The sequence below is a fragment of the Oncorhynchus mykiss genome, chromosome 28 (assembly GCF_013265735.2).
Source record: "Oncorhynchus mykiss isolate Arlee chromosome 28, USDA_OmykA_1.1, whole genome shotgun sequence".
In the NCBI taxonomy this organism is placed as follows: domain Eukaryota; kingdom Metazoa; phylum Chordata; class Actinopteri; order Salmoniformes; family Salmonidae; genus Oncorhynchus; species Oncorhynchus mykiss.
In genome coordinates, this window is record NC_048592.1 from 43589160 (window position 1) to 43697899 (window position 108740).

Genomic DNA, 108740 nt, shown 5'->3' on the forward strand with positions numbered 1-108740 from the left:
AAATACGGATTATACAATGCAGCACAAAGACAAACATGATAAAAATACATTTTTAACAGTTGAACATATCACTTGTAATTGACACCAATACACTTGCTTTGGACGACATCGACGACATAACATTAAAAAAAAACTTTGGCTTTGCATTCTATTTAGCTGTCCCAGACACATTTTTGAGATCGGAGACAAAATCCCAATGCATTGCTTACTCTGAAGCACTTTTAATGTGAGCGGGTCAGAGTCGCAATCTGAGGGCTACCGATCCTTCCCAATATTTTCAAACATAGTTGATATGAAATATTTTACCTTTTTTTCCTTCAATTGGTAGTTACAGTCTTGTCTCATTGCTGCAACTCCCGTATGGACTCGAAAGAGGCGAGGGTCGGGAGTCCTCCGAAACATGACCCAACCAAGCCACATTGCCTCTTGGCACATTTCCCGCTTAACCCGGAAGCCAGGAAACAGGAAACAGCTTACACCTGGCGACCGTGTCAACGTGCATGCGCCCAGCCCACCACAGGAGTTGCTAGAGCACGATGGGACAAGGACATCCCTGCCGGCCAAACCCTCCCCTAACCCGGCCGACGCTGGGGCCAATTGTGCACCACCCCACGGGTCTCCCGTTCATGGCAGAGCCAGGACTCGAACCAGGATCTCTAGTGGCACAAAATCTGCAATGCACTTGTAGTGTGAGATTGCAACAACAAGTTTTAAGAATGATGATCAGCAATAGCCAATGAGACCTGGCCAGAGAAGAAGCCAAAGATGATGACATTGTATCCAATCACCCAGGATGTGTAGACGCTGGAGCAGGAGCAATGACTACTACTAGCATGCATTTATACTTGCCTTTAGTTAAAGCGTAAATTCGGGACAGCTCTGAAGGGACAGCGCAGCTCTCAAGTAATGTTAGTATTCAATTCAACTCTGCATGGTAAGCTTGAATATCTAAATTAAAACATTTGAGGCTACTTTGAGCCACTGCTGGTTCTAGCTACGTTAACAATCTAATCACATTATTGTTTTAAGCGAGACATCGTGGTATTGAGAATCCAAGTAAATAATCTCTTAGCACCACTACATTGTCAAGACAAAAAAACGTCAGAAAAGATTGTAATATAATGCGAGAAGGTCAGCGATGTTAGGATTTTGAAAGTTGTGTAGTGTACGCCAGGCATAAAGATGCTTTAGGGAAACCAGGCCCATGTCTTTATCCTATGGCTCTATCTTCCCTTCCCCCTCCAATCAACCTGCAGCTGGTGATCCCAGTGACCCTCCAATGAGAACAGAGTGTAGTTAATTAGACCAATCAGAACAATGTGTAGTTGATTGTTACTCAATTAAGACTATCCCTGTAAGGCTTGTACTGTTTGGTCCTAACAAGCTTCATGGTCGGTCATGGAACTGCTGCAGTTCACATTCCTGCTTTTACTTATCAGCTTGAAATGTTTGACAGGTAAAATTGTTCTGAATGAGCTGCAGTATTAAGTTTATTCATTTTTGTCTTGTAAACATTGATTGATATTATGTAGCCTTACAGTAGAAAACACCTGCCAGTTATTTGTGTGGAATATTTTGTGCCTTGTAGGTTGTGGGCCCTAACCCGTGTTGTCTTGCAGGTTTTGGCCAGCAGTGTGGGGGTAACCAGTGGCAGTGTGATGATGGAGCTTGTCTGCCTCTTTCCTGGCACTGCGATGGAAATGGAGACTGTATTGACGGCTCTGATGAAATGGCCTGCCGTAAGTTATGCTGTGTTTCACTGTTTCTGCTCTCTTCCAGGAGATAACATATTTGTTGATGTGGTGAAGTTCTAAATGTAACGTTAACCCTGTATTTACTGTAGACCTATACCATTTAGGTCTGTTAAATGAATTTACTGTCTGTTCACAATAGGTCTGTTTGTCCTTGTTCCCCAGCCTGTCCTAGGGGCCAGGTTGCCTGCATGGCCGGGGCTCCTGGTTGTGTAAGTACCTCTGCAGTATGTGATGGGCTGCGCCAGTGTTCTGATGGGTCTGATGAGTTTAACTGCCCAGAGAACCAGGGCTGTCTGCAGGGGGACTGGAGGTGTAGGAATAAGATCTGCATCCCCAAGGACCTATACTGTAACGGTGCTAACGACTGTGTGGACAACTCTGATGAGGCCTGTGGTGAGATATTATGGAAACAACGAGAGCATGTATGTGATACTATGGAATTTAGGAACTATTCAGTTACCATGTAATGGGAGCTATTTTGGAAACGAGAGGCGCAAGTATTTTGGCCTGTGTACAGTAGTATGTAGTCTCAAAACATGATCAGACCTTCAATTGTGTAGGCAATGCCATGCACATTTAAACAGTGAGAAAAAAAAACAACGTTCCAAATTACATTTGAACTAACTTTGCAAAATTGTCTGTGGTGTTGGACCTTCAGCTGGTCAACATTTGACAAAATATCCACAGGAAAGTATAATTATACAGACATGGCAATAAAAATGTTTGCTCATGACCGAAAGCATGGGCACCGGAAGTACAGTGCATGCACACAAACCATGCATACTAACTGAAGTCTTGCAGGTGTTGACATGGTCTTGCCTATGTGCCAGGTGATATAAATTCAATCTTCATAACCGGTGCTCTAAAACCTTGGTTTAACAATACATTCCTACGGCTATTTTGTCAAACATTTTGAGCAGCTGAAGGGCCAACAGGACAGACCACTGAGTATGTTTACATGTTATTTCATTCAACTTTCTGGCTTCCACGTTTTTGCAGTGCTTTGTTTCAGACAATATATCAATAAATTAGACTGATCAAAAATAATCAGGCGAAGTAGTATGTAACCTACAGGTCTGGGTATGTGTATTTGTTCCTCTTGCAGAAAGGCATGTGGTGTAGTTTTGATGCATTTTTAAAGCTTTTACTCTTCCAGGCCGGTGTGGTCCAATGGCTGTGCGTTGTCCTGGAGGGGTGTGTCTGACTGAAGATGAGAGATGTGATGGAAAATTGCAGTGCTCTGATGGCAGTGATGAACCCTCTACCTGTGGTAGGAAATTCTAACCTTTGACCGCTAACACTAACCTTCAGTCTATAACCCTTTACCGGTGGTAGGAACCTCTAACCCAGATGTTTCAAACATACGACTCACTGGCCAGAACCGGCCCCTTGGCCCATTCAATTTTCTGGATTTAAGGAAAAGCTTTTCAGGGGAAAACGATCTTAATGTACACTGAGATCACTAAAACCAAATTGTGGACCTACATTTATAGACTATTCACTCTGTCCCGCTTGCTAATAATCATCCAAATGAAAGCAAGAAAACAATTATTTGAAAATTTTGACCTCAATGAAATAAAAAACATATATTTTTCGCCACAATTTTGTGATATCCAATTGGTAGTTAGTCTTGTCTCATCGCTGCAACTACCTTACGGACTCGGGATAGACAAAGGTCGAGAGCCGTGCGTCCTCCGAAACACAACCCAACCAAGCCACACCATTTCTTGACACAATTCCCACTTAACCTGGAAGGAAGAAGGTGTGTCGGATGAAACACCGTACACCTGGCGTCCGTGTCAGCGTGCACTGCGTCCAGCCCTCCACAGGAGTCGCTAGAGCATGATGGGAAAAGGACGTCCCTGCCGGCCAAGCCCTCCCCTAACCCAGACGACGCTGGGCCAATTGTGCACCGCCCCATGGGTCTCCCAGTTGCGACCGGCGTGGACAGAGCCTGGACTCGAACCCAGAGTATCTAGTGGCAGAGCTAGCACTGTGATGCAGTGCCTTAGACTATTGTGCCACTCGGGAGGCTCCTATGTAATACAATTTAAGTGCGGCCCACCAGACCTCGATGAAGACCAAATGCAGACCACGGGTCAATTAGCTTGACACCCCTGCTCTAACATCTAACCCCTCACCACTACGTATATGAACCTCTTCAGTCATAACTGACTGAAATATGTCAAAGGACAGGCTGATCTGACTCATCTCTATTTTCCAGGGAGGACCTGTTCAGAAGAGAACGGTGGCTGCAGTCACTCCTGTGTGGATAAGCCCTGGGGAGCCCTCTGCTCCTGTCCTAAAGGCCATAGGCTATCTGCTCATGGAGCCTCCTGTCTGGGTGAGGATGTCTGTAATCCTGTTGAGTTATTGTCATGACTAGTTTCATTTATCTATTCCTTTACTGTAAGCCTAAATACTCTGAACCCCTCTGTAGATGTGAATGAAAGCGCTCTGCCTTAGTTGGGTTCGGGTCCTCTGTAGCTCAGTTGGTGAGGGTTAACTCTAAAATACTGAACCTCTTTGCTCTCCCCTCTTTAGATGTGGATGAATGCGCTCTGCCTTACGGTCCATGCATGCACTTCTGTGTCAACACACCCGGGTCCTTCTACTGCCACTGCCAAGATGGCTTCCAGCTTCAAGGAACCACCTACTGCTATGCTAAAGGTGACTTTTCGTAGTAACATTAGTTTGATTAACTTCTGACTGGTTATCTAAACCTGTTCAATATCTGATGCTTTTCAGGAAATTATACAAAGTTTCTGACTGCAACGAAGGGAACTATCGGATTCCTGAATCTGAAGACTCTGAGATTCGAGTCCATTCAGAGTATTGGCTATGATCCTCTGGCCTTGGCCTTTGACCTCTCCAGGAGCTCATTCTACTGGGCTGATGACCAGGGGAACATCTACAAGGCTAAGGAGCAGCAGCGCAGGATCCTTTATCATGGTTGGTGTCTTCTGATTCTCTATCATGATTGGTTTCTCCTGATGTAGCAGGATCTAGAGGTCTTCATCGCTTCACATGTACAAGAATACACGATCAGGGACCTGAGTAGGTCCCGATCCAGAACTCTAACTCTCACAGGTCTGGTTCGGATCTGATATGGTCTCACACGGAACCCAAACCGGCTGCGCGCCTGCGCCATCGAGTAAATGTATTTTGTCCCCCTACACCAAACACGATCATGACATGCAGTTTCAAATATCAAAACAAACTCTGAACAAATTATATTAATTTGGGGACAGGTAGAAAAGCATAAACTTCTTGACACTACCCATCCCTTAAGCAGGATAATTGTCAATAGTGCCTCAGTCAAATAATATTACTAAAAATATTAATATTCATTAAATCACAAGTGCAATATTGCAAAACGCACCATACCCTTATGTTAATCCACCTGTTTCAGTGAAAGCAATCCAAGCGTTTGGCTAAGTTTATCGATCGCATGACAAAACATTAAGTACACTTAGCATCAGGTAGCTTGGTTACAAATCAGAAAAGCAAGCAAATTAATCGCCTACCTTTGATCTTAGGATGTTTTCACTCACGAGACTCCCAGTAACACAACACATGTTCCTATTGTTCCATAAAGGTTATTTTTGTATCCAAAATACCTGTTTGTTTGACGCGTTATGTTCAAAAATCCACAGGAAAGAGCGGTCATGACAATGCAGACAAATTCCAAAGAGTATCCATAATGTCCACAGAAATATGTCAAACGTTTTTTATAATCAATCCTCAGGTTGTTTTTAAAATATATAATAGATAATATATCAACCGCAAATGTCTTTCACAGTAGGAGAGGGAAAAGCAATACCTGTCCAAACTCTGTTGCTCGAGCAAAACTCATGTGACCACTTTACGCAATGTTCTGGCTCATTTTTCAAAATAAAAGCCTGAAACTGTCTGAAGACTGACACCTTGAGGAAGTGATGGGAAAATGAATCTGGTTGATATCCCTTTAAATGGAGCAATGGGAGGCTATGGAACATGAAGTATTCAAAATAGAAGCCACTTCCTGGTTTGATTTTTCTCTTTCGCCTGCAATATTTGTTCTGTTATACTCATAGATAATATATATATATATATTTTTTTTCTTTAGGGTGTTTTCTATCCTAATCTGTCAATTATTTGCATATTCTAGTATCTGGTCCTGAGAAATAGGCCGTTTACTTTGAGAACGTTATTTTTCCAAACATAAAAATAGTGCCCCTTTTTTTTTTTTTTTTTTTACCTTTAGGCAAGTCAGTTAAGAACAAACTCTTATTTTCAATGACGGCCTAGGAACAGTGGGTTAACTGCCTGTTCAGGGGCAAAACGACAGATTTGTACCTTGTCAGCTCGGGGGTTTGAACTTGCAACCTTCCGGTTACGAGTCCAATGCTCTAACCACTAGGCTACCCTGCCCCCCTTAGTTTCAAGAGGTTAAACATTTATGGCAATATAGCTAGTAGGTGTGCACTTGCTAGCTAATTTGTCTTATTTTGCTAGCTTGCTGTTGCTAGCAAATTTATCCTGGGATATTAAAATGTGGTTATTTTACCTGAAATGCACAAGGTCCTCTACTCCGACAATTAATCCACACATAAAAATGGTCAACCGAATCGATTCTAGTCATCTCTCCTCCTTCCAGGCTTTTCATTGTTTAACTTATATGGTGATTGGCATCTAAAAATTCATAGTATTACCACGACAACCAGCAACAGTTTGTCTTTCAATCACCCATATGGGTATAACCAAAAAGATGGCACGTGCTTCTATAAACCGAGGAGATGGGAGAGGCAGCACTTGCACTTGCAGCACTTGCAGCCTGATCTGCGTCAGGAATAGAAAGGACTATTTTATCCCTTGGCAACACGCATGCTCATTGACGTGCGCAAGCAGTGTGGGTGCAATAATTGAATAACATGGATTCCTAAATTTATTCTGCGACGCGAGCAGTGTGGTTAGCCTATCAGGGTGTGTCATTTGAATTGACTTGTCCGGAAGGACCCATACAGATCTGATGGCGACTGCTGCAGTAGAGAGAAAATGTGTAATTTATGCTGCTGCTCTTGGTTTTCACGAGAGTGGCGCATGTAACTAGTTGTTGGTCAATCAGTCAAAGCAGCAAAAGCCTCTGGCTATGAGAATGCATCTATAAAATTAGGGATAAAACATTAAAGGAGAAGGATAGGCTACAATGACAAAGCCAACAGGTAGGCTGCTACTTAACATTCTGATTTGAGTTATTTTTAACTGTGGTACGAGAGTACATGCAGCCTCAATTAGCCAAGCTAGCTAGCTTAACTAGTTTCTCCTGGTTTGATAGTCAACAGGTACTACGTAATCATATTGGATGACAACCTATCTGGATCCTGACGGTTGGTTCATTCTGACAGGATCCTGTGATGGTTGGGTCGTTCTGATCGGCTCCTCTGATGGTTGGTTTGTTTGATGTAGCAGAATCCTCTATGATGGTTGTTTTGTTTGATGTAGCAGAATCCTCTGATGGTTGGTTTGTTCTGATGTAGCAGATTTTTAATTAATTAATTTAACCTTTAACTAGGCAAGTCAGTTAAGAACATTATTACAATGACGGCCTACCAAAAGGTAACAGGTCTCCTTCGGGGACGGGGGCTGGTATTGAGATAAAAACTGTCCAGTTTGAGTGTTTGTTGCAGCTCGTTTCAGTCGCTAGCTGCAGAGAACTGAAGACGAGCGACTCAGGGATGTGTGCTTTGGGGACCTTACAAAATGTGACTGACAGAATGGGTGTTATATGTGGAGGATCAGGGCTGCAGTAGATATCTCAGATAGGGGGAAGTGATGCCTAAGAGGGATTTATAAATAAGCGCATCTGCCAGTGAGTCTCGTGACAGCTATACAGAGATGACCAGTTTACAGAAGAGTATAATGTTGTATGTGTCCTATGAGGAGTATTGGTTGCAAATCTGATGGCCGAATGGTAAAGAACATATAGGGTAGGATGTAGGATGGTAATCTGTATAAGAGTTTGGCAGCTGGGGTGAAAGGAGTGATTACGATAGAGGAAACCAAGTCTAGACTTCAAAGCCTGCAGCTTTGATATTTGCTGAGAAGGACAGTGTACCATCTAGCCATACTCCCAAGTACTTGTATGAGGTGACTACCTCAAGCTCTAAAACCACAGAGGTAGTATTAGTAGTACAGAGGGACTTTCTTAACAAACCATATGACCTTTGTTTTGGAGATGTTCCGAACAAGGTTAAGGGCAGAGGAAGCTTGTTGGACACTAAGAAAGCTTTGTTGTAGAGTATTTAAAACAAAATCCAGGGAAGAGCCAGCTGAGTAGAAGACTGTATCGGCATATACATGGATGAGAGCTTCGTACTGTCTAAGCTATGTTGATGTAAATTGAGAAGAGTGGTGCCTAGGATCGAGCCTTGAGCTACACCCTTGGTGACGGGCAGTGGCTGAGACAGCAGATTTTCTGACTTCATACACTGCACTCTTTGAGGGGTAGTTAGCAAACCAGGCCAAAGTCCCCTGAGACACAACTCCTTAGCCGACCCACAAATGATCTACCGTATCAAAAGAATCGGCCAAGTCAATAAAAATAGCAGCACAACATTGCTTAGAATCAAGGGCAATGGTGATAGTTAGGATCAGCTTGATCTCCCCCTATAAATGAAGGACTGATGGCCCTTGAGTGTTTTGGTACCTACTGGAACGCTTTGTCAACACCCAGCATTGTTCACACACTTCTAAGCTTTAGCCCCACATCTCTTTAAGAATGCACATGAGACTATGTACTAAACAACCAAAGCTTTTCAAGACAAAAGGCTGACTTATACTTACTGGACTGTTCATACATTTAATCGAGTGCCATAGTGTGCTCTGGGTGTTCGTAAACTGAGCTTTGTTAGATTGGCCGTTCATAAATTAAGTGTTTCGCTTGGAGCATTCCGAGCACACACTGGATGCTCTGGCCGAAAAGTAGTGTTTATCCGAGCGTTGATCTGACCTAAAAACAGTCAAGCTCCCAGGCTAACCATTGGCTAGCTTGCTAAATACTTCGAAACAAATGAGAGTACTTTTAATGGCCCACAGGGCTGCCGTGTTCTGAGCCAACTGCAATTTGTCTAAGTCTCTCATTGTGGCACCTGACCACACTACTGAACAGTAGTCTGGGTGACAAAACTAGGGCCTGTAGAACTTGCCTTGTTGAGTGTTACGAAGGCAGATCAGTGCTTTATTATGGACAGACTTCTCCCATCTTAGCTACTGTTGTATCAATATGTTTTGACCATGACAGTTTACAATCCAGGGTTACTGCAAGCAGTTTAGTCACCTCAACTTGCAAATTTCACATTATTCATTACGAGATGTAGTTTAGCTTTGGGGATTAGTGAATGATTTGTCCCCAATACAATGCTTTAAGTTTTGGAAATATTTGACTAAATCATTGCTACCATTCTGAAACTAACTGCAGCTCTAAAGTGTTGCAGTCATTTCAGTTGCTGTAGTAGCTGACATGTATCGTGTTGAGCTTTACACAAAGCCGGTGGCATGTCATTAGTAAAGACTGAAAAAAGGTGACCTAAACAGCTACCCTGGGGAATTTCTGATTCTACTTGGATTGTTGGAGAGGCTTCCATTAAAGAACACCCTCTGTTCTATTAGACAAGTAACCGCAGACTATGATAACATCAAAAGATGCATTGAAGTCTAACAAGACAGCCCCACAATCAATTTATCATCAGTTTCTGTCAGCCAATCATCAGTCATTTGTGTAAGTGCTGTGCTTGAGTGTCCTTCCCTATAAGCGTGCTGAAAGTCTGCTGTCAATTTGTTTACCGTGAAATAGCATTGTATCTGGTCAAACACCATTTTTTTACACAAGTTTACTAAGGGTTGGTAATGGGCTGATTGGTAAGCTATTTGAGCCAGTCAAGGGGTTTTTACTATTCTTGAGTAGCGGAATGACTTTAGCTTCCCTTCAGGCCTGAGAGCACACACTTTGTAGTAGGCTTAAATTGAAGGTGTGGCAATATCGTCCATTATCCTGAGTCATTTTCCATCCAGATTGTCAGACACAGGTGGCTTGTCAGTATTAATAGACAACAATTATTTTCTCTTCCACACTGACTTTACGGAATTCAAAAGTAAATTCTTGTCTTTCATAATTTGGTCAGATATACTTGGATGTGTAGTGTTAGCATGGGCTTAAGGTGAGGCAAATGAACCTATAGCCGTATCACTTCAACAGTATTCAACATGAGATCGTTTAAGCTTTACAAGAATGTGGTTCTGAATATAGACTAACATCGCCCACTTTGGCATTTGTCTTTTTGGTCAATGTTATAACCTTGTATGCTATCACTGCATCAAAGGTATTATCTAAGTGAGCTTCAGAGTCAGAATAAGAATGTAATCTGTTACACGCAAGTTATTGACTTCATAGACCTTGTTTCTCAGGATGCATATGTTAATATGGGACATCTAACACTTCTGGGTTGCTTGATGGTTAATGCTTTACTGGAAAGCTTATCAGAAGTAGACTTCCTCAGTGCTAACAGTGTAACTCTGGTTCATAGGTTGAGGTATTCAGGGCAATTAGGGGGACAATGTTTTTTTAAATTTAACTTTGTAGATAATGTTGCTGCTACGGTCTCTTATGACTGAAAAGAGCTACTGGACATCAGAACAGCGATTACTCACCTTGAACAGGACAAATAATTTGTCTTGAACGAGTCGGACGAGAGGGATTTACTCCAGACACACTAACAGGCCTGTCATTTGCAGGTTAAAGAGACGCAGGTATCGCCGAATGTTCTCATTGTCTTAAGGACATGGCGGCGAGTGGCTAATCTGCCTTTACCATCGGTACTATTGGCCAACGAACAATCGTTGGATAATAAAGTGGACAAACTACAAGCACGTATATCCTACCAATGGGATATTAAAGAGTAATATCTTGTGTTTCACAGTCGTGGCGGAATGACGACATGAATAACACACAGCTGGCGGGTTATACACTGTAGCAGCAGCCTCTTGTATGACAAGGGGTGGTGGTCTATGTATATTTGTAAACGGGTGGCGCACGATATCAAAGTCACTAGGTTTTTCTAGCCTAAGGTAGAGTATCATGATAAGCTGTAGACCACACTATGTGCCTAGAGAGTATTCTTCATAGCTGTCTACATGCCACCACAAACCGATGCTAGTACTAAGACGGCACTCAATGAGCTGTATACGACCATAAGCAAACAGGTAGAGGTGGCCATGGACTTTAATGCAGGGAAACTTAAATCGATTTGAACTAATTTCTATCTGCATGTTAATGTGCAACCAGAGGAAAACAAACTGACCACCTTCACTCCACACAGAAAGCTCTCCCTTGCCCTAAACTTGGCAAATCTGACCATAATTATATCTTCCTGCTTACAAGCAAAAACTAAAGCAGGAAGCACCAGTGACTCGGTCAATAGTGGTCCGACGAAGCAGATACTAAGCTACAGGACTGTTTTTCTAGCACAGACTGGAATATGTTCCGGGATTCTTTCGATGGAATTGAGTACACCACATCAGTCACTGGCTTCTTCAATAAGTGCATCGATGACGTCATTCCCGCAGTGATTTTTTACATACCCCAACCAGAAGCCATTGATTACAGGCAACATCCACAATGAGCTAAAGGGTAGAGCTGCAGCTTTCAAGGAGCTGGACTTTAACCCAGAAGCTTATAACAAATCCCGCTATGCTTGACAAACCATCAAACAGGCAAAGTGCCAATACAGGGCTAAGACTGAATGCGCTGACGCTAGTCTTGTGGCAGGGCTTGCAAACTATTAGGCTACAAAGTCAAGCACAGCTGCGAGCTGCCCAGTGATACGAGCCTACCAGATGAGCTAAATTACTTCTATGCTCATTTCGAGGCAAATAACACTGAAACCTGTATGAGAGCAACTGTTCCAGACAGCAGTGATCACGCTCTCTGTAGCCGGTGTGAGTAAGACCTTTTAAACAGGTCAACATTCACAAGGCATGCGCTGACCAACTGGCAAGTGTCTTTACTGACATTTTCAACCTCTCCCTGTCTGAGTCTAATACTAACATGTTTCAAGCAGACCACCATAGTCCCTGTGCACATGAACACTAGGTAACCTGCCTAAATGACTACCGATCTGAAGCACTGTAGCCATGAAGTGCTTTGAAAGGCTGGTCATGGCTCACAACAACATCCCAGAAACCCTAGACCCACTCCAATTTCCATGCTGCCCAAACAGATCCACAAATGGAATCTCGATTGCACTCCAATACTGCCCTTTCACACCTTGACAAAAGGAACACCTATTTGAGAATGCTGTTCATTGACCATAGCTCAGCGTTCACCACCATAGTTCCCTCAAAGCTCACCATTAAGCTAAGGACCATGGGACGAAACACCTCCCTCTGCAACTGGATCCTGGACATCCTGACAGGCTGCCTCCAAGTGGTAAGAGTAGGCAACAACACATCTGCCACTCTAATCCTCAACACGGGGCCCCTCGGGTGTGTACTCAGTCCCCTCTACTCCCTGTTCACTCATGACTGCATGACCAGGCACGACTCCAACACCATTAAGTTTGCTGATGACACAAGTGGTAGGCCTGATCAACGATGAGACCGCCTATAGGGAGGTGGTCAGAGACCTGGCCATAGTGCCAGGACAACAACCTCTCCCTCAATGTGATCAAGACAAAGGAGATTGGACTTCAGGAAATGCAGGACCGAGCACGCCCCCATTCTCATTGACGGGGCTGTGCTGGAGCAGGTTTAGAGCCTCAAGCTCCTTGGTGTCCACATCACTAACAAACTAACATGGTCCAAGCACACCAAGACAGTTGTGAAGATGGCACAACAAAACATATTCCCCCTCAGGAGACTGAACATATTTGTCATGGGTCCTCAGATCCTCAAAAGGTTCTACAGCTGTATCATTGAGAGCATCACCGCCTGGTGCAGAGGGTAGTGCGTACGGCCCAGAACATCACTGGGGCCAAGCTTCCTGCCATCCAGGACCTATATACTAGGCACGGTCAGAGGAAGGCCCTAAAAATTGTCTCCAGCCAGCCAAGTCATAGACGTCTCTCTGCTACCACACGGCAAGCAGTTCTTTTGCTTATAGCCCTATACAGTTCGATTGCAGTCTTAGTGCCAGCATCGGTTTGTGGTGGTAAGTAGACTGCGACGAAAAGTAGAATAAACTCTCTTGTTAAATAGTATGGTTTACAGCACGTGTCAAATTCATTCCATTGAGTTTTTGTACCTTCCCTGTACTTGATTGATGCGTTAAGGTTACTAATTAGTAAGGAATACGCCTCACCTGGTTGCCTAGGTCTTATTTGAAAGGGGAAACACCAGCTGACACTAGGCCCTCCATGGAAAGAGTTTGACACCTCTGGTCCACAGCTTATGAGGTTTTAACCCTCCCGAGCTTACCCAATGCAGTATAGAGTAGAAAAAACAGCTGGATGTATATTTTCCATGTTCTTGTTCAGCCACTAGTTGGATATTTTTTTTACATTGATAGTGTAGAGTGCAGCTCATCCAGTTTATTCTCCAGTGATTGAATGTTATAATGGAGGTTCGAGGTGGTTTATCCACTCGCTGATGTAGTCTCGTCAGGTATCCTGCACACCGGCCCATAAATTTGCCTCTTCCTCCAAATGTCAGATTTGGACCTGGTCCATTTCTAAATTGCACCTTGTGTAGTCTACTATTCAAACTTTCAACATTAAGTTGAGACCCTGACTGAGTTTGATTATGCCTGGAGCCTGCCCTGGACACTAGGTATGTAGAGTTGTGATGTGGTTCCCCCTCTGCTCTCAGGACAATATGGGGTTAGAAGTCTAGTCTGTGATTGGCTGACAGGCCAGCTGTACTGGACCAACCAGAAGACCCGGTCTATTCATGTTGGGGCAGCTGATGGGAGTGGATTTGCAACAGTCTTGGCCAAGAACATAGACCCGTTGGAGCTGGTCCTTCTTCCCATTGAAAGGTTGGATCATGTTAATATTTGTGGTACTTTTGATCTGTGGTTGGTTATTGCAACAATTTGTCATTTTCTCCTTTACTTTGCAGCTTGTTGTTTTGGATCAACAAAGGTCCAGGTGATAAAATTACTCTGGAGAGATCTGGGATGGATGGGTTAAAGCAGGAATCTCTGGTGGTCCTCACTGCACAGGCTCCACGGAGTCTGACCCTGGACGTTACAGCTCGGAGGCTGTACTGGATGAGTGATTTTAAAAAGGTTTATGATATAGTCCAGCTATAACCAATAGTACTGCTTGTCTGTCTGCAGCAATGAACATATTGCCAAGGTAGAACCAATTGTTTTTCTTCTTTTTCAGTCCATAGAGACTGTGCGAGTGGATGGGAGTGGTCGCTACAGCTTTCTGGAGTTCTTTAAAAGGAGACCAGCTCAGAGCCTGGCGGTGTTTGACAGGTGGTTCTACTGGACAGATCAGAAGGGTCTGTGGCGCTCCCCTCAGGACCGACCTAATCAGAAGACCTTTATTCAGAGGACAACACTCCCTGTCCTAGAGGCATACCATGAACAACAGCAGCCAAAAGGTATGGGGTATATCATGCTAACTCTAAAGGCATGGGGCATATCAAATAACATGTTCCGGTGGCAGGTAGGCTAGTAGTTAGTGTTGGGCCAGTAACCGAAAGGTTGTTAGATCGAATCCCCGAGCTGACAAGGTAAAAATGTAATTCTGCCCCTGAACAAGGCAGTTAACCCACTGTTCCTAGGCCGTCATTGTAAATAAGAATTTGTTCTTAACTGACTTGCCTAGTTTTTAAAAAAAATTACAAGCCCGAAGTCCAGCCTCAGCCTATTGCGGACAGTCTGAGCACTGATGGAGGGATTCAATTGAATTTGTCACATACACATGGTTAGCAGATGTTAATGCGTGTGTAGCGAAATGCTTGTGCTTCAAGTTCTGACCATGCAGTAATATCTAACCTAACAATTTCACAACTACCTTTAAAAACACAAGTGTAAAGGAATGAATAAGAATATTGTGCGTTCCTGGTAAAACTCGGGCAGTTGTTGCCATCCTGTACCTGTCCCGTAGGTGTGATGTTCGGATGTACTGATCCTGTACAGGTGTTGCACGTGGTCTGCCACTGCGAGGACAATCTATCCATCCTATCTCCCTGTAACGCTTTCAATGACAATGACAATGTATTGCCCTGGCCACATCTGCAGTCCTCATGCCTCCTTGCAGCATGCCTAAGGCACATTCATGCAGATGAGTAGGGACCCTGGGCATCTTTCTTTTGGTGTTTTTCAGAGTCAGTAGAAAAGCCTCTTTAGTGTCCTAAGAACACAGGAGTGATCGTTGCGGATAATGGGCCTCTGTACGCCTATGTAGATAATCCATTAAAAATCAGCCTTTTCCAGCTACAATAGTAATTTACAACATTAACAATGTCTACACTGTATTTCTGATCAATTTGATGTTATTTTAATTGACAGTGCTTTTCTATCAAACAAGGACATTTCGAAGTGACCCCAAACTTTTGGAAGGTATTGTATTTGGATGTGTAGTGTCAGTGCTTGTTGCTGGTATGTCATGCCCAAGTTTGCTAATCTTGCCAATTAAAAAATAATTAAAGTACTTGGCAATATCAGTTCAATCATCAAAACCAACTATCTGATTCAATGAATGATGGAGCAGAGTTTGCCTTTAATTTGTCACAATGCGCCAAATACAACAGACCTTACCGTGAAATGCTTACTTAAAAGCCCTTAACCAACAATACAGTTAAAGAAATATAATTAAAAAAATATAATTTAAAAAAATATAATTAAATAGTCCGGGTGGCCATTTGATTATTTCTTCAGTAGTCTTATGGCTTGGGGGTAGAAGCTGTTATAAGGAGCCTTTTGGACCTAGACTTGGTGGCGGCGCTCCGGTACTGCTGTAGTAGAGAACAATATGACTTCGGTGACTGGGAGTCATTGACACATTTTTTTTTTCCTTCCTCCGACACCGGCTTGTATATAGGTCCTGGATGGCAGGAAGTTTGGCCCCAGTGATTTACTGGGCCGTAAGCACTACCCTCTGTAGCTCCTTATAGAGCAGTTGCCATACCAGATGGTGATGCAACCGGTCAGGATGCTCTCGATGTTGCAGGTGGATCATTTTTTGAGGATCCATTCCAAATCTTTTCAGTATCTTGGGGGGGGGGGGGGGGGGACCATGATAGTTTGGTGATGGACACCAAGGAATTGGAACTCTCGACCCACTCCACGACAACCCTGTCGACGTTAAAGGGGTCATGTTCGGCCTTACTTTCATTGTAGTCCACGATCCGCTCCTTTGTCTTGCTCACATTGAGGGAGAGGTTGTATTCCTGGCACCAACTGCAAGGTCTGACAACCTCCCTATCAGCCTTCTCATTGGCACTGATCAGGCCTACCACTTGTGAAATCGGCATATTTAATGCTGGTGTTGGAGTCGTGCTTTGTCATGCGGTTGTGGTTGAACAGGGAGTACAGGAGGGGACTGAGCATGCACCCCTGAAGGGGCACCAGTGTTGAGGATCAGCATGGCAGATGTGGTGTTGCCTACGCTTACCACCTGGGGGAGGCCCGTCAGGAAGTCCAGGATCCAGTTGCAGGGGGAGGTGTTTACTACCAGGGTCCTTAGCTTAGTGATGAGTTGAGGGCACAAAGTTGAACGCTGAGCTGTCGTCAACGAATAACATTCTAACATAGGTGCTCCTTTTGTCCAGGTGGCAAAGGGCAGTGTGGAGTGCGATTGAGATTGCGTCATCTGTTGTGGCGGTTTGGAGTGGGTCTAAGGTTTCCGGGATAATCGTTGTGAGCATTGACCAGCCTTTCAAAGCTCTTCATGGCTACCGATGTGAGTGCTATGGGTCGAAAGTCATTTAGGCAGGCTACCTTCACTTTCTTGGACACACTGACTTGTGACTGACTTGTGGTCTGCATGAAACGTAAGTATTAGACTTGGTCAGGGAGTGGTTGTTACAGATTGTGTGATCACGCTCTCTGTAGCAGATGTGAGAAAGACCTTTAACTGCCTTGTTCAGTGGCAGAACGACAGATTTTACCTTGTCAGCTCTGGGATTCGATCTGGCAACCGTTCGGTTACTGGCCCAACGCTCTAGCCACTAGGCTACCTACCGCCCCAATGGGGCATATCATGCTTACTCTGGAGGTTTGGGTCATATCAAGCGAAGGCTAACATCTCCTTTGTTGTAGGACAACTCCATGTTTATTTTATTTTTATTTTTTTGAAGCTCCATCAGCCTGTGTAAAGTCTGGCTGCCAGCTCTGCATGCTGACTCTGGACCTGCCTGCTGGGTTCACCTGTACCTGTCCTGATGACAAACTGCTCATGGCAGATGGCTCATGTGAATGTATGATTACCATGTATTACAGAATTCTAACCCTGATTCTTTCTCTGCTAGTTCTGGCACTTTAGAGAATTTGTTGAGCAATGTACTTGTTGTTCTATCACACAGATCCCAGGTTTGCTTATGCAACATCCACAACACTGAACCTGTTTGAGTTGAAAGGGAAGGAGCTGATCAAGACAAAACTGCTGACTACAGATGATGTCATGGAGTCTTTTGACATCGACTGGAGGGGGGACTGGGTCTACTGGGCGAACAGCACTGGTCATGTGATGCGCTGGAACCTCAATACCGGCCAAACAGAAACTGTCCCTACGCTGAGACCAGGTACATTTTTTTACTCTCCCAACCAGAAATCAGGTACATATAATGGAGCCAGATTGTGCAGGTTTAGTGTTTGTGTGCATATATGCATGTACACTGAACAAATATATAAATGCAACATGTAAAGTCTATGTCCTATGTGTCGTGGCTATGCCGGATTAAATGATATGACATGCTATTCTATAAAATAATTTATCTGTAATTAATATTACGTGATTACAGTAACAAAGGGAGAAGCTATCCTATCGTAAATACAGAAAATATCGTAAATACATCTTATGCATTCTAAATAACCACCCATTTGAAAAAGGAGATTGCAATAAATATTTACTCTGATCTGCGCTTCGGTAGATTGGTTGTCGATGGAAGGCCGTGGAAGGCCGGTTTTTCCTTTATCGATCTCTGGTTCTCAATGTCTAGTGGTGAACTGGAGCGTGGTAGAATGGAAACTGTCTGTCTTCTCCTAGCCCACGTTTAGCGACTGCTTCAACTCAACGGCTAGGAGGTATTACTTCTGGAGTGAATAGGAGTTGAAAGTTCATACCAAGTTGCCCTACTTTTAATTAAGCTCATGCTATATTCTGGCTGGTAGTCGAATTTCATCCTTCCAGTGTGTAGGTCGTCACCTTCACATTGAAATTCGATGCTATATTCGTTAGGTTCTTGCTGAGGTTGGCTTAGTTCTGTAGGTGGTCTTTGTCCTTTCAACGTGGGGTTCTCAAGTCCACACGTCCTTGGAACAGCTTATTATCTGAGCCCTTTTAACGTGGGACGGTCGCCCTAACCTCGGAACAGAAAGTTACATTTTCATCAAGGGCTTTATATAGGAGGGGAGAGAAGGGTGTGTTTCAGTTTATAACCAATGTTTGTTCACATGGGCAGGGCCACTGAGTTGTGCATAGTTCACTTATGAAAACCCAATTCTCATTTGGAAGCTAAAATTACATTTAATCTTTTCAGAAATAGTTTCATATTTAAATTGCACAACAATTCCATGTGAATCTGATAACTAGGTGTTGACTTTCCAAGATACATTTTGTCGTCCTATCCTACTGACATCATATTCATTGAGTACCAACACATATTTTCAACTGGTTGGATTACAGAAATATGGTTCCATCTCTTGATGTTCCCAGACGCTCTGTTAACTTCTTGATGCACCATCCCTTTAGCTGGATCATTTTCGTCAACATCCGTTGAATTGCAGAGCACCAAATTATTTTCTAAATTTCAAAAAATATTTAATTTCATGAAATCACAAGTGCAATATAGCAAAACACAGCTTAGCTTGTTGTTAATCAACCTGGCGTGTCAGATTTCAAAAAAGCCATCTCTCTCAGCACACATGCCAACGTCATGACAAATGTTTCATGAGCTGAAGAAAAAATCTAAGACAGTTTCCAAATGCAAAAAAAGCTTATTTCTCTCAAGTGTACAATTTTGTTTATCCCTGGTAATGAGCATTTCGCCTTTGCCAAGCTAATGATTAACCAGCATGATCATTACACAGGTGCACCTTGTGCTGGGGACAGTAAAGCCACTATGGTGCAGTATTGTCAATACAATGAGATGTCTCAAGTTTTGAAGGAGCATGCAGTTGGCATGCTGAAAGCAGCAATGCCCACGAGTTGTTGCCAGATAATTGAATGTTAATTTCTCTACCATAAGCCGCTTCATGTTTTAGAATTTGGCAGTATGCCCAACCGCAGGCAACATGTAACCATGAAGTCCCAGGACCTTCACATCTGGCTTCATCACCTGCCGGATATTCTGACTTGTAGTGTGTGTTGGGGGGGGGGGGGGGGGGGGGGGGGTACTGAGGAGCTGAGAATGTATTTTGGGATAAACTCATTGATTGGCTGGGCCTGGCTCCCCAGTGGGTGGACCTATGCCCTCCCAGGCCCACCAATGGCTGCATCCCTGCACAGCCATATGAAATCCATAGATTAGGGAATAATACATTTTTCAATTGACTGATTTCCTTATATGAACTGTAACATGGTAAAATCTTAAATTGTTGCATGTTGTATTTTTTTTCTCTCTGCCAAGCATATATCTATATCAAACATTAGGAACGCCTTCCGAATATTGAGTTATGTTTGTCCATTCCCTCTCCTAGCCTGTTCTGGTCCTGTATATTCATGTTGTGCTGTCCTTGCCTCCTAGCCTGCGTGGTGGCAGTAGACCAGAAGATGAGAAATCTGTACTGGCTGTCATGTGATGAAGTCTGTGTTGGCGTCACTAACATGGATCAGGGTTACCCACGAAGACTGTACCAGTCAGGCAGTGAGGTAAGAGCTGTTTATCTGGACTGGCAGCGGGGGAGGCTGTACTTGCTGGAGGCTGGCTGGATCCTATCCATGAGACTGCCAGGAGGAAACCCTAGGAAAGTCCTGAGAGTGGAGGGACACATCGCTGGGCGCATTGTTTTGGACCTACAATCTAACACACTGCTCTGGAACACAGAGGGGGACGGTCAGTATCACTTACTGCAATATTATCTTTAACAGTGAATTCTGTCTCCTATAATGCTTTTTCTTGTGCTCCTCGGTGTTGAGCTGGTCATCTGGTTAGGAATGATCATGTTGTGTGGGGATGGCGGGGCTGGTGCAAACGCAACCAAAGAAGCAACCATGTACAAATTAATGTAACATTTGAGCATCTCACCAATTTATTTTCACCTATGTATTTTCAGTTTGTGTGTGATATGGGTGTTGAAGTGTTTATTTTGACATAAATAAACTTTTCTAAACATTAAGAACCAGGTAGATCTGAACTTTGCTGTTGGAAGGCTACATCTGTGTTCGGCTGTCGCCACTGACTTTGCACATGGACTTTCATTAACAGTCGGTTGCTTTTGCCTTACCGCTCTTTGTGCTCCTTGACCCTGTGTAGATCTGAAGATCATGAGTCTGTTGAAGTCCCAGACTCACCTGGCAGGCAGAGAGTGGAATGTCCCTGGTTCCATCATGGCCGCTCACTCTCCGCTCCTGGTGTCGCTGTTTAATGATGTCATCACTGTGTGGGACCGACGGGACAGGAGGCGTGTCCACGATGTCCCTGTCGGACCAGGCGTTGTCAGGGTGATTGTGGCTCTGGATGTAAAAGAAGGTTGGTACAATAGCGTTAATGTATAGTGAACAAAAATATAAATGCAACATTGAACAATTTCAAAGATTTTACTGAGTTAGTTCATTGAAGGAAATCAGTCAATTGAAAAATTAATTAGGCGCTAATCTTCAGATTTAACATGACTGGGTGAGGGCACAGGCCCACCCACTTGGTAGCCAGGCCCACACACTGGGGAGGGCATAGGCCCAGCCAATCAATAGGTTTTTCCCCAGCAGGGTTTTATTAGACTGAAATAAAAGCATTTCATCCTTACTTTGACGGGAACTAAAGGACTTCCCACTTTTAGTCCTAATTTCACATTTCCTTGTAAAAGATGAATGTGAACATCATCCAAGCATCACATGGAACACAGCCAAACTCATTCAATAAACCAGTCACATGTTGCGCTGACTAAAAACTAATAAATTGCCCACCTAACAGCTAGACTTGTTTCCAATGCATCACATATCTGGTGAGCATGAGACTAATGTAATGTTAATAAAAAATGCCTATTACTGAAATTATTTGGCAGCCATGTTTGTTTGTATTTGAGAAGCAAACTCTCTAATGCCATTCACTATAAGACAAAAATAAACCAAGTAAAAGATGGATTTACATTTGTTTTACTTAACAAGGCAAGTCAGTTAAGAACAAAATCTTATTTACAATGACGACCTACCGGGGAACAGTGGGTTAACTTCCTTGTTCAGAATGACAGATTTTTACTTTGTCAGCTCAGGGATTTGGTCCAGCAACCTTTTGGTTACTGGCCCGACGCTCGAACAACTAGGCTACCTGCCGCCCGTGCGCCCATTGCCTGAAATATCAACTTAGTTTGGCCACTTTTCAGCATTTTACAAATCTTCAATGTACTTAGTGTATGTAGGATAAAATGTATTTAGTATGACAAATCACAAAGCAAATCACCTCGCATTTCACCCTAAATACAAACCTAACTGTAGCGTGAAAGCTAAACAGGGTTGCCAGATATTGGTAAACAATTATTTGATGTATATGTAGCGGGGATCATTTCATTTGGATGGGGAGTAGTTTCAAGGTCATCGTGGGTTAAAATGGGGGAAAGTATCATGGGGGGGGGGGGGGTGTGATGCAGGAAATATTATGAGGGGGATTTATCAATTAAACAAGTTTACAAGCTAAATAAAACACCTGGAAAAGGGGGTCTGAGCTGGGAATTAAAAATTAGCCCCTGACTGGGGAATTGTGTTTTGAACTGTCATCCAACTCGGGAACATGGGATTCTTTCTAGAGTGCTGACCTGAATATCACGGACGTCATGATTTGACCTTGTATATTTCTGAAGTTCCCAGTTGTCTTGAAAGCACCATAAATCAGTGGCGTGAACCATCCCTAAACTTTGTTTAGTTAACCTGTCTGGGAACGGTTTCCGCTAGTGGAACCCCTTGCCAACAGCCAATGAAATAGGAGGGCGCCAAATACAAATCAACAAATCTCATAAATCAAAATTCTCAAACATACATGTTTTAGGCGCCATTTTAAAGATACAATTCTCATTAATCCAGCCACAGTGTGATTGCAAAAATGCTTTACAGTGAATGCTCCACAGTGAACGCTCCACAAACGATTGTCACAAAAAGCACAAATGGAGAGAAAATGAATCCCTAACCTTTGATCTTCATCAGATGACACTCATAGGACTTAATGTTACACAATACATGTATGTTTTGTTCAATAAAGTGCATATTTATATCCAAAAATGTAATTTTACATTGGCGTGAAATATGTGGTGATTTTGCAGAGCCACATCAATTTACAGAAATACTCATTATAATTGCTGATGAAAATACAAGTGTTATGCATGGAACTTTAGATACACTTCTCCTTAATGCAACCGCTGTGTCAGATTTTTTAAAAACGTTACGGCAAAAGCATACCATGTAATAATCTGAGTACGGAGTTTTAGAGCCCAAACCAGCCAAAAGAAATATCCGCCATGTTGCGCAGTCAACATTAGTCAGAAATAGCATTATACATATTTACTTACCTTTGATCGTCATCAGAATGCACTCCCAAGAATCCCGGTTCCACAATAAATGTTTGATTTGTTCGATAAAGTTAATGTATGTCTATATACCTCCTTTTGTTAGGGCGTTTGGTAAACAAATCGAAACGCGCGTGCAACTTCCAGTGGAAAGGTCAGACAAATTCCAAAAAGTTAAATACTGGTCGTAGAAACATATCAAATGTTGTATAGAATCAATCTTTAGGATGTTTTTAACAAAATGTTAAAATGTTCCAACCATAGAATTCCATTGTCTGTAGAAAAGCCATGGAACGAGAGCTAACTTTCTCGTGACCGTGCTTCACAAGCCAGACCACTGACTCAGAGCCCTTATTCCCTCCTCCTTTATAGTAGAAGCCTCAAACAAGTTTCTAAAGACAGTTCAAATCTACTGGAAGCCGTAGGAAGTGTAATTCGACCCCATAGACACTGTATTCGGTAGGCCACGCTTTGGAAAAACTACAAACCTCAGATTTCCCACTTCCTGGTTGGATTTCAGGTTTTTGCCTGCCGTATGATTTCTTATACACAGACATCATTCAAAACGTTTGAGAAACTTTAGTGTTTTCTATCCAAATCTACTAATAATATGCCTATATTAGCATCTGGGACTGAGTAGGAGGCAGTTTACTCTGGCCACTCTTTTCATCCAAAAGTGAAAATGCTGCCCCCTATCCTATCTTCTTTGGTCCGACAGACGCTTATGTGACAACCTGGATATGGTATGTCAACAAACATGCTGCCACTCATAGCTGGCAAATAGCTTACCATTAGCTCATCATAATATAATAACAATCAGAACTTTCAAAAGTGTTAACAGATTATTACAATATGCAAGAATTGGAGTGCATGATTTGTCACCAGCTCATGAAAATATGTGAATAAAACAGTGAATAGTGTTCTGACCAGATATGAGCAAATGTCTGATCTGTGGAAACACTGGACAAGTGCTTGGGCTCTTGTCAAAGAAAGAAGTTTGACTGGCTCAGTGGAGCCTCAAACATACATTCCGCAACAGTGAAATGGGCTACTTTCTACATGTAATAATTCAAAATAATTAGCCTATAGTTAATTAGCAGGCAACGTGCCTTGGTTTGAGGGCAGCGCAGATTAACACTCCTGTTCCGCAAAAATCAGATTGAGTGTATTTTAACATTCCGCACATAGAAAAACTCATGCTGGGGGAACTATTAGATATATGGAACTCACACGTGAAAGGTTAGAGGCCTTATATTGTCCCCAATGGTCACGTTGTTTAATCAGTTTCTTGATATGCCGCACCTGTCAAGTGGCTGGATTATCTTGGCAAAGGAGAAATGCTCACCAACATATGTAAAACATTTGTGTACAGAATTTTAAAAGTTTGTGCAACATCGCTGGGATCATAACTAGGGACCAACACTTTACATGTTGTATTTATATTTTTGCATTTAAGGTTGTATTTAAAGTCTCAGGGGGCTTATGTTGAGTAAAGGAAGGTTAGTGGGATCATTAATGTCTTTAATTCCAAAAGAAAAGGCAATTAATCTGAAAATGAATTTAAATGGATGCTCATGTTTCCAACTCAGTGCCTCCTGCTCAGCCAGTCTGTACCAGTCCATCAGTGATGTGTCGGGGCTCAACTTTGTGCATCTCCCAAACTCAGCTGTGTGACACATTGAGAGACTGCCCTGATGGTTTTGATGAGGAGTCCTGCATTACTAAATGTCCAAACCGAGGTAGATATTTTATCGCTTTCTGATATTTGATACTGCTTTGCCACCCAGAAAACCCCTTAAATCCTCTAAATCTTTCTTCATGGTCCCTCTTATGTGCGTCTCCCAGGTGAGTTCCGGTGTAAGGACAGGAGGAAATGTATTGAGAGGAGTCTTGTTTGTGATGGACGCGCTCATTGCCATGATGGCTCAGATGAGATTGGCTGTCCAACGATAGCTGCTCCAACATCCCAAACCGCGCCCCTGAAGTGCCGTATGGGTTCCAGACTGTGCAAGGATGGGAGAGAGTGTGTCCTGCATAGCCATGTTTGTGATGGAGAGGTGGACTGTAAGGATGGATCAGATGAACAGGACTGTGAGCGCCTCTGCAAAGCAGGTCAGAAGCTCACCTCTTGATCTGGTGTAATGTGTTTAATCACAAGTGGCCAGTTTCAGCACAAATCCATTCATTCATCAATGTCCTTAGGTCAGTTCCAGTGTACTCATTGGTTGTTAGCTCAGCTCAGTTCCAGTATACTCATTGGTTGTTAGCTCAGCTCAGTTCCAGTAAGCTCATTGGTTCCTACCTCAGGTCAGTTCCAGTGTGCTCATGGGAAGAAGTGTATCGACCAGCAGCAGATGTGTGATGGGAAGGCACAGTGCCAGGACCGTTCTGATGAAATGGACTGCTTCAAGCGCACCAAGAGCTGCAGTCATCGCTGTGACAACAATAGCCGCTGTATCCCAGAAACCTTCCTCTGTGATGGAGAGAGAGACTGTTCGGATGGCTCTGATGAGGAAGGCTGTGGTGAGACACTGCTGACTACTTGGACAGTTGGTACAGAAGGATGAGGAGAGTTTATTTAAATTAATCTAATGTAACCTCTCTCCCTAGATTCTAACAAGGCCCTTCCTCCTGTCCTGCCAACTCTGGCTCAGACCTGTACTAGTCCATCAGTGAGGTGTCGGGGCTCAACTTTGTGCATCTCCCAAACTCAGCTGTGTGACACATTGAAAGACTGCCCTGATGGTTTTGATGAGGAGTCCTGCATTACTAAATGTCCAAACCGAGGTAGATATATTAACTTCTTGGTCCTACTTGAGACGTCTGCGTCTCACGTAGGCACCTGGAAATGCAAATGCGCTACGCTAAATGCTAATGTACTCGTTAAAACTCAAACGTTCATTAAAATAGACATGTAGGGTATTGAATTAAAGCTACACTCGTTGTGAATCTAGCCAACGAGTCAGATTTTTAAAATGCTTTTCGGCGAAAGCATGAGAAGCTATTATCTGATAGCATGCACCCCCCAAAATACCAGCACGACACGTAAACAACAGATTTTGCGGTAGCCGGCACTACACAAAAACGCAGAAATAAAATATAAAACATTCATTACCTTTGATATTCTTTGTTGGCACTCCTATATGTCCCATAAACATCACAAATTGGTCTTTTTACCGATTAAATCCGTCCATGAATGCCCAAAATATCCATTTGTATGGCCTGTCTGCATCACGAAAAAAGCTCTCTTCCAACACGCAACGTCATGTTTAAAAATGATATAAGTTGCCTATATTCTTTGACAAAAAACTTCAACCTACTTTTATAACCCAACTTTAGGTATTTGTAAACGTTAATAAGCGATCAAATTGATCACTGGGCGATCTGTATTCAATAGCAGCTACAAAAAATGTGTCCATTTTTCAATCTTCCAAAATCGATTGAGGTAGGCTGGATGGAATCTAGGATCTATTCGTAATGTCTCAATGGATTTTTGTCAATGAAAATGACGTTTTGGCGACATCGTGTGGAAGCTGTAGGAATTGCATCCGTCTCCATATTAAATTTGGTTTCCTTTAAATAATCCATGAAAGGGGCGCATGGATACTTTTTTCAGATTTCAGTGAGCAGTTTTTCTTGCGCTTTTCGATGAAACACACGCTCTGATATAGTCACAGCCGTGATTTAACCAGTTTTAGAAACGTCAGTGTTTTCTATCCACACATACTAATCATATGCATATACTATATTCCTGGCATGAGTAGAAGGACGCTGAAAAGTTGCGCGATTTTTAACAGAATGTTCGAAAAAGGAGGGGGCAGGATAGAGGTTTTAACGCTTTCTGATATTTGATACTACTTTGCCACCCAGAAAACACCTTAAACCCTCTTAACCTTTCTTCATGGTCCCTCTTATGTGCGTCTCCCAGGTGAGTTCCGGTGTAAGGACAGGAGGAAATGTATTGAGAGGAGTCTGGTTTGTGATGGACGCGCTCATTGCCATGATGGCTCAGATGAGATTGGCTGTCCAACGATAGCTGCTCCAACATCCCAAACTGCGCCCCTGAAGTGCCTTTTGGGTTCCAGACTGTGCAAGGATGGGAGAGAGTGTGTCCTGCATAGCCATGTTTGTGATGGAGAGGTGGACTGTAAGGATGGATCAGATGAACAGGACTGTGGTGGTGAGTTTGATTTCTGACTGTGGTTCCACTTTGGTCAGTCGGGACGTTTTCTAAATCGACTAAGTGTCTGACGGTGTTTATAAAATGGCATGACGTCCCAAAAATGGGGAGCCGGACAGAACTGCCACTTGCAGTACACGGTCAACAATGTGACAAAGGTTATACAATGTTTTGTAGGGCTGTCAGAGTTAATCAGTTAACGTAAGTTAATCTTTTTGAAATTTTAGTGCACATGTTTTTTATCGCGAATAAGCGCATTGTCTGAAAGCGTTGAACATTAGGTCAAAAGACATCTCAAATCTACAATGCCATGTAATGCATATTAAAATTGCAGTTAAAGAAAGTGTGCGTTGTCAATTTACCTAATTTTGCTAACCGTTACCTTAGACAAAGTCAAGACATCAATATTCTTGTAATGTTTTTTGCATGAATCTTAAATGATGGCTCACTGAATAGGCAGGGGGTATATCAAAATAATTAAGACTCAGCACGCTTTGGAAGTCATTCAGCAGTTTTTACTGATTAAGTACAATACCATTCGAAATGAATGTTGAAAGTTTAAATTATATTCCTAAAACGTAAGTAAAAAATGATGCCGTCGCTGCCTCCTGTTGACTACACATATAGATAAATATCCTGTCAAAATCGACAACTAATGTGCAGAAAAGGTTATTTATAGTACATGTTACAATCTACACAAACTGTACATCTGCAACAATAATCATATACATTTTTAAATGAGTACCTTATAAACTGCACACGCACCAAAAAAAGTTTATTAGCAAGTGCATCGGTGATGTTGTACCCACAGGGTCTATTAAAACCTTCCCCAACCAGAAACCGTGGATTGATGGCAGCATTCGCAAAACTGAAAGCACGAACCACTGCTTTTTAATCGGGGCAAGGTGACCAGAAACATGACCGAATACACAGTGTAGCTATTCCCTCCAAGGCAATCAAACAAGCTAAGCGTCAGTATAGAGAGAAAGTAGTTACAGTTCAATGGCTCCGACACGAGAGGTATGTGACATGGTCTACAGTCAGACTACAAAAGGAAAACCAGCCCCGTCGCGGACCACGATATCTTGCTCCCAGACAAACTAAACAACTTTGTCGCTTTGAGGACAAGACAGTGCCACTGACACGGCCCACTACCAAAACCTGTGGGCTCTCCTTCACTGCAGCTAACGCTAGTAAGACATTTAAACGTGTTAACCCTCGCAAGCCTGCCGGCATCCCCAGCGGCATCCTCGGAGCATGCGCAGACCAGCTGGCTGGTGTGTTTACGGACATATTCAATCAATCCTTATCCCAGTCTGCTGTTCCCACATGCTTCAAGAGGGCCACCATTGTTCCTGTTCCCAAGAAAGCTAAGGTAACTGAGCTAAATGACTATCCGCTTCGTAACACTCACTTCCGTGCTTTGAGAGACTAATCAAGGACCATATCACCACCACCCTACCTGACACCCTAGACCTACTCCAATTTGCTTACTGCCCCAATAGGTCCACAGACGACGCAATCGCACTGCCCTAACCCATCTGGACAAGAGGAATACCTATGTAAGAATGCTGTTCATCGACTACAGCTCAGCATTTAACATCATAGTACCCTCCAAACTCGTCATTAAGCTCGAGACCCTGGGTCTCGACCCCGCCCTGTGAAACTGGGTCCTGGAATTCCTGACGGGCCGCCCCCAGGTGGTGAGGGTAGGTAACATCTCCACCCCCCTGATCCTCAACACTGGGGCCCCACAAGGGTGTGTTCTCAGCCCTCTCCTGTTCACCCATGACGGTGGCCATGCCCGCCTCCAACTCAATCATCAAGTTTGCAGACGACACTACAGTGGTAGGCTTGATTGCCAACAACGACGAGACGGCCTACAGGGAGGAGGTGAAGGCCCTCGGAGTGTAGTCAGGAAAATAACCTCACACCCGAGGTCAACAAAACAAAGGAGATGATCGTGGACTTCAGGAAACAGCAGACAGAGGAGCCCCCTATCCACATCGACGGAACAGTCGTGGAGAAGGTGGGAAGATAAGTTCCTTGGCGTACACATCACGGACAAACTGAAATGGTCCACCCACACAGACAGCATGGTGAAGGCGCAGCAGCACCTCTTCAACCTCAGGAGGCTGAAGAAATTTGGCTTGTCACCAAACACTCACAAACTTTTACAGATGCACAATCGAGAGCATCCTGTCGGGCTGTTGCCTCGTACAGCAACTGCTCCGCCCACAACCGTAAGGCTCTCCAGAGGGTAGTGGGCTCTGCACAACGCATCACCGAGGGCAAACTACCTGCCCTCCAGGACACCTACACCACCCGATGTCACAGGAAGGCCAAAAAGATCAGACAACAACCACCCAAGCCACTTCCTGTTCAACCAGCTATCCTCCAGAGGGCGAGGTCAGTACAGGTGCATCAAAGCGGGGACAGACTGAAAAACAGCTTCTGTCTCAAGGCCATCAGACTGTCAAATCGCCATCACTAACATTGAGTGGCTGCTGCCAACATACTGACTCATCTCTAGCCACTTTAATAATGAGAGATTGATGTAATAAATGTATCACTAGCCACTTTAAACAATACCACTTTATATAATGTTTACATTACTCTTCTCATATGTATATACTGTACTCTATACCATCTACTGCATCTTGCCTATGCTGTGAGGCCATCATTCATTCATATATTTTTATGTACATATTCTTATTCATTCCTTTACACTTGTGTGTGTATAAGGTAGTTGTTGTGAAATTGTTAGATTACTTGTATATTACTGCAGGGTCGGAACTAGAAGCACAAGCATTTCGCTACACTCGCAATAACATCTGCTAACCATGTGTATCTGACAAATAAAGTTTGATTTGACAGTTGGAAAATGTTTACTAGCTTGTATATTAGCAGGTGAGACATGTTACCTACAGTCTAACCCTTTGTGCTGAATTGTTTTGGGGAAACTAACGCTTCATTAGACTTGTTCTGGGTAGACTGTAAAAGGCTTGTCCATTATCTTGGTAATACTCTCTGCCTACAGAATCTCCAGTTCCACTTACTACAGCTTATTTGGCTCCAACTACAACCATTCCAGATATTCTTCCTGCTCAGCCAGTCTGTACCAGTCCATCAGTGAGGTGTCGGGGCTCAACTTTGTGCATCTCCCAAACTCAGCTGTGTGACACATTGAAAGACTGCCCTGATGGTTTTGATGAGGAGTCCTGCATTACTAAATGTCCAAACCGAGGTAGATATATTAACGCGTTCTGATATTTGATACTGCTTTGCCACCCAGAAAACCCCTTAAACCCTCTAAACCTTTCTTCATGGTCCCTCTTATGTGTGTCTCCCAGGTGAGTTCCGGTGTAAGGACAGGAGGAAATGTATTGAGAGGAGTTTGGTTTGTGATGGACGCGCTCATTGCCATGATGGCTCAGATGAGATTGGCTGTCCAACGATAGCTGCTCCAACATCCCAAACTGCGCCCCTGAAGTGCCTTTTGGGTTCCAGACTGTGCAAGGATGGGAGAGAGTGTGTCCTGCATAGCCATGTTTGTGATGGAGAGGTGGACTGTAAGGATGGATCAGATGAACAGGACTGTGAGCTTCTCTGCAAAGCAGGTCAGAAGCTCACCTCTTGATCTGGTGTAATGTGTTTAATCACAAGTGGCCAATTTCAGCACAAATCCATTCATTCATCAATGTCCTTAGGTCAGTTCCAGTGTACTCATTGGTTGTTAGCTCAGCTCAGTTCCAGTATACTCATTGGTTGTTAGCTCAGCTCAGTTCCAGTAAGCTCATTGGTTCCTACCTCAGGTCAGTTCCAGTGTGCTCATGGGAAGAAGTGTATCGACCAGCAGCAGATGTGTGATGGGAAGGCACAGTGCCAGGACCGTTCTGATGAAATGGACTGCTTCAAGCGCACCAAGAGCTGCAGTCATCGCTGTGACAACAATAGCCGCTGTATCCCAGAAACCTTCCTCTGTGATGGAGAGAGAGACTGTTCGGATGGCTCTGATGAGGAAGGCTGTGGTGAGACACTGCTGACTACTTGGACAGTTGGTACAGAAGGATGAGGAGAGTTTATTTAAATTAATCTAATGTAACCTCTCTCCCTAGATTCTAACAAGGCCCTTCCTCCTGTCCTGCCAACTCTGGCTCAGACCTGTACTAGTCCATCAGTGAGGTGTCGGGGCTCAACTTTGTGCATCTCCCAAACTCAGCTGTGTGACACATTGAAAGACTGCCCTGATGGTTTTGATGAGGAGTCCTGCATTACTAAATGTCCAAACCGAGGTAGATATATTAACTTCTTGGTCCTACTTGAGACGTCTGCGTCTCACGTAGGCACCTGGAAATGCAAATGCGCTACGCTAAATGCTAATGTACTCGTTAAAACTCAAACGTTCATTAAAATAGACATGTAGGGTATTGAATTAAAGCTACACTCGTTGTGAATCTAGCCAACGAGTCAGATTTTTAAAATGCTTTTCGGCGAAAGCATGAGAAGCTATTATCTGATAGCATGCACCCCCCAAAATACCAGCACGACACGTAAACAACAGATTTTGCGGTAGCCGGCACTACACAAAAACGCAGAAATAAAATATAAAACATTCATTACCTTTGATATTCTTTGTTGGCACTCCTATATGTCCCATAAACATCACAAATTGGTCTTTTTACCGATTAAATCCGTCCATGAATGCCCAAAATATCCATTTGTATGGCCTGTCTGCATCACGAAAAAAGCTCTCTTCCAACACGCAACGTCATGTTTAAAAATGATATAAGTTGCCTATATTCTTTGACAAAAAACTTCAACCTACTTTTATAACCCAACTTTAGGTATTTGTAAACGTTAATAAGCGATCAAATTGATCACTGGGCGATCTGTATTCAATAGCAGCTACAAAAAAAGTGTCCATTTTTCAATCTTCCAAAATCGATTGAGGTAGGCTGGATGGAATCTAGGATCTATTCGTAATGTCTCAATGGATTTTTGTCAATGAAAATGACGTTTTGGCGACATCGTGTGGAAGCTGTAGGAATTGCATCCGTCTCCATATTAAATTTGGTTTCCTTTAAATAATCCATGAAAGGGGCGCATGGATACTTTTTTCAGATTTCAGTGAGCAGTTTTTCTTGCGCTTTTCGATGAAACACACGCTCTGATATAGTCACAGCCGTGATTTAACCAGTTTTAGAAACGTCAGAGTGTTTTCTATCCACACATACTAATCATATGCATATACTATATTCCTGGCATGAGTAGAAGGACGCTGAAAAGTTGCGCGATTTTTAACAGAATGTTCGAAAAAGGAGGGGGCAGGATAGAGGTTTTAACGCTTTCTGATATTTGATACTACTTTGCCACCCAGAAAACACCTTAAACCCTCTTAACCTTTCTTCATGGTCCCTCTTATGTGTGTCTCCCAGGTGAGTTCCGGTGTAAGGACAGGAGGAAATGTATTGAGAGGAGTCTGGTTTGTGATGGACGCGCTCATTGCCATGATGGCTCAGATGAGATTGGCTGTCCAACGATAGCTGCTCCAACATCCCAAACTGCGCCCCTGAAGTGCCTTTTGGGTTCCAGACTGTGCAAGGATGGGAGAGAGTGTGTCCTGCATAGCCATGTTTGTGATGGAGAGGTGGACTGTAAGGATGGATCAGATGAACAGGACTGTGGTGGTGAGTTTGATTTCTGACTGTGGTTCCACTTTGGTCAGTCGGGACGTTTTCTAAATCGACTAAGTGTCTGACGGTGTTTATAAAATGGCATGACGTCCCAAAAATGGGGAGCCGGACAGAACTGCCACTTGCAGTACACGGTCAACAATGTGACAAAGGTTATACAATGTTTTGTAGGGCTGTCAGAGTTAATCAGTTAACGTAAGTTAATCTTTTTGAAATTTTAGTGCACATGTTTTTTATCGCGAATAAGCGCATTGTCTGAAAGCGTTGAACATTAGGTCAAAAGACATCTCAAATCTACAATGCCATGTAATGCATATTAAAATTGCAGTTAAAGAAAGTGTGCGTTGTCAATTTACCTAATTTTGCTAACCGTTACCTTAGACAAAGTCAAGACATCAATATTCTTGTAATGTTTTTTGCATGAATCTTAAATGATGGCTCACTGAATAGGCAGGGGGTATATCAAAATAATTAAGACTCAGCACGCTTTGGAAGTCATTCAGCAGTTTTTACTGATTAAGTACAATACCATTCGAAATGAATGTTGAAAGTTTAAATTATATTCCTAAAACGTAAGTAAAAAATGATGCCGTCGCTGCCTCCTGTTGACTACACATATAGATAAATATCCTGTCAAAATCGACAACTAATGTGCAGAAAAGGTTATTTATAGTACATGTTACAATCTACACAAACTGTACATCTGCAACAATAATCATATACATTTTTAAATGAGTACCTTATAAACTGCACACGCACCAAAAAAAGTTTATTAGCAAGTGCATCGGTGATGTTGTACCCACAGGGTCTATTAAAACCTTCCCCAACCAGAAACCGTGGATTGATGGCAGCATTCGCAAAACTGAAAGCACGAACCACTGCTTTTTAATCGGGGCAAGGTGACCAGAAACATGACCGAATACACAGTGTAGCTATTCCCTCCAAGGCAATCAAACAAGCTAAGCGTCAGTATAGAGAGAAAGTAGTTACAGTTCAATGGCTCCGACACGAGAGGTATGTGACATGGTCTACAGTCAGACTACAAAAGGAAAACCAGCCCCGTCGCGGACCACGATATCTTGCTCCCAGACAAACTAAACAACTTTGTCGCTTTGAGGACAAGACAGTGCCACTGACACGGCCCACTACCAAAACCTGTGGGCTCTCCTTCACTGCAGCTAACGCTAGTAAGACATTTAAACGTGTTAACCCTCGCAAGCCTGCCGGCATCCCCAGCGGCATCCTCGGAGCATGCGCAGACCAGCTGGCTGGTGTGTTTACGGACATATTCAATCAATCCTTATCCCAGTCTGCTGTTCCCACATGCTTCAAGAGGGCCACCATTGTTCCTGTTCCCAAGAAAGCTAAGGTAACTGAGCTAAATGACTATCCGCTTCGTAACACTCACTTCCGTGCTTTGAGAGACTAATCAAGGACCATATCACCACCACCCTACCTGACACCCTAGACCTACTCCAATTTGCTTACTGCCCCAATAGGTCCACAGACGACGCAATCGCACTGCCCTAACCCATCTGGACAAGAGGAATACCTATGTAAGAATGCTGTTCATCGACTACAGCTCAGCATTTAACATCATAGTACCCTCCAAACTCGTCATTAAGCTCGAGACCCTGGGTCTCGACCCCGCCCTGTGAAACTGGGTCCTGGAATTCCTGACGGGCCGCCCCCAGGTGGTGAGGGTAGGTAACATCTCCACCCCCCTGATCCTCAACACTGGGGCCCCACAAGGGTGTGTTCTCAGCCCTCTCCTGTTCACCCATGACGGTGGCCATGCCCGCCTCCAACTCAATCATCAAGTTTGCAGACGACACTACAGTGGTAGGCTTGATTGCCAACAACGACGAGACGGCCTACAGGGAGGAGGTGAAGGCCCTCGGAGTGTAGTCAGGAAAATAACCTCACACCCGAGGTCAACAAAACAAAGGAGATGATCGTGGACTTCAGGAAACAGCAGACAGAGGAGCCCCCTATCCACATCGACGGAACAGTCGTGGAGAAGGTGGGAAGATAAGTTCCTTGGCGTACACATCACGGACAAACTGAAATGGTCCACCCACACAGACAGCATGGTGAAGGCGCAGCAGCACCTCTTCAACCTCAGGAGGCTGAAGAAATTTGGCTTGTCACCAAACACTCACAAACTTTTACAGATGCACAATCGAGAGCATCCTGTCGGGCTGTTGCCTCGTACAGCAACTGCTCCGCCCACAACCGTAAGGCTCTCCAGAGGGTAGTGGGCTCTGCACAACGCATCACCGAGGGCAAACTACCTGCCCTCCAGGACACCTACACCACCCGATGTCACAGGAAGGCCAAAAAGATCAGACAACAACCACCCAAGCCACTTCCTGTTCAACCAGCTATCCTCCAGAGGGCGAGGTCAGTACAGGTGCATCAAAGCGGGGACAGACTGAAAAACAGCTTCTGTCTCAAGGCCATCAGACTGTTAAATCGCCATCACTAACATTGAGTGGCTGCTGCCAACATACTGACTCATCTCTAGCCACTTTAATAATGAGAGATTGATGTAATAAATGTATCACTAGCCACTTTAAACAATACCACTTTATATAATGTTTACATTACTCTTCTCATATGTATATACTGTACTCTATACCATCTACTGCATCTTGCCTATGCTGTGAGGCCATCATTCATTCATATATTTTTATGTACATATTCTTATTCATTCCTTTACACTTGTGTGTGTATAAGGTAGTTGTTGTGAAATTGTTAGATTACTTGTATATTACTGCAGGGTCGGAACTAGAAGCACAAGCATTTCGCTACACTCGCAATAACATCTGCTAACCATGTGTATCTGACAAATAAAGTTTGATTTGACAGTTGGAAAATGTTTACTAGCTTGTATATTAGCAGGTGAGACATGTTACCTACAGTCTAACCCTTTGTGCTGAATTGTTTTGGGGAAACTAACGCTTCATTAGACTTGTTCTGGGTAGACTGTAAAAGGCTTGTCCATTATCTTGGTAATACTCTCTGCCTACAGAATCTCCAGTTCCACTTACTACAGCTTATTTGGCTCCAACTACAACCATTCCAGATATTCTTCCTGCTCAGCCAGTCTGTACCAGTCCATCAGTGAGGTGTCGGGGCTCAACTTTGTGCATCTCCCAAACTCAGCTGTGTGACACATTGAAAGACTGCCCTGATGGTTTTGATGAGGAGTCCTGCATTACTAAATGTCCAAACCGAGGTAGATATATTAACGCGTTCTGATATTTGATACTGCTTTGCCACCCAGAAAACCCCTTAAACCCTCTAAACCTTTCTTCATGGTCCCTCTTATGTGTGTCTCCCAGGTGAGTTCCGGTGTAAGGACAGGAGGAAATGTATTGAGAGGAGTTTGGTTTGTGATGGACGCGCTCATTGCCATGATGGCTCAGATGAGATTGGCTGTCCAACGATAGCTGCTCCAACATCCCAAACTGCGCCCCTGAAGTGCCTTTTGGGTTCCAGACTGTGCAAGGATGGGAGAGAGTGTGTCCTGCATAGCCATGTTTGTGATGGAGAGGTGGACTGTAAGGATGGATCAGATGAACAGGACTGTGAGCTTCTCTGCAAAGCAGGTCAGAAGCTCACCTCTTGATCTGGTGTAATGTGTTTAATCACAAGTGGCCAATTTCAGCACAAATCCATTCATTCATCAATGTCCTTAGGTCAGTTCCAGTGTACTCATTGGTTGTTAGCTCAGCTCAGTTCCAGTATACTCATTGGTTGTTAGCTCAGCTCAGTTCCAGTAAGCTCATTGGTTCCTACCTCAGGTCAGTTCCAGTGTGCTCATGGGAAGAAGTGTATCGACCAGCAGCAGATGTGTGATGGGAAGGCACAGTGCCAGGACCGTTCTGATGAAATGGACTGCTTCAAGCGCACCAAGAGCTGCAGTCATCGCTGTGACAACAATAGCCGCTGTATCCCAGAAACCTTCCTCTGTGATGGAGAGAGAGACTGTTCGGATGGCTCTGATGAGGAAGGCTGTGGTGAGACACTGCTGACTACTTGGACAGTTGGTACAGAAGGATGAGGAGAGTTTATTTAAATTAATCTAATGTAACCTCTCTCCCTAGATTCTAACAAGGCCCTTCCTCCTGTCCTGCCAACTCTGGCTCAGACCTGTACTAGTCCATCAGTGAGGTGTCGGGGCTCAACTTTGTGCATCTCCCAAACTCAGCTGTGTGACACATTGAAAGACTGCCCTGATGGTTTTGATGAGGAGTCCTGCATTACTAAATGTCCAAACCGAGGTAGATATATTAACTTCTTGGTCCTACTTGAGACGTCTGCGTCTCACGTAGGCACCTGGAAATGCAAATGCGCTACGCTAAATGCTAATGTACTCGTTAAAACTCAAACGTTCATTAAAATAGACATGTAGGGTATTGAATTAAAGCTACACTCGTTGTGAATCTAGCCAACGAGTCAGATTTTTAAAATGCTTTTCGGCGAAAGCATGAGAAGCTATTATCTGATAGCATGCACCCCCCAAAATACCAGCACGACACGTAAACAACAGATTTTGCGGTAGCCGGCACTACACAAAAACGCAGAAATAAAATATAAAACATTCATTACCTTTGATATTCTTTGTTGGCACTCCTATATGTCCCATAAACATCACAAATTGGTCTTTTTACCGATTAAATCCGTCCATGAATGCCCAAAATATCCATTTGTATGGCCTGTCTGCATCACGAAAAAAGCTCTCTTCCAACACGCAACGTCATGTTTAAAAATGATATAAGTTGCCTATATTCTTTGACAAAAAACTTCAACCTACTTTTATAACCCAACTTTAGGTATTTGTAAACGTTAATAAGCGATCAAATTGATCACTGGGCGATCTGTATTCAATAGCAGCTACAAAAAAAGTGTCCATTTTTCAATCTTCCAAAATCGATTGAGGTAGGCTGGATGGAATCTAGGATCTATTCGTAATGTCTCAATGGATTTTTGTCAATGAAAATGACGTTTTGGCGACATCGTGTGGAAGCTGTAGGAATTGCATCCGTCTCCATATTAAATTTGGTTTCCTTTAAATAATCCATGAAAGGGGCGCATGGATACTTTTTTCAGATTTCAGTGAGCAGTTTTTCTTGCGCTTTTCGATGAAACACACGCTCTGATATAGTCACAGCCGTGATTTAACCAGTTTTAGAAACGTCAGAGTGTTTTCTATCCACACATACTAATCATATGCATATACTATATTCCTGGCATGAGTAGAAGGACGCTGAAAAGTTGCGCGATTTTTAACAGAATGTTCGAAAAAGGAGGGGGCAGGATAGAGGTTTTAACGCTTTCTGATATTTGATACTACTTTGCCACCCAGAAAACACCTTAAACCCTCTTAACCTTTCTTCATGGTCCCTCTTATGTGTGTCTCCCAGGTGAGTTCCGGTGTAAGGACAGGAGGAAATGTATTGAGAGGAGTCTGGTTTGTGATGGACGCGCTCATTGCCATGATGGCTCAGATGAGATTGGCTGTCCAACGATAGCTGCTCCAACATCCCAAACTGCGCCCCTGAAGTGCCTTTTGGGTTCCAGACTGTGCAAGGATGGGAGAGAGTGTGTCCTGCATAGCCATGTTTGTGATGGAGAGGTGGACTGTAAGGATGGATCAGATGAACAGGACTGTGGTGGTGAGTTTGATTTCTGACTGTGGTTCCACTTTGGTCAGTCGGGACGTTTTCTAAATCGACTAAGTGTCTGACGGTGTTTATAAAATGGCATGACGTCCCAAAAATGGGGAGCCGGACAGAACTGCCACTTGCAGTACACGGTCAACAATGTGACAAAGGTTATACAATGTTTTGTAGGGCTGTCAGAGTTAATCAGTTAACGTAAGTTAATCTTTTTGAAATTTTAGTGCACATGTTTTTTATCGCGAATAAGCGCATTGTCTGAAAGCGTTGAACATTAGGTCAAAAGACATCTCAAATCTACAATGCCATGTAATGCATATTAAAATTGCAGTTAAAGAAAGTGTGCGTTGTCAATTTACCTAATTTTGCTAACCGTTACCTTAGACAAAGTCAAGACATCAATATTCTTGTAATGTTTTTTGCATGAATCTTAAATGATGGCTCACTGAATAGGCAGGGGGTATATCAAAATAATTAAGACTCAGCACGCTTTGGAAGTCATTCAGCAGTTTTTACTGATTAAGTACAATACCATTCGAAATGAATGTTGAAAGTTTAAATTATATTCCTAAAACGTAAGTAAAAAATGATGCCGTCGCTGCCTCCTGTTGACTACACATATAGATAAATATCCTGTCAAAATCGACAACTAATGTGCAGAAAAGGTTATTTATAGTACATGTTACAATCTACACAAACTGTACATCTGCAACAATAATCATATACATTTTTAAATGAGTACCTTATAAACTGCACACGCACCAAAAAAAGTTTATTAGCAAGTGCATCGGTGATGTTGTACCCACAGGGTCTATTAAAACCTTCCCCAACCAGAAACCGTGGATTGATGGCAGCATTCGCAAAACTGAAAGCACGAACCACTGCTTTTTAATCGGGGCAAGGTGACCAGAAACATGACCGAATACACAGTGTAGCTATTCCCTCCAAGGCAATCAAACAAGCTAAGCGTCAGTATAGAGAGAAAGTAGTTACAGTTCAATGGCTCCGACACGAGAGGTATGTGACATGGTCTACAGTCAGACTACAAAAGGAAAACCAGCCCCGTCGCGGACCACGATATCTTGCTCCCAGACAAACTAAACAACTTTGTCGCTTTGAGGACAAGACAGTGCCACTGACACGGCCCACTACCAAAACCTGTGGGCTCTCCTTCACTGCAGCTAACGCTAGTAAGACATTTAAACGTGTTAACCCTCGCAAGCCTGCCGGCATCCCCAGCGGCATCCTCGGAGCATGCGCAGACCAGCTGGCTGGTGTGTTTACGGACATATTCAATCAATCCTTATCCCAGTCTGCTGTTCCCACATGCTTCAAGAGGGCCACCATTGTTCCTGTTCCCAAGAAAGCTAAGGTAACTGAGCTAAATGACTATCCGCTTCGTAACACTCACTTCCGTGCTTTGAGAGACTAATCAAGGACCATATCACCACCACCCTACCTGACACCCTAGACCTACTCCAATTTGCTTACTGCCCCAATAGGTCCACAGATGACGCAATCGCACTGCCCTAACCCATCTGGACAAGAGGAATACCTATGTAAGAATGCTGTTCATCGACTACAGCTCAGCATTTAACATCATAGTACCCTCCAAACTCGTCATTAAGCTCGAAACCCTGGGTCTCGACCCCGCCCTGTGAAACTGGGTCCTGGAATTCCTGACGGGCCGCCCCCAGGTGGTGAGGGTAGGTAACATCTCCACCCCCCTGATCCTCAACACTGGGGCCCCACAAGGGTGTGTTCTCAGCCCTCTCCTGTTCACCCATGACTGGGTGGCCATGCCCGCCTCCAACTCAATCATCAAGTTTGCAGACGACACTACAGTGGTAGGCTTGATTGCCAACAACGACGAGACGGCCTACAGGGAGGAGGTGAAGGCCCTCGGAGTGTAGTCAGGAAAATAACCTCACACTCGAGGTCAACAAAACAAAGGAGATGATCGTGGACTTCAGGAAACAGCAGACAGAGGAGCCCCCTATCCACATCGACGGAACAGTCGTGGAGAAGGTGGGAAGATAAGTTCCTTGGCGTACACATCACGGACAAACTGAAATGGTCCACCCACACAGACAGCATGGTGAAGGTGCAGCAGCACCTCTGCAACCTCAGGAGGCTGAAGAAATTTGGCTTGTCACCAAACACTCACAAACTTTTACAGATGCACAATCGAGAGCATCCTGTCGGGCTGTTGCCTCGTACAGCAACTGCTCCGCCCACAACCGTAAGGCTCTCCAGAGGGTAGTGGGCTCTGCACAACGCATCACCGAGGGCAAACTACCTGCCCTCCAGGACACCTACACCACCCGATGTCACAGGAAGGCCAAAAAGATCAAGGACAACAACCACCCGAGCCACTTCCTGTTCAACCAGCTATCCTCCAGAGGGCGAGGTCAGTACAGGTGCATCAAAGCGGGGACAGACTGAAAAACAGCTTCTGTCTCAAGGCCATCAGACTGTTAAATCGCCATCACTAACATTGAGTGGCTGCTGCCAACATACTGACTCATCTCTAGCCACTTTAATAATGAGAGATTGATATAATAAATGTATCACTAGCCACTTTAAACAATACCACTTTATATAATGTTTACATTACTCTTCTCATATGTATATACTGTACTCTATACCATCTACTGCATCTTGCCTATGCTGTTCGGCCATCATTCATTCATATATTTTTATGTACATATTCTTATTCATTCCTTTACACTTGTGTGTGTATAAGGTAGTTGTTGTGAAATTGTTAGATTACTTGTATATTACTGCAGGGTCGGAACTAGAAGCACAAGCATTTCGCTACACTCGCAATAACATCTGCTAACCATGTGTATCTGACAAATAAAGTTTGATTTGACAGTTGGAAAATGTTTACTAGCTTGTATATTAGCAGGTGAGACATGTTACCTACAGTCTAACCCTTTGTGCTGAATTGTTTTGGGGAAACTAACACTTCATTAGACTTGTTCTGGGTAGAGTGTAAAAGGCTTGTCCATTATCTTGGTAATACTCTCTGCCTACAGAATCTCCAGTTCCACTTACTACAGCTTATTTGGCTCCAACTACAACCATTCCAGATATTCTTCCTGCTCAGCCAGTCTGTACCAGTCCATCAGTGAGGTGTCGGGGCTCAACTTTGTGCATCTCCCAAACTCAGCTGTGTGACACATTGAAAGACTGCCCTGATGGTTTTGATGAGGAGTCCTGCATTACTAAATGTCCAAACCGAGGTAGATATATTAACGCGTTCTGATATTTGATACTGCTTTGCCACCCAGAAAACCCCTTAAACCCTCTAAACCTTTCTTCATGGTCCCTCTTATGTGTGTCTCCCAGGTGAGTTCCGGTGTAAGGACAGGAGGAAATGTATTGAGAGGAGTTTGGTTTGTGATGGACGCGCTCATTGCCATGATGGCTCAGATGAGATTGGCTGTCCAACGATAGCTGCTCCAACATCCCAAACTGCACCCCTGAAGTGCCTTTTGGGTTCCAGACTGTGCAAGGATGGGAGAGAGTGTGTCCTGCATAGCCATGTTTGTGATGGAGAGGTGGACTGTAAGGATGGATCAGATGAACAGGACTGTGAGCTTCTCTGCAAAGCAGGTCAGAAGCTCACCTCTTGATCTGGTGTAATGTGTTTAATCACAAGTGGCCAATTTCAGCACAAATCCATTCCTTCATCAATGTCCTTAGGTCAGTTCCAGTGTACTCATTGGTTGTTAGCTCAGTTCCAGTATGCTCATTGGTTCCTACCTCAGGTCAGTTCCAGTGTGCTCATGGGAATAAGTGTATCGACCAGCAACAGATGTGTGATGGGAAGGCACAGTGCCAGGACCGTTCTGATGAAATGGACTGCTTCAAGCCCACCAAGAGCTGCAGTCATCGCTGTGACAACAATAGCCTCTGTATCCCAGAAACCTTCCTCTGTGATGGAGAGAGAGACTGTTCGGACGGCTCTGATGAGGAAGGCTGTGGTGAGACACTGCTGACTACTTGGACAGTTGGTACAGAAGGATGAGGAGAGTTTATTTAAATTAATCTAATGTAACCTCTCTCCCTAGATTCTAACAAGGCCCTTCCTCCTGTCCTGCCAACTCTGGCTCAGACCTGTACTAGTCCATCAGTGAGGTGTCGGGGCTCAACTTTGTGCATCTCCCAAACTCAGCTGTGTGACACATTGAAAGACTGCCCTGATGGTTTTGATGAGGAGTCCTGCATTACTAAATGTCCAAACCGAGGTAGATATATTAACGCGTTCTGATATTTGATACTGCTTTGCCACCCAGAAAACCCCTTAAACCCTCTAAACCTTTCTTCATGGTCCCTCTGTGTGTCTCCCAGGTGAGTTCCGGTGTAAGGACAGGAGGAAATGTATTGAGAGGAGTTTGGTTTGTGATGGACGCGCTCATTGCCATGATGGCTCAGATGAGATTGGCTGTCCAACGATAGCTGCTCCAACATCCCAAACTGCGCCCCTGAAGTGCCTTTTGGGTTCCAGACTGTGCAAGGATGGGAGAGAGTGTGTCCTGCATAGCCATGTTTGTGATGGAGAGGTGGACTGTAAGGATGGATCAGATGAACAGGACTGTGAGCTCCTCTGCAAAGCAGGTCAGAAGCTCACCTCTTGATCTGGTGTAATGTGTTTAATCACAAGTGGCCAATTTCAGCACAAATCCATTCATTCATCAATGTCCTTAGGTCAGTTCCAGTGTACTCATTGGTTGTTAGCTCAGTTCCAGTATACTCATTGGTTGTTAGCTCAGTTCCAGTATGCTCATTGGGTCCTACCTCAGGTCAGTTCCAGTGTGCTCATGGGAATAAGTGTATCGACCAGCAACAGATGTGTGATGGGAAGGCACAGTGCCAGGACCGTTCTGATGAAATGGACTGCTTCAAGCCCACCAAGAGCTGCAGTCATCGCTGTGACAACAATAGCCTCTGTATCCCAGAAACCTTCCTCTGTGATGGAGAGAGAGACTGTTCGGACGGCTCTGATGAGGAAGGCTGTGGTGAGACACTGCTGACTACTTGGACAGTTGGTACAGAAGGATGAGGAGAGTTTATTTAAATGAATCTAATGTAACCTCTCTCCCTAGATTCTAACAAGGCCCTTCCTCCTGTCCTGCCAACTCTGGCTCAGACCTGTACTAGTCCATCAGTGAGGTGTCGGGGCTCAACTTTGTGCATCTCCCAAACTCAGCTGTGTGACACATTGAGAGACTGCCCTGATGGTTTTGATGAGGAGTCCTGCATTACTAAATGTCCAAACCGAGGTAGATATATTAACGCTTTCTGATATTTGATACTGCTTTGCCACCCAGAAAACCCCTTAAACCCTCTAAACCTTTCTTCATGGTCCCTCTTATGTGCGTCTCCCAGGTGAGTTCCGGTGTAAGGACAGGAGGAAATGTATTGAGAGGAGTTTGGTTTGTGATGGACGCGCTCATTGCCATGATGGCTCAGATGAGATTGGCTGTCCAACGATAGCTGCGCCAACACCCCAAACTGCGGTGAAGTGCCTTATGGGTTCCAGACTGTGCAAGGATGGGAGAGAGTGTGTCCTGCATAGCCATGTTTGTGATGGAGAGGTGGACTGTAAGGATGGATCAGATGAACAGGACTGTGAGCTCCTCTGCAAAGCAGGTCAGAAGCTCACCTCTTGATCTGGTGTAATGTGTTTAATCACAAATGGGCAGTTTCAGCACAAATCCATCCATTCATCAATGTCCTTAGGTCAGTTTGTGTGCTAATTGGTTGTTAGCTCAGTTCCAGTGTGCTCATTGGTTCCTACCTCAGGTCAGTTCCAGTGTGCTCATGGGAAGAAGTGTATCGACCAGCAGCAGGTGTGTGATGGGAAGGCCCAGTGCCAGGACCGTTCTGATGAAATGGACTGCTTCAAGCCCACCAAGAGCTGCAGTCATCGCTGTGACAACAATGGCCGCTGTATCCCAGAAACCTTCATTTGTGATGGAGAGAGAGACTGTGTGGACGGCTCTGATGAGGAAGACTGTGGTATGAGCCTGATCTCTAAAAAACATTTCCATTGTAATGGGTGTTTAGAACCCATTTCCACTGATGTGGTTCCACGTTGTTTAGAACCCATTTCCACTGATGTGGTTCCATGTTGTTTAGAACCCATTTCCACCTTGTCTGAACCCGTTTCTACTTCTACTAGTTTTTTGCAATCATTGCTCTCCTCTGCTTCTGCCATCTCGCTCTCCTCCCAGTGGCAATTCTTTGTGGCCAGCAGCAGTATCAGTGCAGTAATGGTCAGTGTGTGTCTGAGGCTCTCCGTTGTGACGGCCATGCTGACTGCGGAGACCATTCTGACGAGGTGGGCTGTGCCAAACCCCCCCACTGTCCCCCGGAGCTCCGCTGCCCAAACAGCCACGAATGTCTTGTGGAGGAATGGCTGTGTGATGGGGAACAGGACTGCCAGGACGGTTCAGACGAGATGGTGAGGAACCCGCCTAATATTAACCTTCACTTTAAAATGATTGTGCCAAACATTTATATACTTGCTCACAGCCAGATGAACTCATGGATACCACTTTTATGGCTCCATGACCAGTATTAAGGAAGTAGTTTTGGAAACCAATACAAACTAGCATGCTAGGTTAATTGCCATCATCTCTCACAATCAATTTACCTTAACCCATCTCTAAATTCTGGGTAAATTTCAGAACTGTAAGGTGTCTCCAGTGAAGTGTGGGGAGTTCCAGTGGAGCTGTGTCTCTAAGACCCAGTGTATCCCTGCAACCTGTAGGTGTGATGGACAGAAAGACTGTGAGGACCACAGTGACGAGGCCGGATGTGAGCTTACACAAAGGGTTATGGTTACATTTGTAGTTGGCCAGGTGAAGTGCTCCAACCAGCTGTGGTAGTGGAGAGTGTGTGGACCAGTCTGTTGTTTTACTGTAGGTGACCAGTTGAAGTGCTCCAACCAGCTTTACCAGTGTGGTAGTGGAGAGTGTGTGGACCATTCCTTGCTCTGTGACCAAATCATCAACTGTCCTGATGGATCTGACGAGGGGCACGGTTGTTCCACCAATAACTGCTCCAGCCCTGGGACCCCCCAATGTGACCAGCACTGTGTCAGCACCCCTTACGGACCGGTTAGTACCCCCAACCCAGGGTTTTCAAAACCCGGTCCTGCGTAATATTACATTTAACACTTTTCACATTGTGTACCCTCAGGACACCACTCTACTACCACATCTACAAAACAAAATCCATGTTACGTGTGGGTAGAGTACGTGTTAGTATGTGTATGCTTGTGACCCTTAAAGTCCCCGCTGTTTCATAAGGTTTATTTTTATCTGTTTAAAATCTGATTCTACTGCTTGCATCAGTTAACTGATGTGGAATAGAGTTCCATGTAGTCATTGCTTTATGTAGTACTGTGTGCCTCCCATAGTCTGTTCTGGACTTGGTGACTGTGAAGAGACCTCTGGTGGCATGCCTTGTGGACTATGCATGGCTGTCTGGGCTGTCTGCTAGTATTTTAAACAGACACCTCGGTGCAGTTAGCATGTCAACCCTTCTTACAAAATCAAGTAGTGATGAAGTAAAGCTCTCTACTTTGATCCATGAGCAATTGACATTGGCTATTATTGTTAGCTCTGTGTACATTTTAGGGGCCAGCTGCGCTGCCCTGTTCTGAGCCGATTGTAATTTGACAGCTAACCACGACTGGGCAGTAGTCCAGGTGAGACAAAACTAGGGCCTGTAGTACCTGCCTTGTTGATAGTTAAGGCAGAGCAGTGCTTTATTATGGACATACTTCTCCCCATCTTAGCTACTGTTGTATCAATATGTTTTGAAAATGACAGTTCACAATAGTTTGACTCAAAGCAGTTTAGCTTGAGTTTTAGTTTGAAATATTAGGACCAACTTATTTATTGCCACCCATTCTGAAACTAACTGCAGCTCTTTAAGGGTTGCAGAGATTTCACTCGCTGTAGTAGCTGACGTGTATGGTGTGGAGTCCTCCGCATACACGCTGGCTTTACACAGAGGCTGAAGAAATGTGGCATGCCACCTAAAACACTTTTACAGATGCACAATTGAGAGTATCCTGTCGGGCTGTATCGCCACCTGATATGGCAACTGCATCGCCCACAACCACAAGGCTCTCCAGAGGGTGGTGCGGTCTGCACAGCGCATCACCGGGGGCAAACTACCTGCCCGCCAGGACAACTACAGCACACAAAGTCACTGGAAGGACAAAAATATCAAGGACAACAACCACTTGAGCCGCTGCTTATTCACCCCGCTAACATCCAGAAGGCAAGATGGCATCGCAGTGTAGACGTGGTTTGTTGTCCTCTCGTTTACTTTCATATTTTTTGTCTTTTTGGTTATATTCCATTTTCTTTTTCAATCTCTTTTTCCATTTTTAAAATTAAATATACCTTCCTGTAACCCGCCTCACTCAATGTGACACGGATCCGCAATTTCTTTAACCTATAGCCAAAACTTTCATCAGAAGGTTGCCAGCTAATTAGTTAAGTTATACTAGCCATTTAGTCACTGTTAGCCACTGCTAGCGGCCTTTGCCCTCTGCTCAGGCACCAGCTGTTTTTTTAGCCTGGATAATACCTGCCAGCCTCGGACTGTTTTTCTCCACTACAACGCCAGATTTCTGCCATAAACCCTGGACCATTGATCATCACAGCTAGCTGCCACTGAGAGACCCAGCCCCGAAGTTAGCCCTGAGCCAGACTCATCTCCCGGCTAGCAAACAAAATTACTACAACTACAATACCTCTTTTGCCAGGTCCCTTTGTACCACCACGACTGGTCCGCAGATGTAATTTCATCAGCTGTGCCTTCAACCGGCCTTTGCTGGACGACGGAGCAGATGCTTCTATTTACCCCGGACTGCTAACTTTAAACGCCATTGCTCCCGCGTACTAGCGTAGTAACAACCTAGCGTTTCCCTATTTCATCTATTGCTCTACACTGGACCCTATGATTACTTTGCTACATAGCTGATGCCTGCTGGACTGTTGATTTATCACGGTACTCCACATTGTTTACCTTTGTTTCTGTCGGCCCTAGCCCCGAACTCAGGCCCTGTGTGTAGTTAACCAACCCTCTCTGCCCATTCATCGCCATTGAACCTGTTGTTGTTGACTTAGCTGATTAGCTGTTGTCTTACCCGTTGTTGACTTAGTTAGCTCTCCCAATCAACACCTGTGATTGCTTTATGCCTCGCTTTGTCTCTCTCAAATGTCAATATGCCCTGTATACTGTTTAGGATAATTATCATTGTTTTAGTTTACTGCAGAGCCCCTAGTCCCACTGCATATGCCTTAGATACCTCCTTTGTCTCACCTCCCACACACGGGGTGACCTCACCCAGTATAACCAGCATGTCCAGAGATGCAACTGTTCTTATCACTCATTGCCTGGGTTTACCTCCATTGTACCCGCACCCCACCATACCCCTGTCTGCACATTTTGCCCTGAATCTATTCTACCACGCCCAGAAATCTGCTCCTTTAATTCTGTCCCCAACGCACTAGACAACCAGTTTTGCTAGCCTTTAGCCGTACCCTCATCCTACTCCTCTGTTCCTCTGGTGATGTGGAGGCTAATCCAGGGCCCTGTGTGTCCCCAGGCACTAATGTAATCGAAAACATTGGTTTCATGCATGTTACATCAGAAGCCTCCTCCCCAAATGTGTTTTACTTACTGCTTTTGCACACTGCCAACCCTGATGTCCTTGCCATGTCTAAATCCTGGTTCAGGAAGGCCACCAAAAATTCAGACTTCCATACCCAACTACAACATTTTCTGTCAAGATTGCAACTCCTCCCCCTTTGGCAGTTATATCTACTGCAGAGATAGCTTGCAAAGTTCTGTCATACTTTCCAGGTCTATGCTCAAACAGTTCGCACCTCTAATTGAAAAAATGAATCTCCAGAAATAAGTCTCGCTCTTGCCGCCTGTTATAGACCCACCTCAGCTCCCAGCTGTGCCCTGGACACCATATGTGAATTGATTGCCCTGTCTTCAGAGTTCATTCGTTCTGACCTTAAATGCTTAACACCCCAGTAGTCCTACAATCTAAGCTAGATACCCTCAATCTCACACACATTATTAAGGAATCCACCAGGTAGAACCCTAAATCTGAAAACATGGGCACCCTCATAGATATTATCCTGACCGACTTGCCCTCCAAATACACCTATGCAGTTTTCAATCAGGATGTCAGTGGTCATTGCCTGCAAAACTAAAATGCTTTGACACTAAAGTCCATGGAGATCAAGAGAACCTCCTCCCAGCTGCCCACTGCACCGAGACTAGGCGGCACGGTCACCACCGATAAATCCATTAAAATCAATTTCAATAAGCATTTCTCTACGGCTGGCCATGCTTTCCTCCTGGCTATGCCAACCGCTCCGCTACCCCTATTACTAGTCTGTTCAACCTCTCTTTTTCTCAGAGATCCCTAAAGATTGGAAAGCTGCCGTGGTCATCCCCCTCTTCAAAGGGTGAGACACTAGACCAAACTGTTAGACCTATCATCCTGCCTTTCTAAAGTCTTTGAAAGCCAAGTTAATAAACAGATCACTGACCATTTGGAATCCCTCTATCTTCTCCGCTGTGCAATCCGGTTTCTGAACTGGTTGCGGGTGCACCTCAGCCATGCTCAAGGTCCTAAACGAAATCATAACCGCCATTGATAAAAGGCCGTACTGTGCAGCTGTATTCATCGTCCTGGCCAAGGCATTCAACTGTCAATCAAAGTATTCTTATCGGCAGACTCAATAGCCTTGGTTTCTCAAATGACTGCCGCGCCTGGTTCACCAACTACTTCGCAGATAGTTCAGACCTCTGGCAGTCTATCGGGGTACCACGGTTCAATTCTCGGGCCGACTCTTCTGTATATATCAATGATGTTGCTCTTGCTGTGGGTGACACCCTGTTCCACCTCTACGCAGACTACACATCTGGCCCTTCTTTGGACACTGTAAACTAACCTCCAAATGAGCTTCAATGCCATACAACTCTTTCTGTGGCCTCCAACTGCTCTTAAATGCTAGCAACACCAAATGCATGCTTTTAAGCCGTTTGATGCCTGCACCGGCCCGCCTGACTAGCATCACTACTCTGGACGGTTCAGACTTACACTGGAGACTTACATTTCCCTCACTAAATTTAAACATCAGCTAACTGATTGCTGTAGCTGTACATAGTCCATCTGTAAAAAGCCTATCCAATCTACCTACCTCATCCCCATATTGTTTTTATTTACTTTGCTGCTCTTTTGCACACCAGTATCACTACTTGCACACCATCTGCTCATCTATCACTCCAGTGTTAATCTGCTAAATTGTAATTACTTTGCTACTATGGCTTATTTATATGCAAATTGAGGTGGATCTAGGGTGTCGGGTATGGTGGAGGTGAGTGCTATGGGGTGATAGTCATTTAGTTACCTTTTGTTTTCTTGGGTACAGGAACAATGGTGGACATCTTGAATTAAATGGGGACAGCAGACTGGGCTAAGGAGAGATTTAATATATCTGTAAACACTCCAGCCAGTTGGTCTCTGAGGATGTGGCTAGGAATGTCTGGGCTGCCAGCCATGCGAGGGTTAACACGCTTTAATGTCTTACTCACGTCGGCCATGGAGAATGAGAGCCAACAGTCCTTGAGGCCTGCGTCAGTGGTGGCATTTTATCCTCAGAGGGTGAAGAAGGCGTTTAACTTGTCCTGGAGCAAGACGTCGGTGTCCAACGTGGCTGGTTTTCCCTTTGTAATCCATGATTGTCTGGAGTCCCTGCTACATGTCTGAGCTGTTGAATAGGGACGCCACTGTCTCTGTACTGATGTTTTGCCTGTGGTTGCCTTACGTAGAGCATAACTAAACTGTTTGTAATTCTGCCATATTCCCAGTGTCATAACTTTACTTTTTATCTGATCAACTAACTGTTTAGTTGTTACTGAATTGAATTAATCATGTAACAATTAACTCATTAGGATTTGGGGCACCACGAGCTGTCTAAAGAGTTACCATCTCCCGATATACACTCTACAAATGTCTTTACTATCACATTCATAAATGGTCAACCTTTAAAATCATAACCTTGTATCATATCATCATTCTGAAAAGTCGTAACCTCCTGCATCTGCAAAAGCCTTATGATTCAGTGCTGCACAAATGGGTTTATGTAATAGCTAACTAAATGGTTACACAGGATATACATACACACTTCAAACATTAGAAACAGGTCCCTAGCAGACTGACAACGATATGTCGGCTTCTTAGAAAAGACATGGAGGGCAAGAAGCAGAGACATAATACTTTGGTACATTTAGAAACTACTCTCACAGTAATAATGTACTTTGCACACGAACCACCGTCTGTTTGGAGTAAAATCATGAATGTATTTGGTTCTTAGTGTATTTCTCCTACAGGGCCATGGAAAGGGGTTGGTTGGGCCTTTCCACGGCACACGTAACGCTCTGATTGTCCAAAAGGGGTCCCCATCCATCTGTTCTTCATTCACTCTGGAAAATGAGTCATTGAAGATAAGCTAGCCAGCCGTGTCAATGGTTCCTAGTGGGGTGTTGAGTAGTAGAATGGTCCCACTTAAATTCACTTTTCTAGATACTTAGGGCAGCTATTCAGCTGTAACAGTGATTTGTCCGGGAGGTGAGCTTCTCGCCTCTACCTTGTTGAGATTTCAGAGTTCAAACCACTAGACGTTAGCTGCAGCTCGCTGCCTTTCTGGTCTAGGTTAATTAACACATTTTATACAGTTCTTCAAAAGGGGCAGTTCATGAGGCTGACATGCCATCTGACCTTTCTCAAGGGGGAGGTGCCTACTTACTTGTACAAAGTTATAGAAAAGTTTCTAAGAGGAAATTGATCACATTATCAACAAAAACACATTGTTCATATTTTACACAACTTAAGAGGATGGGAACTTCACACAGTGTATACGTTTCAAGTCACAGTATTTCCTCTATTTTTAATGGCATCACAAAATGAGCCAATGTGACTCACCACCTGGATTCGGTCTTATGTAGCAATGTGAAATTGCTTTTGGAAAGTAATTCTGCTTTGAAAGTTGTAAACTCAACTTGTAAACCCACTTGAGAAAATGGTCTTTGAATGTTTTGGTATCTAGTGAAAGGCTCTGTCTACACCATTCAGCATCGTTCACATCCTCTTATGCTTTATCCCCACCCATCCCGTTTTGCTCTTGGAGCGCACATTTGACGCTCTGGCCGATTTGTTTACCTCTGGATAACATAAACAGCCTAAACCGCTCTGCTGGCAACAATTTCATTACGCTTTTTGTAGACGTTTACTGACCGTGGCCATATTCAATGGGTGCTGTAGACACGTCACATAACGTAAGCTAACGAGGCAGCCAGCTAACATTAGCTAGTTAAACAACAATGAACTAAGTGGCAACAATGCCACAGTGTTGGGGGCTAACCAACCAGGTCCAATGTTAGCTAGCTAACATTAGGCTCTAACTAGAAAAGCAAACGGCTCTGGGGAAACAAGTAATGCCAGCCAACATTAGCTAGCTAACAGTCCACTTTATCTTGAAATGAAACAACTTTGTCGGAATTAGAAAACGTGTATCCGAATGTAGCTATCTTACCTGTATACATCAACATGCATCATGGACGCGTCACCCTGTCAGGAATGCAATACCACGGCTTAGTTTGAAGATGTAATCTGAAGACTGGTGTTTTCTACGTCTTCTTAGCTATCATACTCTAATTCCACTGATTTCAAAACGTGATCCTCCAAAAAAATGGAGAGCAACACTTATGCAGCTCCACTACTTAAAAAAAAGCTGCATTAGACAGGATTACCAAGTCTGACGAGCTCAAATAGATAGTCTTCAATATGGCAGACAAATCTGAATGCCTCTCTTGGCATGTCCAGCCCACTCATCTCAGCCAATCATGGCTAATGGGAAAGTTGCTAGTGTTTTGTGGCTTAACCAACAAGGCTCCTAATTTAACCATTTTAATCGTATGAAAGTTCATGTTCGAATGCAATTACTTCCCAAAGAGATTTGTTCAAATATCTCTCCTGTGAAGTCGTGACTTGCGACATACGCCTAGTTTCCTGAATCGGGTCACAAATGACATTCTTTAGATCGCCTCTGACCATTCCCCACATTCTATGTTAAAAAATATTGTGACAGTATTCGCTTTAGAACGTGTTAGTTTCGGCGGGCGAATGTCTGTAACAAAGGCATATTCCTGTGTGAATTTGGAGGGAGATGGCTGAAAGTTCATGTACTTGATTGACATCAGGGTGTTAGCTTTAATGCATTAAAGCAGATTTCTGAAGCATAAGTGAAGATGTGATCAATACATGTTGTTTTCATTCCTGTGCTGTATATCTCCCCTGGTAGGTTTACTGAACCTGAACCAGTTTGCAGGCACTAGTGTGAAGCTTTTTCTTGAGTGGGCAGCTTAATGAAAGCCAGTCAATATTTAGGTCACCCAGAAAATACACCTGTGATAACATAGCAAGCATTTTACATGTTATCCAGATACTGGCTGATAACACTTGGTCTATAGCAGCTTCCCACCAGAATGGTCTTTAGGTGATGGAGGTGATGGAGGCCTTATTACTTCAACAGTATTTAACATGAGATCCCCTCAACTTTATAGGAATGTGGTTCTGAATATAGACCGCAACACCGCCCCGTTGGCATTTGTCTTTTCGGTAGATGTTATAACCACGGATTGCTACTGTATCAACGGTATTATCTTAGTGAGTTTCAGAAGGTCAGAATATGAATGTCATCTGTTACTAGCAAGTTATCCGTTTCATGAACCTTGTTTCTTAGGCTACATATGTAAATGTGGTCTATTTATGAGCTGGGCTTAAGTCGATGTAGAGCATCTTCCGTTTCCAGAAGATGTCAGTGATCTATTAAAGTTATTCCAACAGAGCTACAGGAATATTTTAACTAGGTGTAATGCCTGTAGACTGCTGAATCTTTCACACCCGCAGCCCAACGATGACCCCCGCCACGCCCTAGCTACACACCCTAGACCATGCCACACAACACGCCTTAACCCTAGTCACATGCCCTAGACAATGCCACAAGCCCCGATGGACCGGTGAGGTAAAACAAAACCCAACTTGTTGGCCTACAGAAGTGTGTGTGGCTGTGACATGTGGTCCTTCTGTCTCCTACAGAGGTGCATCTGTGCTGCAGGCTTCCGGCTCCAGGCTAACGGTTTGTCCTGTGTGGATGTTGATGAGTGTAATGAGGTCCTACCACCTGTCTGCAGCCACACCTGCCTTAACACCCGCAGCTCCTTCCTGTGTCGCTGTCACCATGGATATCTGCTGGAACCAAATGGTCACAGCTGCAAGACCAAAGGTACTCCAAACGTGTCTTTGCTTGAACGTAATTAATACAAATTGTTTTAGTGAAATATTTACTTTTGTCACAAGCCAATAAAGAAAGGAAATGCAAAAGCTATTTTGACCTATGCAGAAACTAGGCTTTTCAGAATAAATGGCTTAACTACTGCTAGAGTACTGAAGCTTAATTCATCTACTATACCTCCACAACAGATGTACTCCCATTGGATGGGTTGATTAGAATTCAAACCTTTTCAAACAGCCTAATACATACTCTTAGAGTAGGTTTACCCCATTAATGTACCTGGTCATGTAAACATATTTTTTCATGTTAGACATCATTCCACTCACTTAAACATTATGGGGAGGTTTTCCCAGACACAGATTAAGCCTAGTCTTGGACTAAAAAGCAAGGTCAATGGAAAATATCCAGCCAATATAATTTCTAGTCTGGGACCAAGTGAAATCTGTCTGCGAAACCACTCCTTAACCCTACATTTAATCAAGACTAATACATAAACCAACTCAGATGGGAAATGGACAAGGTAGTTGACAGCGTTTTAACATATTTTGAAGCAATACATGGTTAATATTCCTGTTCATTTTTATTTAACTAGGTAAGTAAAACAAGTTATAAACTATGGAGTAAGGGAATCTTATATGTTGTCTTAAGACTGTTACGCTATGCTCTTTAGACATTTACAAGTTATAGTATTTAAAGCAGAGGTGGCACCACAGACCCTAAACGTGGTGTGGCAAAATTCATACCTGTCTTTTCTGGGGCCTGGAGTTTTTCCTGATCGCAATCACCTGGTTGGGTGAAACTCTGGATCCTTTTCGTAGGCTGAGACCAGGTCCAATGCTAACTTTGTTTCTCACTGACATGACCGGGCTAGTTGGTAAAAAATCGACTGACCCTAACAGAATTTTCTGGACATGGTGTAGTTTTTAAAATCTTTGGTCATGCAGGGCCTATGGGTTACCATGCTGTCGCTCTGCAGGGCCTATGGGTTACCCTGCTGTCTCTCTGCAGGGCCTATGCGTTACCCTGCTGTCTCTCGGCAGGGCCTATGGGTTACCCTGCTGTCTCTCGGCAGGGCCTATGGGTTACCCTGCTGTCTCTCTGCAGGGCCTATGGGTTACCCTGCTGTCTCTCTGCAGGGCCTATGGGTTACCCTGCTGTCTCTCTGCAGGGCCTATGGGTTACCCTGCTGTCTCTCTGCAGGGCCTATGGGTTACCCTGCTGTCTCTCTATATTCACTGCAGCTGTACATAGTCCATCTGTAAATAGCCCACCCAATCTATCTACCTCATCCCCATATTGTTTTTATATACTTTGCTGCTCTTTTGCACACCAGTATCACTACTTACACACCATCTGCTCATCTATCACTCCAGTGTTAATCTGCTAAATTGTAATTACTTTGCTACTATGGCCTATTTATTGCCTTACCACCTCATTCCATTTGCACACACTGTATATATGTATATATATATATATTATTACTTTTTTTTCTTGTTTATTCCATTTCTTGCCACTGTTTCTGTCGCACTGCTTTGCTTTATCTTTGGCACGTCGCAGTTGTAAATGAGAACTTGTTCTCAGCTAGCTTACCTGGTGAAATATAAAAATAAATAAAAAAATTCAGATTAACAGACTGTTGTGGTCATGCAGGCCCACTAGGTTGGCATGCTTTCTCTCTTGCTATTAATTTTATAGGCTATATTTATAATATATTAATAATGAGTTGGGTGCTTATATTTGTCCTATTATGTGTGTATTAACATGCATGTGTGTATTGAATGTGTTTTTTGCCTATCCCAACTCTCTGTGACACCCCCTCGGGTCACAGCTAGGGTCTGCCGTTAACGGCAAACCTGGAGCAATTAGGGTTAGTGTGTTGCTCAAGGGCACGTCAACAAATGTTTTGGCTCACGGATTCAAACAAGGAGCCTTTCAGGTTACTGACCCAATGCTCTCATCGCTAGGCTACCTGCTGCCACCTTTAGTTATTATGAAGCTGCTTAATAGAATTTAACAAGTCATTACTGTAAGAATTGCACTGCGTTAATTGCATACATTATGTTTCTATAGAATGTCATGCCAAAAGTTGTCGACCTACCGACAGTAGCCAGAATATTGCTTGTATGTTCACTATTGAAGGCCAACTTTTGTACACTGAACAAAAATTAGAAACGCAACAATTTGAAGTATTTTACTGGGGTACAGTTGATGAGGAAATTCAAATATGCATCTGTTGGTCACAGATACCTTAAGGTAGGGTTGTGGATCAGAAAACCAGTCTATCTAGTGTGAACGCCATTTGCCTCATGCAGCGCTACACATCTTCGCATATGGTTGATCAGGCGGTTGATTGTGGCCTGTGGAATGTTCTCTCGCTTGAATGGCTGTGCGAAGTTGCTTGATATTGGCAGGACCTGGAACACGCTGTCGTACACATCAATACAGAGCATCCCAAACATGCTCAATGGGTGACATGCCTGAGTATGCAGATCTCTAAAACAATGTAGGTAGTTTATGTTAGAGTAACGTTCAATTCTCTGGCTACAGTTCCGGTGGACATTTCTGCATTCAGCAAACCAATTGTAAGCCTCAACTTGATGTGACAACTAAACATTTGTGGGCTTTTGTCCCCAGCACAAGGTTCTCCTTTGTAATAATCAAGCTTTTTAATCAGCTTCATGATATGGATTATCTTGGCAAAGGAGAAATGTGACTTACTGGCTCAAATCACTCTTATGTAGCATAATTTTAAATTGTGTAATTTTTACAATGGATAAAAGTATTCCCAGAGCTACAAAATGCTACTGCTTTGAAAGTTGTAAACTCACTATAGAGAAAATGGCCTTTGAATGTTTTGGTACTACTGCTGGAGAGCCCTTTGTCTAAACCCATTCAGCATCGTTCATACCCTCTTAAGCTTTTAACCCACCCAGCTCTTTAAGGGTTAATTTGAGTGTTCTGTACTAACTTTAGTCAAGCACCCCTGTAAAGACCTTTATACACTGATTCAAAATGGCTATTGATAACATGTGTATTTTGTGGTTGTGACCCAGACTCTTGACCCTTTTATTTTGGGACTATTCTCATGTCAGATTTTGCAGTGATTTTATTTTAAAATAAACTAACATTAATTTGGAAGATGCTGATATTTTATGTTCATCCAAATTATATGGACCCTGATTTTTAATTTGCTTATTTTTAATGGCAAATTCTTTATCCTAAAATAGTGGGGGGACCTCTCTTCTCATTGTTTAATTAAGATAATTAAAACATTATTTTGAAATTATCAATAAGTGTAAAAGCAATGTGAATTGAAAATGGATCTCTCTGTACTCATAATATATATTCCTGTTTCAGTATGTTTTAACCTCTTGAAGCTAGGGGACACAATTTTAATTTTTATGTTCCCAAAGTAAACAACCTATTTCTCAGGACCAGATGCTAGAATATCAAATCAAATGTATTTATATAGCCCTTCGTACATCAGCTGATATCTCAAAGTGCTGTACAGAAACCCAGCCTAAAACCCTAAACAGCAAGCAATGCAGGTGTAGAAGCACGGTGGCTAGGAAAAACTCCCTAGAAAGGCCAAAACCTAGGAAGAAACCAGGCTATGTGGGGTGGCCAGTCCTCTTCTGGCTGTGCCGGGTGGAGATTATAACAGATCATGGCCAAGATGTTCAAATGTTCATAAATGACCAGCATGGTCGAATAATAAGGCAGAACAGTTGAAACTGGAGCAGCAGCACGGTCAGGTGGACTGGGGACAGCAAGGAGTCATGTCAGGTATTCCTGGGGCATGGTCCTAGGGCTCAGGTCCTCCGAGAGAGAAAGAAAGAGGATTAGAGAGAGCATATGTGTGGTGGCTAGTCCTCTTCTGGCTGTGCCGGGTGGAGATTATAAAAGAACATGGCCAAGATGTTCAAATGTTCATAAATGACCAGCATGGTCGAATAATAAGGCAGAACAGTTGAAACTGGAGCAGCAGCACGGCCAGGTGGACTGGGGACAGCAAGGAGTCATCATGTCAGGTAGTCCTGGGGCATGGTCCTAGGGCTCAGGTCCTCCGAGAGAAAGAAAGGGAGAAAGAGAGAATTAGAGAACGCACACTTAATTCACACAGGACACCGAATAAGACAGGAGAAGTACTCCAGATATAACACTGACCCTAGCCCCCCGACACATAAACTACTGCAGCATAAATACTGGAGGCTGAGACAGGAGGGGTCAGGAGACACTGTGGCCCCATCCGAGGACACCCCTCGATGTTAGGGGAGGACACCCCCCTAACCCTAACCCTTCATGGATTCGATTTTTCTCAGGCTTTCGCCTGCAATATTAGTTCTGTTATACTCAGACAATATTTTGACAGTTTGGGAAACTTTTGTGTTTTCTATCCTAATCTGACAATTATATGCATATTCTAGCTTCTGGGCCTGAGTAGCAGACAGTGTAATTTGGGAAGGCTTTTCATTCAAAATTACAAATACTGCCCCCTACCCTAGTGAAGTTAATTTCACTTATTTAACCAGGGATGCCAGTTGAGAACAAGTTCTCATTTACAACTGCGACCTGGCCAAGATAAAGCAAAGTAGTGCAACAAAATCAGTTACTCCTGAGGTTGAAGAGGCGCTGTTGCTCCCTCTGCTGTTTCCTGAAGTCAACGATAATTTCCTTTTGTCAACATTTTGTTGACCTCGAGTGTGAGGTTATTTTCCTGACGCCACACTCCGAGGGCCCTACCTCCTCCCTGTAGGCCATCTCATCATTGTTGGTAATCGAGCCTACCACTGGAGTGTTGTCTGCAAACTTGATGATTGAGTTGGTGGCGTGCATTGCCACGCAGTCATGGGTGAACAGGGAGTACAGAAGAAAGCTGAGAACGCACACTTGTGGGCCCCAGTGTTGAGGATCAGCGGGGTGGAGATGTTACCTACCCTCACCACCTAGGGGTGGCCCTTTAGGAAGTCAAGGACCCAGTTGCACAGGACGGGATCCAGACCCAGGGTCTCGAGCTTTGATGAGTTTGGAGGGTACTATGGTGTTAAATGCTGAGCTGTAGTCTGAACAGCATTCTTACATAGGTATTCCTCTTGTCCAGATGGGTTAGGTCAGTGTGATTAAGATTGCTTCGTCTGTGGACCTATTGGGGCGGTAAGCAAATTGGAGTGGGTCTAAGGTGTCAGGTAGGGTGGAGGTGAAATGGTCCTTGACCTGTCTCTCAAAGCACTTCATGAGGGATCATTACATACAGTCGAGGAGAACTACTGAATATAAGAGCAGCGTCAACTCACCATCAGTACGACCAAGAATGACTTTCGCGAAGCGGATCCTGTGTTCTGCCTTTCACCCAGGACAACGGAATGGATCCCAGCCGGCGACCCCAAAAAACAACTTCGTAAAAGAGGGAAACGAAGCGGTCTTCTGGTCAGACTCCAGAGACGGACACATCGCGCACCTCTCCCTAGCATACTTCTCGCCAATGTCCAGTCTCTTGACAACAAGGTTGATGAAATCCGAGCAAGGGTAGCATTCCAGGGGGACATCAGAGACTAAAGTTCTTTGCTTCACGGAAACATGGCTCACTCGAGAGACGCTATCGGAGTCGGTGCAGCCAGCTGGTTTCTCCACGCATCGCGCCGACAAACAAACATCTTTCTGGTAAGAAGAGGGGCGGAGGGTATGCTTCATGGTTAACGAGACGTGGTGTGGTCACAACAACAGAGGAGTCCTCAAGTCCTTCTGTTCACCTGATTTGAGAATTCCTCACAATCAAATGTTGACCGCATTATCTACCAAGGGAATTATCTTCGATTATAATCACAGCCGTATATATTCCCCCCAAGCAGACACATCGATGGCTCTGAATGAACTTTATTTGACTCTTTGCAAACTGGAATCCACGTATCCTGAGGCTGCATTCATTGTAGCTGGGGATTTTAACAAGGCTAATCTGAAAACAAGACTCCCTAAATTGTATCAGCATATCGATTGTGCAACCCGGGCTGGTGACTTTGGATCATTGCTATTCTAACTCCCCCGCCCCCCTTTCGGAAAAGCTGACCACGACTCCATTTGGTTGCTCCCTGCCTACAGACAGAAGCTAAAACAAGAAGCTCCCGCGCTGAGGTCTGTTCAACGCTGGTCCGACCAATCAGATTCCACGCTCCAAGACTGCTTCCATTACGTGGACTGGGATATGTTTCGTATTGCTTCAAACATTGACGAATACGCTGATTCGGTGAGCGAGTTCATTAGAACGTGCGTTAAAGATGTCGTTCCCATAGCAACGATTTAAAACATTCCCAAACCAGAAACCGTGGATTGATGGCAGCATTCACATGAAACTGAAAGCGCGAACCACTACTTTTAATCAGGGCAAGGTGACCGGAAACATGACCGAATACAAACAGTGTAGCTATTCCCTCTGCAAGGCAATCAAACAAGCTAAGCGTCAGTATAGAGACAGTACAATCGCAAGTCAACGGCTCAGACACAAGGTATGTGGCAGGGTCTACAGTCAATCACGGATTACAAAAAGAAAACAAGCCCAGTCATGGACCAGGATGTCTTGCTCCCAGGCAGACTAACTTTTTTGCCCGCTTTGAGGACAATAGTGCCACTGACACAGCCATCAACCAAAACATGCGGACTCTCCTTCACTGCAGCCGAGTAAAACATTTAAACGCGTTAACCCTCGCAAGGCTGCAGGCCCAGACGGCATCCCCAGCCGCGCAGACCAGCTGGCTGGTGTGTTTACGGACATATTCAATCAATCCCTATCCCAGTCTGCTGTTCCCACATGCTTCAAGAGGGCCACCAATTGTCCTGTTCCCAAGAAAGCTAAGGTAACTGAGCTAAACGACTACCGCCCCGTAGCACTCACTTCCGACATCATGAAGTGCTTTGAGAGACTAGTCAAGGACCATATCACCTCCACCCTACCTGACACCCTAGACCCACTCCAATTTGCTTACCGCCCAAATGGTTCACAGACGATGCGATGTCAACCACACTGCACACTGCCCTAACCCATCTGGACAAGAGGAATACCTATGTGAGAATGTCGTTCATCGACTACAGCTCAGCATTTAACACCATAGTACCCTCCGAACTCGTCATCAAGTTTGAGACCCTGGGTCTCGACCCCGCCCTGTGCAACTGGGTACTGGACTTCCTGACGGGCCGCCCCCAGATGGTGAGGGTAGGTAACATCTCCACCCCGCTGATCCTCAACACTGGGGCCCCACAAGGGTGCGTTCTGAGCCCTCTCCTGTACTCCCTGTTCACCCACGACTGTGTGGCCACGCATGCCTCCAACTCAATCATCAAGTTTGCGGACGTGACAACAGTGGTAGGCTTGATTACCAACAACGACGAGATGGCCTACAGCGAGGAGGTGAGGGCCCTGGGAGTGTGGTGTCAGGAAAATAACCTCACTCAAAGTCAACAAAACTAAGGAGATTGTGGACTTCAGGAAACAGCAGAGGGAACACCCCCCTATCCACATCGATGGGACAGTAGTGGAGAGGGTAGTAAGTTTTAAGTTCCTCGGCATACACATCACAGACAAACTGAATTGGTCCACCCACACAGACAGTATCGTGAAGAAGGCACAGCAGCGCCTCTTCAACCTCAGGAGGCTGAAGAAATTTGGCTTGTCAAACCTCTACAGATGCACAACCGAGACCATCCTGGCGGGCTGTATCACCGCCTGGTACGGCAACTGCTCCGCCCACAACCATAAGGCTCTCCAGAGGGTAGTAAGGTCTGCACAACGCATCACCGGGGCAAACTACCTGCCCTCCAGGACACCTACACCACCCGATGTCACAGGAAGGCCATAAAGATCATCAAGGACAACAACCACCCGAGCCACTGCCTGTTCACCCCGCTATCATCTAGAAGGCAAGGTCAGTACAGGTGCATCAAAGCTGGGACCGAGAGACTGAAAAACAGCTTCCATCTCAAGGCCATCAGACTGTTAAACAGCCACCACTAACATTGAGTGGTTGCTGCCAACACACTGACTCAACTCCAGCCACTTTAATAATGGGAATTGATGTGAATTGATGTAAAATATATCACTAGCCACTTTAAACAATGCTACTTAATATAATGTTTACATACCCTACATTATTCATCTCATATGTATATGTATATACTGTACTCTATATCATCTACTGCATCTTTATGTAATACATGTATCACTAGCCACTTTAAACTATGCCACTTTGTTTACATACTCATCTCATATGTTATATACTGGACTCGATACCATCTACTGCATCTTGCCTATGCCGCTCTGTACCATCACTCATTCATATATCTTTATGTTCATATACTTTATCCCTTTACACTTGTGTGTATAAGGTAGTAGTTTTGGAATTGTTAGTTAGATTACTCGTTGGTTATTACTGCATTGTCAGAACTAGAAGCACAAGCATTTCGCTACACTCACATTAACATCTGCTAACCATGTGTATGTGACATAAATTTGATGGAAGTGAGTGTGATAGTCGTTCAGCTCCGGTACCTTAGCTTTCTTGGGAACAGGAACTATGGTGGCCCTCATGAAGCATGTGGGAACAGCCGACTCGGATAGAGATTGATTGAATACGTCCGTAAACACACCAGCCAGCTGGTCTGTGCATTCTCTGAGGACGCGGCTAGGGAAACCGTCTGGGATGGCAGACTTGCGAGGGTTAACACGTATAAATGTTTTACTCACGTTGGCTGCGGTGAAGGAGAGTCCGCAGGTTTTGGTAGTGGGCCTTCGTAGTGGGCCGTGTCAGTGGCACTATTGTCCTCAAAGCGAGCAAAGGAGTTGGTCTGGGAGCAAGACATCTGTGTCTGCGACTGGGCTGGTTTTCTTTTTGTTGTCTGTGATTGATTGTAGACCTTGCCACACAGGTCTCGTGTCTGAGCCGTTGAATTACGACTCTGCTGTCTCTATACAGACGCTTAGCTTGTTTGATTTCCTTGTGGAGGGAATAGCTACACTGTTTGTATTTGGTTATTTTTCCGGTCACCTTGCCATAATTAACTTTCATATCAACTTGTGAACTTTCATATGCCTTTATTACAGACTTTGTATGTTATCTGTCAATACAAATACACTGCTCAAAAAAATAAAGGGAACACTTAAACAGCACAATTGTAACTCCAAGTCAATCACACTTCTGTGAAATCAAGCTGTCCACTTAGGAAGCAACACTGATTGACAATAAACTTCACATGCTGTTGTGCAAATGGAATAGACAACAGGTGGAAATTATAGGCAATTAGCAAGACACCCCCAAAAAAGGAGTGGTTCTGCAGGTGGTGACCAGAGACCACTTCTCAGTTCCTATGCTTTCTGGCTGATGTTTTGGTCACTTTTGAATGCTGGCGGTGCTTTACTCTAGTGGTAGCATGAGACGGAGTCTACAACCCACACAAGTGGCTCAGGTAGTGCAGCTCATCCAGGATGGCACATCAATGCGAGCTGTGGCAAGAAGGTTTGCTGTGTCTGTCAGCATGGTGTCCAGACCATGGAGGCGCTACCTGGAGACAGGCCAGTACATCAGGAGACGTGGAGGAGGCCGTAGGAGGGCAACAACCCAGCAGCAGGACCGCTACCTCCGTCTTTGTGCAAGGAGGAGCAGGAGGAGCACGAGAAGCACTACCAGACCCCTGCAAAATGACCTCCAGCAGGCCACAAATGTGCATGTGTCTGAGGGCCCGACGTCCACAGGTGGGGGTTGTGCTTAACGCCCAACACCGTGCATGACGTTTGGCATTTGCCAGAGAACACCAAGATTGGCAAATTCGCCACTGGCGCCCTGTGCTCAGTGTGAACCTGCTTTCATCTGTGAACAGCACATGTTACAGACGTCACGAGTCTGGAGACGCCGTGGAGAACGTTCTGCTGCCTGCAACATCCTCCAGCATGACCGGTTTGGCGGTGGGTCAGTCATGGTGTGGGGTGGCATTTCTTTGGGGGGCCGCACAGCCCTCCATGTGCTCGCCAGAGGTAGCCTGACTGCCATTAGGTACGGAGATGAGATCCTCAGACCCCTTGTGAGACCATATGCTGGTGTGGTTGGCCCTGGGTTCATCCTAATGCATGACGATGCTAGACTTCATGTGGCTGGAGTTTGTCAGCAGTTCCTGCAAGAGGAAGGCATTGATGCTATGGACTGGCCTGCCCGTTCCCCAGAACTGAATCCAATTGAGCACATCTGGGACATCATGTCTCACTCCATCCACCAATGCCACTTTGCACCACAGACTGTCCAGGAGTTGGCGGATGCTTTAGTCCAGGTCTGGGAGAAGATCCCTCAGGAGACCATCCGCCACCTCATCAGGAGCATGCCCAGGCGTTGTAGGGAGGTCATACAGGCACGTGGAGGCCACACACACTACTGAGCCTCATTTTGACTTGTTTTAAGGACATTACATCAAAGTTGGATCAGCCTGTAGTGTGGTTTTCCACTTTAATTTTGAGTGTGACTCCAAATCCAGACCTCCATGGGTTGATAAATTTGATTTCCATTGAGAATTTGTGTGAATTTGTCAGCACATTCAACTATGTAAAGAAAAAAGTACTTAAGAATATTTCATTCATTCAGATCTAGGATGTTATTTTAGTGTTCGCTTTATTTTTTTGAGCAGTGTACCATTGTTGAATTAAGAGCCTAGTTGGTTTAGTTATGGAAAAAGCAGCAACCTTCTCACTAGCTATGACGGGCTTTCTCTTATGAGTGGGCTGGAAATGTCGATTTCAGACCACTCGTCTGTGAGAGCGCATAACTGATGAATTTACCAACACTCAACACCCATTGAACATGGCCGGTGTCAGTAAACGTTGGTACTGAAACGTAATATTTTTGCCAGCCGAACCAGGGCGAGTGAACTGGTCAGTGAGCTGTTCTCTCATTTGTGTCTGGAAGTAGCTCGTCAAGGTTTGCCAGTTGGCTTGGGTGTTTGACTGCTGTTTGGTCAGAACGCTCGGCTCAACCCTACTCATCGGCCAGAGCTTCCAATGTGTGCTCTGAACTTTCCGAGACCGAAATGCTCTGAATTTACAAACGGACAATCTGACACCGCTCTGAGGTTGCCAACGCCCAGTTAACATTTACAAGCATACTCATAGTATAAACCAGCTTTTATTCTTCATCTTTGGTTGTTTAGTACATTGCCTCACATGTGAATCCTTAGATGGGTGGGGCTTAAGCTTAAAAGGGTGTGAACGATGCTGAATGTGTGATGAGCTCTCAGTAGGTACCAAATATTCAAGGACCATCTTCTCAAATGTGAGGTTACAAGTTTATCAACTTTCAAAGCAGAATTACTTTCGCGTTCAACTATTGTATGACATACCATATTCTAGCTCTGTCTACTCTCATCCAATGTAAAAAATAAAATAAAAAACCTTTTTAAATGTTGCTTCATAAGACCGAATCAAGCCAGTTGGTCTCAAATGTTCGAATGCTTTTTACTCCTAAATGGGATTCTAAGTATATCAACTTTTTAAAGCAGCATTACTTCATGTTTCCTCCAACTATGGTGTATGATATGCCATTTTGAAGCTCTGAGTACTTTTATCAAATGTAAAAACACCAATTCAAATGTTGCTACATAAGACTGAAAAAATATGATGGGTCACAAATGGCATCTAGTGAATCCCTATGGGAGAATGCTAGTTTTCTATACATCCTTCCAGCAAGAAAACGAGCCAGCGGATTGCAGTGCCATCTGAGCATTTAGGAAATTGAGTTCCCAACCAGTGTGCCAAATTTAATTATGTAACATGGAGAAATTAAGGGGAGAAAATACTCTAACATGCATTGCTGGCTCAACCTAATAGACGCAACAAATGTAGATTTGTCTAATAGTTTTGTCATTGTATTCAGAATGGTGGGTTTTGTTATGGTATATTGATGATATATTTTGTCTGTGTAGATGAGGCTCACCTGCTGGCATCTGTTCAGAATGAGCTGCTGGTGTTGGGGTTGCATAGCTCCAGCCTTTCATTGCTCTCCACTAGTCAGACACCTGTGTTCTGTGTGGATTATGACTGGAGAGACCAGAGGGTATACTGGGTCAGTCTGGAGGAGGAGAGCATCAAGTGGACTTCCATCAACACCAAGGACACAGGCACTCTGGTCAAAGGTTAGTACCCTAACCAAGGACAGGGTTAGTACCAAGTACAGTCTCAGCCCTACTGTCTACTAGATGTTTGCTAAAATGTTTTTTTTCTGTAGGTGTGAAGTCTGAGTCTATAGCTGTGGACTGGGTTGGCAGGAACCTGTACTGGCTGGATGGGCTGGCTAGTCAGATTCTGGCTGTGAGGCTGGGCACATCTACAGTAAAGTCTCAGAACTACATAGTGGTTCTGGATGAGGATCTGGAGCAGCCTCGCTCACTACTGCTGCTGCCACAGAAAGGGTGGGTTCGGGTGTGAGGGCTGCTGCCGCCCAAAGGGTATACAAATTAATATACCTATCACTCTGTTTTTATAACACGACCCTGAAAAGTCCATTATCCCTCTGAAGAGTATGAATCAGGCTTTGAGGAGGTTGAGACAAAGCAACCTGTGTACAAATTGTTTGAAGTACAATAGACCGCCATAGCTGTGTGCAGGAAAACCTTAATAGAGCATGGGTGGAATAGTGGTTAGAGAGTTGGACTAGAAACCGGAAGGTTGCAAGTTCAAATCCCCGAGCCGACAAGGTACAAATCTGTCATTCTGCCCCTGAACAGGCAGTTAACCCGCTGTTCCTAGACCGTCATTGAAAATAAGAATTTGTCCTTAACTGACTTGCCTAGTTAAATAAAGATAAAATAAAATAAATAGACATTGTGGTGCTCATGTGAATTTCCATTTTTTGGGGGCGGACTTCTGGTCCATGCCTTCACTCACATAGTTTTTTTGTTTTCAATTTCCATGATGTTTACACCGGAAGGTGATTATTCAACATATTATACAATACAAGTTAGGTAAAAGTAATCAATAATGAAAAATTGTAACAGAAATGATGTAGTTAGAATTTATTGAATATTAACAGTGGATTTTCTAGAGGGAGGTGAAAAAACAAACATTTAAGCCAATATGGAACTGAACAATTTGTTTTCCTTGTGGTTCTCGCTCATGAGTCAGTGTTGATTTGCACATTTTCCTCTAATGGGGTCATTGGCTTAGATATGATGGTAGGGTGATTTGAATATAACTGAGCTTCAAACAATGCTTATAGACAACTATAATTCTATCAAATTAAAACTAAAATAGGCATATGGAATGTATCACGCACTTTCTATAAAATCCACAAATAATCAAAAAATTTATCAGACAATGATTTAGCCCATAAATCATGACAAGTACAATAAGTCTGAATTGTGAAAATGAAACCAAATCCCTATATACGAGTCTGTATAGTTCATATATTTTTTTTTACATTTATCTCCCCAATTTCATGGTATCCAATTGGTGGTTAGTCTTGTCTTAACTCATCGCTGCAACTCCCGTACGGACTCAGAGCAGCGACGGTCGAGAGCCGTGCATCCTCCGAAACACAACCCAACCAAGCACACTGCTTCTTGACACAATTCCCGCTTAACCCGGAAGCCAGCCACACCAATGCGTCGGCGGACACGCTGTACTCTTGGCGACCGTGTCAGCGTGCGTGCGCCCGGCCTGCCACAGGAGTCGCTAGAGCGCAATGGGACAAGACATCCCTGCCGGCCAAACCATCCCCTAACTCAGACTACGCTGGGCGAATTGTGCGCCGCTGCGTGCGTCTACCGGTCGCAGCTGTGCTGCAACAGAGCTTGGACATGAATCAGGATCTCTAGCGGCACAGCTATCACTGCGATGCAATGCCTTAGACCCCTGCGCCACTCGGGAGGCCCTAGGGTCTGTATAGTTTGACACGGACTCCAACTTAGGTTCCCAATGTGGTTGGTTTGTAAATGGTGTGGGGAAAATGTTTCATAATCAAAATGGCCTAATTCAGTCTTATGATAGGGTTAACCCTAACCCTCACCCTTATGATAGATGTGCAGGTCCCGCTGGCGCTTCCACCTGTTTAGAAGTTTGTATGAAAGTCTGTCCTATTTTTTTTTTGAACCTCTCTGCTTACTTGAGCCTGAAGGAAGACGTGTTTTTAATTTTATTATGTTGGTTGTAAAAACACTCCTCCCCCTTACATATTTAATTGCTCTAGCCAGTATTCAGAACTTCAATGTCCTCACAGGCAATTAATTTTGCAGCATTCATAAAACATATCACATGTGAAAGGGAAGCTGCCACACAAAGGTGGGTGAGGGGACAGGGTGTTAAAATAAAGCTTCAGTAGAATATAATGAAGCATAAACTCATCTGAAGTTGTGGACTGTAGGACAGATTTTGGTAGACTGAAAGCTGTAGGCAACCCTGTTCCTGGAGTGCTGCAGCTACTGCAGGATTTTGTCCCAACTGAGCTAATTGATCAGCTTAGTAATGATTGCCTAAATTCAACACACTTGGTCTTCCAGGTTGGTTAAATGAAAAACTTGAAGTTCCTTGGGCACTCCAGAACCAGGGTTGCCTACCCCTGATGTTGACTAATCGTTGTTCTTTCTCTCCCAGGTTGATGTATTGGTCAGAGGTTGGTAGCAATCCCCAGATAGAGCGGTCAGGGATGGATGGCTCTGAGAGGAAGGTGGTGTTGACTCGTGGTCTCAGCTGGCCAGTCAGTCTCTCTGTGGACACTCTCACTGACCGAATCTACTGGGCAGATGAAAAACTGCAGTGCATCGGCTCTGTGTCCCTGGAAGGACACAATGTCAGGGTAACACTGCAGCTAACATGAATTATGGTTATACTCTTTACAGTAAACATGGAATGTCTAGATATGAACTTTACTGTAAACATGGAATGTGACTGGTTAAGATGGTTATTTTTGCTCTTGTCTGTCTTCACAAAAGCTTCTGCAGCTGACTGAAATGCCCAGTCCATTCTCTGTAATGGTTTTCAATGACATGGTATACTGGTCTGACACCAAGAGGAGAACTATTCAAGTATCCCACAAGAACACGGGCAAGAATCGCAAAGTTTTACTCAAAAGACCTGGACAGCCTTTTGGCATCAGGGTAAGGCTTTAGACGAGAATTGGGGTTAAGGGCATGGGTTCAACCCTTATAATCAGTGGTAGTGGTCATGATGTTGCCCTTCTCTCCCTCTGTCTTGAAGTGTCTCGCGGTCTCTCGCACTCTCAATTCAATTTAAGGGCTTTATTGGCATGGCAAACATATGTAGATAATAAACAATATTGAAACAATACTAATTTACAGGGAACATAATCACAAAAGCTCCAAGAAAAGTGACCTTTCAAGTGTCATATGTGCAAATGTACTTTAACTAAAGGGGAAAATAAACCAACAGAAATATAAGTTGTATTTACAATGGTCGTCGTTCTTCACTGGTTGCCCTTTGTCTTGTGGCTTCTGTGATTGCTCACCGGTATTTCACTATATATATGTAGAGAGAGATAGATGGGAGAGATAGTTGATCAAAATTGGATTTGCTTTCGAATTCTTTGGATCTGTGTAGTCTGAGGGAAATATGTGACAATAACCTGGTCATACAATTGGCATCAGGTTAGGAAGTGCAAGTCAGTTTACACCTCATTTTGGGTTAGGGTGTGCACATAGCCTGTCTTTTGAGAGCAAGGTCTGCCTTCGGCGGCCTTTCTCAATCGTAAAGCTATGCTCACTGAGTCTGTACAAGATTTTCTTAATTTTGAGTCAGTCACAGTGGTCAGGTATTCTGCCACTGTGTACTCTCTGTTTTAAGGCCAAATAGCATTCTAGCTGGCTGTTTTTTTTGTAATTTCTTTCCAGTGTATCAAGAATAATTTTAGTTCTCATGATTTGTTTGGGTCTAATTGTGTTGCCGTCCTAGGGCTCTGTGTGGTCTGTTTGAACTAAGCCCCAGCTTGCTTAGGCGACTCTTCTCTAGGTTCATTTCTCTGTAGGTGATGACTTTGTGGAAGGTTTGGGTATTGCTTCCTTTTTGGTGGTTGTAGGTTATTTTCTGGATTTTGATAATTAGCGGTATCGACCGACTTCTGCTCTGCATGCATTATTTTGTGTTTTCTGCTGTACATAGAGGATATTTTTGCAGAAATCTGCATGCAGTTTCAATTTGTTTTTTGTCCCATTTTTGTGATTTATTGGGTTAGGGTTAGCAGCCTAGCATCGACCTTGCCAAGGCTTTCGACTCTGTCAATCACCATATTCTTATCGGCAGACTCAGTAGTCTCGGTTTTTCTGATGACTGCCTTGCCTGGTTCACCAACTACTTTGCAGACAGAGTTCAGTGTGTCAAATCGGAGGGCATGCTCTCCAGTCCTCTGGCAGTCTCTATGGGGGTGCCACAGGGTTAAATTCTCGGGCTGACTCTTTTCTCTGTATATATCAATGATGTTGCCATTGCTGTGGGCCATTCCCTGATCCACCTCTACGCAGACGACACCATTCTGTATACTTCCGGCCCGTCCTTGGACACTGTGCTATCTAACCTCCAAACGAGCTTCAATGCCATACAACACTCCTTCCGTGGCCTCCAACTGCTCTTAAATGCTAGTAAAACCAAATGCATGCTTTTCAACCGTTCGCTGCCTGCACCTGCACGCCTGACTAGCATCACCACCCTGGATGGTTCCGACCTAGAATATGTGGACATCTATAAGTAACTGTCTGGCTAGACTGTAAACTCTCCTTCCAGACTCATATCAAACATCTCCAATCTAAAATCAAATCTACAGTCGGCTTTCCATTCCGCAACAAAGCCTCCTTCACTCACGCCGCCAAACTTACCCTAGTAAAACTGACTATCCTACCGATCCTCGACTTCGGAGATGTCATCTACAAAATAGCTTCCAATACTCTACTCAGCAAACTGGATGCAGTTTATCACAGTGCCATCTGTTTTGTTACTAAAGCACCTTATACCACCCACCACTGCGACCTGTATGCTCTAGTCGGCTGGCCCTCGCTACATATTCATCGCCAGACCCACTGGCTCCAGGTCATCTACAAGTCCATGCTAGGTAAAGCTCCGCCTTCTCTCAGTTCACTGGTCAAGATGGCAACACCCACCCTTAGCACGTGCTCCAGCAGGTGTATCTCACTAATCGTCCCTAAAGCCAACACCACATTTGGCTGCCTTTCGTTCCAGTTCTCTGCTGCCTGTGACTGGAACGAATTGCAAAAATCGCTGAAGTTGGAGACTTATCTCCCTCACCAACTTCAAACATCTGCTATCTGAGCAGCTAACCGATCGCTGCAGCTTTACATAGTCTATCGGTAAATATCCCACCCAATTTTACCTACCTCATCCCCATACAGTTAATATTTATTTACTTTTCTGCTCTTTTGCACACCAATATCTCTACCTGTACATGACCATCTGATCATTTATCACTCCAGTGTTAATCTGCAAAATTGTAATTATCCGCCTACCTCATGCCTTTTGCACACAATTTATATACTTTTTTTTCTACTGTGTTAATTGTTTACTCCATGTGTAACACTGTTTGTTCACACTGCTATGCTTTCTTAACCAGGTCGCAGTTGCAAATGAGAACTTGTTCTCAACTAGCCTACCTGGTTAAATAAAGGTGAAATAAAAACTGTTCAGGGAAGTCAGGAACCAATAGACGCAGTCACTCAGGAAAGCAAAGGCTAGCTTTTCCAAGCAGAAATTTGCATCCTGTAGCTCTAACTCCAAAACGTACTGGGACACTAAAGTCCATGGAGAGTAAGAGCACCACCTCCCAGCTGCCCACTGCACTGATACTAGGTAACACTGTCACCACCAATAAATCGAGAATTTCAATAAGCATTTCTCTATGGCTGGCCATGCTTTCCTCCCGGCTACCTCAGTCCCGGCCAACAGCTCCGCACCCCCCGCAGCTACTTGCCCAAGCCTCCCCAGCTTCTTCTTTACCAAAGTAGCAGATGTTCTGAAAGAGCTGCAAAACCTGGACCTGTACAAATCAGCTGGGCTAGACAATCTGGACCCTCTCTTCCTAAAATTATCAGCCAAAGTTGTTGCAACCCCTATTACTAGCCTGTTCAATCTCTTCCGTCTCGTCTGAGATACCCAAAGATTGGAAAGCTGCTGTGTTCATCCCCCTCTTCAAAGGGGGAGACACTCGACCCAAACTGTTATAGACATATCAATTCTGCCCTGACTTTCTAAAGTCTTAGTCGTGTTAACAAACAGATCACCAACCATTTCGTATCCCACCGTACCTTCTCCGCTATGCAATCTGGTTCCCGAGCTGGTCATGGGTGCACCTCCGCCACGCTCAAGGTCCTAAACGATGTCATAACCACCATCGATAAAAGACAGTACTGTGCAGTCTTCATTGACCTGGCCAAGGCTTTCGACTCTGTCAATCACCACACTCTTATCGGCAGACTCTTGGCTTCTCTAATGACTGCCTCGCAGTCCAACAACTACTCAGATAGTTCAGTGTGTCAAATCGGAGGGCCTGTTGTCTGCGGGTGCCGCAGGGTTCAATTCTTGGACCGACTTCTTTCTCTGTAAATATCAATGTCGCTCTTGCTGCTGGTGATTCTCTAATCCACCTCTACGCAGACGACACCATTCTGTATAAATCTGGCCCTTTGGACACTGCTAAAACCCCTCCAAACAAGATTCAATTCCATACACCAGTCGGCCTCCAAGTGCTTGTAAATGCAAGTGAAACTAAGTGCAAGCTCTTCAACTAATTTCTGCTCGCACTCTCCCGCCTGACTAGCAACACTACTCTGGACGGTTCTGACTTAAAATATTTGTATTTATTTATTTATTTGACCTTTATTTAACCTGGCAAGTCAGTTAAGAACAAATTCTTATTTTCAATGACTGCCTAGGAACAATGGGTTAACTGCCTGTTCAGGGGCAGAATGACATTTGTACCTTGTCAGCTCGGGGGTTTGAACTTGCAACCTTCCGGTTACAAGTCCAACAGTCTAACCACTAGGCTACCCTGACGCCCCAATATTTGGGCAACTACATAAACCTAGGTGTCTGGTCAGACTAAACTCTCCTTACAGACTCACATTAAGCATCTCTCATCCCAAATTAAATCTATATTTGGCTTTCACAACAAAGCCTCCTTCACTTATGCTGCGAAACATACCCTCGTAAAACTGACCATCCTACCGATCCTTGACTTCGGGGATGTCATCTATAAAATAGCCTCTAACACTCTACTCAGCAATCTGGATGCAGTCTTATCAGTGCCATCCGTTTTGTCACCAAAGCCCCATACACTACCCACCACTGCGACCTGCACACTCTCGTTGGCTGGCCCTCACTACATATTTGTCACCAAACCCACTGGCTCCAATTCATCTAAGTCTGCTAGGTAAAGTCCTGCCTTATCTCAGCTCACTGGTCACCACAGCATCACCCACCCGTAGCATGCGCTCCAGCAGGTATATTTCACTGGTCATCCCCAAAGCCAACACTTCCTTTTCTTTTCCTTCCAGTTCTCTGCTGCCAATGATGGGAATGAATTGCAAAAATCACTGAAGCTGGAGTCATATCTTCCTTTATAACTTTAAGCATCAGCTGTCAGAGCAGTTTACCGATCACTGTACCTGTCATAGCCAATCTGTAAATAGCACACCCAACTACCTTACCCTCTTGTGTGTTTGCACCCCAGTATTTCTACTTGCACATCATCTGCACATCCATCACTCCAGTGGTATGCTAAATTGTAATTATTTCGCCTCAATGGCCTATTTATGGCCTCACCTCTAATCTTCTACACTCTTCTAAATTTGCACTTAACATTTTTCTATTGTGTTATTGACTGTATGTTTGTAACTGTTTGATTTTTTTTCGCACTTCTTTGGTCTCAACTGGCCTACATGGTTAAATAAAGGTGTACAAAAAAGAATGAAGTTGCTTATGTTCCCGTGTTCATAATGGTCAGTAAAAAGTATCTCTCTCGTGCTGTCTGTGTAGATTATGCACCCCCTCCGGCAGACCAACGTGTCCAGCCCCTGTGAGAAGCTCCAGTGTTCCCACATCTGTCTCTTGGCTCCAGGACTGTCTACAGGCCCCAGGGCTGGGTCTACGGGACCCAAAGCTGTGTGTAGATGTGCAGCAGGGCTTCTCCTGGCTGGGGACGGCCTCACCTGCTCCACCCTTGTAGACACCACCTTCCTCTTGCTCCTCTCTCCTACTGCAGTTACACAGGTATGTGACTCTCCAACTGCAGTCAGTCATGTAGGACAGTATAGTGATCTGTGATTTTACCTAAACCTGACTGTTGGTCAGATAGCCTCCACCTATAGATGACTCTAGATTAATTTTTCTGCTCGTGTCTTTCTGTTCAGATATACCTTAGCACCATCCATAATGGTGTGGGGTTGAAGCGGTTGCCTGAGCACCATATATGGTCTCTGCCGTGGGTGCACCAGGCCTCGGGGCTGGATTTGGCTGTACAGGAGAGGAATTTATACCTGGCTGATGCTGCCCAGGGCTCAGTCGATCTCCTGAAACTGAGTAGCTCAGGCCTGACACCAGACAGCAGAGTCCTGAATCTCCAGGATGATACAGTGATGGCTCTGGCTGTGGACTGGGTCACACTTAACTTGTACTGGAGCAGCAGGAAGCAGCCTGACCTACATGTCACCACCACCAGGGGGCAGCACACTGCACCTCTACTCCAACTAGGCCTTCAGGGAACCACCTCCATTGCCCTGCACCCCCCCACAGGACGCCTGTGCTTCACGGCCTTGGGCCAGGTGAATGTGAGGAGCCTGCCGCAGGTGGACTGTGCCTTCATGGATGGACGTAGTCAGAAGCTGCTCTGGAGGAAGGCTGTGATGCCAACCTCCCTTCTGTTCTCCAACAAGGGCACTCGGCTGTATTGGGCTGACATAGGTGAGACTGTAACCTGTACTAAGCTGATTTGGGTGAGATTATAATCAAATCCAAATCAAATCAAATCGAATTTATTTATATAGACCTTCGTACATCAGCTGATATCTCAAAGTGCTGTACAGAAACCCAGCCTAAAACCCCAAACAGCAAGCAATGCAGGTGTAGAAGCATGGTGGCTAGGAAAAACTCCCTAGAAAGGCCAAAACCTAGGAAGAAACCTAGAGAGGAACCAGGCTATGTGGGGTGGCCAGTCCCCTTCTGGCTCTGCCGGGTGGAGATTATAACAGAACATGGCCAAGATGTTCAAATGTTCATAAATGACCAGCATGGTCCAATAATAATAAGGCAGAACAGTTGAAACTGGAGCAGCAGCATGGCCAGGTGGACTGGGGACAGCAAGGAGTCATCATGTCAGGTAGTCCTGAGGCATGGTCCTAGGGCTCAGGTCCTCCGAGAAAGAGAATTAGAGAGCACAATTAAATTCACGCAGGACACCGAATAGGACAGGAGAAGTACTCCATATATAACAAACTGACGCTAGCCCCCCGACGCATAAATACTGGAGGCTGAGACAGGAGGGGTCAGGAGACACTGTGGCGCCATCCGAGGACACCCCCGGACAGGGCCAAACAGGAAGGATATAGCCCCACCCACTTTGCCAAAGCACAGCCCCCACACCACTACAGGGATATATATCTTCAACCACCAACTTACCATCCTGAGACAAGGCCGAGTATAGCCCACAAAGATCTCCGCCACGGCACAACCCAAGGGGGGGGCGCCAACCCAGACAGGAAGATCACATCAGTGACTCAACCCACTCACCCCTCCCAGGGACGGTACGAAAGAGCCCCAGTAAAGCCAGTGACTCAGTCCCTGTAATAGGGTTAGAGGCAGAGAATACCAGTGGAAAGAGGGGAACCGGCCAGGCAGAGACAGCAAGGGTGGTTTGTTGCTCCAGAGCCTTTCCGTTCACCTTCCCACTCCTGGGCCAGACTACACTCAATCATATGACCCACTGAAGAGATGAGTCTTCAGTAAAGACTTAAAGGTTGAGACCGAGTTTGCGTCTCTTACATGGGTAATTCCATAAAAATGGAGCTCTATAGGAGAAAGCCCTACCTCCAGCTGTTTGCTTAGAAATTCTAGGGACAATTAGGAGGCCTGCGTCTTGTGACCGTAGCATACGTGTAGGTATGTACGGCAGGACCAAATCAGAGAGATAGGTAGGCGTAAGCCTATGTAATGCTTTGTAGGTTAGCAGTAAACCTTGAAATCAGCCCTTGCTTTGACAGGAAGCCAGTGTAGGGAGGCTAGCACTGGAGTAATATGATCAAATTTTTGGGTTCTAGTCAGGATTCTAGCAGCCGTATTTAGCAGTAACTGAAGTTTATTTTGTGCTTTATCCGGGTAGCCGGAAAGAGATTATAACCTGTACTAACTGGGCCGACCTAGATTATGGCACTTTACAAGCAATGTGGAATACCTCATTGGGATGAATTGATTTCCCCAGACTTGCTGTCCTCAGTGAAAACATGTCCCTTGTTGTAGGTGCTGGAGTTATCGACTCCATTCTTCTGGATGGTTCTAGATATAAACAGTTTAAAGCAGATCCCGGCCTCATGTCCCTCACACTGGCTGAGAACGTCCTCCTGTGGAGCAGCCTGGATAAAGGTATGGTACACCTCACACCACTAATCCACACCGGACACCCCTAAACCCTGGATCAAACACAGTTCTACGCCTCACTAATCCACACCTTATACAGCTCTACACCTCCCTAATCCACACCGTACACCCATAAACCCTAGATCAAACACAGCTCTATCGCTGCACTGGAAAAAAATACCTAACCTATTCTTTGGAAGAGGGGGATAGATAGAGTGCGGTCTGAAACCATTAGTTGCGTCTGGTTGGACAGCCTCTGCCGCTCTGTCAATGCGGTGCTGATGAAGCACTCATGCAGTGTGCCAGAGCACTTCTTCCACTGTCGGGAGGAATGGTCATTTATATTAATACATGTTAATTGATGCAAATAAAGATTGCTTCTCTACCAACCACCACGGAAGCGCAATCATGGTCTCATATTCGCAAATGTAGGAAAGATCGCTGTTATGCTTGAATTCCACCCAAAACCAACGAGGAAGTCTGAGCGGTTGTATGAATCCAATCGGTACATCAAGCAAAGCGCTTAAACTTGCCAGCTCGCTCTTAATTTCGATTCAATACCACTCGCCGTAAGTGTGGCGTCTGAACTGTGCGCAACCTCCCCGGCACCACTAATTCTAACCTTGACAATGGTACAATCCAACACCCCTAACCATAACCTTGACAACAGTACAGCCTCTCACACCTCACCCTACATTCCACACCTCACACCCTTAACCCCTGAACAGTACAGCCCCACCCCTAGCCCAAGCCGCTGAAAGACACAGCCCCACCCTTCATTTGGAATTCCGTAAAGTGAGTTTGGAAGAGGTGAAAGAAATGTCTATCAACAATGACAAGCCATTGGGGTCTGACAACTTGGATGGAAAATAGCGGATGATATTGCCACTCATATTTGCCACATCTTCAATTTAAGCCTACTAGAGTGTGTAACCTCAGGCCTGAAGGGAAACTAAAGTCATTCCACTACCTAAGAATAGTAAAAGCCCCTTTTACTCAGCCTCTACCCAACCCTTAGTAAACTTTGGGAAAGAATGTTTGACAAGGCTTTCAGCATGCTTATATGGAAGGATATTAAACAAGCACAGCACTTACACAAATGACTGATTGGCCGATAGAAATCGATGATTAAAATATTGGGGGGGGGGGCTGTTTTGTTAGACTTCAGTGCGGCTTTTGACATTATTGATCAGTCTGTTGCTGGAAAAATGGAAGGAAAAGTGAAGCCTGTGAAATTCCCAAGATTTCTGCATAAATGTATCTGATATTCATCTAAATCACAGCAATAGACAAATATAGTGTGCTTAAACTAACACAAATGATTGTATTTTTCTTGTCTATATTGGAATACGTCATTTAAACATTCAGTGTAGGTTGGAAAAAGTACGTCAGCTAACCTGGATTCCAATCAATGAGACAAGATTGGAGATGTTGGTTAGAGCTGCGTTGCCCTAGAAAAAAACAGTCACAAAATTTGAGTTTGCTATTCACAGGAAGCATTACCTGATGTGAACCATGCCTCGACCAAAATAAATCTCAAGACCTAAGATTAAGAATTGTAGACTTGCATAAAGATGGAAAGGGTTACAAAAGTACATCTAAAAGGCTTGATGTTCATCAGTCCACGGTAAAAACAAATTGTCTATAAATGGAGAAAGTTCAACACTGTTGCTACTCTCCGTAGCAGTGGCCGTCCTGCAAGGATGACTGCAAGAGCACAGCACAGAATGCTCAATGAGGTTAAGAAGAATCCTAGTGTCAGTTGAAGACTTACAGAAATCTCTGGAACATGTTAACATCTCTGCTGACGAGACTACGATATGTAAAAACAAACTAAACAAGAATGGTATTCATGGGAGGACACCATGGAAGAAGCAACTGCTGTCCCAAAAAAATATTGCTGCACGTCTGAAGTTTGAAAAAGTGCACCTGATGTTCCACAGCGCTACTGGGAAAATATTCTGTGGACACATTAAACTAAAGTTGAGTTGTTTGGAAGGAACACACACTGTGTGGAGAAAAAAGGTACAGCACACCAACATCAAACCCTGATCCCAACTGTAAAGTTTGGTGGATGGAGCATCATGGTTTGGGGCTGCTTTGCTGCCTCAGAGCCTGGGCAACTTGCTATCATCGATGGAAAAATGAAAGTTTATCAAAACTTTTTGCAGGAGAATTTAAGGCGATCTGTCCACCAATTGAAGCATAACAAGTTGGGTGACGCAACAGGACAACAAACCAAAACACATTAGTAAATCAAAGGCCCAGTCAGTCCTGACCTCAACCCGATTGAGATGCAGTGGCATGACCTCATTAGAGCAGTTCACTCCAGACATCCCAAGAATATTGCTGAACTGAAACAGTTTTGTAAAGAGGAATGGTCCAAAATACCTCTGACCGTTGTGCAGGTCTGATCTGCAACTACAGAAAATGTTTGAGGTTATTGCTGCCAAAGGAGGGTCAACCAGTTATTATATCCAAGGGGTCACATTCTTTTTCCATGCTGCAATGTGAATGTTTTCATTGTTCAATAAAAACAAATATATATAATTGTTTGTTTTAACATATTGTGTTGACCTAGATGAAGGTCAGATCAAATTTTATGACCAATTTATGCAGAAATCCAGGTATTTCCAAAGAGTACATTTTCTTGTCACTGTTATGCCCTGCTATATTGTGGATAAAGAGTTACCCTTCTAACAGAACAGAGGGTGTTCTTTAATGGAAGCCTGCAAGATAATACAGGTAGAATCAAGAATTCCCCAGGGCAGCTGTCTAGGCAGCTTACTTTTTCAATTTATACTAACGACATGCCACTGGCTTTGTGTAAATAAATCTGCCCATAATAAGGTGTTGCTCTGCTGCCTTAACAGCACTGTCAACAAGGCAGGTCCTACAGGTCCATGTTTTGTCACACCTGGACTACTGTTCAGTTGTGTGGTCAGGTCCCACAAATGGGGCTGTAAAAAAATTACATTTGGCTCAGAACAGTATGGCTTGCCCTTGGATGTACATAGAGCTAACATTAATAATCTGCATGTAAATCTAACCTGGCTCAGTGGAGGAGAGATTGACTTCATGTTTCTGTGAGCGGTATTGACAAAATGAATGCACCGAGCTGTCTGTTTGAACTACTGGCACACAGCTCAAACACCCATGCATACCTCACAAGACATGCCACCAGTGGTCTCTTCACAATCTCCAAGTCCAGAACAGATTATGGGAGGCGTACAGCACTACATGGAACTCTATTCCACATCAGGTAACTGATGCAAGCAGTAGAATCAGATAAAAATAACATTCACCTTATGGAACAGCGGTGACTGAAGCAATCTGCATACATGGTACACTGGCTGCATGTCATTAGTAAAGATTGAAACAAGTAAAGGGACTAGACAGCTACACTGGGGAATGCCTGATTTCTATCTGGATTATATTAGAGGCTTCCATTAAATAACACCCTCTGGCTCTGCCTCTCTGTTGTAGATGTGACTAGAATCTGGTTCAGTGATGGATTTCAGCCCAAGCAGCTGTGGTTTGAGGTCAATACCAATGTAGTGGCACTGAGGGTTTACAGCAAGACCAGTCAGAAAGGTGAGTGTCCACCACGGCCCAGTGAATGTGTCACTGTTAGGTGACGTTATAATGCTGTCACTCTGCAGTTAGGTGGCGGTATAACGGTGTCACTGTGCAGTTAGGTGGTGGTATAACGGTGTCACTGTGCAGTTAGGTGACGGTATAATGGTGTCACTGTGCAGAGACACTGAACAAGCTCACTTCCTCTGTAGTGTTTTCGGAGGTAAGTAGTGTTACATCTAGCTCTGCCAATGGTCTAATCAACTCTACTCTGTCCTCTCTGTCCCAGGAACGAACAGCTGCTCAGAGCAGAACGGAGGCTGCAGTCAGCTGTGCCTGGCCTACCCAGGGGGGCGTAGCTGCCGATGTGGACGTGGTTACCAACCTGTCGACACCAAAACGTGTAGCCCCTTCCCCTCCCTCCAGTGTCCAGAGGGCAGCAGGGCCTGTAGCGACGGCAGCAGGTGCCTCCCCCTCACAAAGTTCTGTAACCACCAAATCGACTGCCTCGACCATTCAGATGAGATCAAATGTGAGTAACCCCAACCCCGCCTGCCCTGCCTCACATAAATAATTAGTGGATAGACTATACCCCTGACTCACCCATAGAAATACAGTGAAAAGACTGTACACTTAACTCACCCATAGAAATTAAGTGAACAGATTATACCCCCTGACTCACATAGAAATAGAATGTACAGGTTGGCTGACAAATTCACAAAAATGATGCTCGAATCGATGTGGCCGAAAGGTGTGTGTTATGGGTTCAGATAGCTAGTAACAATGACAAGAAACTGCTCATTGCATCTTATTTTCTGGTGTTTTCACTGATGTCCGATCTATGCTAATATGGAGAGAAAAAAATATAGATAGCTAACCAACAATAGTAACAATGTATTGAAGGTCTCATTATGCCTTCATAACAATGGAGCTGTTCTATTAATCACCCATATCGTGTGTGAGCTCTGTGTTCAGTATCAGCAGGTTAAGTGTGAGCTCTTGTGTTCAGTATCAGCAGGAATGAGACACTACATCACTACATGACAACTTGTTTGGTTAGAATCACAGCTCTGGTTTGCTGCTTTGTAATTACATGCACAATACAACACTTCATCTTTTTTTTCTGTATGTACAGTGCCTTCAGAAAGTGTTCATTCCCCTTGACTTATTCCACATTTTGTTGTTACAGCCTGAATTCAAAATGTATTACATGTCTTCTCTCATCTTTCACAACACCCCATAATAATAAAGTGAAAACATGTTATTAGAAATGTTTGCAAATTTAAATGAAATACAGATTTAATTTGCATAACTATTTACACCCCTGAGTCAACTTTGTAGATGCACCTTTGGCAGTGATTAAAACAGTATTTCTGGCTAAGTCTCAAAGAGCATTGGATTGTATAACATTAGCATATTTTATTATTTTCACATTTCTTCAAGCTCTGTAAAATTGGTTTTTAGTCATTGCCAGACAAACAAACATATTTTTAAGGTATTGTCATAGATTTTCAAGTAGAGTGAAATCAAAACTAACTTGGCCATGCAGGAACATTCAGTGTTTTCTTGGTAAGCAACTCGTGTTGTGTTTTAGGTTATTGTCCTACTAATGCTGAATTCATCTCTGTTTGGTGGAAAACAGGCAACCAGGTTTTCCTCTAAGATTTGACCTGTGCTTAGCACCATTAAATGTATTTTATTCTGAATACACTTACTGCACACTGATTTTTTTTTTTTACTCATTAACTTATTTAGTCTTGCCATAACAAATGGGTTGAATACTTTTATTCAGGCTGAAAACAGAACAAACTGGAAAATGTCAAGGTGTGACATTTCTGAAGTAAATGTGTCTAATGTGACATTGTAACAAAAAATATAGATGTATGCAGTTCCACGTGTACTTGGAGGAATAAAAGTTACATTTATGCAAATTAGCCCATATCTGAACTTCATACAGACCTTGGCATGTCAAATTCAAGGACTTTCAGGCACTAAATTGCAGTTTAAGGATCTCAATGTTATAAAATAGTATTTATATACAGTAGTTGTACATATATCCTAATATAAAAAACCCATCCACCCACAAAGTGTATGAAAAAGTAGGCTATTACCACTTTTTTTACCTTGATTTTCTAATTATTTCATTCTAAAATGTGAGAATAACGTGGACATTGATGTTTCTGTAGCCTATGTGGCCAACACAGGCACACATAATAAACCATGAATCTCACCATCAGTTTTTATTACAGTGACCTAAAACTAGCCAACTTTGTTTAACTTATTGATAGTTAGTCTTGTCTCATCGCTGCAACTCCCGTACGAACTCGAGCGCCATGCGTTCTCCGACACAACCCAGCCAAGCCGCACTGCTTCTTGACACAACACCTGCTTAACCTCGAAAGCCAGCAGCACCAATGTGTCAGAGGAAACACTGTACATCTGGTTACCGTGTCAGTGTGCATTGCGCCAGGTCAGTGTGCATTGCGCCAGGTCAGTGTGCATTGCGCCAGGTCAGTGTGCATTGCGCCAGGTCAGTGTGCATTGCGCCAGGTCAGTGTGCATTGCGCCAGGTCAGTGTGCATTGCGCCAGGTCAGTGTGCATTGCGCCAGGTCAGTGTGCATTGCGCCAGGTCAGTGTGCATTGCGCCAGGTCAGTGTGCATTGCTCCTGGCACTAGAGCGCAATGAGACAGGAAAATCCCACAAGGATCTCTAGTGGCACAGCTAGCTCTGGGATGTAGTGCCTTAAACCACAGCCATATCGGGAGGCCAGGTTTATTTTTTGAATGCTAGGATGTGTATGGAAGCCAAGTTGAAGCCAACATTAATGTCATCCTCATACTAACCACGTGGTTTTACTGTAACAGAGTAGCGCAACGCCATTCAATTGAAGCGGCGGGAACCAAACAGATCAAAATGAAATCACTGAGAATTATAAGGGAGCAGGAGAACTACCAACACGCTCTTCGTTGCCGATGTAAGACCTTTAAACAGGTCAACATTCACAATGCCGCAGGGCCAGATGGTTTACCAGGACGTGTACTCCAAGCATGAACTGACCAATTGGCATCCTCAAAAGGTTCTACAGCTGCACCATCGAGCGCCTGTTAGGGCAACTGCTTGGCATCCGACCGCAAGGCAGTACAGAGGGTAGTGCATACGGCCCAGTACATCACTGGGGCCAAGCTTCCTGCCATCCAGGACCTCTATACCAGGCGGTGTCAGGAAGGCCCTACAAATTGTCAGACTCCAGCCACTCTAGTCAGACTGTTCTCTCTGCTACCACACGGCAAGCGGTACCAGAGCACCAAGTCTAGGTCCAAAAGGCTTCTCTTCTCTACCACCAAGCCAAAAGACTCCTGAACAGCTAATCAAAGGGCTACCCAGACCCCTCTTTTACACTAGAAAAAGGAATCTGGTTGATATCCCTTTAAATGGGCAATAGGGATGCATAAGAACAGAGGTTTCAAAAACAGGGGCACTTCCTGATTGAATTTTCCTCAGGTTTTAGCCTGCAATATCAGTTCTGTTTAACTCAGACAACATTTTTACAGTTTTGAAAACTTTAGTGGTTTCTATCCTAATCTGTCAATTATATGCATATTCCAGCATCTGGTCCTGAGAAATAGGCCACTTTAGGAACGTTATTTTTCCAAACATAAAAAGTGCCCCCTAGCTTCAAGAGGTTAAAGGACAAATCCACAGCTGAAATGGTAACAAAATGGACACCCCGCCTCTGTTTTGGTAAAAAGCTGAGGGATGGGGCTGGAGAAATGTAACTACATTCAAATAAAAAATTGTTAATTATATTTCACCAGGTAAGTTAGTTGAGAACAAGTTGTCATTTACAGCTGCGACCTGGCTAAAGCAAAGCAGTGCGACAAACAGTTACATGGAATAAACAAGAGTACAGTCAACAACACAATAGGAAAAAAATAAAGTCCAGATAGTGTGTGCAAATAGCATGAGGTAAGGCAATAAATAGGCCATAGTTCCAAAGTAATAACAATTCAGCAGATTAATGCTGGAGTGATAGATGAGCAGATGATGGTGAGTAAGTAGTGATACTGGTGTGCAAAAGAGCAGCAAAGTAAATAAAAACAATATGGTGGATGAGGTAGGTAGATTGGGTGGGCTTTTTACCGGTGGACTATGTACTGCTGCTCGGATAGCTAATGTTTAAAGTTAGTGAGGTAAAAGTAAGTCTCCAGCTTAAGTGATTTTTGCAATTAGTCACTGACAGCAGAGAACTGGAAGGAAAGGCGCTCAAAGGAGGTGTTGGTTTTGGGGATGCCCAGTGAGATACCTGCTGGAGGGTGTGCTATGGGTGGGTGTTATTGTGACTAGTAAGCTGAGATGAGGCGGAGCTTTACCTAGCATAGACTGATAGATGACCTGGAGCCAGTTGGTCCGGCGACGAATATGTAGTGAGGGCCAGCCGACTAAAGAATACAGGTCACAGTAGTGGGTGGTTTAAGGCACTTTGGTAACAAAACGCATGTTACTGTGATAGACTGCATCCAATTTGCTGGATAGAGTATTGGAAGCTATTTTGTAGATGACATTGCCGAAGTCGAGGATCGGTAGGATAGTCAGTCTTACGAGGGTATGTTTGGCGGCGTGAGTGAAGGAGGCTTTGTTGCGAAATAGAAAGCCGATTCTAGATTTGATTTTGGATTGGAGATGTTTGATATGAGTCCGGAAGTACAGTTTAGTCTAGCCAGACACCTAGGCATTTTTCGTTGTCCATGTATTCTAGGTCCGAACCCGCTGAGGTTCACCCGTCACCAGCTCGGAAACCGGATTGCACAGCGGGGAAGGTACGGTGGGATTCGAAATGATCAGTGATCTGTATATTAACTTGACTTTCGAAGACTTTAGAAAGGCAGGGCAGGATGGATGTAGGTCTAACAGTTTGGGTCTACTGTGTCACCCCCTTTGAAGAGGTGGATGACCGCGGCAGCTTTCCAATCTTTAGGGATCTCGGAAGACACGAGAGGTTGAACAGACTGGTAATAGGGTTTGCAACAATGGCGGTGGATAATTTTAGAAAGGGAGGGTCTAGATTTTCTAGCCCAGCTGATTTGTACGGGTCCTGGTTTAGCAGCTATTTCAGAACATCTGCGATCTGGATTTGGGTGAAGGAGAAGCTGCAGAGGCTCGGGCAAGTTGCTGCTCGGGGTGAGTAGCTGTTGGTTGGGGTAGCCAGGAGGAAAGCATGGCCAGCCGTAAAAAAAAATCTTAATGAAATATTCAATAATCTTGGATTTATCGGTGGTGACCGTGTCGCATATCGTCAGTGCAGTGGGCAGCTGGGAGGAGGTGCTCTTGTTCTCCATGGACATTAGTGCCATGCAAATTTCTGTTTGAAAAAGCAAGCCTATGCTTGCGGTGTTTATTGGTTCCTGACTTTCCTGAACAGTTGCATATCGTGGGTGACTATTTGATTAATAGAGGTGTGGATGCAAGGACTGACCATGATATCAAAATAATTTTAACCATGATATGAAGCTAAACAGTGTTTGTTTACAAGAATGTTTACAAGAATGTTTACAAACATTAGAACAACGAGCTTATTTTTTGTGTTCTCATAGTGACAGTTGAACTAAGCTCATGAGGCATGTATAAGTTATATTGTTCAAGAATCATTAGAGATGTGAGGCGACTACAGATTGCCCCTTTAAGTCTATCAAAGCTGTGCGAGTATGAGCATTTGTCCATTAGGCTTATGCGGCAGGTAGCCTCGTGGTTAGTGTTGGGCCAGTAACCGAAAGGTTGCTAGATCGAATCCCCATACTGACTAGGTAAAAATGTCCTCCTGCTCTTGAACAACGCAGTTAACCCACTGTTCCTAGGCTGTCATTGTGTTCCTAACTGACTTACCTAGTTAAACCAAGAATAAATAAAATGTTATATTTATTTATTTTATCAGCATGAATTAGGTTGAGCAATAAAATCCCCACTTTTATTCCATAATAGGCTGGGATCTGCACTATGCAGCTGTTGCAAGAGTGGCTGGCCACTGGTTTCAAAAACAATGATTGATGGGCATCTTAAACTTCTTCAATTCAACCATTTAAATGGTTCAAATACACTTTTAAATTTGAACAGCCATCCACAACAATAACAAGCCGTAAGGCGCAATTAGCTAAATGAGAGACCCACAGTATGATTCACATCTATGCGCTGTGTAGTTATCAAAAATATGTGAAATCTGTATTGCCATAGACTACACCACTGCTGTTATCCTTACTTCCAAGCATTTATTCAAGTTGGATAATCATTGGATGCCGACAGCAGTCGCACCATTGGAAGAACCACCTTGGATAGTAGCCAACAAAAGCCTATTCCTGCACTTTTCCCGCGATCCATCAAACACATTTGGTGTGTCATCATAGTGGTCTCTGACTTGTGGTCCGACTCGCTCAGGTGGGACTTTTTCAATGCTGATTTGAATGTCATTGAGAACAAGTGTCAAATTCTAATTCCAGTGTTTCAAAAGTATCTATTCAGATATAATACAATATACTACTTACACTGCCATAAATGCAAAGACAAAGTAAAGTTGAATAAGATTTTGGACAAATCTGTCAAGACAAACTGATAAAGGGTTAAACAGGTTTTAAATCAACTGGTGAATTTGATAGAAAATTGCCATGAATCCCCCCTTCAATCATAATGTAATGTCATGGGGGGGGGGGGGGGGGGGGTGTTATTATCAGTGACAGTGTAGGAAATGTCCAGTGTAGGGAATGTCCAGTGTAGGAAATGTCCAGTGTAGGAAATGTTCACTGGTAACCTAGTATATAGAATGAAACTGCTGGTTGATTAGTGCACGTTTGCTGTACTTTTAGACAGATTTTAATTGAGGTTATTGATTATTTAGTCCTACTGACATCCCTTTCATACAAAGATGTTTTTCTGACAACTTTTTTCCTTATCTGAACGGTATTGCCGTTATGAAAACAACCTTATTTCTGTAAAGTTCTGCCTACGGCTCAAGGCTGGTTTACGGTTGGTCTATCGACATTGTTACAGTGACATGCACAACCATAGTGATATCATTGACTTGTAAAATAGGCCTAATTAAACTCTATGCTATTCCTTTCTTTTGAAAATATATTTGATTAATTGTTGTTCCTTAGGACCAGCCTAAATCCATTGATAATACACACCATCAAAAATAAATACAGTGCCTTGCGAAAGTATTCGGCCCCCTTGAACTTTGCGACCTTTTGCCACATTTCAGGCTTCAAACATAAAGATATAAAACTGTTTTTTTGTGAAGAATCAACAAGTGGGACACAATCATGAAGTGGAACGACATTTATTGGATATTTCAAACTTTTTTAACAAATCAAAAACTGAAAAATTGGGCGTGCAAAATGATTCAGCCCCCTTAAGTTAATACTTTGTAGCGTCACCTTTTGCTGCGACTACAGCTGTAAGTCGCTTGGGGTATGTCTCTATCAGTTTTGCACATCGAGAGACTGACATTTTTTCCCATTCCTCCTTGCAAAACAGCTCGAGCTCAGTGAGGTTGGATGGAGAGCATTTGTGAACAGCAGTTTTCAGTTCTTTCCACAGATTCTCGATTGGATTCAGGTCTGGACTTTGACTTGGCCATTCTAACACCTGGATATGTTTATTTTTGAACCATTCCATTGTAGATTTTGCTTTATGTTTTGGATCATTGTCTTGTTGGAAGACAAATCTCCGTCCCAGTCTCAGGTCTTTTGCAGACTCCATCAGGTTTTCTTCCAGAATGTTCCTTTATTTGGCTCCATCCATCTTCCCATCAATTTTAACCATCTTCCCTGTCCCTGCTGAAGAAAAGCAGGCCCAAACCATGATGCTGCCACCATGTTTGACAGTGAGGATGGTGTGTTCAGGGTGATGAGCTGTGTTGCTTTTACGCCAAACATAATGTCTTGCATTGTTGCCAAAAAGTTACATTTTGGTTTCATCTGACCAGAGCACCTTCTTCCACATGTTTGGTGTGTCTCCCAGGTGGCTTGTGGCAAACTTTAACCGACACTTTTTATGGATATCTTTAAGAAATGGCTTTCTTCTTGCCACTCTCTTCCATAAAGGCCAGATTTGTGCAATATACGACTGATTGTTGTCCTATGGACAGAGTCTCCCACCTCAGCTGTAGATCTCTGCAGTTCATCCAGAGTGATAATGGTCCTCTTGGCTGCATCTCTGATCAGTCTTCTCCTTGTATGAGCTGAAAGTTTAGAGGGACGGCCAGGTCTTGGTAGATTTGCAGTGGTCTGATACTCCTTCCATTTCAATATTATCGCTTGCACAGTGCTCCTTGGGATGTTTAAAGCTTGGGAAATCTTTTTGTATCCAAATCCGGCTTTAAACTTCTTCACAACAGTATCTCAGACACCTGCCTGGTGTGTTCCTTGTTTTTCATGATGCTCTCTGCGCTTTTAACGGACCTCTGAGACTATCACAGTGCAGGTGCATTTATACGGAGACTTGATTACACACAGGTGGATTGTATTTATCATCATTAGTCATTTAGGTCAACATTGGATCATTCAGAGATCCTCACTGAACTTCTGGAGAGAGTTTGCTGCACTGAAAGTAAAGGGGCTGAAATTTTGCACGCCCAATTTTTAAGTTTTTGATTTGTTAAAGTTTGAAATATCCAATAAATGTTGTTCCACTTCATAATTGTGTCCCACTTGTTGATTCTTCACAAAAAAATAGTTTTATATCTTTATGTTTGAAGCCTGAAATGTGGCAAAAGGTCGCAAAGTTCAAGGGGGCCGAATACTTTCGCAAGGCACTGTATATTATCAATGGATTTTAAAATAGCCGCCCACCTACATCTGCAGACCGCTACTACCATTCATTCCCAGTGTGCTCGAAAATGCATGCAAAAATGGGCCTGTTAGAGTTGCATAATCATTAGCCAATATTTTTTATCAGGAAATTACCGTAAATCCAATGTGAAAACAGTAACTGGTTCTCTAACACCCTGTTCTCTTATTATAACCAAGGATTTCTCTGTAACCTCCAGGTTGGTCTGGAGTGAATCCCCAAGATGTCAGCCATAGTAAACCTTCCCTGGGGCATGCTGGGAGCACCGTCCCCCCTAGCCAGGACTGGTCTGGGAGGACCACCCCCAGGGGGGTAGAGGTGCAGAAGCTGGACTCTGAGTCATGTAATGCCCAGCAGTGTAATGGACATGGGAAATGTGTGACAAGGGGTGGAGAAACCACCTGCCAGTGTGTTCTGGGATACCATGGTGTGTTCTGTGAGGAGGGTGAGGGTCCAGGGGTCAGTAATGCCCCCCTCACTTTGGGCATCCTCAGCCTCATTGGTGGAGTCCTCATCGCTGCTGTCATCATCAGGAAGAGGTAGTCTCAAATAAAATCAATGTGTTCAGTATTTTCCAACCCCTGAGACACACACACACACACACACACACACACACACACACACACACACACACACACACACACACTCTCTCTCTAGTGGAATGAAGTATCTTTCTCAAGGCCCCAATGTCAGATGTATTCGCAGTCTTCTGGTTTACCTCTGATGTTATACCTAGGACTTTGAATGAGCAAACCTAAAGTTTTCTACAGTCCACCTCTTTAACTTGTAGGCCAAATGCATACCATTCATATAACCTGTAGACCAGGGTTCCCCAACTGGCGACCCACGGCCGGATTTGGCCTGCGGGTGGTTTTATTTGGCCCCCCAAGTCTTCTAGAAAAAATAATATATAATTAGATTTGCTTTTTGTATTTCTTTATACTGTAAAAACACAAATCAGCTCCAAGTGATTCTAATTCAAGAAATCTGTTCCCAACTATTTCCGTGATCAAGATAGCCCTATTTGGTAAAATACCAAGTCTATATTATGGCAAGAATGGTTCTGTTAGGGTCGTATTTCTCAGAGTAAATAACTCGCGGACACTAGAGAAGCTTAACCAAGTATAATTCTTCCCAAAGGGTCGTTACAGCTGTAATTCAGACAAAAATAAATAAAAATCACACAAGCACAGATATAACCCTTTATAACCCTTTCTCCTAGGCTAAGTCTCCTACACAACCGAATAGCCAATGCATCCCTGTTGCTAGGAAGAACCTTAGTGATATCTGTTCTTCCTCACTTCATCTGACATGAACTCTACCCCAAAGTGCTCACTCCTCCCCAACTGAAGGCTGTCATGGTTATTGATACCAGACTGTCTCTTCTCTCAGAGGATCCCTGATGTCTAACAGTAACATATCCTGACATAATGTAAATGTTATACATTACCCTCTCTCCCTCAGTGGCATTGTTAGTTTCTAGGATCTCCACCCGTCTACCCTTAACTTCTGTTGTAGACCCTCAACCTTAGCACTCCTTCAGTGACATGAATACGTAACATTTCTCAGAACCCAACAGCTCAAATAAGTAAAGAGAAACCACAGTCCATTTACTTTAAGACATCAAGGTCAGTCAATATGAAAACTGTCGAACTTTGAAAGTTTCAAGTGCAGTCGCAAAAACCAAGTGCTATGATGAAACTGGCTCTCATGAGGACCACCACAGGAGTGGAATTCCCAGAGTTACCTCTGCTGCAGAGGATAAGTGCATTAGAGTTTCCAGCCTCAGAAATTGCAGCCCAAATAAATGCTTCACAGAGTTAAAGTAACAGCCACATCTCAACATCAACTGTTCAGAGGAGACTGAATCAGGCCTTCATGGCCAAATTGCTGCAAAGAAACTACTAAAAGACGCCAATGAGAAAACAATTGCTTATAAGAAACACGAGCAATGGATATTAGACCGGTGGGAATTTGTCCTTTGGTATGGAGTCAAAATTTGAGATTTTTGGTTCCAACGCTGTGTGGGTGAACGGATCTCCGCATGTGTATTTCCCACTGTAAATCATGAAGGAGGTATGGTGAGGGGGTGCTATTGAACTCTGTTCAGCATTTATTTGGGTTGCAATTTCTGAGGCTGGTAACTCTAATGCACTTATCCTCTGCAGCAGAGGTAACTCTGGGTCTTCCACTCCTGTGGCGGTCCTCATGAGAGCTCCTACCTTGTCACAACTGATTGGTTCAAACACAAGAAGATGAAATTCCACATACATTTTTAAGAAGGAACACCTGTTAATTGAAATGCATTCCAGGTGACTTCCTCATGAAGCTGGTTGAGAGAATGCCAGGAGTATGCAAAGCTGTCAAGGCAAAGGCTGGCTACTTTGAAGAATCTCAAATCTAAAATATATTTTGATTGAACACTTTTGGTAGAAAATAGGAAAATATTGAAACCTAGAATGAGTAATGTCCCAAACTTTTGACTGGTACTGTACCTATATACCCCACTACTCTATACCGTACTGCTGTATACCCTACTGCTGTCCCTAACCCAATGACTATCCCTTACCTAACTGCTGTATACCCTACTGCTGTATCTATATACCTATATACCCTACTGCTGTATACTATATACCCTACTGTATTCCTTATAAACCCTACTGCCGTATACCCCTACTACTGTAATCCCTCTATACCCTGCTAGTGTATACTATATACCCTACTGCTCTAAACCCTACTACTGTAAGCCCTCTATACCCTGCTACTGTTTACTATATACCCTACTGCTCTAAACCCTACTACTGTAAGCCCTCTATACTCTACTATTGTATTACTACGGTTGTTTCTTTGGCTATGCCGGATTAAGTGATAAGACATGCTATTCTATAAAATCCTTTCTCTGTAATTAATATTACCTGATTGAGCTAATCATTTAAATGTAATTAATTAGAAAGTCGGGGCACCACAAAATATTTATAGAGCTGTTATCTTCCGAATAAACTCTTAAAGACCTAGTAATATTTTACATCAATGGCAGTCAATATTAATTGTCACTTTATTTCAGTCTCATCTGAAAGTTGTAAATTCTTGGCTATCTTCACGAACCCTGGCTAACAAGTTATATCAGCAATACAAAATGTTTAATTATTTATTTACTAAATACCTAATCACCTAATTCTGTGTATGTAACCACACAGAATTACATACACAGAATGAATCATACCTTGATTTCAAATTGTCATAAAGGAAAACGTCCCTAGCGGAACGGAACAGATATGACAGCTCAAAGCTCAAAGACAACTCAAAGAAAAGGGGGTTGGGTTTGAGTGAAATATATTCATTCATTAAGTACCAATGCATATTTTCAACTGGTTCTATTACCGAAATATGGTTCCTTTCCCTCCACTTGTTTGATGTTCCCAGACTTTCTATGTTTAACAAAGACTAATCAAGAGTCCCTCTGTAGAGTCAGAGAGGGAAGGGAGAAAGGTATTTATGGGGGGGTCATAAACCTTACCCAGAAGCCAACTTCATGACATCCTGCTCCTAACCCTACTACTATATACTTTACGGCTATTTACCCTACTACTGTTTACCCTGCTGCTCTATACCTACATTGTATACCCTGTTATATACCTGTATATCATACTACCATAAACATATATACCCTACTCTGTGTTTAGCAGAGCAAGAGCTGCAGCTCGGGGCCAGTCCACAGACAAGGAGACTCTGATGACCAATATGGATGAACAGACAGTCTACGCTGTGTCTTTCAACAACGATCTGTATGATCCTGACCAGGTACCTTAGAGTTAGTGTAAAGGTCTTTTATATGTTAGGGTTTAGCTAAGAGCTTTAAAACCAGAGCGTTTTGGTCTGCCACAGCATTGCCATGCTTTGTTCCCCACCCCCACCATGAATATGATTGTATTTTCAATTAACCTTTTTTTTCAGGAATTGATCTCGTCTGCTGATGGGACATCTCAACATCTGTAAATGTTGTCTTTTCTCTTCTGCTCTGAAATAAAGTCTAGGATGTTGAACCTCATGGTGTTTTATTTTCTCAGACATCACGTGTAGCTGAACATCACAGCCATGTAGATCCGTTTCCTGGCCGCATTATGAAAAGTTGTGGTCATAAACCTGTTATGGGGGTGAGCGTAGTGTGAGGCACATAGATGGACACTGAAACCCCACTGGTGGTGGTCTTGAAAGATGGGTGTTTAAATATAGGGACAACTGTCCGGTTAGTGGATGTAGAATGACCAGCAGGAGACGGATGCACCGTTCAAGTTCATTACCACAGACATGGCATTGAAACAGGAAGTAATGTTGTTAATATTCCCATTTCTGTTCTCAGTAAAGGCTAATGGCAATACAGCATGTAGCCAGGCTTAATGTAGTTAATGAAGTTTAGTTTGTCTGGGAGCAAGACATCGTGGTCTGCGACGGGGCTGGTTTTCTTTTGTAGTCTGACTGTAGACCCTGCCACATACCTTGTGTCTGAGCCGTTGAATTGCGACTCTACTTTGTATCTATATTGTATCTATATTGTAGGTCAGGTCTAAAAAAAGCTCAAATAATTATGATAATTATTTTCCTGACACTTGTCATAGACCCATACAAGATTACTTTGATGATAGCCAAAGGGAGCGTGATAAGATCATTGTTTCGGGGTCCCTTTTTGACAGGCCAGGAGGTAAAGCTGACCTCCCAAAAGAATTGTTACATTTATCTAAGTGCCAGACGAGAACGCATCTACATATAGTCACTCTTAGTGATTATGTGCGTCAAGGCATTCCACTGGGACTCAGGTGGCAAAAATAACCATCATTGGGACCGCGCACAGATTTCTGTGAGCGCTGGTGTGCCATCCTGAACAAAAGCTTTTGATTTGTTGACCAGTTGAAAAAATATGAAGCACAGCTCTACAAATAGTTGTTAATGATGATGCATATTCAATGAACTGATAAACTAACCAAGCGCTCCAGGACAAGTTGTCTACAGAAATAAAGGAACTTAGTCAAGTTTCAACCAAGACGAAAAAGACGGCCGAGGATAGTCTACTTCTGGAGAAATGCTGACAAAGGAGGTCCTGCTCCTCCTCTCCATGGCAGACGCAGGAGGGATGATGCTTACTTCAATCCACCCCCATCTGACCAACACTCTACAACTAGCGCCTCAACTGCTTCCAGTGGTAGTTTTTTATTCAACGAGAGACTGGGTCGACGGAAGGGCAGAGGTTTGCAGGTAAGAAGAAACGGCTATCAGAGGAGACCGTTCACACGGTCCCAGAACCCACGGGACTGAGTCTTTATTAAGCAAAGAGACATGGGCAGGGCTCAATATCTTGCTTGATTAATTAAAGGGTTATCTTCTGTGCCTACAACCCAGTGCAACGATTTTAATGTTAAGGTAGACATGTTTAAGTTTTTTTTAGAAACATCCGTTTAAGGGAATACCTTAGCTCCCCCAATCCTGACATTTCTATTGAACCAGTCGGTTACTCACCTGCACATACTCCGACTCCTTTTAGAAGCAAGAGTTACTTTATAACTCCAGCCAATCGCTATCACTCTATCGAGACGTATTGCAGACTTGTTGAAAAATATGTTGCTCATCTCCTTATCAAGAACAAACAGGGGTCCAAATCTTCCATAATTTACCTATGGATGAAAAACAAGCTTTGCATGATTTACAATCCGATACGTCAGTCCTTATTCGTCCTGCTGATAAGGGTGGTTCGGTTGTACTCGTGGATAGGACAGCTTATATAAATGGGTGTCATAGATAGCTGCGTGACAACACCTTTTACCAGAAACTCCGTGACCCTACTTCCCAATTTCAGAATACCATCTTTACTGTCCTAGATGGGCATTTAAGTTCGGGTCAGAACCAAAGAAAAACAACTTTTTGGCTGTTCAACACCCTAAAATTGCCCCTTTCTATACTTTGCCTAAATTACTCAAGAATATTACAAAACCTCCAGGGCGCTCTATTGTAGCGGGCATTGATGCAGTAACGTCCCCTCAATCTACTTTTGTTTACTTTTTGTATTAGACCACTCGCAGAACAGCTCCCCTCCTTTTGTAAAGGACACCAGCAGTATGATCTCTATCGCTGAATCTCTTGATCCTCTCCCTTACTTTGTTAGTTACTTTTGATGTTGAGTCGTTATACACACATTCCACACGAGGGTGGTATTGAAGCTATGGAACATTTTCTTCTGCAACGTGACCCTAATGAACTACCTTCCAGTGCCTGCATTATAACATTGGCTGAAATAGTACTCACACAACTATCATGTTTCTAAATTATTTCTTTATTCAGACGAAGGGTACTGCTATAGGATCCCCCATGGCGCCTAACTATGCTAATCCGTATGTGGGTTACATGGAGTAAGTCTATTTTCAATCCTCTCAAAAATGTTTTCTTGCCTAACATCATTATTTGGAAATGGTATATTGATGATATTTTTGTTCTATGGAGGGATGATGCGAAACAGCTTCAGGCATTCCATGCTTTTCTTAACTCCTGTTCTGAACATTTAAGATGTACTATGCAATCTGATACATGTCAAATCAGTTGGGGTTAGAGGGTTAGAGGAAACTTGCCCTTCAAGAGGACCAAATACACGGGCACCTGTTCTCTAATTCTATTGCTCCTAAGGATACATAATTGTTCTACGGGAAATTAGGAGGTATTCCCCAAGAGCAGGGGTTATGGTTCATACCGGAAGGAAAGCAAATGAAATTAACCTTTTCCTCCAAGAGGATAAACCCCCAGGCAATGCATCGACACCTGCTCCCTAATTCCCAGGCTCTTCAGGATGCCTCTTTATGGAGCCCAAGTTTAAGGATCCGGTTTAGGGTTAGGTTGGTTAATCTCTATCAGGCCTGAAGGGATTCCTTATGTCCACGTTTTGAGTCCAAGGGGTTAGGCTTAAGGTTAGGGTTAGTTTTAAAGGCTTGGGTTCGAATTCAAGTCAGAATCTAGGTCAAGGTTCAGGATTAGGGATTAGAACTTGAGGTGGGGATAAGGTCAGGATTATGTTCAAGGTCAGGATTAGATCTGAGGTTATTGTCAGGGCTGAGGTTAAATTCAGGATCGGGGATAAGGTTAGAGCTAGGGTGGGGATTGCTGCGGTTAAGGGTGAGGTTAAGGTCAAGGTTGAAATTAGGTTCGGTATTGGGGCTGAAGTTTGGGTTTTAGGGGGTTGAAATAGATTTAAGGTTAAGATTAGGAATGTGATACTTGGCTAGGGTTTGAAGTGAGATTGCTCAGGTTAAGGTTAGGGTAAACTGGGATTAGGATGGTTCAGGTTTAATGTTCAGATCAAGGTTGGAAGGGTTAGGGTCTCTAATACTTTTCATTAAGACCTGTGGGATTACAAGTACCCACTTTTTTTGATCCAACTTCGCTCCTGTCTCTGTTTTAGCGACCACCCTTGGTTAGATTCCAACCCTGCTATTCTTAACTGGGCTACTGGATGAGATCTAAAGTGGGTGTATAATGTGGTTTTAACTGACTCTTTACTTATATGATATAGATGTTGAGTCTGGCTTCCAGGGAATTCCTAGTTTCTCCAATATACAATTTCCCACATTTCAGACACTCAATTCCATATACAATGTTGGTGGTCTTAAATTGGAATCCCTCCCATACCGGGGCCCCTAGACCCGACCATTTATTCTGAATATATTTAACTTGTCTAAAGTGTGGTCCCCTCCGCACCAGCTTCTCCTTGAATCCAAAGTGTACCAGCACATCTTTCAAATTTTTATTTCACCTATATGCTGATATTACTCTGAACTGTTGGAGGGTGTCCCCATCCTCCCTTGTCTGCTTAAAATGATCCTTCACTATGGAATTAAACTTCATAGAAGACTGTGAATACGTGGTGACAAATGTGATAATACATCCATCATTGTTAGTCCTCCCATGTACATGTTCACCTCCGCTCTTATAGTACGGAGGAAACGTTTTGAGTATCCTCTGGGTCTAAGAGCCTTAAAAAGAATTCCTAACCCTAGGGTTAGGGTTAGGTTTTGAATATAATTGTGTTTCGTTTCAACTAGTTAGTTTTACAGTGCACAGGCCTATCTCCTGTTTATCCCTCCCATTTCTGATGATCTGATATAGGTGTAGTACGGTTAGGGTTAGGTTTCTAGTTTTGAGTCGGTTGATCCACTTCCATCTCTGACACGTGGAAACCGGAGGGGGGAAGGGAGGGGGTGCACTCCACATCATATGCGCGTAGGCCGGAGGGGTCCGGGCGCGGCCGGCCAAAGTTGTAGGCCCCATGGTTACCCACTTGTAGATTGACCCGTTGGTTGGGTTTAAAGACGGTCTGTCTGTAGGGTTAGGTATAGTTTTTGGAATGGTTAGGGTTAAGGTTAGGGTAAGGTATAGTTTTTTAGAGTGGTTAAGGTTAGGGTTAGGGTAAGGTATAGTTTTTAGAATGGTTTAGGTAGGTCTGTCAACTCAACTTAGGATCAGGCAAAACCCTTGAGTTGCGTACCTTTTGCAGGTCCGGTCCTCGGTTGGTTGCCATGTGTCCATGTCAAGTGGTATGGTCATGATGTCTAGGTCCGCTTGTCAACGGAAGTGGAAAGCATAGTGCAACCTAGGAGTTTACTCTCTGTCGGATCCTTCTTTTTTAGCTCCACTTTGTCTATGTATTTACTTCTCGTCAGTCTTTTGGTCCTGGATGTTTTCAATCATGTGTGTAATTAGGAGTTATTCCCTTCCAGGATCCTAACTCTGAATGAACCCATGTCGAGGGTTAGGGTTAGAAGGTTAGGGTTAGGGGGTAAGGGTTAGGGGGTTAGGTTTTTAATATAATTGTGTTTCGTTTCAACTAGTTAGTTTTACGGTGCACAGGCCTATCTCCTGTTTATCCCTCCCATTTCTGATGATCTAATATAATAGGTGTAGGCCGTAGTCCAGGTCAAAAAAGTGGATCGGTTGTCAAGGCTTAGTGCGGCAGGGTAAGGGATCCCCCAGTGAAAATTTGTGGGATCCAATTCTCCGCCAGACATTATCTGGGCACCCCAGGGATTACACGGCAGATGCGAACCTCCAGGCGCAGCACCCGATCCGAAAGCCCCTCTTTTGGTTGCCCCAACCCGCTGGGATGAAACACGCGCTACTGAACATACTGCCAATCCAGCTCTAATCTGGGGTAGATAGTCGTCCAGCGCGTTACGTGAGTCTCTATGTAATGGGGCTGGGAGGGTTGTGCCGATAGGTCTGCCAACAGGCCCCAGAGGGGTCCCGGAGGAGTCCGGTCTCTACCATTTCCTCCTGTCTTCTTGCTTGGTGTATGGTCGGGCCTAATTGCTTAGGGTCTACTTGCTGCGGGTGAGTCGCCAAAACCGTGGTCCCAAGAGTGGTTGGAGAAAAAAGGTTATTGTCCGTTGGGGGTGCTGGTGGGTGTAGATGAGGGGTATTTTGGAAGGATGGTGGGTTGGTGAGGGTTTAGTAGTTATTTGGTTCTATTTTATTGTTTCTTTTCATCAAGGCCCATGGTCATGGTAACCCCGAGTTCAAGAAACTAAAAGATAATATATGCATGTTTTTTATTTTTTTATTGGTTATTATTTATTCATTTTAGTTTAATTGTTTCCTATTGTTCAAGGGTCCATTGCAAGGAAACCCCAAGAGCAGAAGATTAAATGTTTTGTTAAATATAAATTGGTTCCCTAGTGGTTATTGGTGCAGGTTCCGAGGGATCATATAGGATAAATATAAAGAGATTGTTTAAGAGTCCGTGGTCACGGTAACTCTGAAATGCTAGTAAAGATCTATGTTTACAGTCCTAATGGCCACCAATCTATTTTTAAGGTAGCCTACTGGTAAAAGGGCCCTGTGGTGCGATGGCTGAGTGCCAGTGTCTCTCCGTCAGTAGGGTTGGGACCAAGGATGGGGTGGGGATACACATGCATACACACATGAACATAAAAGGGGATGTGCCTATACACATATTTTTTACATATACAAAAGCATACACATACAACCCCACGAGTGGTGTGAGGGATAGCATACAACGTCACACTCCACTACATCCTAGTGTGTGCATATATGAGAGCTGTGTAAAAATCCAATTAAGGAAAGAAAAGTGTATAAATAAAACAGTAGCCAAAAGGAGAAACCTCCGACGTCTGTGTGGAATCTTCCTTCCTTACAGTCTCACAACGGGTCTGGGGGCAACCCAGCCACGACGCGTTTCTGCCTTACTCGGCTTCATCAGGTAGCAGGGAGGAGAATATATAAATAAAATTGAAATAAAAGGTGCAAAAAGTAGTAAAAAAGTATGTATATATATCTACATGTACAGTAGGGTGTACTGTGTAATTTACTTGCCTTGAATGTAGTCCTGGTTGGGTGTGTGGAGTGAAATGCTGCCTGTCCGGTGGTCTCCCTGTAAAGTTGTGAGGAGTGCTACTTCTCTGGTGTGTGCATGTGTGGGCCATGTGGCTTAGGTTATTTTGATTGGTCTGTACTGTTACTAGGTAGGATAGCCGCTAACAGGTTGTGGTGTGGAGGAATCAGATAAAGGTGAGAGTGGAATGGGGATGCAGTAAAGTGGATGGGCAGTTAGAGTAGAGGTCAAGCACACCTAACAACAATACAATGGAGACCCAATGTGATAAATGTTCAACCTTGTAGTGACACAAGGTTTTCAAAATGTTATTTGGTATGAATGAAGAATGGAGTGTGACAAAACAGGGGACACAAAACATTGTAAGGGACAGACAAGGTTAACAACATGAGGTCAGGTACAGATACATGTACACACACACACACACATACATAGAGGGGTTAGGACTGGGGTTGCAGTTCGGGTTAGGGGCTAGGGTTAAGGTTAAGGTTAGAGATAGTGTTAGGAATGGTAGGGGTTAGAATGGTTAGGGTTGGGGTGGTTTAAGGCTAAGGTTGAGGTCAGAGTAAGAATGGTTAAGGTTGGGGTTAGAATGGTTAAGGCTAGAGTAAAGGTGAGGGTTAGGGTGGTTAAGGGTAGGGTTAAGGTCAGAGTTAGAATGGTTAAGGTTGGCGTTAGGGTTAGTGGTTAAGGTTAGGGTTAAGGACAAAGTAAGGGTGATTAAGGTTAGGTTTAGAGTAAGAATGGTTAGGGTTAGAATGGTTAACTTTAGGTTACCAGTAGGTGAGGAGTTGGTTAAATCTTGTAAGGTCCAATTAACAAATAGGGATCACAGTACATTATAAGAGACAGACAAGGTTAACAACATAAGGTCAGACACAGATACATATACTAATACACACACTAACAGGGGGGTTGGGGCTAGGATTGCAGTTAAGGTGGGGGGCTAGGGTTAAGGTTAGGATTAGTGTTAGTGTTAGGAATGGTTAGGGTTAGGATGGTTTAGGGTTGGGGTTGGGGTTAGGGTTAGGGTTAGGTTTTGAATATAATTGTGTTTCGTTTCAACTAGTTAGTTTTACGGTGCACAGGCCTAACACCTGTTTATCCCTCCCATTTCTGATGATCTAATATAATAGGTGTAGTACTTAAAAAGGCCCGTAGATGTCCTCCTAGGATCATAAATTAAACTGAGGTAGGCTCCAAGTTGCCTCTTTTTCTGGGTGGCAGTGCAGAAGTCAATGTGGTGAGAGATTCATTCAACCATAGTGTTGTTAAATATGAACATAAACGCCATATTGTGCATTTAAATGGTTTTATTGTTTTGTTAAAGGAAAGGAAAAACCTAAAAGAGGAAGTGCCAAACTAAAACCAAACAAACCATAAATATATAAAGAGTAAAAATGAAATATGAATAAAACCATGTTCTTCTCCATCCATTTTCCTGTCTGTTAAAACCCATTTTCTAAAACCTCTCGTTCGGGCCATTTGGCGTAATTGTCTGTAGGTGCTGGATCTACTCCCGTTCTACCCTCTTTCGCTGCCCACAGGTCCAGCCTATATGTGACTGTAACCCTGATATGGTAAGGTGAGTGATGGGGTGCTCCTGGAAGTGGGTTATGAGTTCCGTTTGTAGGTGTGCCCTTTTAATGTTATACAGGTGTTGTTTGAGTCTGGTTTCTATCGTGTGTTTGGTTTCTCCAATGTATTGTTTATTGCAAAGTGTACTTTTAATGATATAAATGGTGTTATGTGTGTTCAATGAATAGGATTATTGTACTGGTGCTGATGTGTGGCTGTGTATATTTGTAATGAACTTTATCTGTCGAAAATGGAAATGATGAGGTTTGAGGTCTTGTGGTGGCTTACTACTGAATTTTGCTTTGGTGAGGAGGTCCTTTACGTTTTTGTTTTTTTCTAAATGCTGAAATGATTCTGTATGGTTTGAGTGGTATGTAAGTGTGCTGAACTGTAGAGAAGTTTTGTTTGATTGATTGATGTAGGGGTCTAATTCTATGTGAAAATGTGGTTACTAGGGGGATGATAATTGTCTGTTGAGTATTGATGACAAGGGATGAGAGACCGGAAGTGTTTCGGTTTAGTGATTGGTGCAGATCACTTTCCATAGGGGAGTCAGGATTAGGGTAAGGGAGGGAGATAGGATGAGAACCCTGGTTAGGGTAATGGTACACATTAGGGTTACGCGTGGGTTTTGGGGAAAGGTTGAGGTTAAGGTTAGGCGTGGGATTAAGGGAAAGGTTAAGGTTAGGCGTGAGGTTTGGGAAGAGGTTAAGATTAGGTTTGGGGAAAGGTTAGGGTTAGGTGTGGGGTTTGGGGAAAGGTTAGGGTTAGGTGTGGGGTTAGGGGAAAGGTTAGGATTAGGCGTGGGGTTTGGGGAAAGGTTAAGGTTAGGTGTGGGGTTAAGGGAGGGGTTAAGGTTAGGAGTAGGATTGGGTTAGGGTTGGGGTTAGGGTTAGTTTGTTTAGTTTTGAGTCGGTTGATCCACTTCCATCTCTGACACGTGGAAGCCGAAGGGGGGGAAGGGAGGGGTGAGCACTCCACATCATATACGCGCGGTTCGAAGGGGTCCGGGCGCGGCCGGCCAAAGTAGTAGGCCCCATGGTTGCCCACTTGTAGATTAACCCGTTGGTTGGGTTAAAAGACTGTCAGTAGGTTTTAGGTTTAGGTATAGTTTTTAGAGTGGTTAAGGTTAGGGTAAGGAATAGTTTTTTTTTTAGAGGAGTTAAGGTTAGGTTTAGGTAGGTCTGTCAACTCAACTTAGGATCAGGCAAAACCCTTGAGTTGCGTACCTTATGCAGGTCCGGTCCTCGGTTGGTTGCCATGTGTCCATGTCGAGTGGTATGATCATGATGTCTAGGTCCGCTATGTCAACGGAAGTGGAAAGCATAGTGCAACCTAGGAGTTTACTCTCTGTCGGATCCTTCTTTTTTATCTCCACGTTGTCTATGTATTTACTACCGTTTTTGTCAGTCTTTGGTCCTGGATGTTTTCAATCATGTGTGTAACTAGGAGTTATTCAAGCAGATGTTCAAGCAGAATGGTACTGAGGCTGAGGGATGCTCCTCTTTTATAGGAAATGAGGGGGGTGTGGTTTTGCCAGGTGTCGAATCCGATTGGTGCATGAGGTGTGCATGCGGTGTTCATGTGAGAGAGAGACGACCGTGGCTTGTCCAATGAGATCGCTTGGCTTTTTGGGGAGAGGCGTCTAGTAGTCTGTTATGTGATGGGAAGGCCTCCGTCGTTGATTCCAATGGGGAATTGTATAGGAGAAGTAGACACTTTGCTTTTGGGTTGCTGTTTGGGTTGTGGGAGTCCGAGAGGTACCAGGTAAATTTTAAGTAAGACTAGAAGTCCTAGGGGTCAAGAGGAGCCATACGTGGAGTTCCTGTGATTTGTAGAAGTATGATAGATCCTCCTGTAAAAGGTGTGTGTTTGACCTTTGTGTCACCATTGACTTGTGTGTTAGCGTTGGGAGCGGTCTGCTCTGGTAGGGGTGTTTGGGGTTGGAAATACCCGAAGGTGAGGTTATGTGGGTCCAGTAAAGGTAGAGGATAGAGTGGACATCTGTGGGTTCCTGTAGAATTTTTAGTTGGGGTTCTAGGTGACCCATAGGTCTGGTTATAGGTTTTTGAATGTGGTTGAGTTATTTTTTCCTCCGATTTTTGTGGAGTCACGTTTACTCATATGTAGTAAGGTGCGATGTGCAGAGAAGAGTAGTAGCCGTGGTTCTTTGGTCTTTTTGTGGTGTTAGAGGGCTTGAACTTTGTTTCTTTATTGAGGGATAGTTGCAGGTAGGGTTACTAGGGGGGTGTTCCTTTTTCCTCGGGTCGAGAATGGTGCTGTTTATATCTTTGTTAGTTGGCGCTCATTAGCAGAGTTTGTAGCTTTGATCGCGTTCCTGTCCACTTGGGTTCCCGGATATGCGGTAGATTTGGCCGTTTTGCCGTGTTCAAGTCCACTTGGATTATGGGATGTACGGATCCGATAACTATTTTATGCTGTTTCCAGTGATGTGTGTCCTCCGGAGTTGATGCAACCTGTCCTGTGAGGGATACTTTACCTGGGTGTGGGGGGGGGGGGGGGGGGTCCGGAGTTGAATATTGATGTTTACTCGTGTGAGAGAGGTTTTTGATCCAGATGGGTGGTTTTAGGTGGTTCCTTTTTGGTTGTCCCATGTATGTACCTGTGATGTACAGTTGACAGGCATTCCTGGTTGAGGCTTGTAGTGTGGGTGGGGGTCTTACCTGAGTTTTTGGTTTGTTTATATATGGTGCAGAGGTGTGAGTGTGGTGGACCTATTTTATAATTTTGTTTCTTTTTGCTCCTAAGTTGGAAATACGGTCGTCAGGGTTTCTGTGGGAGGGTAGGAGTCTGTTTCCACTGTGTCAGGGTGGTGATGTGGGTCCAGGAAAGGTAGAGGGTAGAGTGGACATCTGTGGGTTCCTGTAGAATTTTTAGTTGGGGTTCTGGGTAACCCATAGGTCTGGTTATAGGTCTTTGAATGTGGTTGAGTTATTTTGTCCTCCGATTTTTGTGGAGTCACGTTTACTCATATGTAGTAAGGTGCGATGTGCAGGGAGAAGTAGTAGCCGTGGTTTTTTTGGTATTTTTGTGGTGTTGGAGGGCTTGAACCTTGTTTCTTTATTGAGGGGTAGTTGCAGGTAGGGTTACTAGGGGGGTGTTCCTTTTCCCCTGATCGAGAATGCTGCTGTCTTTATCTTTTCTAGTTGGCGCTTATTAGCGGAGTTTGTAGCTTTGATCGCGTTCCTGTCCACTTGGGTTCCCGGATATGCGGTAGATTTGGCCGTTTGGGTTAGGGTTAGGTTTGGAATATAATTGTTTCGTTTCAACTAGTTAGTTTTACGGTGCACAGGCCTATCTCCTGTTTATCCCTCCAATTTTGATGATCTAATATAATAGGTGTAGTACTTAAAAAGGCCCGTAGATGTCCTCCTAGGATCATAAATTAAACTGAGGTAGGCTCCAAGTTGCCTCTTTTTCTGGGTGGCAGTGCAGAAGTCAATGTGGTGAGAGATTCATTCAACCATAGTGTTGTTAAATATGAACATAAACGCCATATTGTGCATTTAAATGGTTTTATTGTTTTGTTAAAGGAAAGGAAAAACCTAAAAGAGGAAGTGCCAAACTAAAACCAGACAAACCATAAATATATAGAGAGTAAAAATAAAATATGAATAAAACCATGTTCTTCTCCATCCATTTCCTGTCTGTTAAAACCCATTTTCTAAAACCTCTTGTTCCGTCTATTTGGCGTTATTGTCTGTAGGTGCTGGATCCACTCTCGTTCTACCCTCTTTCGCTGCCCACAGGTCCAGCCTATATGTGACTGTAACCCTTATATGGTAAGGTGAGTGATGGGGTGCTCCTGGAAGTGGGTTATGAGTTCCGTTTGTAGGTGTGCCCTTTTAATGTTATACAGGTGTTGTTTGAGTCTGGTTTCTATGGTGTGTTTGGTTTCTCCAATGTATTGTTTATTGCAAAGTGTACATGTAATGTTATAAATGGTGTTATGTGTGTTCAATGAATAGGATTCTTGTACTGGTGCTGATGTGTGGCTGTGTATATTTGTAATAAACTTTCTGTCGAATGGAAATGATGAGGTTTGAGGTCTTGTGGTGGCTTACTACTGAATTTTGCTTTGGTGAGGAGGTCCTTTACGTTTTTGTTTTTTTCTAAATGCTGAAATGATTCTGTATGGTTTGAGTGGTATGTAAGTGTGCTGAACTGTAGAGAAGTTTTGTTTGATTGATTGATGTAGGGGTCTAATTCTATGTGAAAATGTGGTTACTAGGGGGATGATAATTGTCTGTTGAGTATTGATGACAAGGGAGGAGAGACAGAGGAAGTGTTTCGGTTTAGTGATTGGTGCAGATCACTTTCCATAGGGGAGTCAGGATTAGGGTAAGGGAGGGAGAGGATGAGAACCCTGGTTAGGGTAATGGTACACATTAGGGTTAGGCGTGGGGTTTGGGGAAAGGTTAGGGTTAGGGTTAGGGGTTAAGGGTTAGGGTTAGGGGTTAGGGTTCTAGTTTTGAGTCGGTTGATCCACTTCCATCTCTGACACGTGGAAACCGGAGGGGGGAAGGCAGGGGTTGCACTCCACATCATATACGCGCGGGTCGGAGGGTACGGGCGCGGCCGGCCAAAGTAGAAGGGTTGGGGTTGGGGGTTGGGGTTAGGGGTTAGGGTTAGGGGGTTAGGGGGGGGGGGGGGGGGGTTAGGGTTAGGGTTCTAGTTTTGAGTCGGTTGATCCACTTCCATCTCTGACACGTGGAAACCGGAGGGGGGGAAGGGAGGGGTTGCACTCCACATCATATTCGCGCGGGTTGGAGGGTACGGGCGCGGCCGGCCAAAGTCGTAGGCCCCATGGTAGCCCACTTGTAGATTAACCCGTTGGTTGGGTTAAAGGACTGTCTGTCTGTAGGGTTAGGGTTAGGTAAGGTTTTAGAATGGTTAAGGTTAGGGTTTGGGGTAAGATATGTTTTTTTTATTTTTTTTAAAGAAGGGTTAAGGTTAGGGTTAAGTTTAGGTATGGGTTTTGGGATGGTTAAGGTTAGGGTTAGGGTTAGGGTAAGGTATAGAAAAGGTTAAGTTTAGGTAGGTCTGTCAACTCAACTTAGGATCAGGCAAAGCCCTTGAGTTGCGTACCTTATGCAGGTCCGGTTCTCGGTTGGTTGCCATGTGTCCATGTCGAGTGGTATGGTCATGATGTCCAGGTCCGCTGTGTCGACGGAAGTGGAAAGCATAGTGCAACCTAGGAGTTTTACTCTCTTTCGGATCCTTCTTTTTTAGCTCCATGTTGTCTATGTATTCACTTCAGTGTTCGTCAGTCTTTGGTCCTGGATGTTTTCAATCATGTGTATGATTAGGAGTTATTCCCTTCCAGGATCCTAATTCCAAATCAACCCATGTCTAGTCGAATCCAGCTGGTCTGTATGGGTATACTCGGCGTAGGATCAGGCAAAACCATCGAGTTGCGTACCTTGTGCAGGTCCGGACCTCAGTCGGTTGCCATGTGTCCCTGTCAAGTGGTCAGTCTATAACCGCCAGTGGTTTGAGCAGACAGACACCCAGAAGGCGAGCCCTCTATACGGTTGTCATGCATCCGCCCCTGGAGTCACGTCCTGTGTTACGGTCGGTGTATGGAGGGTTTAGAAACCGGCAAACCTTCTCTGGCTTACGTATGAAACATCCGGCAGTAGTAGAAGTTAATTGGGTGCTTCCATCCCCACCATCTCAGTTGTAGGTAATTCAGTGTTTTTGGGTAATAGTGACCAGTGGAATTACTCCCTTCCAGGATCGTAACGTATCCAGAGGTATATCATCCCCAAATAGTGAATTGGTACGTAGTCCAGGTAAAAAAATGGTTCGGTTGTCCAGGCTAAGTGCGGCGGGGTAGGGGGTCCCCAGTAGGAGTTTCCTCTGTGGGGTCCGATACCTCGCCAGACATTATCTGGGCACCCCAGGGGTTATTCGGCAGACGCGATCCTCCAGCCGCAGCGCATAACCCAAAAGCCCCTCTTTTGGGTATCCCAACCCGCTAGGAGGAAACACACGCTACTGAACCTACTGCCAATCCAGATCTAATCTGGGGTAGATAGTGGTCCAGCGGGTTATGGTTAGGGTTAGGGTTAGGGGTTAAGGGTTAAGGGTTAGGGTTAGGGTTAGTTTGTCTAGTTTTGAGTCGGTTGATCCACTTCCATCTCTGACACGTGGAAGCCGAAGGGGGGGAAGGGAGGGGTGTGCACTCCACACATGTGTGCGCGGTCCGGGTGGGTCCGGGCGCGGCCGGCCAAAGTAGTAGGCCCCATGGTTGCCCACTTGTAGATTAACCCGTTGGTTGGGTTAAAAGACTGTCTGTCAGTAGGTTTTAGGTTTAGGTATAGTTTTAAGAGTGGTTAAGGTTAGGGTAAGGTATAGTTTTTTAGAATGGTTAAGGTTAGGTTTAGGTAAGGGTTAGGGTTAGGGTTAGGGTTAAGGTTAGAGTTAGGTTTAGGGTTAGGGTTAGGTATAGTATTTCAGAATGGTTTAGGTTTAGGTAAGTCTGTCAACTCGACTTAGGATCAGGCAAAACCCTTGAGTTGCGTACGTTATGCAGGTCCGGTCCTCGGTTGGTTGCCATGTGTCCATGTCGAGTGGTATGGTCATGATGTCTAGGTCCGCTATGTCAACGGAAGTGGAAAGCATAGTGCAACCTAGGAGTTTACTCTCTTTCGGATCCTTCTTTTTTAGCTCCATGTTGTCTATGTATTTACTTCAGTGTTCGTCAGTCTTTGGTCCTGGATGTTTTCAATCATGTGTGTAATTAGGAGTTTTTCCCTTCCAGGATCCTAATTCCAAATTAACCCATGTCTAGTCAAATCCAGCTGGTCTGTATGGGTATACTCGGCGTAGGATCAGGCAAAACCATCGAGTTGCGTACCTTGTGCAGGTCCGGACCTCAGTCGGTTGCCATGTGTCCCTGTCAAGTGGTCAGTCTTTAGACTACCAGTGGTTTGAGCAGACAAAAACCCAGAAGGCGAGCCCTCTATACGGTTGTCATGCATCCGCCCCTGGAGTCACGTCCTGTGTTTCGGTAGGTGTATGGAGGGTTTAGGAACCGGCAAACCTTCTCTGGCTTACGTATGAAACGTCCGGCAGTAGTAGAAGTTAATTGGGTGTTTCCATCCCCACCATCTCAGTCGTAAGTGATTCAGTGGTTTTGGGTGATAGTGACCAGTGAAGTTACTCCCTTCCAGGATCGTAACGTCTCCAGAGGTATATCCTCCCTAGACAGTGAATTTGTTCGTAGTCCAGGTCAAACAAGTGGATCGGTTGTCCAGGCTAAGTACGGCGGGGTAAGGGATCCCCCCAGGGGAATTATTCCGTGGGATCCAATTCTCCGCCAGACATTATCTGGGCACCCCAGGGATTACACGGCCAATGCGAGTCCTCCAGCCGCAGCGCCTCACCCAAAGCCCCTGTTTTGGAAGATTTAACTGCCCCAGCCCGCTAGGACCACCCACGCGCTACTGAACATACTGCCAATCCAATTCTAAACTGGGGTAGATAGTCGTTCAGCGCGTAACGTGACTCTCCCGTATGTAATGGGGCTAGGAAGGTTGAGCCGATTGGTCTGCCAACAGAACCCCGAGAGGTCCCGAAGGAGTCCGGTCTATCCATATCCTCCTGTCTTCTTGCTTGGTGTATGGAAGGGCCTAATTGCTTAGGGTGTAATCGCTGCGGGGGAGTCGCCAAGGTCGGGGTCCCCAGAGTAGTTGGAGAAAAAAGGTTCTCGTCCGTTGGGGGTGCTGGTGGGTGTCTCCAAAAAATATTTTAGAAGGATGGTAGGTTGAAGGTTTTTTTGTTTAAATTTGGTCTATTTATGTTCTATTTTATTGTTTCTTTCCGTCAAGGGTCCATGGTCATGGTAACCCTTACTTCCAGAAACAAAAAAAAGAAAAAAGAAAAAATCATATAGATATAATTTTTATTTTTTATTTTTATTTATTTATTTATTTTCTTTGAGAGTCCGTGGTCACGGTAACTCTATAGTGTTTAGTAAAGTGGCTCAAGGAAAGTATTATTGAGAGTCCATGGTCATGGTAACTCTATGGTGCTATTGGAAGTCTGTTTTTGTGGTCTTAATGACCCCCTGTCTTTTGTATGGGATGTGGGGTGTGTAAGGTGCAGGTGCAGTGTATGTCCAGATGTTCCTCCGCTGTACTG

The 108740-nt window shown here is 44.0% G+C and overlaps 1 protein-coding gene across 11 annotated transcripts; it reads left to right on the top strand.

The window, feature by feature from the left end:
• Positions 1–1366: 1366 nt before the first annotated feature.
• si:dkey-88l16.3 (low-density lipoprotein receptor-related protein 2) lies at positions 1367–92657 on the top strand. Of its 11 annotated transcripts, none has more exons than XM_036966741.1 (54): positions 1367–1456; positions 1620–1739; positions 1917–2147; positions 2911–3024; positions 3979–4098; positions 4299–4424; positions 4503–4706; positions 13596–13764; positions 13848–14016; positions 14117–14339; positions 17043–17162; positions 17268–17486; positions 19650–19958; positions 20379–20594; positions 24207–24356; positions 24463–24729; positions 24925–25140; positions 25228–25404; positions 26546–26797; positions 29838–30044; positions 30151–30417; positions 30613–30828; positions 30916–31092; positions 32236–32487; positions 35528–35734; positions 35841–36107; positions 36303–36518; positions 36606–36782; positions 37926–38177; positions 41222–41428; positions 41535–41801; positions 41957–42172; positions 42260–42436; positions 42540–42806; positions 42992–43207; positions 43295–43471; positions 43578–43841; positions 43995–44210; positions 44426–44655; positions 44882–45011; positions 45120–45313; positions 53398–53584; positions 65540–65749; positions 65842–66025; positions 68205–68406; positions 68543–68707; positions 73605–73838; positions 73979–74528; positions 76080–76202; positions 79683–79790; positions 80062–80304; positions 88809–89148; positions 92296–92410; positions 92564–92657. In XM_036966741.1, the coding sequence occupies exons 1-54, from the start codon at positions 1399–1401 to the stop codon at positions 92603–92605; spliced, it is 10962 nt and encodes a 3653-aa protein (XP_036822636.1). In that variant the 5' UTR covers positions 1367–1398; the 3' UTR covers positions 92606–92657. The 11 variants fall into 11 exon arrangements, with proteins under 11 accessions (XP_036822636.1, XP_036822635.1, XP_036822639.1 ...); XM_036966740.1 differs by having other exon boundaries at positions 92293–92410; positions 92564–92647; XM_036966744.1 differs by having other exon boundaries at positions 41276–41428; positions 92293–92410; positions 92564–92647.
• Positions 92658–108740: the final 16083 nt, after the last annotated feature.

Coding starts and splice junctions, on each gene's coding strand:
- si:dkey-88l16.3 (XM_036966740.1), top strand. CDS start 1,399: ATGGAACTGCTGCAGTTCACATTCCTGCTTTTACTTATCAGCTTGAAA. Junction 4,425..4,502: donor CACCTACTGCTATGCTAAAG/GTGACTTTTCGT, acceptor GATGCTTTTCAG/GAAATTATACAAAGTTTCTG. Junction 45,314..53,397: donor TCAGCACCCCTTACGGACCG/GTTAGTACCCCC, acceptor TGTCTCCTACAG/AGGTGCATCTGTGCTGCAGG.